This window comes from Lygodium microphyllum, chromosome 7 (assembly GCF_053477565.2).
Source record: "Lygodium microphyllum isolate KBCC chromosome 7, Lygodium_microphyllum_v1.1.10, whole genome shotgun sequence".
NCBI classification, from domain to species: domain Eukaryota; kingdom Viridiplantae; phylum Streptophyta; class Polypodiopsida; order Schizaeales; family Lygodiaceae; genus Lygodium; species Lygodium microphyllum.
In genome coordinates, this window is record NC_141141.1 from 14,793,094 (window position 1) to 14,937,272 (window position 144,179).

General features: G+C 43.9%; 1 protein-coding gene across 5 annotated transcripts; it reads right to left on the bottom strand.

Moving 5' to 3' along the window:
- Positions 1 to 18,155: 18,155 nt before the first annotated feature.
- On the bottom strand, positions 18,156 to 100,665 carry LOC148033202 (uncharacterized). Of its 5 annotated transcripts, none has more exons than XM_087681079.1 (9): positions 100,280 to 100,664; positions 100,114 to 100,177; positions 47,004 to 47,184; positions 46,736 to 46,915; positions 20,496 to 20,576; positions 20,194 to 20,357; positions 19,549 to 19,685; positions 18,978 to 19,093; positions 18,156 to 18,433 (listed from the first exon to the last, which is right to left on the bottom strand). In XM_087681079.1, exons 1-9 carry the CDS (start codon positions 100,302 to 100,304, stop codon positions 18,182 to 18,184), a joined length of 1,200 nt encoding a protein of 399 aa, XP_087537205.1. In that variant the 5' UTR covers positions 100,305 to 100,664; the 3' UTR covers positions 18,156 to 18,181. The 5 variants fall into 5 exon arrangements, with proteins under 5 accessions (XP_087537205.1, XP_087537204.1, XP_087537203.1 ...); XM_087681078.1 differs by having other exon boundaries at positions 47,004 to 47,199; XM_087681077.1 differs by having other exon boundaries at positions 100,114 to 100,169; positions 100,280 to 100,663.
- Positions 100,666 to 144,179: the final 43,514 nt, after the last annotated feature.

A 144,179-nucleotide genomic window follows, 5' to 3' on the forward strand; every position in this document is an offset into this window, starting at 1 on the left:
TATAAGATTACATATGTTGTGTACCACTTGTTAGAGTGGGTGATGTTCTTTTTACATTTACCACCACTAAGAACTTCATAATAAGTTTGGTTGATGGTACATGTTATTGAGACTATTCTTGCAGTTAAGAAGAATGACAAACTTTTTGTTTTGGATGCATGAAATTCCATAATGTAACATCACAACATTACATAGGCACATATCTTAAATTAACAAAATATGGATATGAACTATGGTGAAACAATATTGAATGTGTAAATCTAATGTCAAAGCAAATATGAAGCTCTATCCAAATATTAGTATGTTTACTTGAACTTGTGGAAGTAGCCATTGCAAGGGTCCTTGTGCATTTAAGGCCTGATTGATTATTTTCTTTGTTGTTCATTTGATTTTTTGTTGGCCTAACTTCTCAAGCCCATCCAAGCTTTTGCTCATAAAATGAATTTGTGGCCACATCATACCCTTAACCTTACACTAGTATATCTTCTTTATGAGTTAGCGCTCTACATTTCTACTCTTGTTAATATGAACTCAATTGTTTAAATTGGAGTCATGTTGTTGATTATTATCTCAACAACTGAAGCCGGGTTCATTCTTCTGCTAGGTTCTGCTATGTTGTCGATGAGCAACTTGGGTTTTCCTGCAACATCCTCCACACTTTCACCTGATGGCACGGACGTTGTGGTGGGAAGCCAAGATGGGAGATTGCACATTTTTTGGGTTAGAGGAGATTCTCTGCCTCATGAGAAAACTCTCGAGAAATATCATGGGGATGGCCATCACAACTGTAAGGTTGTCGCTTGATGGGTCAAGGTTCCTTCTAGAACAAAACTCTCCCTGTCAGTCCTCACTCTCAATCATCATACTCTCTAAGAATGACCTTTTCTTTAGCACACATCATTGCATGATCCTTTAGTTCTCATATCTATAATACATTAGGTTCTTCTCAATCCCTTGTTTGACTCTATCCTTGCCATTTGGTTCCCTTGAAGATTTGCAACCAAATCATATAGATAGAATTTTTGAGAGAAGGGGTCTTCATTGTCCTACATTTTGACCCAATTATCTAGAACTAAATTGAGTAATCAGAAAGGATATTGCAAGAGTGGATATTGAGAGGACTTGGGTGAGCCTTGTGCAACAATTAGGTACAAAGATGACACTGTATCAGACATAGTTATTGCACCTTTCTCAAGACGAATTCGTCACACACCCATCATTAATGGATGCACACTTCTCACATAGCCTTGGATGCACCATTGGTCAAATTTGCACTTCATCACACAACCTACAAATGGAAACACGATGATATAATGTGCCAGAGGATTAGATCTAAAAATTATGTTGTATAGAGGTAGAGTTAGAGGAACATTACATATGCCGTTGTACTATCCACTATGCGATCAAAGAGAGAGATCACTACATGCTTCGAGAGGGTTTGGGCCATTACATAGAGTCATGGAGTACGAGGACCAAAGGTGCCCAGGAATCACCCTACAAGGGGGATCTTGGGATGAGTAGAGACTAGATCATCTTTAGATTTCTAGTTTTTCTAGATTTAGTTCTTACTTCTAGTTTCATTTCTTTTAGTACCATGTGTTATTTTTGGATTCACTTGTTTAGACATATGTTGATTAGACTCTTTGATAAGACATCACTATAGTTGTATTATATGCTTAGATCTCATAAGCTACTGTGGCCTTTTGCAACATTAATATATCTTTCTTTCTTTCTTTCTCCTTAATGGTCGTCTTCCATCCTTTCCCCCCCCTCCCATTTTGTTCTCTTCCTTTTATATAAAGGTATGGTCACACATATACGCTTAAGCATTTCCCTTCCTAATCATCTCCCCATGTGGTGCAAGGTAACACCTAGAGGTGAGTGTTAGACCTATGCTTTTGCCCTTATAGCAAGATGTACCCAAAGACTTTGGTAGTGATCTTACCACCATTGCCTCAACTAAACTAAGTTTTCAACCCATGTGAAGAGTACTTGTGTTGTTGAGTTTGCACTTGGAACTAGAGAATGTGGTCAGAAAAACTTGCTTGCCAAAGTGCTTACACACTTGGCGGGCTGCTAAAGGGAAAACTTCAAACAGAGGTAGCTACAAAAGGAGGAGGTAGAATCAAGTATGACATACACTACGTTTTTGTGGTTCATGAAGCTACATGCAAAAAGAAGATTACATTCCATGAACTTTTAGGAGGTCTCCTTGACAGATGGCATGGAGAAATGCAAAGAGGAACTAGATGATGAAGACTCCCGAGGATGTTTGGAGACATACATACTAGAGGCCAAACTAAGGCCAATTTAAAAAAAAAACAAGGTCAAATGAAAAATGAAAACATACATGAGGGGAGAGAGGTGAAGGACAAAAGAGCACACACACAAAAGCAATGAAAACTTGAGAACACAGAGAGAGAGAGCTAAAATCTTCTTCTTCCACAAAAGAACTTAGTCTACAACATGATAAAAGACTAATATGAAAAGCACCACAACGTGCGGTTTCTAAGTGTGAACAAGCTAAGGAAAGGAGAGGTGGCACAATGAATGTGCCATAACCAAGGATGAACTACATGGGTGTAGTCCAGCTCTAGAATCATTGGTGTATCCTCATGTCGATCACCTAACATGCCAATGAATAATATCTTGCCCCATCACCAAAGTGCGTTAGTGGATGTTAGCTCATGTAGAGATCGACATCTTAATAGAAAATACCATGGAAAACTAGAAAAGCAAAGAAAGAATCAAACAACTTTGAAGTTTGGGAGTGTGCAAAATAAAGTTGAAATATTAAAGCAATCAAAATGTCTCAAGGGAACAAGAGTATGCATCATAGATAAGCTTACACGAACACAACTCCAAGAACTACCATATGAATGGCTAACATGAAGGTAGTAGAGAGGAGGGCAAAAAGATATTTTATCGAGGCAGAGGAGCTTAAAAACCTTAAGCACTAAGACCTTCATGTGCCTCTTTGTCCCATACATCCTTGCGGAATCTAATAAGTCATTAATGCACTTTCTTTATTATTTCTCCTCTAGGACTTTGTGATTTCCATCACATTGTCTATACATTTCAAAAATCTAACTTACTTTTTAGTTTGCTTTTTTAATATCTTCACTAGGAGTAACACATAATATATTTGTTCTGTTCACATTTTTCTTTTGATTTGTTTTTCCTAAATAGCATATGGCATACATCCTATATTCTTACAATTCTTTTAGTGAGAGAAGTTAGGCATGGGGAAAATTGTTAACCATTTCATAGGAGGTGGTTCACATCCCAGTCATACCAATATGATGATAACTAGTTTATCCTTTTTATTAGAGAATTATAATTCTAATAAAATAAGAGACTAAATATACTTGATAGTAGCCACTTTTGTGGCGATTCTCCTAACCCAAGAAGTAATTGCTCCAGAGTATACATTCTTAATAACATCCACTTTTATAGTAGTTCTCTTGACTGAAGAACCAACTAGTTGAGTTGCAATTGAAGGAAGTTTACAATAAAAACTATACATCCTCATAAGAAGACCATGGTTATCATTCATGTCAAATGTAATAATACTCTAGATTGCACAAATCATCAACATAATCACTCTAATTACATAGGCAAGAAACTAAGGCACAAGCAAGTATCACAGACTTATTGTAGTAAATCATATACAAGTAAGTATCAAACAACTTATTTTGTGGAATTAAAAAAAGTGATTATTGTAGAACTATTTTATAGAATCACACAAAATTAAGTGTTGCACTACTTGAATGAAATAAAGGTAGTATTTAATGGTGGTTTCTGGAATTCATACGAAGAGATAAGGCCTAATCTCAAGCTAGCAAAGTAGATAGTGATGTCTAAATCTGAACTTAATGGAGTTATCGATTGTGCAATCACTCCTACATACTATGTGAATGCTATAAACAATGTAACCTTAGTCTAGTGGTTGTTGAGATTAGTCGATAAAGGGCGAACTTTCGAATAATTACTCTTTAAAGGGTGAACTTAATGGAGTTATCAATTGTGGAATGACTCCTACATACTATGTGTATGCTACAAACAATGGTAAACCCTAGCCTAGTGATTGTTAAGATTAGTCTATAAAGGGTGAACTTTCAAGTAATTTATCATTGGGTCACGTAGTCCATCAAGATTGGATCTCAGATCAATAGATGAGATTACTCTAACACATTAGTGATGAATTTAGGTTGTATGATACATAAACTCCTCATTTATAAGAGTGGATCGTCAACAATACAAAGAGTTAGTTGGGTCCTTTCTAGTGTTTGAAAACCTTCATATCAAAATCTTTGTGGAGACAATATATCCAACCTAAAACTATTATTAACTTTTTACATGATTTTGAATGGTCCATAATTCATCTTCCAACTTTGAACATTTTAATTTCACAAATGTCTCAATAAGAAAACCATGGAGTACAAACAAGATCTCAAATCTTCAACTCTAGGTTCATAACATAATAATAAGCCTAGGTTCACACAATAAGCTACATACCTCAAATGAATATCAAATAAGCTACAAGAAAGTACTAGCAAGTGGAGATAGGGAGTAATAAAGTGTTTCTTTAAAAAAAAATCGAATGGTGGTAGAAGAAGAATTAACAAGAACTGAGCTATTACAAGAAGAATACTTAACATGAAGTAAGCAATAACAAGGTTTACAAAGCTTTGCTTTGAGAACATTCACACAATGGTAATGAGGATTTCTAGATCACCAAATAGATACACTTTGTCTTTAGACTATGCCATGGTCATAGATTGTGGTGAGTCTTCTTGTTCTATAGATGCTATGACTAGGGATGATAGTCATAAAGTATAAGAGGGCTATGTAGTCAAAGATGGATTCTTTGGAAAAGAATGCTACATGGGAGTTGGTTTTTTGCCTAGGGGCAAACATGCACTACCACATAAGTGGGTGCTTGAGAGATAGTGTGTGAGAGTGTGAGGGAGTGAGTGTGTGAGGGCGAGGGATCTTGGAGAAGAAGCTACCCATCATCTCCTCTCTTCTTCTTCTCTTCTCTTCTCTTGCGCACAGCCATGGAGGATGGAGCTTGGAGGTGGAGACTTGAGGTTGCTTGAGCTCGCATCTCAAATCATGGAGCTACTGGTTTGCCAAAGGGAGGAGGCTACTCATTCAGACATCAAGGTAAGCTCACTACACCTCTATAGGATCAAAAGGCACGTTAGCTAGGTGAGAGATAGCCGGGACCAATGGATTCAAGCTTGAGCACTTGTGCACCTCAAATCGAGCGTCGAGGTAGGGTTTCATCCCTGAACTGGTGCTTGATATAGGTAGGAGATTTGGGGTTTTTTAATCTTCAATACAAGTAAGTATTTCAGGTTTTTGATGAGTAGGCAAGTAGGATAAATCATTTTAGTATTTGGGTTTTGATTTTTGTTGCAATTAGATTAGGATAGGATCAAGAGATTGAAGCGAAATGCTTTAGGGTTACTATTGTAAAACAGGCCCAAACAGAGCACAAACAAGGGGAAAATGGAAAAAAAGAGAGCTTAAATGTGTTAATGCCACAAGGGGAGTGATCGGAGGAGTCAAGGCTGTGAAACAAGGGTTTAAGACTCCAGAGAGAAAGGGGGAAGCTCATTTTCACCTTCAGCAGTGAGAGAGAGAGCTTGAGAGAGAGAGAGATACCTTGAGCTTCGGGCAGATCGATCTCTTCTAGAGGCACTGTTTGCACATATACTAGGTATATAGAAACCTTCCTATGTGCCCCTTCTTGTATTCCGGAGCTCATTGCATGTTTGTGTGATCAAAATCATTGTGGCGATTCGATTTTTTGATGTGGTTGTTTTTGCGCCGCCGTCACATTGTCTGATTCCTAGAATTGGACACTTGGACATTCGATTCTGGGCAATCGAACGCTTGGACTACCTCAGCCTATCCGATTGGACGCTACCTGTTTGATTTCAAAAATCGGACCCAGACAATCAGACCACCATTTGCTTGTCTGATTGGACATTCACCCTATCCAATTTGGACGATTAGGCAGCCTACAAACATGCACCTCCAAAATGGGATTTGGACACTCAGCCATCGGCCACTTAGACACATCACAATTCAGATGCCAGAATTGGATAAGTCTGAATCGAATGCATGGAAATCGCACGGTTGAAAATTGGATGTTCGATTTTGGGGTTTGAACATTGGAAAATCGGACACTGTAGAATCGGATAAAAAATCTAACAGGAGAAAAACTAACAAATTTAGCACATCTCGAATGAAGCAGAATACCTTCCACAACGAGGGAAGGCTCCGAAAGCCTTAAGGCACAATTAACCTTGGAAATTGCATCCAAATGGCTAGACATGACCGCTATTGATAGTCACGTTAGCTTTTAGCCCTCTTAGAGCCATAAACTGACATGCATGCTCCAATTGACATTGATCGAGCTGAATAATGTAGCACATACCCTAGAAACCAGTGAGAGCGACCAGGACTGAGCCTAAATCCCTATCGATGGAGAACTTAGACGGAGTGCGAAAGCTGCATTTATCATCTCATGTTCACAACCACATTGTTTTTCAACACTTGAAGTGCACTTGAAAAAAGGGAAAGCATGATTTCACACAATGCACGGAAAAGAGCACCACTCACACATTGAGCGAACGTAAATTGAGGATTGTCTGTAAATAAGAAAGAACACATTCAGACTTAATAAACAGAAAAAATCCACTACTAATAGGAGACGACCCTCAGACCTAGATGGGTGATCATGAACCCCAATTAGTAGGACCAAGTGAGAGACGCACCACAAAAAGCTAGACACATAGAAGGATTGACATCATTGGGAGTGAAACACTGCTTGACTTGATCAACCTCATCGACAACTTGGTGGAGCAAGAGACCGTAGATATGGTAGAAATTGGTACAAACCATGGAAACGAAGAACTTGACCTGGGAGATTTCCTAGTCGAAATTCAACAGATGTTGAATAAATATGACGTGCAAACAAGGATGGACCACCATGGCAAACTGTCAGAAGACATCATAGCGGACCTCGAGGAGGAAAGAAAACTAGCACGGAAAGCTTTGCAAAGCATAGCGGCATACAACCAGCATCAGTAGATTATGAGATTGCGGCAAGACATAAAAAAGCGAGAAGCCCCAACGTACTTGGCTGACAAGGGCCTATAGGACGTGGTACACAAGCTTAGACGCTGCGAAATGCAACAATTTCAATAACCTCAAGATTCTTCATTAAGAGATTCTTGGAGGCCGGGTACTTAGATAATCTTATAGTGCGGTTGATGAATATCAAGCAGAAGGACAAAAAGGATGCCAAGAACTATGTTACTCATGTGCGGAGTCTCTATAAGAGGCCACACGAGTGGATGACCAGCTCAAGGAGAGAAGATCTAGGAGCTCAAATCGAGACGAAGCCAACTCTAGAACCTCAGAAAGGGCAACAAAATCTAGCAAACGATCAGGCCCAAGCAACCAAGACAAAAGGAGGGGCACTGACCCAAGCTAAGAGCTAGCAGAGATGAAAGTGGAGCTAGCTAAACTACAAGAGATGATGAGAAGACCTACGCGCCCACATGTCCAATGCGTGTATTATGACAGAAACCACCTTCCAACTATGTCAAGACCCTAGGCCCCAACCTTGCACTAAATGTGGTAGGTTTGGCCATGATGCCATGCACTTACAGAGACTATTGAGAAAGCTTGAATGCCATGGGCCAGCAAACTAATCAAGGCCGTTGGCCAAGGAGTGTAGAATTAGGAGAGAAGAAAGTGGCTAGTAATCTTCTCACAATGCTAGTGACCACCTCTATAACTCTGAGCCTAGGAGATTTGCTTAGGCAACATCCGATGCTATGGTAGGAGCTAAAGCAATGGGTGAAAGGATCACTAGAGCAAACGAGAGTTGATTTGCAAGACTACGATGCAGTAATGCAAATACCCAACCTGACGCTACACTCAATGCCCAAGTCCTTGCATGTTAATGCTTTCTGGGAAGGCACAGAGATGATGCGGTCTTGCCGGTCCTAGCTCTAAGTGATATCACGAGGAAAGGGATTGTAGATACGAGGGCAAGAGTCAGTGTGCTTAGCCATGTAGTACTCCAGGCTTGGTGTAACCCACTTGTCGAGGATGCTGGGTTCAACGTCACATTGGTTAACTAAACAAAAGTAAAGCCATCCAGAGTGTTGAAAAATTGGCCATTGAAGATCGTAGGAGTCCGATTCTCTCTGGACTTCATAGTCATGAAAGGAGTGGACTATGATATCCTGTTAAGCCAACCCTGGATGTGCAACGCATGAGTCATAGAAGACTAGGGGAACGGTCTAATCTTCTTAGGCAATTGGACGAAAGCGGTAAGAATGGAGATGGATACTTGGAAGACTACATTAGTTGCCCTAGACACGATCTCAACCATGCTGAAGGGCGATGCTCAGATTAGAAAATCTTTTGGGCCGTTGACCAAGTATATCGCTTGCCATGAGGATGAGCGAGATTGGATGCATGTGCTAGCCACAATCGATCTACCATTCTCAGATAATGAGGAATAAGAGCAAGCTACTAAGGCAGTCGGGGAGTCAAGAGACATGCCCTCAGTACTAGTTTGCATGATAGCTAGAACCTCGCATGGGCAACCCACCTCTTTCACATTCCACGTCCCGAACAACAAATGAGACCTCCACGAGATCTTAAAGCACATGATAGGAAAATATGCCAATAACCCATCTGCAAATCTTAAACCACTCAAGGATCTCTTGGATGAACCCAAGTGGCAATGGACCAAGGTGCACGATCTAAACTTGATGTACAATTGGGCCTTAGTCACCAATGACAAGGAAACACATTATGAAGGCCCAAGAGATGACCAACAGTCGGATGAGGATAGTTCAAAGGATGAGTATGAAGACTGTTGTTCCTCCAGTGATGAGAGCGAAGAAGAGATCAACATGATAGAGTATGACACTGAGGGGCATGCAATTGAACAAATACGGGCAGACTCCAAACCACAAAAGAAGAGCATCTTCAAAATCGAGAAAGAAGTCATGCGAATGTATTGTGATTGCACCTGGTTGGAGCACATAGGAGTGATTGATTATGAACAAGCGTGTCTTGCCCAACTAAGTGCCGTACTAGTACCATTAGAACGGAGTCACCAGAGCTACGACTCTAGGAGAAACCCCCTCTTCTAGTGAAGACGGAGAGTTTGATATCGAGTCAGCAGTAAGCTCAGACAGTGATCTTGAGATACCTCGACCACCTAAGACCAAATGCACTAAAGGAGACCTACCAGTCCACCTAAGGCACCAAAGGTTGAAATGGGAAAGAAGGAAACAACCTAGGGATCCGCAAGCTGAGTAGAGGAAATTGCAAGACCTGTCGAAATGATTCACGAGATTTAAGAAAGGCAATAGGGTAGTAGCCTTGCTAGGAGCCAAAAGACAAGGGCAAGCGAGTGAGCCTATAGAAGGACCCGCCAAAGCAAAGGAGGTCAATCTAGCTAAGAAAGGGGAGATGCCCCAACCTGTTTTCATGGCGATGACTTGACCGAGGAAGAGGAGGCAACTCTTATTGCTATCTTGCGAGATTACGTAGATGTATTCGATTGGTCCCTTGATGAGCTGAAAGGGGTAGATCCGAGCGTAGTGACTCATAACATCCTAATGACACCCGCCGATGCAATGTCAGTCAAGTAGTGACCATATTTGATGAATCCCAAACATGCTCACGCTGTCAAAGAGGAAATCGATGAGTTGTTAAGAGCAGGGTTCATTTATGAAATCGAACACATGGACTGGATGTCACCCATAATGATTATAATGAAGAAGAATGGAAAGATCAATGTGCGTCAATTAAAATCAACGCTGCCACGAAGAGAGACAATTTTCCGCTATCATACATTGAGCATATGCTCAAGAGGGTACATGGTAAAGGGGTCTATAGTTTCTTGGATGGCTTCTCCAGATACAATCGGGTGCAAGTGCATCCTGATGATAGGCACAAGACCACATTCAGTATCGAGTGGGCATCTTTGCCTACATAGTCATGCCCTTCGGGTTGACGGACACACCAGCCACATTCCAGAGACTCATGTGTGCCATTTTCAAAGACATGCTTAGGTAAGAGTTAGAGGTATTTGTTGACGATTTATGCATTTAATCTAATTGGAAGGAACACCTAGACAAATTTTGAGCAGTCTTTGAAAGATGTAGACTATATCATCTCTCGTTGAACCCCTTGAAGTGCCACTTCTAGGTAAAGCATGGATGCATCCTGGGGCACGTAGTGTCAAAGAATGGCATTGCCACTGACTTCTTGAAAGTTAGGGTTATCGTTGATCTTCCACCACGAACCAATTATAAGGGAGTTTAGGGCTTCCTAGGCCATACAAAACCACTCTACTTTTGTGGAAAACCAGGAGCAATGGGCCCAAGGTGGGAAAAAACTAGATAAACTGTACACACCACCCCCTCTCCTATTGGTCCATCTCAAATATCTTGTCATTATAAGAGCCTTTAACTCTTAATCTAAAGAGTTCTCTTTTAGTCCATATTCCCCAAAAACAGGTGACAATACATCACATCCTATTGCTTATGCTAGGAGTGTTCCATTGTCTATGCAAGATGAAAAAATTAAGTATTTAGTCAATGTGCTATATGTACCTAACATCACAAAGAGCTTGGTTTTTGTTTGGAAAATGGTTGAGCAAGAATTGCAAGTGACGTTTAATGAGAATGGTTTCTTTGTAGAAGATTTAGGAATGGATGTAAAACTAGTTGCAAAAGGCAAGCATGTGGGAAGGATGTTTACCTTGAATGCAAATGTGAGAGAGTTGAGGGTTGCTATGTTTGCACAAGGTATAGGAGTCGTGGCTGATATTAACCTTTGGCATAAATGTATTGGTCATGTAAATGTGTAGTGGTTGAAGAATATGTAAATGTATTGGTCATGTAAATGTGTAGTGGTTGAAGAATATGCAATCATGAAATTGTGATTAGCTTGTTTGAGTTGTGGCTGATATACAAAAAGGTATTGAAGCATACCAACTTGGAAAATAGACAAGGCATGCATTTCCTCATGATAAACATATAAGTAGTCATTTAATTGATGTACATTCAGATGTGTGGAATCCTATAAATATTGCATCAATAGCTAGATGTAAGTATTATGTAACCATTATTAATGATCATGTAAGGAACGTATGGGTGTATTTCATGAAGAAGAAATGTGTTTTCTCACTTTTAGGATTTACAAATAAGGAAGGTATCAGTGAAAATGAAATGCTTGATGTTAGATGGAGGGGGAGAGTACTTCTCTAATGAATTCAATACTTTTTTGAAATAATATAGAATTTAGAGGCTATTTACATGCAAGTACACTCCACAATAGAATGATGTTGATGAAAGGAAGAATAGCCACATTGCAGAAATTGCATGAGCCTTGGTGGTTAGCTGAAAAGAATATGCCTCATTATTATTGGGTAGAAGCTATCTCTATAGTTGTGTATATAATGAACAGGACTTCCATTGCTATAGTGCATGATGTGATGATAGAGAAAAATTTCACTAGTAGCAAGAAACCAAATTTGTCACATAAAGTAATTGAATGCACTGCATATATACATGTTCCTCATGAGCTAAGAAAGAAGTTGGATCCAAAAGTTAAAGAGTGTGTATTTCTTGTCTATTCCCTTGAGCAAAAGGGTTACATGTGCTACAATCTAGTTACATATAAGTTACTTGCGAGCAAAGATGTTGTGTTTGATGAGATGAGAAGTTGGTATGCTACTGGAAAAAAATTTATTGCTGATGACGTAAAAGAAACGTGAATGTAGAAAATGTGGATCCACAGTCATAGACATTGAGTTGCCGAGAAGAGTCCTCTTCTAGTACCTTTATTGAAAGACCATGGAGTGGCAAGTTGTGTGTGAACAGCACTTCTACAAGTATAGAAAATGTGTCACATAAGGGAAAATAAAAGGTGGTTGAATCACTTGGTGTGCCAGATGTTTTTGCAAGCTATTCACATGTAGATGGTGAGTTTGATGGCTCAGATTAGAGTGTGGATGAGGAGTTTGGTATTCCTATTGTTTATACACTTGGTGCAAGGAAACCCATGATTGGTACAAAGGCACCACAGAGTGCTCCACAAGTGCTTAGGTCAATGAGAGTAAGGTATCTCTTAAATAGGTTGACGTATGATGGTTGTGTTGCTCACCATTTTATGTAGATATCATGAATATTATAAAATCAATTGAACCCACTTATTTTGAGGAAGCTATTGGTCATATGCATTGGGAGAAATCCATGGATGAAAAAATGATTGCATTGGATGTAAATCAGACTTGGGATTTGGTGCCACTACTTGAGGGAAATAAAGTTAGAACTTGCAAAAGCGAGTTTACAAAGTAAAACATAATGTAGATGGAAGTGTGAGTAGGTACAAAGCAAGACTAATTGCCAAATGTTATGCATAGACTTATGGAATTGATTATGATGATACATTTTCTCTAGTGGCAAAGATGACGGTTGTAAGAGTTGTCATTGCAGTACCTATAGCAAAAGGTTGGGTTTTGCATCAAATGGATATAAAGAATGCATTCTTGCATGACAAGTTGCAAGAAGTGTACATGGAGTAGCCACAAGGTTATGAGAGCATGGTTCATCCTGATTATGTATGTAGACTATGCAAAGCCTTGTATGGGCTGAAATATGCACCGAGAGCATGGCATGACAAGATAGTAGAATATCTTATCTCTATTGAATTTCATATTGAAAATGTAGATCACTCTCTTTATGGGCATTAGAGTGATAGGGGAATTGTTGTGATTACCTTCTTGTATGTGGATGATTTGATTGATGGGGGTGATAATGTGCAAGAGGTGGAGCATGTGAAGAGTCTTCTCGAGCAAAAGTTTGACATGAAAGATTTGAGAGAGTTGAAGTGCTTTCTTGGCATTGAAGTAATAAGAAGAGCTAAGGGAATATGGCTCTCACAAAGGCAGTACATCTTGAATAGGTTGACAAAGTATGACATAGCTGATTGTAAGCCAATCTCAGTGCCATGGATCAAAATGTGGAGCTAAGTGCCAATGTGGGTGAGATATTGGAGGATCCCACGATGTATAAGAAGATGGTGGGAAGCTTGATCTTTATATCTATCACCAAGCCAAATTGTTACAAAGTTGGCTTGGAGAGTTAGTTTATGCAGGTGCCTCATAAGCCTCATTTGGACAGTGTGAGACATACCTTGAGGTACCTTAAGGCCACATTGGATTATGGTATCTTTTATGAGGCTAATCGAGTGGTGCAATTATTTGGTTACACTAATGCGGATTGGGTAGATAGTGTGTCTCACATGAAGTCGACCAATGGCTATGTATTTTCTTTTGGGAGTGGAACTATGACTTGGAGCAATAAGAAACAACCCACTATTGCACCATCGAGCACAAAGGCACATAGTATAGGGGTGCTGTTATGGTAGCATGTGACATAGCTTGGATGGGAAAGCTACTTGATGATTTGGAAATATAGATAGACACGGGAGTTGTCATTTATTATGACAACATGAGCAGCATACAGTCGACAAGGAACCAAGTGTTTCATGCACAGACAAAATACATTGAGGTTCATTACCATTTTATCAAAGAGTGGGTCTTGGTAGGTGACATTGATCTCATATATGTGAGCATAGAGGAACAAGTTGCATATATTTTCACCAAGGCCATAGAAGCAAAAATATTCAATAATTTTGAAGCTTACTTTGAGTGCATGTCATGGAGTTGAGCTTGAGGGAGAGTGTTGAGATGTCAACCTTAATATGAGCTAACCCCCCTGTACTTAGATGACCATTTTTGCATTCATATCACCGATGTCATTAGGTAGATCATTCCAGTTATACTTTACTATTGGACATCATATAATCCACCTACTCAAGTTACGAGATGTCTATTTAGTCATCTTTCTAGTTAGCATGTTTACACTATGGACCGCTTATATATTGTGTATGTTTTACTCTCTCTTATTCTTTGCACATTGTTATAGTAGAGAAGAAGAAGAAGAAGAAAAATGACTATGGTTTTCACCTTCTTATATTGTGTACATTTTTTGTGTATTTTGTGTCTTGCAAGAGCTCAAGCTTCGTCTTTTCCCCCCCATCTTTTCAAATATCATATGCCAAAGTAGGATAGCCTAGTGGCCAAATATCCTAGCTATGTAAAGGCCTTGAATGGAGTAAGAAGGAGATACTTCTAGCCAGGAATGAAAGTTAAGACTCTTAGATATGGGACCCAATGCTTGAGCTGCCAAAGGGTTAAGGCCGAAAGGGTGAAACTACTTGGTGAATTTCACCATCTTGATATTCCCAAACAAAATAGGAATATATGAACATGGATTTTATAGTGGGCCTACCCATGGTGCAAGGAGGCTATGATTCCATCCTAGTGATTATGGATATGCTAACTAAAGTAGCTCAAGCTATCCCTATCAAAACAACTCATAAGACTTCAAACATTACTAGGATATCCATTAAGGGCATAGTTCAAGTACATAGACTTCCAAAAAAAATCATTAGTAATTGTGACACAAGTTTCATCTCTAAATTTTGGACTAGTCTCTTTCAAGCCATCATCGCAATCCAATTATGTTTTAGCACGGTCTATCATTCCTAAACCAATTGGCAAACAAAAAGAGCTAATTAAGTCTTGGAGAATATTTTAAAAGCCCATTCTAGCACGGAGCCAAAAAAATGGATTGAATACATTCCATTGATGGAATACGTATTTAATGCTTCATACTAGTAAAAGGTCTAGTTAACACCATTCCAAGCATTATATGGGAAAAGTTACTTTTTACCTCTTCACTTTTTCGACCCCACTATGAAGGTTAATGCCTCCAAAATGATGCTAAATGAGATTTGATAATAGGTCAAGGTAAATTTTCAAGACGTAAAGGCAACCAAGGACCTATAGAAGGCCTATACAAACCCCAAGAGAATGAACTAAATCTTTAAGGAAGGATGTATGACTTCCTAAGGGTTTAGCATCAGAAGAGTTCATTTTCTGTTAGGAAAATCAAAAAGCTCAGTTCGAGATATTTTGAGCCATACAAAACCATAAAATGTATTGAGACACATGCTTATAAGTTAGCCCTATCTCCTCATCTAAAGATTCATGGTGTATTTCATGTGAACCTGCTAACATCTTATGTCCCCAACCTTGAACATGTCCTTGATGACGAACAAATTGTAATGCCTACTCAAGGAATCCTTAAGGCCTAGAAGTTAGAGAAAAGCCATTAAGAAATCGCACTTTACAAGAATATCTAATCAAATGGAAGGATTTCTTAGAAGAAGATGCGATCTGAATAGAGAAGTCTATCTTTCAAAGGGATCATCTAGAGTTTCTTTCGCGATGAGGACATATTGATTTCTATAAGAGGAAAGAATATAACATAACTAAATTTTCTTAATAAAATCGTATGATTGTGCCAAATTCCCTCATTCTCCCATGCGAAATACAAATTTTATGCATATGTATATATTCATATATAGAAATACTCATGCACATTTAAAATTTGATTTATTATACTCTATTCTCTATTTATTTAATTTAAAATATTTAACAAAATTTAATTTTTATTTTCTTATTAATTTAATTTAATTTAATTTGCCTCAATATTATTTTAAATTAATATAATTTATTTTGATTTTATCCCAATCATAATGATTTCTCTTAAATTTTTCTTGACTTAATTTAGGTTTTTATCAAATTTTCTTTAAGTTTTTGTCAAATTTTCAATTATTTATTGACTTATTATTAAAAATTTTAGGTTACTATAAATTATCATTATTATTGCTTATCCTAAATTACTATTTATTTTTAAATATATCAAAATTTATTAAAATTTCTATTTTATCTTATATTTCTTGTAAATTAATATGGTTTAATGACACTTTTAAAAATTTCTATATAAAATATATATTTTTCTAATTTAAAACTAAAGTATCCATTAATGTTATTAAAAATTTTAGTGATTTTTTTCTTAAAATTTTTATGGAATTTGGTTTTTTAAAGGGAAAGAAAAGGAAAAATAAAGATTAAGAAAAGAAAAGTGGGACAAAAAAGGGTTAATTACCTTAAGGCTAAGGGGGACCCTCCTTGAAGCAGGTGCACATAGCATAGGCCCTTCCCCTCTCCCTTCTGAATCATGTACCAAGTGTGGTGCTTACCTGTTTGGGGTCTTTGATGGCTTATGCAATAGCAACTGTTGTCTTAGCTCGATGCTAGTATGCCGTTAGAGAGTGTAGATGTGTCATTAGGAACTTGCAAGTTGATCCTCATGGGACAAGGCCAAATGCTTCACATGCAAGGTAGACCTAGGGAGCACCTAGTCATTTAAGTCCACACGCTCATGAGTTGCGCAATGAAAGTGACTAAGTTGCATTCCCAAGTGAACATGTCACAATATCTTTTGGGAGATGAAGTGTCAATGTGAAGTCATAACGACTTTGGAATTTGATTAGAGCCTTGTTGCTAGAGAGGGTCTAGAGCATAAGGGACTATTAGGATGGACTGCAAAGAATTCTAAAGGAGAAATCTTGAACTTCTTTCACAATTGTTAAAAAGATTGATTGGCACACTTGAAGAAGCTAAAGGAAAAGATAATGATGCCTTTAAGGTAGCTTATGGCCTACTTAGGCAACTTTCTTAAAGAGTCATTGAAGCCTTGCATAATTATACATGTTGTTAGAGGAGAGACTAAGTTATATGTATGCCCTACTATCTAATCCCCCTTGGTCTTTTCCTTGTTTGCAAGCTATAAACAATAATGTTTTGAATTAGTACATTATCTATTTTCTTTTGCCTTTTAAAAATTGGTTGTGTGACATGCTACCAAAATAGATGCATGACAATTATTTGAGATGTTCTTTTCGCAATCACATTGGGTGGTGCATTAAACAAATAACAAATTGTGAGATGAAAAAGTTACAATAAGAACACATTCTCTCACAAATTTATTAAAAGATTCAAATTCATGGTTCCATGTAGTTGTTTTCTCTATCTAGCTCTAATTAATGGCCAACCTTGGTGAAATTTCCACGTGGTTTTGAATAAGGCTTGATTATGTTAGTTTACATTAAGAAATTGGACTACCTACAAACAATTTTTTAACAATTATGAAATTGATAAAGACTACTTTACTAATGTGAAAGCAAACTTGGAATATTATCAATGCATACTAGCATATCTATTAGCATTTGTTTAACTTAACAAGCTTTCTAGGATAAGTACAAGCCCATCATTTTGTCTAATTTAAGGACAACATTCACAAGAAGCCCTTTTAGTACAAGATATGGAAAACAACAAACTTCCAATTTTTGAAAGAACTTCTAAATACATGTATTTTCAGATCTTATAGCAAATTTTGGAGGTTTATGAAATGTACCATTAATTCCACATTAGAACTTAGATTTTTGTGAGCATTAGTTGAGTACTAATATAATTGAATGAGTCTTGTCAAAGTACAATCGAGCAAAAAAGAGGTATGAACTTGGATCAACCATTTGAGCATGAGGGTCATGCAATATATACCTTTAAAATGTTCTATGAGGTTAAAGTACAATCGAGCAAAAATGACGTGTGAACTTGGGTCAACCATGTGAGCATGAGGGTTGTGGAATATATACCTTTAAACTGTTCAATGAGGTTAAGATTACCTAATGAACTTGAAACTATGAGGGGGTCAAGCATGTGCCACACAAGGCTTACGTTACCTTTCGAACTACGGGATCGCCTAGTCAAGCCTACATGTGATCCCTTGCTCAAGATATTATTACTTACACTCGGAAAAACATGATCAATGCAAACATCATCCCAATGGTTTTGTAACCAAGCATTGATTGCATTGCAATTTATGGAGCCATGAAGCCTAACACTTTAACATTGTGAAGGTTGATAGATCCATTAGGCATCGATGAAGGTGAACCTTACTATTGTGGAGGTTGATAGACCCATACGTACCTAAATCCAAGACTAGAAAATGAAGGCATATCCTTTCATTCACACTACCTCATTGCATAATATTAATGGAGGCTAGCACCTAGATTTATTAGACATAAGACATTGTAGAAATTGACAATCCTAGACCCATTGATTGCAAAATAACGGCCTCTCCTTTCATTACAATTTTGACCAACTTTCCGTATTTTTCATCTTTAAGGCAATAGCTGCCCTTGAGGTGTTCTGACGTCCTAATTGCTGACAAATATAATCTCCAGCACATATGACTTTGTGTATGTCTACATTTGTCTTTACCTTAAGTCCATCAAGCATGTAGAGGACATCCTCTGTGGCCACATTCCCTGTGGCTCCTTTGGCATAGGGGCATCCACCAAGACCAGCCACAGATGAGTCCACAACTTTGATCCCCATCTGCAAATCAAACAGGTCACATGGGCATCATGTTGATGGAACATTATTAAGAAAACCCACAAAAGTTGTCACAATGTAATAAAACTAGGTTTTCTACAAACAAGGGAGATTAAAAACCAACCAAAAATGTTCAATGTCACGCACTCAATATGCAATAAATCCAGGTTTCCACCCAAAAAGGTTTCCTCTGAAGATTATATATGCTTCTCAAATGACCCCAAAAAAAAAGTCAGATGACATGCATTCCCCCAAAATCCCCTAGCAACTTGCAAGGGAAGGCCTTCCCTCTCATCATCAATGAGACCAATGTGGGATTGAGGTGACTATGATTGTTGGCCACAGCTTGCCAATGTTGAGTAGGGCCTTGAGACACTCATTGATTGGAAAGAATATTATCATACTTGTTACCACTCGCTATTTTGTCAGTGGAAGGTAAATGGCAATGAACAACTAAAAAGGAGAACATTATGTTTAGACTTATCCTGACAAATGTCATGACTCTGCATCTGGCGGTTAAAAATACGATGAAGTAGCAAATACACACCTGAAGAGCCAAAAATATATTGGCCAATGCTTGGCCATATGTGTCATGAAAGTGTACAGCTATTTTCTCTACTGGAACAGTTTTCATCACAGCTTCTAGCATTGGCAACACATTCCCTGTCATACAAAATTGTACCGTGAGTCAGTTTTCAGTTTGCCAGTCATTAGTACTGCAACACAAGAAGCCCATTTAATAACTGCATTTCATTGGCCTTTATCCATCATATCACTGGAAACTCAGCCATGTTGCTGGTCATAGTATTTACACTCTGGTGCGATTTTCTCTCTCTGGGTCCAGGTTCCACGAGTGCCCACATTGTATCATTAATTTTTGGTGGCAACACTGCCCAAGGTAAGGGCTGAACTACGATAGTGATTGAGAGACAACCATGATTTGAACAGCAACACTTGATAAATACCCAGGCACAACCAAGCAATACATTTCATTTTTCTGCATTTGATCTTTTATGCAAACATGAAATATGGAAGTGAAAACTCAGAATTGTACCTACAGTTAAATTGGTTCTGAAAAAATCAAATAATGAACTTGGAATGATCAGAAATAGAAATACCTATAGTTCCAGCACCGATAGTGTCACCAAGGGAAACTTCATAACATCCCATCTCTATCATTTTTTCTGCAACAAATGCAACTTTTGATGGAAAGACCGGCCCTTCCTCTGGGCATTCCACAACACAAGATACATACCTGATTCACAAAATGGAACAGTAGATTTAGGCATAAGTGCACATGCTTGAACTTGTACAAAAGCCTTTCAGCCCAATACTCCCTTAATACATTGGGTATCAACTAAAGAGGCCCAGCATTTTTAGGCCTTTTATCATGCTACAGTTGGGGGAAGACATGCTTCACTAACATTATGAATGAAGTTGCAAAGTGTGATGATTAAATGTAGTAGTCTCATGAAATTCATAAGCAGTTTGACCTACACTGGAGATTTCTTCCTTGTGATCAGGCACTTGTTTCAATCAAGAAACAGGAGTGTTCTTTTTGTGTGCCACTTTTGCAGATGATATTAGCCAAATAAAAATTGTATCCCAAGCACAAGAGATCTTATTAAAGACGTTTCTTTTTGTAATATGACTTTTAAGATACTTTTTTTCAATACACAATATGTCAGCTATAGTCAACCATGTCAAAAGGTATGCCAATTTTGTGCTTTGACCACTATAATGTCAGTGGGAAAAACATTTACCCTCTGACAGGTAGAGAGTATTTTTTTGCAGCATCGACAACGACTTCATAATTTTTCAAGCTATCTTGAATGCTGCAATTTATGTTTGCCCTTGAGAAGGATTCAGAAGCAGAAGCAAATATAGCCACTTCCTTCGCTCCAGAGGCCACTGCTGCTTCAAATCCCTTCAAAGAATAGGAAGATGCTTTTCAACGTTAATAATAGGTCTTCCTTGATTGATCGACTGAACTTAAGGCTGCTTACTTAATGCATGTAAATTTTAGAAATGCTTTGCAAACAACTACATAAGCACAAGAAAGTACTTTAAGATTAGGAGTCAGCACAGGGAAACGGGCACCCTTGAAAGACGTGACACTAGCCATCACCTCCTTGGCATCTGAAAGCTGTAACAGAAGCACAAATAACAAAGCATGATCACTTCTTATGTTAGATAAAAAAGCAGGAAAAAAGATGCAGAAATAAGGACATGCAGTAAACTTGCACAAGGTTGATTGATATGTTGTTGTTCTGTCCAAATATGTTTCTTTCCTGACTGATGTCCTACATCATTTTTGAAGCTGTAACCTCTTTATTCGGCTTGCAAGTATCCTATCTGCGCATAGGAAAATGCTAATGTGGCTCTTGCCCACTCTCTCAGCTAATATTTGGAGGGGAAGTGCCTCCCCTTGTGGGCATTCAGATGTGTTTATTTTGGGGAAAAACAGAACCACCACAAGACTTACTTTCTCTCATGAACTCTGTTTTGCAAGGCACTCCTTTCTGCTCTAGTACAAAAAAATGCTTCCTCTTAAGGAAAATTTTCTTAAGACAATCATGAGTGTAGGCCACAAAGGACGTAATACAACTCCGTAAGTGAAGACATGTAAGGTGTACTTAATGGAGGCTGAAAGGGCAGTGCAGCGGAACTAGTGGATGGGATGGGTGGGAAAATGATTTGTACTCCATGCCAGTTTCCACGTAAGGGTGATTAGTCCTTTGTGGAAATTCTATTCCTCCTGCAAAATCATTAGATCGGTGCACCAAATCTAAAGGGGAAAACTCAAATTTACCTTCAATCTATTGTTTTGCTTGATACATGAGGATGAGATCGTATTTAGCTTGTGAAATCTCGTATGGTTTGTGAACTCCATGGTAGTTTGAAGACTCTCTAACCATGTCGAATGGAGGAGCAAGCTGTGAAGCCCACTTCGTCGCATGCTTTGATGTGATAGGCTCTAGAGCATCATAATGATGCTCACATCACATCGGGGAGTCCTTCACCCTTAGGCACACTTTTTAGGACCTCATCTTTTCCCAAGCCGAGTGGTGTCTCCATCATGGAGGTTTATCCACCCATTCCCACAGTTTTGGATTTTTCACGGCTCAGGAATGCAGTGTGGATCAGTTGGTACCATAGTTTGCTTCCATTGCATTTCCTAGTGGGCCTTCTAGTCATTTTCCTATGCCCTAGTTGATTCTTGGACAAGGCTTACGTGTCCCGATGCTTCCATCTCCACCGGCACTTTATGGAGACATTCATGTTCCAACGTCTATGCATCAATTGGCACCCATTGGACATCCATTCATGTTCCAATGCCTATGCATCAATTGGCACCCATTGGACACTATCTATTTCTACCTACCTACCTCCCCCTCCTACTTATCCCCCTCCATCACCTCCTTCGTATTCCACTTATCCAACACCTCATGGTTCTTCCTCATCTGCTAAACATACCTTTAATGATAAGACTTGTTTTAACGGGTCAAACTTCACTACTTGGTCAAACTTGATGAGACATGTCCTTGACTCCCATAACCTATGGGATCTTGTGCAAGGGTTGGAACCCCAACTTGATTCTGCACTTGTTCCATAGAAGGTTATCCGCTCGTGAAAGGCTAGAAATGCCTCCGCTATTGTTGAGTTGAAGCAAGGTCTATTATCTAAATTTCATTCATAGCTTCAACATTTTGACTTAGCATCTGAACGTTGGGCACACTTGACTAACCACTATGCAGCTGGGGATAGGACCCGTTGCATCAATTTGGATTGTGAGCTCCAAAACTTTTAAATCACTGACCAGGATGACTTGAAAGTCAAGTTGGCTGAGTATTGACACCTTGCGGAGTTATCTAACATGGGGTCTCTTAAGTCCTCGAACAATCAAGTCACATTGTTTCTAAACAAGTTGCCACAGAAATACTTCCATTTTATGCAACAAGTCATTTCACAGTCTACCATGTCCACATTCTATGAATTTGAGTGTTAACTACTGCACTGTCTTGCCCACCCTTGGCTCAGTTTGAGCCTCTCTTTTTTCCACCCCAACTACTTAGGTTTGAGAGGCTACCTCTAGGAGTTCTTCGATATCCTAGATACCTTCTTTGGCACGACCAATGGAACTTCCTTTGTCATCAGATGATTTGGTGTCCATGATCCATGAGTTTTTAGATTTCCTATCTCTTGCAAAGGGAGTTTCAAAGGGATCTATACTCTCTTTGCTCTTAGAGGGGACTTCTACTTGTTGGGCTTTAGAGGGGGCCGTCGCACCTCCACCCTCAGGGGAAGCACCTACTCATCATGATGTTCGTCACCCACCATTTACTCTTTTGGAATGGTTGTCTTCGAATAGTGATTTCTCCTATTGATACCCAGGATCACAAGTGGAAGATGCTCCAAATGCCAGGCTTGATGATGGAACACAGCACCTGAAGCCAAAGAGGAAGGGTGAAGGCACCCATGAGCCACGAACCACAATGTCCTCTTGAAGGGGGTGTAAGGGCAATGGAAGGGGCTGGTGAGAGAAGGGAAGGATGTTTAATGACAGAGGAAGAGGGGTGAAGAATGATTGAAGAGTGCTCTAGGGTGGTGAAGAATGAATGAAATGACTGTCTATTTAAAGAAAAGCTATCTAGGGTGGCGCACTAGTGTGTGGGCGTCCACTAAAAAAGTGACAAAAAATGCGGACACCAACCCTTTTTGGGACTATCAGTGTAAAAACCTAAATGAAGTGTGGTGAATTGAAGAATGGCTTCCCCAACACAACAATCTTTTTCACAACGACCACAATCAAGGTTCTTGACTCTCATATTGGTTTAGTGACTACCATGGGGTTTGTTCCTTGTAGAGAATCCAAAGAACTAAATGAAAACAAATTGGGAGTCTCTAGGGGGAAGAGTTCTCTCTACACAATATCTGCCAACAACTCTATTTTTTGTTTGAACAATTGAGATGATCTTAAAGATTCTAAGCCATGTCCAATGGATGGTCAAAAACTCATTCCTCTCTCTCTTCAAGTGGTTGTATTAATTCATCCAAATGGGCCTAGACCTATCAAAGTCCTACTTTGGATAGGATTCTGAAACCAACCCTTGTATCTTTACCTTCATGTCCATGTGTGGCCTCTTACCACATATGTCACAGGGATGTTACATATTGAGATGCTTTAATCCTGCCGATAGCATTCGATTAAGTTATTAATCAAATGTGCAAGATTGTTTAGCACATGCATTACACATGGCAATTATTTCATGATAACAAGCCAATGACCCTGAGAATGCAGTGGGTGTTAAATGCAAAAGTTGTGATAAGTTATACCAACTAGGTTTTGGTTGTCAATAGGTGTCAGCTTTGATCCTAGGATAGTTATTTGGCCGATAGATGTAAGTGGTGATACTAGGAACTAGCATTAATTAATTAATTTATGTCAATCTAAGGGTCAACAGAGGTTGGCGACCCAGGCCTAGGCAGTTTGATTATGGATGAGCACATTTCATTTTGGGCAAGGTCAAAAGGGTTGAAATTAGTTTTGAAAATTAATTTAATTTTTGGATAATATTGAAAAATGGGTTTAAAAGGCTACCACTTGGCAAAAATAACCATGCAAACTGACAAAACGTTTTTGGGGGGTTTGGGTCTCAGCCATTCAGACAGCTTTCAGTTGGTGGAAGAGAGAGAGAGAGAGAGAGAGAGAGAGAGAGAGAGAGAGAGCTCTTGCTCATTTTCCAAGCAGAGAAACAACAATCGGCTCTAGGGATAGCCATCTAGAACCTTCCAAGGTCAAGCGATGACAGGGAGACACCTTCCAGGGACTGGCGACAGCATTTTGGGGGCTGCCTAGCAATAAGTGATTGCATTAAATGTACCTGGAGCAGGCAACAAGTAGATTTGAGGGTTTTCTCTCAAAGAAAATTAGATTTCTCTCTCATCTTGGCTCTCTCTCACCTTCTCTTATCCATTCTCAGGAGATCTCAACTTATTTCAGCTATTTGGAGCAAATCTCAACCAGATTTGGTGGATAGTAGAGGAAATTCTACTGTAAACCCTAAATTTTTGCAAAAATTTACGATTTAACCACCTCAAGATCTGTGCCATTAGTAGAATGGCATCACACACTAAAATCAGCACCTGCAATTTATGGTATTGTCAAGGATTTCAGATGCCTAGCCATCCATCGTAAATTTGTGGTAGCACTTGGCCAGTTGGAATCCAATTAGAGCAAGTCCTAGGTGAAACTCAGGGGACAAATCGTCCCAATTGATTGTTGGATGAGCAAGGGGCTTTTGGATCAACCAAGGAGATTGTGGAATCTTAGCTTCTAATAAATCCATTTATCGCCGTTAGTTTTAGGGTCAACAAGGAGTCAATTGTCCAAGAATTTTGACGGTAAAGTGTATATTTCAATTTATGTTTATTTGCTGATTGCTATAATTAGGTGCTTGATCAGGAAATTAGCACCCTCTCCAAGAAAGAAGGCTGGATATATGGTTCCGTTGCTAGAATACTACTGAATTCCTTGATTTGGTGGGCCCAAGGCACTGATTGCAAGCCAAAGCTTTATGCTAGTGCTGATTTTTGTTTGCCAGCTTTCCGTCCAAGGGTGTTTACCACCTTTTCTTGAAACGAGACCTACTATGGCAAGGAATTGCTTCTGTTAACCCCAACACGAAGAAAGTAAAAGGACGTGGAAAAGATGCAGGGCAAAGGCGGAAAAAAGGTAGCCCGACTAAAGAAAGAAGAGGAGAAAAGACCAAAAGCGCAAGGGCAACCTTAAAAGTCCAAGGCAAAGGCAAAAGGGGAAAGGCGCATTTTAAAATAAAAAGGCGCACCTTGAAATCTTGTAAAAGAGCGCTGGGCTCTCACCCGTGCAATTTGTAAATGTAGACGGGCGGTGGACAAGAAGCTAGGAAGATAGAAGGACAATGGGAAAAAGGGCCTAGGCTACGGCCGGCCATGTAAAAAAGGGGAAAAGGGGATGACCGCCCAAAAGGAATTTAGGGTTTTGTATATAAAGTTGAAAAGTAAATGAGAAGCTCATTCTTGTATGTGGCCAAAAGTAGCTCTCTTCTTCTTCTTCTTCTTCTTCTTCTTGCTTGCTTGAGCTTGCGCTTGAGAGAGAGAGTGTGAGAATGTAAGGGAGTGAGTGTGTGAGGGTGAGGAACCGAGGAGGAGAAGCTCTCCATCTTCTCCTCTCTTCTCTTCTTCTCTTCTCTTCTCTTGTCTTGCTTGCGGCAATGGAGCTTGGAGCGTGGAGCTTGAGGATCGAGCTTGCTTGAAGCTTGCACTTGGATCGTGGAGGTACCGGAGTGCACGCGAGAGGAGGTAACTCGAACGGCACGAAGGTAAGCTCACTACACCCGTAGATATGGATGGCGCGTCAGCTATGTGAGAGGTAGCCATTAGTGCTTGGCTTGGAACGCTTGAAACAATAAGCGGTCCGAGGATCTTAGCGGTTAAGCGAAAGCTCCCACATTTTGGTTCCGTTGCCGGGACAAACGGATTCAAGCCTTGAGCGCTTGCGCGCTTCGAATCGAGCATTGGAGTAGGGTTTTCCCCAAACCAGTGCTTGAGATAGGTAGGAAGCGAGGGGGTTGAAGATGGTATTCGATCTCCTTGGCAAGTAGGTTTGTTGTTTTTGTTGAGATTTATGTTGTGAGATGGGGTAGTGTAGGTATTTACTTTGTGATTTGGATGCATTAGAGTAGGAGAAAACAAAGACAAACAAAGAAAATAAGCATTAGGGTTACTGTTGCAAAACAGGGCAAGAATCGTGCAAAAGCGAAAACTTACTTATGATGCCTAAGGTCGGTAAGTGAGTTATTGGGGATGCCAATACCATACCCGGAAGAGGGTATAAGGGCCAGAAGTGACAAGAAATGCCACATTGTGCATTGCAGGGTTTCAGAAGAGCAGGAGAGAAGAGGAAAGCTTGGCGAGGAAATCCGCTTCAATCTTGGCATCAGGGAGATCTTTGGCTAGCCCAGGTAATTCTACACCTCTCCCTACGGTAGTAGGACCAATCTGGAGTTGCTCGACAAGGGGGAAGACGGACCACCCGGTCCACTCGGCCAAACCCTAGTCGGCCTCGGACCGTCCGAGGAAAAACCGTCCGAGTCAACCCATTCGGTCGTCCAAGTCAAAACTTTTTGCCACGTGGCACATTTGGCCTCGGCCCGCCCGAATGACCCGTCCGAGACTCAAATTCGGCCCTCGGCTACGTCCCACATTCGGCCCTCGGCCCAAGTGCCTCGGCCCGCCTGAGTGACCTCGTCCGAATTCGTCCGAATCCAGCCCTCGGCCCATGCGCCTCGGCCCGTCTAAGTGACCCACTCGGACCCTGCAATTCGGACCTGTTAGGCCGAATTTAGATTTTCTCAAATTTTAACCTGAAGACAGTGAAATTAACCGAGAAACCGTATAGAGCCGAAACCATATCAGGGATCCATTACCGGGCTAAAACTTAGAGTAAGTGGTTCAAAATTTGGCTATACGGTCCTCCAAATTGTGCATGGATTTTACCGTAATGGCCCTGCGGGGCGAGGGGAGACTGCCCCCCCCGGCCCCCCGCAGAGGGGGCTCTGGCCCCTCTGCACCTCCCCCAAGTAGGTTGGAGAGGGAACGCGCGCCGTGACAGGTCCTCCAAATTGGACCCTAGTGTAGTAATGGCTCTACACGAGCATGGATTCTCACTTGCAAAAGAGCAACCAAAAGCCCCGGCCCGAACAGAGAGAAACAGAGACCCTAGACCATCAATGGGCCAATCTGGCCATCAAGGGCAAAAAGACCACACCACGAGAACACAAAGACATTGTGTTCGTACCATGTCTAGTCAGAGCAAAATGCAGTATCAGCAAGCTACAAATGCCAAGATGACTAGACATGACACTCTTGACGAGAGATGTACCTTGAGCAACACTGCACAGACCACCCAAGACCTCACTAGAGAATCCACATCTGACTGTGCAGTTAGGGACTCAAAGGCATCTGTTAGAAGGCTTAAATTTACAAGCCAAGACCCGGAAGATGAAGACATAGTACCACCGGCTTATCTTAGGGTCAAACTCACCGCGAAAAGAGAGCATACTATCGATGCTCTGATTGATGAAGGAACAGATTTTAACATCTTGACCTATGAATCATGGACCCTACTAGGCCAACCAGAGCTCACACCGACTAGTGCAACTCTTAGCCCTTATGGGGGACACCCACAAGCACTCATAGGAAAGTGCAAAATCCTTGCGACAATTGAAACAGAAAGCTTGCCTATCCTATTTCATGTTCCTCCAAATAGTGCTAGTTGCGGGAAAGAAACCCTCCTAGGAAGACCCTTCAGAAGAGCGACCAAGTGTGAGGCTGACTATGTAGCACAGAGGATACATCTAGTACTACTAGGTGTGAGGATAATCACAACTTTTAGCAAGGGTGACCTCATCAAACCTCGAGGGAAGGGAAAGGAGCATTCTGACATACCAAGCAAGCCTAGTAATGAGAGCAAGGAGTTGTTGAAAGAGTTCATACAAGCGCACGTTGAACGGAGAGAACCAGTGAGTGAGGCCACACTTGAGACAAAAAGGTTAGGAGACAAGGCCAAGGATAGGGTTTGGACTCACAAATATCGTAGAAGACCACGAAATAAGCCCAAGCCTTATAGGCGAAGGCATCAATGGAGAGTTAGCACAACGCCGCGATGGATATCCAAAGCGTTGCTACGTGCTCAAGGATACTACGCAGGTAACCGATGGATTTGGGTACCAAAATTCCTTGCTAAACCGCCTCCATCAGCTGAAGACCAGAGTGCATCAAAAGCAATGAAGCACAGGAGGAAATCTAAGAGAAACTCCAGGTCTCGAGACAACAAACCAGACATGATTGTTCGAAAGAAAGAGCCTCAGCCTAGCATGCTAAATAGACAGATGTCATATATAGCCATTGAGCATGCACAAAAATCATTAGTGCCCAAAGAGCCTTTGATTTCCCAAGGGAAGAACAAGCATCATAGGCACAACATTGCTCAAGGCAAGGCTGATCGCTGAACAAAGCAAATGGCACAATTGTCTAATAGCCTCGAGTAAATCATTCAACCAGTGCCAAGTCCACCTAAGAGTCCTAGATCTCCTACATCCTCTTCTTCCAAACAGACACAGGAAGCACAACAGCGGTTGTCAAGGGAAACTGCTCAAGTCCAATCTCTATCCCCATCTAAGCTTCCAAATGTCCAAGAGGTGGGACATGACGCCATCTGTAGCTCTCGACCCAAGGATATGCATGAGCAACCTAATGTGACTAGATCAACTCATGCTCGATCTACACAGATGAGTGCTCAAAGGGCAACAAAAGACACGGCCACTTCTGATCGCCCTAGGGACTGGACACCGCAATCCATCAAGGATAGCCAGCCCACTAAACTAGCTGTTACTACTTCCAATCAAAGATCACAGCAGTCACAGCCCTTGGCTGTGACAATGCCCCTTGTGGAACATGTACACTTAGTAGTTTACCTGTGGAAGAGGTGTCGCAACCAAATCCCTCGACAACTCCAGCACTTTCAAAGTGCCTAAAGCCTAGGCTGGAGGAGTTAAACACAAGGGAGTTGGCTGAAGGGCCAGACTCTCCGAAAAGGGAGGTAGTTGTGCTCTCACAACCTAGTGACGCTATTCAGCAGGCCACGGCCATGTCCCGTAAGGACACACTAGAGAAAGAGAATGCTGAGGCCCAACCAAGCACATCAACGGCTGACCTAATCCAGGGTCCTGAGTCGTTGAGAGATGCACCTTCATTGACCAAGAAAAAGAGGAGAAAACATCGAAAACAACAGCAGCTACAGGTGGTTGTGGACCCCAAGAGCATTGAGACCAAGGGCAATGGAGAGCTGGGGAAAAAAGCATCAAGTCCATCCACTAATGAACCCATTGATGTCTCTCCTAATAGCGGTGAAACCTCAGTCACATCCGTGTGCTCTGAAAAATCAAAGCAGTCGTTGCCATCAACAGTTGCTTTCAACACTCAATCCACCGACAATAGAACTCACATCGACCAATCAAGAGTATATACAATGTCGTCACAACAGGATGACAAATCTATACCAGTCACATCCGAGAAGAACCATGACAAAATAGCAGCAAAACCTCAGGAGAAACGTGAGAACCCCAAGAGCATAAGAAATCCCAGCGTTGACCAATCTTACTCATCTAGGCCTGAGCCCCCAGCTATGCTAAAGCCTAAGGAAACTCCTAGAACTCTGCATGAGATAGCAACCGAGCAAGCCCTCTTTGAACATAGAAGTGTCACGGAATGCTTAACTGAGTTGGATGCTAAGCTCAAAGTGGTTGCACGCGTTTACGTCCTTGCAGACATGGATACAATCCCAAAGGAGCAGCTTGGAGATTACTTGCCCTTCCCTTTATCTTGGGAAGAGCAGGAATATCTTAACGAGCACTATGACAGACTCCTGCATGAACGCATGCGACTCATCTCTGACGAGGAAGCCGACGAACTGCACTTAACTGTCACGTTCAATGAAGTGCTCTGCCGACCGAATCTCGTAGACATAGAGCAACTAAAGCGACTAACAAAGGGCCAAAGTCAATTTGAACAGCGTTGGTGTGAGAACCGCGTTGCAATGGCAGAACTAGGGGCTCAGATCATGACAGTCTCTCAGGAGCGATTGGCCAAATGGTGATCCCAAAGAGACCCAACCTATGTGGCACCAACTTCCCTTGGAGTGCTGACTGCCATTCGAGGCAAGGACTTGGGTAAACCAAGCCAAGAAAACCCTCTGCTTGATAAGGTTCTCACTGAGAAGGAGTTACATGTCGCCAATAGACTCGGACAAGGTTCCATGCTACTCGATGTGGCAAAATATCTATCGGTATTGAGTAAGCTGCCACGAGTGCTGGACGCATGTGCCACACTCCAGTACAACCCCGGGTTCTACAATTGGTTCTTATCCTCGTGAAGTGACATGGATTCATAAATATGTATATAAATAAACACTGAATTGTGTGTCACCGTGTATAAACAATATCAACACACACAAGCAATGATAGTCAAGCGCAGGGAGAAGAGTTGGGTCTGAAAGGCTAAGCTCCTCAAGTCCTCCTCTCATCACGCATTTAAAAGCCGTGTGACCACCCCCACCTCCAAGTGAAGGGCATGCAACCCACATTACCGCTACAGGAAGCCTTGACCAACAACTCTGATGGTGTAGATAGGGTGCAGCCCCTTTCTATACACCTTCCTCCCTTTTTGGTCTATCCTTCCGAGGATGTGCCCTATCCCACTCCATGACAACCAGTCCACTCAACTTAGCATAGGCCAATATTGGCTAATGGCTGGAGGCAAAACGGACATCCTCATGGGAGCTATCCCTTTGCGACAAATACTGCATGCCTCACCCCTCCCCTTCTTGTCATAAGCGCTTGATGAACCACACTAAAATCCCTTCCATGCGAACAGTTGTACCCTGTATCAAGGTCTAACCCCTGGATTGCATCTTGCAAGCTTCCAGACGGAGCGCATGGAGAACCATGCCCATCTGGCATGCAAAGACGCTCTTCACAGACGACGGGAGCATGTGGCACGCGCCCCTCCACTGGAGCGCTATGTGCCCACCCTCTAGAGGTATGCCAAGAAGCGAGGCCCTAAGCGACACCGTCCTGGAAGAAGGCCGAAGAATCCGCGAGTCAAGAAAGACGAGACTCGAAGAAATGCGCAGCAGGTGGCAACGCCAGTGGCACAAACCCCCAACATACGTTCGGGCACCAGATGCTCAAGGGCAGAAAAGGCGGCCTGGGACAAGGAAGAATTTAATGAATTGTTTAAAGACATTCTGGAAACGGTAGCGGCCCGGGACTACACTATTCATGTCCCGGACGACATGTTCCCTGCCCAAACCCATGGGAGCCGTGCACCAGCAGAGCCTCAGTCGCCCGACCACCCCGACTCGCCCCGCCTCGTACAAATAGAGTAGCCCCATGTTGTATAAAAGGCTTATCAAATGCTACCTGGCCATGACTTTTTGTCTTTAAATGGTGAAATGTTGACATGTTTTCCAATTGTACAAACTTTTAATATCTGCGTTTAATAGATTTCACGTCTTTAACAAAAGAAAAAGCTAATCAAGCGCAGGTGCTAAGTATCTAAGTCAACACCATGGAATTCACATAAGTGATGTCTCCTTTCGTTGCACCGGTTTATCATAGTTGTGGCATGTGCCATGCATGTACTCTCATAAAGTGACAAGAGGATGCAGAATAACACATTTCAAGGTCTAGAAGCGTTTAATATCCAAGTCACTACAAGACCACCACTCCCCACAAAGAACCATTATGGAGGAAGTGACAGGATACCAAGGAACAAAAGCCATGACGGAAACGCCACTGGATGAGAACCCAAGGACACCTTTGCAGAAAAAGCACATATTGCAACTAAGCATGGCCAAAGCATAATCATCGATTACCTCCTCCTTCTTGGCCAAACTCTGTGTTCGGGCAGGAGCCACGCTCTCAACAAGGGCGACCGTCTCTTTATCATCCAAGACTCAATTCGCAAGATGCTCTGCCCTTGTCCATGCACAGCTCAATCCAAGTGCTACCTCAATTGTTTGATGTCTCCCATGTTACAAAAAGATTTGCAAAATCCCACGTGTATCTCTTCATCTCAACAACAGTTCCTCTAACATCAAGGCTGGCGACACAATCATCTCTGTAATACCCATTCTGCATAGCCTTTGGATCCCAATGTTTCTCAAATCCAAATGAAAGTCTAACAGCCTCAAAGTATGGCATTGATTGTATTCATTTTTCTACCCAAAAAAAAAAAAAACACGATCACAGCACCGCACCTAGGGGTCCTCAAATTAGGTACGTCCAGTGGCCTTGGTCAGGTGGCTCCGTCCCTAATCCCCTAGCCCGTTGTACATCCCCCACAATTGTTCAGGGCACATCAAGGGCAGGACACACCTCGGGAGGTCGCCTCGCCTATGGGTAGACCTGTCACCCTGAACCACTTACACAATTCTTTTGCACTCACCTCAATGCCATTCCAATCAACAGTGGTAAGCAAGGCATGAACGACAATGGACAAGTACACCATACTCTTCAAGCACTACAAGTAGTCACTAACTACCAAGAGCTAGACATCAAGGAGCTCATTGCTACGCGGCCTTGACAAGACTGTAATGAGGTCTCAAGCTATCTTCAAGTGTACTCCCCGTCTTCATCGACAAACTTTTCCATCACATAAGACCTTGCTCCACTGACCCAGTGCTCTACCAGAAACCAGGCCGACAGTCTTCTAGCTACGTAATATCTAAGTATGCACGGGCCCTTACATAATATCTGCACCGAAGTATATACACAGTTTGGGTCCTCAAGTGCAAGACAGTACTCTCAGCTTGCTTAGAGTTCGACCTGTCTCCCAAACTCATTGCACTATATCTTGTGCACAATAGAGAAGACTAGCACTACCCTTAGGGAGAAACCACACGAGAGGTTTTCACTTGCAGGTGTTGAAGACTCCAACGAAAGTTTCGTTCGCTCTCATCAACACCCAACTCTGAATGCTTATCCCTTACCATCCGACAAGCCCACAAAGAATCGTCATGAGGAGAATCCCCAACAACCCCACACTTATGCTGGTCATCCATGCAATCCCCAACACAGAATAGCCCTTCCACCAACTCCAACAACCTTCCACCAACCACCTTGGGACCAACAGGCCCCCAGGACCTTCTTCCACACCACCCCCAACACTCCTCCACGGAAACCACAGACGTCCTTGTCACCCACGTCTTCGGTGCATGCTACAGCCTGCTACCTACGACGATGAGTGCCATGGGACTGGCACTCGTCTAGAAAGGGGGTAATGTTAACCCCAACACGAAGAAAGCAAAAGGACATGGAAAAGATGCAGGGCAAAGGCGGAAAAAAGGTAGCCCGACTAAAGAAAGAAGAGGAGAAAAGGCCAAAAGCGCAAGGGCAACCTTAAAAGTCCAAGGCAAAGACAAAAGGGGAAAGGCGCATTTTAAAATAAAAAGGCGCACCCTGAAATCTTGTAAAAGAGCGCCGGGCTCTCACCCGTGCAATTTGTAAATGTAGACGGGCAGTGGACAAGAAGCTAGGAAGATAGAAGGACAATGGGAAAAAGGGCCTAGGCTACGGCCGGCCATGTAAAAAAGAGGAAAAGGGGATGACCGCCCAAAAGGGATTTAGGGTTTTGTATATAAAGTTGAAAAGTGAATGAGAAGCTCATTCTTGTGTGTGGCCAAAAGTAGCTCTCTTCTTCTTTTTCTTCTTATTCTTCTTGTTCTTGCTTGCTTGAGCTTGCGCTTGAGAGAGGGAGTGTGAGAGTGTGAGGGAGTGAGTGTGTGAGGGTGAGGGACCGAGGAGGAGAAGCTTTCCATCTTCTCCTCTCTTCTCTTCTTCTCTTCTCTTCTCTTCTCTTGCTCGCGGCAATGGAGCTTGGAGCGTGGAGCTTGAGGATCGAGCTTGCTTGAAGCTTGCACTTGGATCGTGGAGGTACCGGAGTGCACGGGAGAGGAGGTAACTCGAACGGTACGAAGGTAAGCTCACTACACCCGTAAATATGGATGGCACGTCGGCTATGTGAGAGGTAGCCACTAGTGCTCGGCTTGGAACGCTTGAAACAATAAGCGGTCCGAGGGTCTTGGCGGTTGAGCGAAAGCTCCCACAGCTTCCTTTTCCCATAGCAGTTTTTTTTTTTCCCTCTTCACTCCTCCTGAGGATGTTTCCACCTTTTCTCGAAGAATAGATCGGAATGATAGAGACCGAAGTTTTTTTCTCCCATGACCGATATACTTTTATTTTCATTTTTTTTTTAATAAAATAAAGAGAATGATAGAAATACCATGTATCAGGACCATCCTCACCACCGCTTTGGGATCAGACGAGAGAACAGAGTAAGGATAGGAGGTGTTTAGGAGGGGCTAGCAGAAGGATGCTGTCTCATAAAGAAGAGCGTAATGGCTATTAATAGCACCAGGAGAAGAACAATGCGACTCCCAAAAGGGAAAGGATAGGTCGACTGTGATTGTCAAGATTCCCAAGGAAGGAAGTACTTCTTCAGGCGATAGCCATTGATCACAAAAAGATCATCAGAGGCATCAACTGTCTGGACTTGGACGGAGTCATTCGGATTGACAGCAAGTACCTTATAAGGACCCATCCAGCATTATTGAAGCTTGCCTCGAAACTTGTCAAATCGAGAATCGTAGGCCAAGACAAAATTACCTTCTTTGAACTCCTTGTGATGGTTGCGTTTCCACCATTGTGGAATGAACTTTTTGTAGAAAGTGGCTTTGGTAATGAGAATCTCCAACTCTTCAGTGGAAGAAGAAACTTCGCAGATATCCATTGAATTCTTCTCTTCTTGGCAATGCCATTTTCTTCATTTTCAACCTCTTCTAATGCTTGTTGATTGCAAGTTTCCCCGACTGCACACCAAAAAAATGGAGCTTCAAAAGAGACACCAAGGAAAAAGGGTTTCTACTACAAGAAAATCTATCTTGTAACATCAAGCTTTTGTTTCATTCTTTAGAGAACCACAATAAGGAAAAGAACAAATCTTCACATAGCATCATAGTAGATATCTCCCACGGATTTGATAGAATCAACCATAATCTTCAACATCTTCATAGAATCCATCAAACCTAACAAGAACACAAAAGAATACACCACTTTTGAATGAAAATAATCACATAGTATTCATCTTTATTGTCTTCACAGTTCTCTCATAGTCTCTCATAGAGAGATACATTGTTTTGATAGAATTGGCTACTTCTAACTCTTTCTTTCTCTCTCAATCAATAATACATCATCTCCTCACTACAATACTCAATAATGACTCTCAATAATCCTTCTTTGGTAGTGGATGTCCATTCCAAAAGACATGGGAGGTATGAAAGGACACCAGAGCTACTACAGTGTCTCTTCATAGCTCACTACTGTCACTTCACTCTAGTATTTTCTTCAGTCTTCAACAACTGCTTCTTCCACTTTCTTGAGCTTTTTTGAACTTACATTCGTCCTTTCCAAAAGTTAGAAAACTTTTCTAAAGTACACTCTCATATCACAAAACACATACAGAAGATCTACAGAACAGAACAGAACTGGAACATAGCAGGAACAGAAGCTCTACAAAAGTCTACAGAGGTTCAACAGCAACTAAACAACAAACATTCAGCTCAACTAAAACCAAATGAACCTATCATAAATCACTCAATAAGCTATCATACAACCTCAAAATTCATCACTCAATATCCCAAACTCACTTACTCAAACAAAACAGAGCAAAACATAAAAAAACAGAAGCTCAACAAGCTCAAACAGGATCATATAGAAGCTATCAGAACATCATCAGAACCTATCACATCAATATATCTTCATCAAAAAATATCATGAGCTATCAAAATCAATCCAAACATATCCAAATCATTCTAAAATCAATCAAAAATCATACCAAATCAATCATTCACTCCACCAAAAACAACAAAAATCAATCAAAAATTCAATATTTTTCCACTCTCAACAGGCAACCTTCTTGAAAGCTGCATTTTACTCTAGCAGGTTGTGTTTGTCCCTGATTTTTGTGTTTATCACACCCTAGTACTGAAAGGTGAGAAGGATCGAAGCTTGCACGCGAGCTATGGCGGGAGAGCAAGAGAAAGAAAGAGAGAGACAAGAAATGGGAACTCCAACAGTCACAATGTGTGACCGGGCCTTCCTTTATTCAAACTGTCACTAAAAGAATAAAGAATAAAGTGACGTGACGGGCGCCCGCCACCTGCAGTGTGCAGTGGCGGGTACTGTCAGTGTAGTAATACACGGGGCGGCACGGCGGAGGCGCCTTTACCCCCAACAACCTCCCACTTAAAGGCGAATCTGCCCTAGTGAGAGAGAAAAGAAAAAGAAAAGACAGTACAAATGTACATAGGTACAAGGGATGAGGAAAGGTGACATCTCAGCCAACGCCCATCAACCTCCTGAGGAAGGCAAAGCGCTCAGTAGTGAGGCTCTTCATGAGCAGATCTGCAGGATTCTCGTTAGTGGAGATCTTGACAAGGTCAACAGACTTGTCCTCCATGACACCACGTATGAAGTGATACCTCACCTCAATGTGTTTTGTCTTCGCATGGAAGACCGGATTCTTAGCCAACTGAATGGCACTCATAGAATCCGAATGCAGTGTAGGTGTAGCATCAATCCCAAGGTCAGCAACTAGACGGCCTAACCATATGGCCTCCTTGCAAGCCTCAGTGGCTGCAACATACTCGGTCTCAGTGGTAGACAAAGCCGTACACTTCTGAACCCTGGACATCCAAGAGATAGCCCCTCCAGCATAGGTGAATACATAGCCAGAAGTGGACTTCCTACTATCTGCATGTCCTGCATAATCGGAGTCGGTGTACCCCACGACCCCTGTATCCTGGCTGCCATAGCAAATACACATATCTGTTGTTCCCTTCAGGTACCTCATGATACCCTTCACGGCATCCCAATGTCTGCTGCCAGGTGTAGCCATATAGCGTGCCACAACACCAACTGCATGCGCAATATCTGGACGAGTGGCTATCATGGCATACATCAAACTGCCCACGGCTGAAGCATAAGGGATCTTGGCCATCTGGGCCCTCTGCTCATCTGTCTGCGGACAATCGGCCTGTGATACCTTCACATAAGAAGGTAATGGACAGCCAATAGGCTTTACGTCCTGCATACGGAAGCGCTCAAGGACTTTATGAATGTACTCCCGCTGTGAGAGATACAAAAGCCCCTGATGCCTATCGCGCTTAATGCGCATCCCAAGTATATGTGAGGCCTGTCCCAAATCCTTCATCTCAAAGCTCTTCTCCAGCTGAGATTTAAGAGCATCTAGCTCATCATGAGCTTTCCCTGCTATCAACATATCATCAACATAGAGTACCAAGATAAGTAAACTGCCATCACGGGCTTTCTTCGTGTAAAGACACGGATCCATAGCACTCCTGCTGTAGCCCTGTGACTGCATAAAGGCATCAAACTTATGATACCATTCCCTAGGTGCCTGCTTCAAGCCATACAAGCTCTTCTTCAACTTGCACACTAGGTGCTCCCTACCAGGTTCTGCAAAGCCCTTAGGCTGATCCATATAGATCTCATCATGCAAGTCCCCATGTAGAAAAGCCGTCTTGACATCCATCTAATATAGATCTAAGTCAAGCTGTGCAACCAAAGCCAAGACTAAGCGCAGGGTGGTCATCTTAACCACAGGAGAGAAGACCTCATCAAAGTCCACACCATGTTCCTGCTTAAAACCCTTTGCTACCAATCTAGCCTTGTATGCCGGCTTGGGGTGTCCAGGGATACTTTTCAGCTTGTACACCCACTTGCATGGCAAAGCCTTCTTGCCCTTAGGCAAGGCAACCAAATCCCAAGTCTCATTCTTATGCAGGGAGTCTATCTCAGACTGCATAGCCCTCTCCCAGGAGTGACTGTCACCCCTGTGCATAGCCTCATCATAAGTGAAAGGCTCTCCTGCATCTGTAACCAAAACATAATGCATAGAGGGCTGAAATCTGTCAGGTGGACGTCTGTCTCTAGCAGACCGTCTCACCGCAGGCTCTGCTGCCTCTCTAACAGCCTGTCCAACATCCTGGCCCTGTGGAGGAACTGCTGCAGGCTGTACTACTGGCTGTGTTGGAGCTTTAGGCTCCTCCTAAAAGATCACTCTGCGGATCTCAACCACCTTCTCAGGCTGCCTGTGCATCTTGTCTTCATGGAAGACGACATTATGGCTGCGTACTATTTTCCGCGCCTGTGGAACCCATAGGCGATAGCCCATCTCTCCTGACTCACCATAGCCAAGGAATATGCATTTAATGCTCTTTGGATCCAATTTACTCCTCTTGTCCTTGGGCACATGGCAGAATGCCTCACATCCAAAGACACGGAGATGCGCATAAGAGGGTGGCTTACCAGCCCAAACTTCCTCTGCAACCCGGAAATCCAATCCACTAGAAGGCGATCGGTTTATGACATGCACTGCCGTACTAACTGCCTCAGCCCAAAAACTCTGGGGTAGGCCTGCATGGCTAAGCATAGAGCGCACACGCTCCTGAATAGTCCTGTTCATGCGCTCAGCCAAACCATTCTGGGGTGGGGTGTAAGAGGCGGTCAACTGACGCTTAATACCCCTGTCATCACAAAACTGCTCAAAAGCATGCGAGACATATTCTCCCCCATTATCTGTCCTAAGGCATTTCAGCCTATACCCAGTCTGGTTCTCAACAAGAGCAAGCCATCTCTGAAAAACTGCCAAGACATCGGACTTCTGCTTTATGGGATAAGCCCACACTTTCCTAGAAAAATCATCAATGAAGGTAACGAAGTACTTCGCGCCACCCATAGACATGCAAGGCATAGGCCCACAAACATCGGAATGCACCAATGCCAAGGGCTCACTCATGCGTGGCCTACCCGATTTCTTATGCGTAGACCTATTCTGCTTACCATAAAGACAATGATCACACGAGTCAAAACGTGCATAGTCCAAAGGCGGAAGATACTACAAACCAGATAACATTTTCATTCCCTTCAAAGACATATGCCCCAAACGGGCATGCCAAAGTGATACATGTGGGATAGAGCCCACTGCCAAAACATGGTCTACAGAAGACCCAGATACAACAAGAGGATAGAGGCTGCTAGCCTTGGCGCCTCTAGCAAGCACAAGTCTGCCTTTGGTAATTTTCCAGGCAGAATCCCCAAAACAGACATGAAACCCTGCATCATCCAACTGTCCTGCAGACATAAGACTGCGCGTAAGCGCAGGTACATGATGTACATCCCTAAGCAAAAATGAACTGCCAGTGGAAAACTGCAACTGAATATCACCCATGCCCACAATGTCAAGAGACCTGTCGTCTCCAAGTCTGACTGAACCAGATATAGTGCGGTAAGAGTGGAACCACTCACGGTAAGGCGTCACATGGAAGGATGCTCCTGAATCCAATAACCAGCACTGTGCATACATACTAGGTGTCTCAGTCAAGTGTGAAGCATCAGAAGAACTAGCTGCAAGTATAAACTCATCACCACCATCGGACTCCTCAGTCTGCGTGACATTAATTTCCTCAATCTTGACGCTGGACTTCGCAGGTACTATGCTACGATCAAAGGACTTCTCCTGCACTTTATCTTTCCCCTTATCCTTGCGCTTCTCATTGCGCAACTCATGACACTGTGGTCTAATATGGCCCTTTTTCCCACAATGATAACAAGTGACATTTGCATTGCGCCCACGCGACTTACTACGCGACTTGCCACCACGAGATTTAGACCGACCCTTCTGCGAGTCACGGCCTCGGCCATTACCACGGTCATACCTGTCATTCCTGCCTCTAACTGTCAAAGCATGACTACCACGAGAGGCATCCAAGTTTTTGCGATTCACCTCTTCCTGAAGAAGAGCACTCTCAACATCTGCCAATTTTAGAGTAGCACTAGAGGCACAAAGAGCAGTACGGAAAACATCCCATGACTCATTCAGAGTCCCAAGCAAGAAAAGAGGAGTTACTTCCTCTCCAAAGGTGATATCCTGCGAAGTCAGGTTCTTCAATATAGAATGGAACTGGCTCAAGTGAGCAGACATAGTCGCATTATCCTTCATGCGCAGATCCATAAGCTGCTTCAACCAGTACATCTGACTCACCGGACTTTTCTTATCATAAAGATTCTTGATCTTATTCCATAGATCCCATGCACTCTGTGCTTCCTCAAATACATTATAATGTACCTGTTCAGTGAGAGACAATACAATCGTGGACTTGCATAGCTCATCAAGTTCAAGCCAGTCGTCATTGTCCATGGTTTCAGGCTGCTCCCCACTCAACCGAAGTGGCTTAATCTGAGATTTCTGCACCAAAACCTGCCATATTTGACTCTTCCAGTAAGAGTAGTTGGTACCATCCAACTTTGTAATGTTAAACATGGCACTATCATGCGAAGATGACGCCATTATGCAGGCTGGAAATGCCCAAACAGCCCAAAACTGCTTGCTGTTTTACTGCAGAAACTGCCCAAAAATGACCAAAACGGGGTCCAAAGGGCGAGCAAAGTGTGCCAAAAGTTGCTGCCCACTTAGTACTAGGTGCGATACACCAAATCAGGATATTTCAGCATGAAAAGTACACCTCAGTCCACCAATAACTGCTTGCTGTAATAAATTGCATGTATGCAGTCTAGAGAGCAAACTGTCCCAAAATAGGATCCAATGTCAAGCAAACAACGCTAGGTCCAAAGCCGGCATGAAACGGACGTAAGCAAGGCCAATGACAGTGAAAAGAACATGAGCTCAACACCAAAGCATGTCAAAATAACATCTGCCAGTGAAAGGCACACCCCAAACACTCTAGGCAAAGTGTTCCTGTAACTGCCAAAACCTGACACAAATAGGTGTCTGCTCAAAGAGAAAGATCCAAATATGAGACTTAGCTCATAAGCATCCTGTGAACCAAGAGTACATCAATGCATATCCATAAAGATCGGAGTATGATCCCAAAGTCTCAATGCGTATGTAGCTGCTCAAGACATAAACTGCTCCAAATACATGTAAGTGCTCCAATAGCATGCAACTGTCAAAGGTCAAGCAAGAATGTAAAATGCTCCCACTGGCACAAAAGGTGTACAAAGCGAGCTCAGAAGCTCAAACAACCCAAGAGAAAGCACCAGTGATAAGTGACCCTGTCAATGCATCAAGCGCATCCAAGAGAGCATGACATACATGAAGCACCGGTCGTATTAACCATGAAGCAATACATAAGCCCAAATAAGCTCTCGGTCAACTCAATGACATCCAAATAGCAACCAAGATCAGTGATCAAGTAAGCCGAGAATGCTCAAATACATCCAAATCCAAGCTTCAAATGTCGGTATGGCATACACGAACCAAATAGCATATGTCACGAACCAAAGCATGTAATGCAAAAGCCTAACTGTCAAGCAGAGACATGAGGCATAGGCGGTCCACGAGCATGCCAAGTCGGTCCAAATGCCAGTGAAGACGGAGCTAATGCGAAGCTCAAAAGCATCCCATAATCTCATACATATGCTCCAAGTCGTCCCCAAATGTCAGAGACATCATGCCAAAGCTCAAAGCATACATCCGGTATCGGTAGGTAAGTGCCAAAGCATGTAAAGTACCTTCAGCCCACTGTTATTCCAGCATGTATTTACTGTTCTAAACAGTAGATTTCAGCCCCAAATTCAAGCCAAAATCATGGTCAAACCAAATGCATACATCCCCAATACATCCGGGTAGGAAGTAGACCGCATACGGGCATCAAATAGCATAACCGGAATGGAGTATAAGCAACAAATGCTAATGCCAATAGTGCTGCCCTGTTTTCAGCCTGTTATAACACTTTATAACAGTCCCAAATCTGAAGAAATCAGCCCCGAATGATCAAGACCAATGCCCAAAGCTTGAATGACATCAAACATGAAGTCTATAGCCCTCTTGATCAAGGTAGAGAGCAAGAAGCAATGGCCAAGTGTGGAGCTGAAGTAGATGAGTGCTCACAGCCTGGAAAAAAATGATGCAATCTACCCTGTTGGTGCTGAACTTGCTGCTACTCCACATGGGCTGAAAAGGGGGTAATGGGGGGCTCAAGAAGGGCCTATCAAAGGCCTATGACAACCCTCTTTGAGCCTTGATAGGTGTAAGGCACAATATGAGGAGAATAAGCTTCAAGGGTTTGAAGCCATGGTTGCCCTTGCTGTTTGCAACCTGTAGACTGAAATAAAACCCTGAAAGAATGATCAAATACCTCAGTATCAATGCCTTGAAGGTGCCTCAATAGGCTGGGAAGGTGCTCGGGAAGCCGGGGAGTGACGGGAGCTCGGGGAGATCGGATATGGCTGCCGGGATGGAGATCCAATGCGTGAAGCGAGTCGATGCGAAGGTCGGGAAGCACCGAGTCGAGCTCGAGCAAGAGAATGCCAAGCTCTGATACCAGTTGAAGGGTGAGAAGGATCGAAGCTTGCACGCGAGCTATGGCGGGAGAGCAAGAGCAAGAAAGAGAGAGACAAGAAATGGGAACTCCAACAGTCACAATGTGTGACTGGGCCTTCCTTTATTCAAACTGTCACTAAAAGAATAAAGAATAAAGTGACGTGACGGGCGCCCGCCACCTGCAGTGTGCAGTGGCGGGTACTGTCAGTGTAGTAATACACGGGGCGGCACGGCGGAGGCGCCTTTACCCCCAACAAGTACTCTCCTAACTATCGCCCTGCTCTAGAGACTTATGTTTACCGATTTTCTCTCTCTCCATTGCTTGTCTGCATCAAATCCAACTTCCACAATTGCATTTGCTGGTATTGGACTCTCAAAGGTTGCCTTTGTTGCGTTTCAGGATCCATCAAGAGTATGACACAGTCTCTTACTCAACATCTTTGTCTCGATCCTCAAGACATGAGAGTTCAAGGTACAATTTTCATTCCTGCACGGTTTGTTTGATGCATGAGCATTGTATACTCGGTATTCAATCGTTCATTCAGATTCCATTGTGTTCATTGTCTTTGAGTTACCCTAACCCTAACTGTATTCTTTTGAGTTTATACTTTGTCGTACACTTTCATTTATGTTTCTACGTTAGGGTATTTCTTCACAACCATCACTCCTTGTGAGGCATGGACTAGCTCCAAGCCTTCTCTCTCCTATATGAGGATTTTCGGACCACTGGCATATGCTCATGTGCCTTCACAGAAAAGACACAAGCTCGATTGATAAGACTGGTCATTGCATATTTATTGAATATAGTACTAAAAGAAAAGGATACCACCTTTATCAATCCTTTACAAGCAAGATTATTGTCAGCCGATATGTTATCTTTGCCAAAAATACTTCTCACCCCTTGCCGGGCTGTCAAAAACAGCTTATTAACAATGCTTCTGACATCTTTGACAAACTACTTCCACTTTTCCATAATGGTTCCATAGCTGATCCTTCTTCTCAGCCTTCATTTCCACTACCTACAAATACATTACAGCAGCTTATTCAGCTTGATTCATAGCCACAACAACATCATGATACCTTGTCTGATGAGTAGCCCCCTATTCATGATAACTTGGAGCACACATGGGCTGAAATTCAGCAGCCTAAAAGAGTCCCTTGCTGTCTACTAGACACTCTTTGGGACAGCAAGTAGCCTCTTCCTTTGGCTATCCGCACATGAGTATCCACTCGTAAGGAATAAGGTAATCTTCTTACATGTGCATTGGTGGCTACAACATGCAATGAAGAACCTTTGTCATAGAGACACTTTTGAAGATGATCGTTGGGTGGAAGCAATGAAGGCAGAGATTGAATCCATTCATTAGAATGACACTTGGGAGCTATGCAACTTGCCTTATGGCAAGGGTGCAATAGGTACCAAATGGGTGTATAACATCAAAAGAAAGTCAAATGGTTCTATTGACAGGTACAAAGCCCACCTCTTGCCAAGGGCTATGCCCAACAGCAAAAAATCAACTTTGAGGAGACCTTTGCCCCTACCTCTTGCATTACTACCATTGGGAGTATAATTGGCATTGCTGCCCACTTTCATTGGGAGGTGCATCGGTTGGACATCCAGATAACATATCCCCATGGACATCTCGTTGAAAAGGTATATATTTCTCAGCCTCCAGGATTTGCAGTTAAAGGCTCTAAGCACAAAGTTTGTTATCTCAAGAAGGCTTTGTATCATTTGAAGCAAGCTCCATAGGCTTGGTACACCCACATATATTCTCATCTATTGCATCTTGGATTTCAAAAATAGCCCTACCAAGGCTACTCTTTAAATTCGATATCCTAATTTTATTATTTTTGTGCTTTATATTGATGACATGCTTGTCACTAGGACCAATGCTGGTCAAATTGCAGCATTTAAGGCTAATTTACAGCAAACATTTGCTATGACACATCTTGGCCTACTTCACTATTATTTGGACATTCAATTTACTACCATTGAGAGGGGCATCATCATGATATAGTCCTTGGACAATTCCTTCAACGCTTTCAATTTGAGGATTGCAAGTCCATGTCTACTCTCTTGGAACCTAGTTTCGGATTCACTTCTAATGATAATAGTGGATTCTTTGGTACTACTTTATATCAATAGGCTGTTGTATACTTGATTTATCTATGTCACACAAGGCCCAATCTTCAGTTTGCTACCTCCCAATTGAGCATATTTATACACAGCCCTTCAATACTTCATTGGCAAGCAATGCAGTGTGCCTTTTAGTATCTTAAAGACACCTAGGATCTTGGCCTTTTCTAAAAGGCTAATTCTTCACTCTCATTGCATGGATATCTTGACAGTGATTGCGATGGATGTTCAGATTCTTGTCTTTCTCATAGTAGCAACTACTTCTTCTTGGATACATCACTTGTTTCTTGGTGCAGCAAGAAACAAAATACAGTTTCTACTTCCAGTTGTAAAGCTAAGTACAAAGTAGTGTTCACAGCCACAATGGAGTATGTTTGGCTCCGCAACTACTTACAGATCATGTACACTAGACAGCTCCAACATTAACAGTCAAGCATGGAGCCCAATATTCCATGCTTGTACAAAGCATATAGAAGTTCATTAGCATTATATTCATGAGCAGATGTAGCTAGAGAAATAGAGTTGTCCTACATACCCACTAAAGAAAACTTAGCAAATCTTTTCACGAAGGCTCTTCCTCGACCAAAGTTTTAGGCTTTCTCAGCAAGCCTTGAACTTGATTCCATTTGTTCCATAATCCATTTTCTAGGATTTCATTGTTCCTAGATCAATCGATCCATTTCAAGGGGGGGGTTTGTAGGGCATCTCATGGGCTATGCGTTGATGCCCTTTGATCCATCATCCAAGCTTCCTAGGTATTTACACTATCATTAAATGTAGTTGTTGCCTCCTAGTGTCCCAGGCACTAAGTGACACTAGGGTTAGGGCTTCACTTAGGGTTTTCTATGATAGTTAAGCCATTAGGATTTTATTTTATTGTAAAAAGCAACTTTGTGCCTCATGAGCAAATAAGTGTAGCATTATTCATTTTTTATCGCCTTGGGCATTGTATTCTCTCTCACTCATTAATAGATTGCCTCTCATTTTGTGATTGAGTTATTGTGCATCGATAAATTCCTTTATTATCTTTCATTTTCTATCAATTAATCGTGCAATTACTTCATGCCTGGACCAACATTCAGGTGCCAAACTTTGCTGTCCACACCCCACACGAAGGATATCTCAGTTCAAGTCGCTATCCACTGTCGAATACTGTTGGCACGTGCTGTCCAGCCCTCCCCAAGTATTGCCAACTATTGTCCGCTATTGTCCAACCTATGTTTACTCCTGTATGACCATCTAATGTTGTTGCAGGGACATCCCAGCCTATCGACAAGCTGCTACATGGCAGTTTTTACTTTATTTGCTGCTGCAGACTGCCGCCAGGAGTGCCCTGTCAGCAGCCAACCCTGCATTTTTCTCGCACACCCTATCACCCCGCTGCCACATCATCATGCTGCATTTTGCTGTTCTACACTACTACCTACCCGTCTATCATCACTAATCCAACCATCATAGAGCTGTGATTGCTGCAGCCACACATTCACATAGGTTGTTTGTTGTGTTTCAGGATCCATCAGAGTACACCATTCTCCTACTCATACTCTTTGCCTCGGTCTTTGAGACACAAGAGCTCGAGGGTCAATTGTATAGTGTGTTTGCTACATTGAGCATTATATATATATTCATTCATTATTCTCTTCAATGTTCATTGTCTCCAAGTTACCCTAACCCTAACTATGTTCTTTATCAATCTATGCTTTGTTGTACGATTGTGTTTGTTATCTGTAGACAAGTATTTCTTTATACTTCACTAGATGGAGTTAGTTTTGCATGGCATTATTGTACTTCACATACACATAGTTTCCCGTCTCCAAATACATTGATGGCTTGCCTAGATGATGATGCACACACTCATTACACATTAGTTAGGATCTTTCACTTTTCACTCTCTTGCTACCATGAGAATATTCTCTTCTATATGGATATGTCTCATAGGCTGAATCGGTCTTTAGTAGACATCTATCTCCCTCTCCCTCTCCCTCTCTCTCGTGCATATATGGGTGTGCGTGCATGCGTGCATGTGGGTTTTTGTGTGTGTGTGTGTGTGTGTGTGTGTGTGTGTGTTTTCCATTCATGTTATAGTCTCACCTTATCTTAAGAAAATGCATAGATAAGAAAGAGATTATGCTTAACACCTGAGGAACCCACTTGGATGAAACAAAGCTTGTAGCTTCTACAACACTTAATCCTGCATCTGCTAATTGTCTTATAAGCTCCACCTTCACATGAGTAGGAACTATAATCTTCTCATTTTGCAAGCCATCCCTTGGTCCAACCTCAACAATATTTACAAATTTTGGCATATTTTTTAACACCTGCAAAGGCACAAAGTTATAACAATGGCTCTAAAGAGTTGTAGGGATCATACAATCAAGCACAATTTAGACCAAAAATGAGAAAAACCTTTTGGGCAAGGTCGTCACTCCTTTCATGGCTAACTGAGATCCTTGAAAATGTTCTTGTAATGTTCCATTGACATTTTCGGAGTGCTTCCCAAGGGCTTTCGTCAACTTGGCATGTTCTCCTATGTTTTGAAGGATGGATCAAAGTATTTATCCATGAATTGTCCATCAAGTTGTTGGCCCTAGGAAGTAAACCACTATCATATGTCCAAGAAATGAAAACAAATACAAATCAACTAAATATCATTAAATTAACCTTTCAAAAATAACAAAGGTAATGTAACTTCAGAAATTGATTCAAAAGTCACAATGAAGAATGGATGGATACATGCATGCATGGACATAAGTATGTGTATGTGCATGTGTGTGTGTATGTATATGTGTAGATATGCATGTATAAATGTGCGTATTGTTGAGATAAAAAAGATGCATTACACATTAAATCTTCATTAGCTCTTTGAAACAACCCCAAAACTCACTAACTACCAAAGTTTCGATGTCCCATAAGCTAAAACTCTAATTTTGGGAGGATCCACATCTATAAATAGGAGGCTGCCCAACCATTCTGTTCATTCCTTCTTTTGTAGATTCAACCCATCAGCTCACTTCAGCCTCGCCATCATGTGTCCAAGACACCTAGATTAAATTGTTGCCTTAGTCAAGCAATCTCTCCTTCATATCTTTGCACACACGTAGCAAGCATGCATGGATGATGTATGTCTGTATGTCTATACAACACACATGCATAGTCTCTTCGTGTGCATGCATACATCCATGCACGTGTGTGCATTTTTTTTCCGCAAAGAGAGAGAGAAAGAGCAAGAGTATATTGTTAGCAACTTAGTTGCAATAAGGTGTTTGTAATGCCTCATACCTTCTCACATGCACATGTGTTAAAAACAAACATTTCTCACATTCTATTTTGCTCTTTTCCAAACAGTAGTCAATGTTTCAAAAGCGATTGTAAAGGTTTTGAGATGTTTAGAGCTGCAAGGTCCAAATCATGCATATCAAAATTCTTGCAATAAATTTGCTATTATGCAGATCGGCCAGCATTTTGGCATACTCCTGGATCAAGTCGACCAGTTTTTGGCATATTTGGCTATATATAGCCTACCTCCAGTGGCTGGTGATTATTCTGCTTTTCAGGTTTCAGCACACTCCAACATTCGGGGACTCTCGTCCATCTTCCAATGTTGCCTTTCATCATCAGTCTAATCTGGTGCCCTTGCTAATGCCTTGGGCTGTGTGCAAGGACTGATCAGTCTGCTCTTGTATTCAGCTGTCATTCAGAGTTTGGTGCTGATTTCTTTCCTTTCATTCCCTTCTTTTCTTGCAGTCTTTCCCTTCCCTTTTCTTGAATAGAAAGCTGACGGCGATGTGTGGAATAGACCTTTCCCAACTATCAAATACAAAAATTCGATCGCCCTTCTCCTCATAGTAACACAAAGATGTGTTAGGTGGTGGAATGCACACATGAGGGACACCGAGGCCTCTCATGGATATCATCAAATCACCCGCCAGTGAAAATCACCCATGTATATGCTAACAAATATAGTCATGTAGAAAGGACAAGCATCCCCGTCAGCTTTCCATTCAAGAGAGTGCAATCTAATCCCTCATTCCCTAGCTTACAAAAGAGAGAACAATTCAATATTGCATGTTCGTAGCAATATACCCCTCTTGAGGGAAAAGTAATTGTCCATTGTTACTAATATTCGAGATGTGTAGGCAAAAGTGTAGAATAATAGCCAAGAGCATGACTTAGCATTCAACATCTAGACCTTGGTGTTAAAAATAAAGTCCATGGAGAACAAACACTCTTACAGCAAGAACATGAGATGACCATACATGACACACGAGTGCTAACAAACTGATCTATGAAGAGCATGTGCAAGAACAACATGTTGATTAGATTCTAGTAATTGATAAAACACAAGTTTCAGAGAAAAATTCAGTTCTTTGTAGTTGATTTGAATGCATGTTGTAATCTTAAAGAGATACCACAACAGGCACCAAGCTTTGGGGCCAATCTATTTTTTGGGTCTTTGAGTAGGAGCATTCTAGCTCCCTTGTGTTAAGTGTGTGAATTGTTTAATTGCTGATTTCGTGATTAAAGTTAGGTGCTTTGTAGACTAAGTTTATGTATTACAACCCTTTGGGTTTTTTAAAGGCCGCTTTCATGGTTCCATTGTTGGGACATCCCTAACTTTCTCAAGGGGTGAGTCCATGGTTGCTCAGGTGCAATCACTTCAACCTGATTTCAACAATATGTGATTTAGATGGATCAAGGATTTTCATTTGTTCATGATTTACGATTACCATTGGATGTGGGTCTTACACGATGGCTATACATGGAGTGGGTAAGCTGTTATGAGGAATAGATAAGAGAAATTAGCCAATAATTATGCGATTAACTTAGGCTACGATCTTTGGTCACTTATCAAACTCCCCATAGGTTAGGCTCTCCAAAGAGGGGATAGACAGAATCCTAAGACAACATCCGATAAAGGTATATGCTCGGGAGACTTAGTCAAGGACCCTACCCACCAAGATTCAACACTACATAGATTACTTCTAAAATTCACAAATGAAAAATTAATCAAATGACCAAGCTACATAGATGTGCATATAATCCATTGCAAGGGTTGCTATCGAACAGATCAAGGTATCATTGCACACCCTTGAGATTGAGATAGGCCAAAGCAGCATGGGTAGCCAAGGAGGAAGGGTATGCAAACACAAAGTCAATGAAGTATTACATCTATAGTTACCTAGTATACTATGAGATCAAGGAGATATATGACTACTTGTTTAGAGAAGGCTTTGCCTAGCTTAGTCAAGTGATAGACTACCCTAATCAGAGATACCTTGGTCTTTATCCCATGGAGCTACAAAGGCATCAATAGGGGCTTATACACACGCAAAGCCCAAGATCCTAACCACAAATCACCAGCCTTATCAGGTCTAACCCTCTTCTTCCATATTAACTAAAATGTAACCCAAGGATCCAACCTACATATATGACACATATCACATGACACAAGCCATATCCACAAATAAAAGGGGCTGGACATTAGAGTCATCTCCCAACCATAGAGCCAAACAAGCTCACCCCTAAGCCTGGGAGCTTAGCAATACTTCAAGTCATGACCACATCCCAAATGTTGGCATCCCATACCACTAGTCCACACCATCCCGATGTACAAATGCATTGGCCAATGGACCAAGAGTCCAAGGGTGGTGATCACACAATGAATGTGCACAATAGGGCCTTGAGTCCTATAAATAGGAATCGGCAATCCTAAACCCAGTGTGTCCTTAGTGCATTTGCACAAAGCCACTATCACAAGGACTTAAAATGTTATTGCTTTGCTTAGCATTTAATTTAAAAGTTAATCAAACGTGCAAATGTGACTTGCACATGCAAGGTGCACATTAATTATCTCATAGGATGGGACCCAAGACCTCAAGATATCAATTGGTACCAAAGGCAAAAGTTGTAATAAGTTATGCTTGACAGGTACTAGGTGGTACCTAGTCTTAGATTTAGGCCTAGACCAATTTACTAGCCACTCATATCAGTGCAACATTAGAGACTATGCATTAATAAGTTAATTAATGCCAGTCTTAGGGTTAATAATTGCTCAAGGACACTTAGGAGACGAATTGGCCTAGCCAATTTAATTATTGGCTTGTGAAATTACTTTTTTGAGCATTAGAATAATTACTAAATTAATAATTTAATAAGCTAGATATGAAAGTCTATTCCGGCCATTGTTAGAGATAAGGAGGTTGTTGAAGAGGGAGGAAAGACTGTTGAATTGTTCTACACCATTGGAGACCTACCCAAAAGCTGGAAATAACTCTTTGAAGGCCTCTAGCAATAGGTGGCAACCCCTAAAGAGCCAAAACAAGCAAGTAACAGCAGTTGGAGGCTGGTGACAGCCATTTTGGGCTCCCAGACTAAAGATGACTGCAGGTTGGACTCTCCTAATCAGGGCAGCACGAGGTAGTTTTTGAAAAGAAAATCAGAAAATTTCCTCTCTACGGCATTCTCTCTTATTCTCCAACCATTTCTCAACTTGCCTCAACATGCTTCAACAGTTTGAGTTATCAAAGAAAGAGATTTCAACCAATTTCTATTGTAAACCCTAATTTCTAGCAAAAATTAGGGTTTTGATGGCTATCTCAAGATGCATGCTCAAAATTAAAGGCTTGAATTGAATTCTAGTAGCTTAAATTGAAGAATTTTAGGGAGATTCAAGAGGCAAGCCAGCCAATGTCAACTTGGGGCTAAATTTGTCTCAGAAGGAGTAGGGTGAAGGTCAATTTCCCAAGCAAACCAAGGGACAAAATAGTTTGAAGGCTTGTTGGTCATTAATGACAGCAAATAGCACTTGAATTAGTGGAGATCGGTGAATCTTAGTTGTACTCCATCCATTTGCAATATAAGATAAAGAAATGCTAAAAGAGACACTAGTTTTGGGGCTAACATGCTATCCATTGTCCAAGAGTTAAGAGATTTTTGGGCCTACCATACGCTCCATTTCCAAGTGGCAAGGATTAATAGGTAAAGTGTGCTTTTCAATTTATGTGAATTGATTACTTGCTGTAATTACTGTTAAATTAAGTTATTTCTATCCTATCTGAGGAGAAAGGATGGTTTTATGGTTCCATTGTTGAGATATCATCAAATTCCTTGACTTGCTAGGCTCGAGATGGCTGATTGAAGGTCAAAAGTTTTGCTTTAGTGCTAAAATTGTGTTCAACTAAGCATTTACAACAAGTATGTTGTCTTACAATGAGATGGGATCGAGCAATGATGATGTATCTCATTCTGAAAATGCACGTAATGAAGGGGAAGATGCAATGCCTAATCTTGGAATAGGCTTACAACATGGACAGCAAGGAGAAAATCTGGTTATTGACAAAGAAGCAAGTCCTTCAAGGCCAAAAGAAGCTAATCACTAAGAAGATGAAGAACACGATAACCAATTCAAGGCTCCCTTAAAGGCAGCAACTAACATCTTTGTTCAATTGGCCAAAGATCCATAGTTTGAGAGATTTTTAACTCTCCCAAACATGACAGCAAGGGCAAGAAAAAAATGACATCTTCAAAGGCCTTTGGACAACAAGAAGCTTCCAAAGGACAACCATCGCAACCTAAAAATGCACCCAAGGTTGGGGATGAGCAAAAGCAAATGGTACCATTGAGATTGGATGCCTAAATGCAAGGCCATCTTGGTAGTGCCAATCCAATGGGTTTTAGGCAGCTAGGCATGCATGTAATGATGGGGCAGGTAGGATACTTTGGTGGTGGTATTATTTTTCATGCTATGGTGGATTAGGGACCGCATATGAGAATGTATGGCACAACTCCTTATGGTATGCAGCAACCAACGCACGGGGTGCAAAGCCTAATGTATCCAAATATGGCTAGTAATACGCATAACCCCATGTATGGCAGCATTGGAATGATACATGGGGCACAAAGTCACATGTTTGGTAATGCATCTGTACCCTTAGATGTGGGGCTCAAGGAAGGAGTGTTGGTCATGCAGATGCCTTTTGGTGTTGATCATAATGCAAATACAATAAATGCACCCTTTTTGCAGCACCCAATGTATGATAACTTGACTCCGAAATGAGCAAGCAAAGACTATGATGAGGGTGGAAAAGAAGTAAAATTTGAGTCCTTCACTGGTACACAAGATCGATTGAAAGCTTTGACATTTAGTCAATAGTTTGATGTCACCTATTTGGGAGGAAACTTCACCGAATCCTTAAAGATTCATAAGGTAGCCACTTTCCTAAAGGGGAATGCATTGCAATGATGGTTTACACTCTTAATGCAAGGTAGAGCACCGTCAACATGGGTATAATTCAAGTAAATGTTTGCATCGAATTAGTTGCCTAGTACATTTGAGGTGGACATCGTGATAGCTTGGAACAAGCTTAATGCAACACAATGCAAGAACTTGGAGCGATAAATAAGAAGTTGGCTAGTACATTTGAGGTGGACATCATGATAGCTTGGAGCAAGCTTAATGCAACACAATGCAAGTACATTTGAGATGGACATCATGATAGCTTGGAACAAGCTTAATGCAACACAATGCAAGAACTTGGAACAATAAATAAGAAGTTTTTGGATTTTTTGTTGTCAGTAACTTCTTATCATTTAGTTCCTCTTTATGAGCAAGTGGAAAAGTCTGTATGTGGGCTGCCTAAGGGAATCACGGATTTTTGCATTAAATCCACCGTGTCTAACATGTTTGAGCTCATAGAGTTTGCTGCTACAACTGATGCATTGCTGCATGGGAAAGATTTGGGCTTCCAAGAAAGTGGGGAGAAGCCGAATAAGTTGTCAAAGATTGAGAAAAGGGGCAGATCTGAAAATCAACCTGAAAAGAGGTCTCAAGGGAAGTAAAAGACGACAAATGATCGCCATAGATGTGCATTTCAATTTGCAAAGAGCGATTATGTGTTGCTACATTTTTTAAGATGTGAGCTTGAAAAAGATAAAAGGTAGACAGAGGTTGTATCCAAAATTAAGTATGAGATACTATGGGCCCTTCCAAGTGTTGGAGAGGATCAATGATGTTTCTTATAGGCTGAAATTCCCTCCACAATGGAGGATACACAATGCCTTTCATGTAAGCTTGTTGAGGCCTTTTCATGATGATGTTGCATATAGACTGAAATTCCCTTCACACTAGCAGATACAGAATGTCTTTCACGTAAGCTTGTTGATGCCTTTTGATGATAATGATGTGCCTAAGGATGTATCTACTTGAATTCAAAGAGGTTGAGGAGCTAGATGAGATTTGGGTACCCAAGTAGATTTTTGCACATAAAGAAAGAAATATCAAAGGTAAAAGTTTCCAAAAGGTATTTGGTAAAGTTTCAAATTTTTTTATCAATGGATGCTAAGTAGATGGAAGAGGATGACTTCACAAACCATCCTCAGTCGTTGCACCTTTACCTCGAGGCTTTTCAATTAGAGTCGACATTGGATCGGGCTCAGACAGATTCAACAGAGCACAAGTCCAAAGCATTGCCTGATGCTCAAGGGGGATATAGCACTTCCACTTCTCCCATTATGGACATCTCTAATGTATAGTGGATCTCAGATGTATTCAACATCCATCTAGGCTACAATACTAACAGTATATCTACATGAGATCACATTATTCAATGCACTTGTCATTATAATATGTATACAAATCTATATGGTTTTCATTGTAGCTCTAAAACTATACATTTGCATCAACATGCATTAGTTTGCATCAATTTATAGTCATCAGATATTGATTGCTAGTTGCTAGTTTTCAATGGATAATCGTCTCAATTTCGATGGTATTCAACCGGTTTTGTGGACAAGTGCAGAGTAGCATGTTTTATGAATGCCATTGATAATTCAGCCATGGTTTATGCTCACTTTATGCTTTGCTATGGTTGTTGACCACAATAGTTGAGATATGCGAAAGGGAAACGCATTCTATACATTTCTAGTAGCAGTACTACGTTAGAATTTATCAATTCTGGGCAATGCCCATGTAATTTGTGTGGTGTCGATACTTTAATAAGTGTCACGTGTGTGTGTGTGTGTGTGTGTGTGTGTGTACCTAGTGTCTTAACATTAAAGTAGTGACCCTAGGGACTATAGTTAGCCTAACTCTAGTTAGTTGGTGGAGGGCTAGCTGGTTAGGTCAACTTAGGTTGTATCTTCACTCTATCTTTTCAGTTCAGCAAGTACACTCTACTCTCTTGCTTCAGCTCACTCACTATCACTGTCTCATTTCTCTCTCCTCCATTGCTGGTGCATTTTTCTCACATCTAGTATCAAAGTAGCTCCCGCACAGGTTCCATTCAGCCACCGCTGCCAACCGGTGTTGCTCCGGTCAAGGTCCTATCGCCATGATGCCATCAACCGTTGTCCGTGCAAGGAGAAAGAGAGCTATGAACAGCTCAGCTCAGCTTAGATTTTGTGCTATTGCCGCCTTCGAAGCGCCTTCATTAGCTGAATTCCTACAGCCCCTACTACCTCGCAACACCACCGCCACAACTCAATCAGCCCACCTATACCCATCACCAGTCAACCACCTGCACCAACTCCACCCACTAGGAACACCAATCCTACCCACCAAGTTGGCCTAATGCACCCTCTATACTAGGGTAGCCGCCAATTGTGTTGCCTGCCTTCAACTCCGTGCACAACGTGTTGGCCTAGTCCTACACCTGCTACCAACGCCTCCCAACTAGAGGAGCCACTTGCAACATTACCACCAGCCCTATAGCTCCTACACCACTAGAGACGCCTTCCTCGCGAGCACACACCACCCTGCTAGGTCACTCCACCTCTGCCTGCAACACTTTTGCTAGCTCCGCCCCTCGCGTTGCCCTACAACACCACTACCTGCGCTTTGTGCACTAACTGCTCCGCCATACCAACCTGAAATACCTCTACTCGCTTGCTCCTGTTACCGCCCAGTACTGCGCCTAACACCAACACCACCTACAACTCATGAATAGCGCTGCCTATATCCAACACTGCACCAATCTCCTAGCCACCGCCTACTCAACCACCTATCCCGCCACTGCAGCGCTTGCATTTGTGTGGCGTCTCCTCCTACTCCGCCACATTAGCGCCTCCTATGTTTGCTGTGATGCCCGAATCCAGGCGTCACCACCACCACAAAGCCAATTGAAGGTCTCGATCTGTGCGTGCATCCTGAGGCGCCCAAATTTCGGAACTTTTCATCGATTTGGCTTCCAACACATGAATCAACACCAAACAACTCGCCAATGCACAATTTCTTCTTTGGGGTTTTTTGGTCTAGAGCTTCTGGTATGCATCAAAGGCGGATTGCAGCTATTGTTCACTATTGGCACACATCCCGAGACAGCATTTCTACAAAAATTTGAATTATAAGGTATAAATTTCTTTGAAATTTTGTAAAGAAATTTTGGGTTTTTGCCCGACACCACGCATTCCAAAGCAAGAAACAAGCAATACAACGTTATTAAATTACTGTAAGAGTCAAATTGGACAACAAATTTTAGGAAAATTAAATAAATTTTCGTGAGACTCAATATTAAATTGCTGTAAACTGTACTTTTGTGGGCATGCATTTCGAGGCACATGCACATTGTATTTGTTGTCATTTATAGGCTAAGTGCAAATTGTGTGACATTGGGTACATTTGGCATATTTGTGACAGTTTGGTACTTGCATTCTAATCCCGTGGGGATTTTTGGTACTCGAAGGAGTACACCCTATACTTCAGCCCTAAAATATTTGGCTGTTGATTTTGTGCATCATTGAAAGTATGGCATGTCAAGGGCATAATGATCAGAGCAACATCCTTGGTGTCCTCACTCAAGAGGACAAACTTGATGGCACAAACTACCCATTGCAGAGTTTTATGGTCACAACCTTCTTATGGCAAAGGACTTGTGGGACTATGTCACTTGTGATCTACAACAACTAGGAGGTCTTGCACCGCAGACACCTCAGCTTAACGCTTGAGGACAAGTTGTTGGTGCTACTCAAAGGATGCACAAGCACTATCTTTAATTGCCTTATTAGTGAAAAGGCCAATCATTCCACACATTCGGTCTTGTAGGATCTCAAAGTCTGCTTACTTAAGCACATGTTTACAACATGCAATGAGGACAAGATTTCCTATCTCCAAAGAGAGCTGGCCAATGTAAACATGGATGAGAGTGATAGCATGACAAATCACCTTACACACATATAGGATTTGCATGAGCAACTACTTAATGTTGATGAGGTCACTCAAGTTGCTAAATTGGTAAACATTACATTTGTGGAGTTGGAAGGCCTCTTGCTGTAAGAGAAACAAAGTCAATAAGAATGTTGCATTGCATTTGGGTGATATGGCTATGCTTTCGAAGTACAAAAGCAAAGGAAAAGTCACGTGAAATGTGAAAAATCAGCGAAAGGATAATGCTAGACAGGCATCAAATAGGGCTACCCAAGACAAAAAAAAATGTTTTAAAAAAAGGGATAATGCCATTATTACGAGAAGCCAAGTCACTATATTGATGAATGCAGAAAGAGATTGGCCAAAGAGAATAAGGGCTTCAATTTGGCTTGCTGTCGAGGAGACAACAACTAGAAAATCTACTAATGGTGATGCATCAACCAACTTTGTGGAGCAGGACTATGTATTTCTCAAATGCAGTTTTGATTCTTCAATGGCTGATTCAGCATTTAATGCTGCTGAAATGCAACACATGTGGTATTTTGACAATGGGGCATCAAAGCATATAACTTCTAGAAAGTGTCTCTTCACCTCTTTGCATTCAGCCCTTGCTAGGAAGCATGTTACATATGCGAACAGCAACAGTTATGATGTATGTGGCATTGGTTTAGTTATGATTATTGTTGCAAATGGTCCTGATTTCATGCTTCTAGATGTCCTATTTGTACTTGGCATTACAAAGAACTTGTGTCTATCTCTGCTTTTAATAAGCATGGCTTTCAAGTCATCTTTAAAGATGACAAATGCATTGTCAAATATAGAGAGATGGATTATGCACTCAGGCTGTCTGGCACCTTGTATAAGGGTCTCTTTTTGTTGGATAGATATGATAGATAGTCTCATGATGCTCTAGCAGTTACCACTCTTTCACCTATAATGTTGAATGCGGAGCTCTGTTCAAAAAAGCTTTCTTCAAAAGCTACACTATGCTTTTCGTTCACACTTCTTTGCGTGTTTTTCCAAAAACAAAGTTCTCTAAAAATCAATAATAATAATAATATCATTTTTTAATATTTTGAATCAAATCCACAAGCCTTTGGTACATTCTCGTGCCCTACAGTCTGTGACATCAGAGTATATCTTTGTTAGGATCACCTAGTTAGAATTTGCATGATGTTCAACATCCATTGCCTAGTAAGTAGTGTCTACTATATTTTGAAATTAATTTCATGGCTATTTAAGTTCTTGGACCATACCAAAGCAAATTAGCACCATTTACAAGGGGCAATTTTTTCTTGTTCATTTGGGTAAATAGAGATTACCAAAAATCACATGACAATATACACTCCTAAGTGCAAAAGAAGAGCCATCAGCCAATAAAAAGTGCACATCTCCCATTCCAACAATGCTACAAGCAAAGTTATTTCCCAAGTAGACACATCTTTTTCATCCAACATCATATATAGTAAACCATTCCCTATGGGCAAGCAACATGAAATGATGCTCCAAAATCAACAATCCCATCCTGGCACGTGTCATCATCAATAGCAACCAAGAATGCATCCCCAAGTGAAGAGACATAAAGCACATCACCATCATCAATGCTTATGGTGTTGACCTCTTCTTGATCTTTGCATTTTGTTTCTCCTCCTTGTTATCATTATCACTCTTTTGCTTTTCTTTATTCTTGCTTTTCCACTTGAAACAGTCCATTTTGATATGACCTTTATTGTTGTGGTAATAGCATTCAACGTCTTTCCTAGTGTAAGACTTCTTCCTTCAGTTTCCCCTATCACAAGATTTTCCCCTTGCATTTGATCTTTCTCTAACTGTAACTACACTAGAGTTTCTAGAGTCTACATCTTTTCTCTATTCACCTCTTCAATAAGAAAGCTACTTTTCACATTAGCATTAGTCAATGTACCGATGGGTATGGAGCTAGTAATTGCAATTTTGAAAGTATCCCAACTTCCAAGCAAATTGGCAAGCAAATCCTTGTGTGTAGGTTTCTCACTCTCACGTGCAGATTTCAGCTAATCAGCCTTCACTCAATGGCTATCCAGCCCTTACGGACTACTACCATGTCATCTCTAGCACCTAGTGCCCTATTTATATTTGTCGCCCTGCCGCCTAGTTCTTCCACACAGTTGTGTTTGCCTCTCAGGAACAGTTGCCACCTGTTTTCCACTCCTCGATACCTTCCCAATCTGCATTTTCACCTCTTGCAACAGTTGGTGGACAGGCTACCTCTTCTTGGCAACAGTCTAGAACTGTTGTGTTTTGTAGTTTGCTGGTCCTCTCCATCATCTAACACCTCCTCTGCTGCCACCTGACAGTTTCCAACTTTGGGTGAGCAGTTTTCAGCCTTCCTCTGTACTCCTACATCTTTGACCGAGGGTATCAGCACTCACGATCCATCTCCAATGGAAGTCATCAATCACTGCTTTGCCCTTGAGCATTCTATACACTCTTACATTCATTTACTACATTGATTCGTTCACTTCAAGTTCTCTTCTATTAGCAATTGCATGTCTTGTGTGGTCATCTCCTACCTATGAGCCTCAATCTATAAGATGAGGACGTTTCATTCACTTCAAAGTTCTCTTCTATTAGCAATTGCATGTCTTGTGTGGTCATCTCCTACCTATGAGCCTCAATCTATAAGATGAGGACGTTTCATTCACTTCAAAGTTCTCTTCTATTAGCAATTGCATGTCTTGTGTGGTCATCTCCTACCTATGAGCCTCAGTCTGAGATAGATGAGGACATTTGGAGCTCTAACATTGTATTTGTCTGTCATTTTAAGTGCTTTAGGCACTTTTGATGGAGAGCACATTAGCGCGTTTCTTTTTGGGCACTTTTGGCTGTCCCACATTTTGGGCCTAGCCACTCTATTACCAGTGGTGGCCCCAATTTGCCTATATAAAGGCAGTTTGCCCTCCCACTATCATTATTACATCATTGATCCTGTTAGCAGTCATGCCTTGTCATCTCCTGCCTGTGAGCCTCAGTCTGAGTCAGACGAGGACATTAGGAGCTCTGACATGTCTGTCATGTGTTATGATGGGGGAGGCTAGTCACTCTCGACTGGCTGTCTTAGGATGTGCATTTCTTTTTCGCCTCTTTTAGTGGGCAGCCACTGGCTGTCCAGCCACTTTTTTGGTCACTGATGTGGGGCGCCCATTTTAGGGCATTTTTAGGGTTTGCGCCCATTTTAGAGTTAGGGTTAGGGTTTGTCCTTTTGCCTATTTATAGGCAGCCCCCCTCCCCACTTGATCACTTGTCTTCTTGCAGCTTTCGACACTCCTTCTCCCCCGTGGTGGTGCTGCCATCATCATCAGCCTGATCTGGTGCCCTCACTGACATTGTGGGCTGCATGCAGGGACTGATCAGTCCATTTCAGAGTATTCAGCATTCATTTCAGTCAATGCAGATTTCTCTTCCTTATTTTCTGCTCTCTCTCTCTCTCCCCCTCCGTGTTCGTATTCCCTCTTCCGCAGCACATTCTCACATGGTATCAGAGCCGAAGGAGAGTACACAGAGCTGAGATTTACGCGGGAGATCACCCAAATCTTTGCGTTTGCTGCTGGCCTCATCCCCAACAGCCAAGGCGGCCCTTCCAGGAGGTCACCATCCTTGCGTTTGCTGCAGGCGCCCCCTCCAGAGGCTGCCACGTCATCAACCACCACTTCCTGCTTGCGTTTTGAGTCAGGGCGGCCACTCCTACAGCTGGGCGACATTCCTCCAGTCTGCGTTTTGCTGATCTCGCTATCGTTCCATCTCCAGGCGGCTCTTCTCCTGCTGGCGACCTACTCCCAGGCTGCGTTTTGGTGCTACCGGCTTCTATCTTGGTGCTATTCATCAAACAACCCTGCGTTTTGCAATTCCAGATGTTTGTAGGCCTCCCCAGCCTGCGTTTTGGTGATTGGTGACCATACTGCTGGTCATTCTTCGGCATCGGCAAAGTTTTCTTTGGTGTTTGGTGTTTTGCAAATTGAAAGATGTCTCATCAGTTTACGGGCTTTGATGACTCAGATGACGAGCTTTTGTCTCGACACTCATCTGAACGGAGGCGTAATTTCTATCACGAGGACTGTCGTCCAGATTCTATTCCTCTTTCCCGTCCCCCTTCTATTCATGTATCTCGGCGAGCCCCTTCCAATGGGCCGAAGATGCAGCCTTTGGTAACCCCTGTATAGGTACAAGTACTTCCTCAGCTGCCCAAAGAGGACCGGTTGGATGGCTCCAACTTTTCTCTATGGTCCTGCAAGGTGGAATGTATCTTGGACTCCTTCGATCTTTGGGAGCTTGTTTCTGTTCCTATTCCCCGGCCTACGGTGGATCCCGCAAATGGGACATCTATGGATCGTGCAGCCTTATGGGATCGGCTCAATTCTAGAGCCAAATCTTTCCTCTTTCTGAGTTTGCAGGATTCTGTCCTTGTTCATGTTCACAGGTTGAAGACTGCAGCAGACATGTGGAGAAAGCTCACGTCTCTCTATCAACAAAAGACGTTTGCCCACCAGATATCTCTCGAAAAGAAGTTGCGGATGCTCGCTATTGATGACAATCCTTCCATGAAGGACCACATCAACAGATTACAGGATATGAGGGATGAGCTTGCATCCCTCGGTCGGACGATATCTTCTGAAGACATGGCTATGATTCTCTTGACTCACCTACCATCGCCTCGGTTTGATGTCTTCTACACTAGCCTTCTTACTTCGAGGACCCGTGCCCAGCTTCTATGGGAGGAGCTATCCCCGCTTGTCTTGGAACATGAAGAGCAACTCAGAGAGGTCAGTGCTAGTGGATCCGACTCCACTAGAGCCTTTGTTGCAGGTTTGGGAGGACAGAAGAAGAAGAAGAAGTCAAAGGCTAAGAAGAAGGACAGTTCTTCCAACTCTGACTCAGATTCAGAGAGACCTAAGTGCCCACACTGTGGGAAAGGGACACATCCCAAGGAGAAATGCTGGAAGAAGTACCCTCACCTTCGTCCGGGAGCGAAGGGTGGATCTACATCGGAGCCTTCTTCTACCTCTACACCAGTTGTTACCCATGAGTTAGTGTTCCTTCATATCCATGCTTTGGAGGAGGATCCTTCTTCCGTGGCTACAGTGTCTTCTGCGCAGCCTTGGTTAGTGGACAGTGGTGCTTCGAGTCATATGACTCCCCGAGGTGATTTGTTACAGGATCTCCGTCCATCGGAGGGTTCAGTCACTGTTGGTGACATTTTATCGGTGCCTATTAGTGGAGTTGGCATATTGCCTTTGTTTACCGACCGACCTTCGAGCTCCTTTTCACAAGCCCTACATGTTCCGGATTTGGGCCTTCCCCTCCTCTCAGTTTATGCCCTTACGAGGCTTGGCACACGAGTGATCTTCACCGAGCATGCCGTTGTTATTGAGGATTCTTTTACAAGAGCTGTCTTATCTACAGGTTGGCAGGAGAGCGGGCTTTATAGGCTCCATTCCCCTTCTTTGATGCAGGGTCCTCTGCGGCAGTCTATTGCTTCACTCGTTCCCGCTTGTGCACCTTCTATTCCACAGGTTCCTTCCCATCCCCCACCTTCTCCTCCGGTGGTTCCCTCGTACCCCCCATCCCTTTTAGCAAGGGACGATCTCGGTGATGCGGCTGTGGATTCCCTGGCCCCTAGTGTTTTACAGGGGGATTCCCAAGATCGTGAGGAGCTCCTTTAGCGGGCAGTCTGTCAAAGTGCAGCAATGCGGAAGCGTGGGACAAAGACTGAGAGAGAGAGTGAACACAAAGAGGAGAGAGAGAGAGAGAGAGAGAGAGAGAGAGAGAGAGAGAGACAGTGGAAGATGAAGATCTGCTGTATAAAGTGTGTTGTATACAAAGATATACAGATATATACATGGGCGCAGTGCGCGGGACTGCGTGTCTCCACCTCGACGATGCAACCTGCTGTCCACCTCGAAGTACGCTGCAGTCTGCACGAATCTCCAGCCTGAAATCTGCAAACAGAAGTGTGGAACAATGTGCAGAATGTCAGCTATAAATAGCCAAAAATAATGCAATCAAATATGGCAGCTCAGCTGCATTAAATGCAGCCGACTGGTACAGTCGACCAGACTGCCACGTGGCTGCCTGCTCCTCCAGGGACTGATCACTAACACCCCTTCTCAGAGCCTGGACGGGGCAAAAGCCTGAGGGATCGGGCATGTCTCCGAAGTAGAGCCTGGGGAAGCGCCTTCATAAACAAATCTGCAAGATTGTCCTCCGTCTTGCAGTACTCCACAGATATGGTCTCATCCAGAAGCTTCTCCCTGATGAAGTGGTACTGGATCTCTATGTGCTTCATCCGAGCATGGAAAACACGATTCCGTGCCAAGGCAATGCAACTCTCATTGTCACATCGCAAAAAAGTAGGACAAGTCTAGGGGCATCCAAGCTCCTCCAACAACCTCGGAAGCCACACAGCCTCACATGTGGTGGAAGGCACGGCCCAATACTCCACCTCAGTAAACGAAAAGGCTACCGTGGGCTGCTTCTTGCTACTCCATGAGATAACACAGGCACCCAAGGTAAAACAGTAGCCTGTAGTAGACCACCTGTGGTCCACATCGCCAGCCCACCAATCCGAGTCGCTCCAACCTGCAAGTACAAGATCTGAACCACCTGTGCCTGCTGGATAATGAATCCCTAAGTCAGAGGTCCCCCTCAAATACCGAAGTATCCGCTGAGCAGCCTGCCAATGCACCGTCTGAGGTTCACTCATAAACCCCTCCAAGAGACCAACAGCAAAACAAAGATCAACAAGAGTGTTGAGGAGCCAAATCAATGATCCAATCAACTAACGATAGTAGAAAGCCCAATCCGAGTCGCTCCAGCCATATCTCCCAAGCCACCGTCAAGTGCTCGATGTGGGCTATCACGGCTGTAGTACAAGACAGAAAAAGAAAAGAACGAATCCGGGCATTCAATTTGTCCCAGTGAGACTGGGCCTTGGCCAACTCCGCACGAGCATCGGAAGAGAGTTTCGACTCATCTCTCACCAGGGGCCGGTAGATCTCCTCCTGTACAAGCTCTGCCAAATCATAAGACTCAAGGATGGCCAACATCATCACGCGCCACATGCAGTAATTGTTGCCATCGAGCTTTTGATCTGAGGGAAGAGCTGGTAAGACAAGCACCTTCCGATCCATGATCATTTGGAACTCCAAGTCAATCTCTGTAGACATCTTCACCTATAATGCCTGCACAAACGCAAAAGCAGCCCCCTCTGACTGTGAAAACGCAACCTGCTAGGGCTCTTTCTTCCGCGTCCCGAACCTGCTTCACCTGCCGGAGGCGATGAAAAAGTAAAACCTGCACTTGAAAGCTGAAAACACAGCCTTCCTCCTCTTCAAACAGCAGCGAACAGCAGCAAATTTACCAACTGGACTCCTTTCCCGCGCGCCCACGCTCGCTTCAGCCTTGTTCCGATGCGCAGCCCTCCCGCTCGCCCTCAAACGCTAGAAACGCAGCCTTGTGTCGTGACGGAATCTCCTCTTCAGGCAGGTTCTTCACTCAGTCAGCCCTTCTTCACTGCTCTGATACCATGTCAGAGTGCAACTATGCGGAAGCGTGGAACCAAGACTGAGAGAGAGAGTGAACACAAAGAGAAGAGAGAGAGAGAAAGAGACAGTGGAAGATGAAGATCTGTTGTATAAGATGTGTTGTATACAAAGATATACAGATATATACACGGGCGCAGTGCGCGGGACTGCGTGTCTCCACCTCAACGATGCAACCTGCTGTCCACCTCGAAATACGCTACAGTCTACACGAATCTCCAGCCTGAAATCTGCAGACAGAAGTGTGGAACAATGTGCAGAATGTCGGCTATAAATAGCCAAAAATAATGCGATCAAAAATGGTAGGTCTGGTACAGTCCGACCAGACTGCCACGTGGCTGGCTGCTCCGCCAGGGACTGATCGCTAACACAGTCTACATCGACAGACTTCATCGACATTGGCATTCCTCTTGCCACCCCAAGATCTATTTCTTCTTCGGTCTTCAGCCACATCCAGGATCTGAGAGGAGGTGTTAGCAATCATGTTTGTCATGCCTTGTCATCTCCTACCTGTGAGCCTCAGTTTGAGTCAGACGAGGACATCAGGAGCTCTAACATGTCTGTCATGTGTTATGATGGGAGAGGCTAGTCACTCTCGACTGGCTGTCTTAGGATGTGCATTTCTTTTTGGCCTCTTTTAGTGGGCAGCCACTGGCTGTCCGGTCACTTTTTTGGACACTGATGTGGGGCGCCCATTTTAGGGCATTTTTAGGGTTTGCGCCCATTTTAGGGTTAGGGTTAGGGTTTGTCCTTTTGCCTATTTATAGGCAGCCCCTCTCCCCACTTGATCACTTGTCTTCTTGCAGATTCCGACACTCCTCCCCCGTGGTGGTGCTGCCATCATCATCAGCCTGATCTGGTGCCCTCACTGACGCTGTGGGCTATGTGCAGGGACTGATCAGTCCATTTCAGAGTATTCAGCATTCATTTCAGTCAGTGCAGATTTCTCTTCCTTATTTTCTGCTTTCCCTCTCTCTCTCTCCCTCCATGTTCGTATTCCCTTTTCCGCAGCACACTCTCACAGATCCTTCATGATCAACCAGCCCTCTGCATTATCCCATCCCCCTGGTACCATATAACGCCCACACTAGCACGTAGAGCTATGTGTTGGGGCTGACTGTTGCAGATTTGTACCTTCAGCCATTGCAATCACATTGTTCCTTCTCTCACCTACATTCTCCTTCTGTCTCCTCCTCTCCATGTTCACTTTCATTTCCATTGTGCACTCTCACATGGTATCAAAGCGACATGTGGGAGCCAGAGCTTACGAAGAGGACCAATAGCCATTTCAGCCAATTAAGCACCATCCTAAGAGTGCTGCAGATCTGCGCAGACCTTGCATTTTAGATCAGGGCGCATCATATCAGTGCTGGGTGGCCTATTTATCGCCCTTTCCAAGCTGCATTTTGCAGTGATAGCCTCCTGTCAGGCTTCGTTTTGTGCAATCCTAGCCTCTACTTGTTGCGTTTCAGATCTGCTTGTGTTCTACTCAAGGTGGTCCTTCTTGTGCAAGGACGGCTGTTGTCCTATCTGCATTTTGTATAGGGCCCACTCAGTTGTTGAGATAACATACGCATTATATGTTGAATTAGCCTCTTAAACAGCCCCAAATATGCTTAATTAATGAAAACCCTAAAATGGTGTGCGGTTCAAGAGAGTTTTAAAACGGTGCGCAGTGCAAGGTCCTGAAACTTTCTATAAATAGGTAGGTTTCCCTCCATTCAGTCCAATCTCATTTTTGCAAGTTTCATGCCCTCTAGCTTTGCTTCCCACACCCCATTCATGGAGGACATCTCGGCCAAAGCTGCCCTTTGTTGTCTACATCCATCAGGCGCCTATTTCCGACCTCCATTGTTGCGCAGTCTATATCGATTTCTACTATGTTTGCTGACCAGCCACATTGTCTATAGCTAGTGACCTGCTAAACTACTACATTTGTGATCTGTGGAAGCTATTCAAACTGCCACATCATCATACTTGCGTTTTTGCTATCGTTAACCCACCACATCATCATCAGCTTGCTACGTTTGCAGTTTTCTCTCTCCTCTACCTGTCCATCGGCACTGCACACTACTCCGTTTGCTGCTATCCGGCATCTAGAGGCTGCTTTGCTACATTTCAGGATCCATCGCGAGTACAACACACTCTCCCACTCAACGCCTCTACCTCGGTCCTCAAGACACCAGAGTTCAAGGTACAATTTTCATTCCTACAAGGTTTATTTGCTACATGAGCATTGTATATTCAATATTCAATCATCATTCAGATTCTACTATGTTCATTGTCTCTAAATTACCCTAACCCTAACTCCGTTCTTTTGAGTTTACGCTTTGTCATAAGCTTTAATTATGTTTCTACTTTAGGGTATTTCTTCACATGGTATCAAAGCAAGGTTCTCTTTCATAAAACCTTGGTCTTTGATCCAAAAGCCCTTTGCAAGAAGCAAGAACGACAGGAGGGCAAGATGACTTCGAACACACCTTCACTACATCATCATGATGCTTCGGAGCCTAGCACATCAATACATACAACGGAGTGGGCTTCACAGCTTGCTCCTCCTTTTGACATGGCCAAAGAGTCTTTGGGCTACCATGGAGTCCACAAACCATATGAGATCTCATGAGCCAAATATGATCTCATCCTTATGTATCGATCTTAACAATAGATTGAAGGTAAATTTGAGTTTTCTCCTTTAGATTCGATGCACTGATCTAATGATTTTGCAAGGAGGACAAAAGCTCTAAAACGGATTGGCCATCCTAATGTGGAAACAGCCATGGAATACAAACCATTTCCCTCTGTACCACCATCATCTCCACTCAATCTTTTGAGTTTACTTCCTCTTTTCAGTAAGATATTGGCGATGCTTATAATGAAGGAACTCTTTAAACTAAGTGTTGGTTCATTAACCCCAAAGAGAATAGGTTTTTCCAATTGCACTCAAGAAAAGGTAAACAAAAATTGCAAGAATCTATGGTAAGTACATCTTTTACTTCAATTTTTACATCTCATGGTCAATTTGATATTGGTGATTCATCTTTTTCATCATTTGCATTTAATGAACAAAAGGAACCTAGCACATTTCCCACATCTACACAAATGACAAATCCATTTAATCTCCCACCCATCCCACCCACTAGTTCTAGTGCACCGTCCCTTCAACCTCCATTAAGTGCACTTTACTGTCTTCACACATCACTCCGGGGGGGTTTTCCTTCACCCTTAGGCACACCTTTTAGGAGCTCGCTTATTCCTCAACTGTGGCAAGTGGTGTCTCCATGATGGAGGTTCATCCTCCCATCCCCACACTTTTGGGTTTTTCACAGCTTGGAAATGCCACCCAGTCCTCACTGAGTGTGGATTAGTCGGTATCACAATTTGCTTCCATAGCATTACCTAGTGGGCCTTCTGGTCATTTTGTTGTGCCCCAATTGACTTTATCAACCTATTTTTATCTACCTATCCCCCCCTCCTACTTACCCACCTCCACCACCTCCTCCTTATTCCATTCATCTAACACCTCATGGTTCTTCCTCCTCATTTGCCAAACATGCCTTTAATGATAAGACTTGTTTTAATGGGTCGAACTTCACTACTGTCTTTTGCTTGCAGAAAGCTCTTTATGGGCTGAAGCAAGCACTAGGATGGATGAGTTCCTTAGAATTCATGTGTATCATTCTATCCCTTATGACCCAAACTTATATGTCCATACTACTTTAGAGGGAGTCAACTATATCCTGTTGAGCATAGATGATTTACTTATCACTGGCTTAGATTTTGCTATTATAGAAGAAATTAAGGCCCAACTTTGCTCTACTTTTGAGATGATAGGCCTTGGTTTGATATCTTATTTTTTGGGAATGGAGGTCGTTCAATCTGAGGATAGTATTTTTGTGTCACAATAGAAGCATGCTATTCAATTAGTGGACCATTATTGCACCGATTAGACACGGCATGTGCCCGCACCTATTGATTCCATTGTCCATCTTTCAAAGGATACCCTAGATCAAGCCCTTCGACGAGCACACCTATAGATTTGTGGTAGAGAAGCATCTTTGGTTGATTCATACTAGGCCAAATTAGCTTACTCAATTAGTTTGCTTAGTCAATATTTCACTGCACCTAGAAAGCCACATTGGATTGCATGTCTTCAAGTTTTGAGATATTTGCGATGTACCTCTTCTTATGGCCAAAATTATGGATCTGTTTTATGTTTGCAGGGGAACACTAACTCTAATTGGGCAAGAGATCCTAACACCTGGCATTCCCATGGCAGCTATCTCTTTACCATGTGCATGGCACCCATCTCTTGGGCTAGCTGTAAGCAAGAGACGATGGCGGCTTCCACGGTCGAGGCTGAGTATCGAACACAGAAGCTATCTATTTGAGAAGCTTACTAGCGGTACTTCAGTTTCCATGCAACTCTCCCACCATTGTCTACTACGCCAACTAGATTGCCATTGCCCTTGCAGGCAATCTGATCATTACACCATGGATGTGGAACGTCGAGGTCCGCTTTCACTTCACCAAAGAGAAGGTTAAGCTAGGCACCATACACCTAGAGTTTGTGTGCCTTCCTCTGATAACTTTGCAGACATATTGACCAAGGCGGCTAGTATCACAGTATATTCTACCTAGAGATCGGCTTGGATACACCCTCCTATGTTGAGAAACCCTTCACCCACAGTTTTGCGTTCTGCGTTTTGCGTTTAGGGTTTCACGTTTTGAGTTTAGGGTTTCACAGTGGGCAGCCCCAAAAAGGGGCTGGGCACCCACAGGGCGGTGCCACCCTAGACAGTCAGTGCCCTCCCTCCAGACACCACCCTAGATAGTCTCTTGCCTATTTATAGGCTGCCTCTGGCACTCATTCTTTACGGGGCTAATTCATTCAGTTCGTCACCTCTTCTCTTCAGCCTCTCCACTGCCCTCACACCACTTCAAGAGGACATTGGAGTTCGTGGTTTGTGGCTGTCTTCATCATCTGCCTTGTGCTATGGCACCCTTGTTCCCTTGTATCACATTCACTCCATGATTCAAATCTTCATCATTCCATTCATTAAAGTTTCTTCTCTCTTCTCTTCTCTTCTCAGTATTTACCGAGTTCATTCTATGTTCCTCCCTGCAAACCCTACCGTCTTGCTAGTACGTCGTCTTTTGACATGGTATTAGAGTTGGGTTTGCTCAAACAACAGCAAAGATCCTCCACTCCAGTGAAGACAAAGACCAGTGGCGGGTTCGGCATCCACTTCTCTTCTTCTTCCTTTGCATCAACATCCTAACTGGCGGCTGCTCCCTCCTGTGTTTGCTGTTTTCCAGACTGTGTTTAGGGCTGCTACTGCCGCCTCAACCTCCCAGTCAGCTGGTGGCCCCTCCCTGCTACTGGCGGCTCAGCCAGACTGCTGCCAGCTCCTCCCTGACTGCTGCTACTGGCGGCTCAGCCAAACTGCTGGCAGTTATTCTTTACTACTTCTAGCAGCTCAGCTAGACTACTGGAGGTGATATTCTACAGCTGACGGCTCCTCCCTCACCACTGCAAGCTGCGTTTGCAGCTGGCGGCTCCTCCTTGGTAGCTGGCAGCTCCTCCCTGCAGCTGGCAGCTCACTTCCAACCCTTCCACTGCCCTTCCAGCCCTTGAGGCGTACATTGAAGTTCATGTTTCGTGGCTGACTTCTTCCTTCTTCAGCAAGGCTCACTAGTATCCATGGCTTCTTTACCAACAGAAGACCGATCTACTGGGTGCTCCTATTGTGGCATCATCGGACACACCACCGATGCTTGCCGACTTTGACCTTTGCTCGTCACCCGCCCGGAGTATATGCGTCTCCCACCCGGCACTACCTTTGCCACCTCTCTTTTCTAGGCCACAGAGATCGTTCTGCATCGGCTACTATCAGAGTACTATGCTCAAGGCAATAAGCCACATTCGATGCGCACTAAGTCCTTTCGAGCACATGGAGGATCAATTAGCACTACGACCTCCTGGAGATCATTGCAATGCCAGCGGCAGTTTTCTCCCACCTATTTTTTGGGTACAGTGGCTACCACAGCCCGTGGTTCTGCAATCCGCTCCATCGAGAGACAGTGATTGTTTGATTCTGTCTCCTCGTCAGTCCGCTCCTTTGAGAGATAGTGGCTGCTTGACTCCTTCCTCTTATTTGGATTCCCGGTCCGCTCCATAGAGAAGTAGTAACTATTGCCCACTCATTGCTTAGTCTGAACCCTACCCTTCTCCACCCTCACCTACTTAGGTTCGAGAGGCCACCTCTGGGAGTTCTTCATCACCCCAAATACCTTCTTAGGCATGACTGGCAGCCTTCGTCCTTAGATATTTCGGAGTCTCTGATCCATGAGTTTTTGGATTCCCTATCTACCTCAGAGAGGGATTTAGAGGGGGATGATCTTTCTTTGCCCTCCAAGGGGGCATCAACATCCACTATGACTTCAGAGGGAGCTCCTATTCCTCTAGTTTCACAGGGGGTCCCCACCCACCGCTTAGTCCTTCGCACACCTTGGCGGAGGCCTTTTACCTTCTTCTTCTACCCTTGGATGGGGTGGCTTCCTTCCAACGGTCATCTCACCTATTGATACCCAGGATCTCGAGGATCTACCTAGAACAAGGCCTTGGAGGTTCAGCTACGACTTGGTGACGAGGCCTTCGTATTCCTTCTTGCATGGATGCACGGTACCAGTGGCTTCTCTCCCGAGGTTGAGTTTCAGGTTCTCCAGTTCACTCTGTCTACTGTTTTTTACTGCAGGTTACCTTTCAGGTGGAAATCTTGGATCTTAGGGATCCTCTACACAGCTGATTCATTCAGTCCGTCACCTCTTCTCTTCAGCCTCTCCACTGCCCTCATACCCCTCAGGAGGACATTGCGGTTCATGGTTCGTGGTTGTCTTCATCATCTTCCTTGTGCTACGGCACCCTTGTTCCCTTGTATCACATTCACTCCATGATTCAGATCTTCATCATTTCATTCATTAGAGTTTCTTCTCTCTTCTCTTCTCAGTGTTTACCGAGTTCACTCCATGTTCCTCCCCGCACACCTTACTATCTCGCTGGTACGTCATCTTTTGACATCCTGTACTTCTTGAAATTGATGGGGAGAGGGTGATTCTTCTAGCTTTCCCTTCTAGTTTGAGAGGGAATGGATTTCTTTTTTTGGTGGTGACAGGATGTTGTTTACAGTTTCTTTTTCAGACATTTTTGTATATTGTACTTTGTATCTTCATCCACATCATCAAGATGATATGATTGTAAAAGGGTGTTTGGACAAGTGAACAATTCCCCTATGAGGGCACTATCTAAGTGGCACCATTGCATAGCATTTTTCCCAAGCATAATCATACTTGCATTGCCTCTTACATAACTCCAGTGCATTTATCCCTTTTCGGTCTTTCTGAGTGGTTACCTCTAGATTCACCATATTCGCAGCATTGCACATTGTAGTCTCCAAGACAGTCTCCCTTGCTTACTTACCTTCACTAGCTTGCTTTCCACACATCTTTTTTGCCTCTCCATTTACCCACCATATCTACTTCATACACCCTTAGCCTTTTTCTTTATCATCGATACCCAGTAGTGGTAGGGATAGCTTGTTTATTTTGTGAAAGCCTTTGGATCTAGCTACTAGTCTCCTACCCATAATCAACTGCCACCTCTACTTTTTGCACCAAAACTTATCACCCAAAAAAAAGAAAGTTCATTGTGGTTCCATCCGCCTTTGCACGACTTGGTAGGCCACTAGGTAACTGACATGTATCCTTTGTCCAATGCCCCAACCTCTTTGGGGTGATCACCTGGACTCCCTTGGTAAGATAACCATCACCTCTGTATTCTTGATAGACCACTAGGCAGCCACCATGCACCCTTTGTCCGATGCCTTGGCTGCTTTGGTATGGGATGCCTTGAGGTAACAACACATAAAAGCAAAAACACTCAAAACTTTGAATTGGCATTCCTTTCTAGCTCAGTTTTTGGGCCTGAGAAAGGTGTTGAGCTAACGTAAGCATTACATGCTAAATTAGCCTCTTAAACAATCCCAAAAATGCTTAATTAATGAAAGCCCTAAAATGATGCGCAGTTCGAAAGAGTTTTAAAATGGTCCATGGTACAAGGTCCCGAAACTTTCTATAAATAAATGGGCTACCCTCCATTCAGTCCAATCTCATTTTTGCAGGTTTCATGCCCTCTAGCTTCGTTGCCCACACCCCATTCGCAAAGGACATCTCAACCAAAGCTGCCCATTGCTGTCTACATCCATCAGGAGCCTGTTTCCAGCCTCCAACATGCAATCTACATCGATTTCTGCTACGTTTGATGATCAACCACATTGTCTATAGCTGGCAACCTTCTAAATTGTTGCGTTTGTGGTCTGCGGCTGCCATCAGCCTGCCAAATCATCATCAACTTGCTGCATTTGCAGTTTTCTCTCTCCTCGACCTATCCGACATTGATCCGACAACACACGCTGCTGTGTTTGCTGTTGTCTGACATCTAGAGGCTGCCTTGCTGTGTTTCGGTACCTTTGTCGCACAACACCTTTGCCTCAATCCTTGAGACACGAGAATTCGGGGTATAGTTTTCATTCCTATACGTTTGGTTTGTTGCATGAGCATTGTAAGTTCAATATTCAGTCATTCATTCAGATTCTATTGTGTTCATTGTCTCTGAGTTACCCTAACCCTAACTGTGTTCTTTTGAGTGCACGCTTTGTCATACACTTTCATTTATGTTTCTGCATTAGGGTATTTTTCACATCAGCTAAATGGGCAGCCATCCTCCAGATTAGGACAGCCATCCTCCAAACTTGGGCAGCCATTATTCAAACTAGACAGCCATCTTACAGACTAGGGCGGTGTCTATTCAGACTAGGGCAGCATCTATTCAGCCCAGGTCTGTCTATCTACAGCCATTTTAGGCTATTTTTAATGCAGGTGGCATCATCATCAATGTGGACAGATCTATTTGCTGCTCTATTTCACTTGGAGTGGGTCTTTCTGACCTAGACAACCATTTTCATGTGCTGGGCAGCATGAGATGATTGTTCTTTCCATCTCTACTAGACTGGATATCTGCACTAACAGCAGCCAACCTTCTCTGCCTGGCATTTTTTGTTTTCTTTCGGTATTGGATAGTAGGTACTCCCTGTCTACATTGGCTATATCAATCTCCTTCTATACACTAACCTGAAAGACCCAATCACTCCACGAACACCTCTCCTTGGTTGCCTTTCATCTCAATGGCAACATCTTCCTTGTTTTCTTGCAAGTATTCTTGAAGGACATCTATGGCTGACGTGTATGCTTTGGGGATCATGTGGTTCGAGACAATTTACATCGACCACCACCTTCTCTCTCTTTCCCACTCTATTCTTCCACACCTTCCAATCCCCAATTGGCATTTATGGCACCTCTTAAGCAGGTGCCAGTCCTGCCCTCCCTACCCACATCCAATAGGATGAACTACCCTCTATGGTCATGCCACATGGAGTGCCTCCTAGACACCTATGACCTTTGGGATTTTGTTACTATCACTATACCCCGACCTACCGTGGATCCCTGTGATGGTGTAACTTCAAACTCATCAACTTTATGGGATTGGTTGAATGCCAAAGCCCTCTCTTTCCTCTTTATGAGTTGTGTAGATTCAGTCCTCATGGATGAAAATTGTATCTGCACCACCAAAAAGGTTTCGAAGAGATTGGCATCTCTCTATCAAATACAAATATTTGGGCATCGATTATCTCTTGAGTTAAAGCCACAATAGCTTTCTGTCGCAAATTGCCCTATGATGAGGGATCACATCCACATAGGATGGAGGAGATTCAGTCTGAGCTTGCACCCCTTGGTTCGGACATTTCTTTGGAGGACCTAGCAGCGACACTTCTCTCACATCTTACATCGCCAACATTTGATGTGTTTTACACTAGTCTTCTCACTTCTTGTAGTCGCAAGACTCTCACTTGGGAGAAGCTAGTCCCATTAGTGCTTGAGCAGGATGCGTGTCACGATGCGTGTCACATTGACACACATTTTGGCGAAGCCCGTGCACATAGCTATGCTTTTGCAACTTTATCTACAGTTCCACGACAAGCCTAACAAAAGAAAGGAAAGAGGAAGAAATTGGAGTCATCTTTAGACTCTAGCAGATTTCGATGGCTGCACTCATTCCCGGTTATGCACCATTTATCCCATAGGTTCCATCCCACCCCCCACCATCTCCTCTAGTGGTTCCCTCATACCTCCCATCCCTTTCAGAGGGGACAATATCGATGATGCAGTTGTGGATTCCCTAGCCCTTTGTGTTTCAAAGGGGGATTCCCAAGATCATGAGGAGTTTCTTTGGGATTTTTAGTCTGCTTTGGACCTTTCCTTTATGTGGAGATCTCTTTTCTTTGTCATCGAGCCACCATGCCCCGCCACTTGGCCCTTGGTCCTTGTTGTTTCTATGTAGCTTATGAAACCTTTGACAATTCTATACTATCATCTCATAGTTGGATCAAAGGCTTGATTCACCCATCCCTGACTAGATTTTTCAAGAGTGATCCATTCAAGGCCTCTCCATTTCCATTAGCCTTTGGTGGCCTTCCATTGGATCAGCTTTGTATCTGGAGCGGTGTCTTGCTCCTTGCTTGGCATTATGAATCGACAAACTTCATTGGCATTTGGCACTCTTCCTACCACACTTGGATCCACATCTCCTTACGCCTTCTACCACATCTAGGATCTAAGAGGGGATGTTAGCAACCATGTGTGTCCCATGTGGTTATCTCCTGCTTGTGAGCCTTAGTCTGAATCAAACACCAGCATTTGGAACTCTAGCATTGTATTTGTATGTCATTTTACGTGCTTGAGGCACTTTAGCTAGAGGCCACATTTGTTGGGGTGTAAAGGCCCTTTTATTCACCTCCGTCATGTATTTTTTTAATTGTACATGTGAATGCACCCTTACATGCCCTAGGTATAAATACATTTTATTCTTTGTGTACCAACACATTGTTGGTACACCCAAAATTGCATCGTACTCTCTCTCTCTCTCTCTTTGTCGCTCTCACTCACCGCTCACTCCACCTGTTGCACACTTTCAACAACTGGTATTAGAGCTTAAGGCTCTGCACACTTTTCAAGATCAAGGTGCAGCCAACTAACACATGACAGGGCTGACGTCCAGCTAAGCAGGCACACGCAACGGTCAACCAAGCAACGACTGCAAGTCGATGTGGAGACCAAGCAACATGGGCTATTGAAGACCAACACGACGGGCAGCTGACCAGGCGCCGGCAAAACTAGGCGACCAGACGACTACAAGGAGTCCGGGCGTCCAGCAAGGAACAACATGGACAAGGCGGTACCTGCTGCGCACGGGCTGGAGTTCATGGCGACCAGCGGGTGTGAGGCGGGTTGCTGACCAAGCATACACGGCAGACGGGCTGTCAATCGTGACGGTGGGTGGGTTCACGCGTGGAAGCACAGGTACAGATTTGTGCAAATCTGGCCCGGAAATTTGGGGCTTTTCCCAAATTTGAAGCTGTTCATGCTTGATAGTGACATTTGTGTCAGGAATTGCAAACCTTTGCATGTTGACCTCAATTAAATTGGAGATTTTGCCCATTTTTGACAGAATTTAGCTCATTCGAGAAAATTTCTTGACATTGGACCTGCAAAAATTGGGGCTTTTCATGTATTTATGAAATTTTACTCAGCTGGGTCAGATTGGCTGACATTTATGCACTGTTGGACCTGAAATTTTGGGATTTTGGGCACATTTTGGTAAATTTCCACATTATTTGCCCGTGTGGCGGCTAATTTATGTAAAAACAGCATAGATTTATTTCTGGTTGGGCAAGAATAGCAATGTATTTGCTGGTTCAGCTTGTGCTCTTGTAGTTCAATGCATTTACTCTTGTGTTCGTGATAAAAATGGCTGCAACTTCTTCCAATTCTAACATTAAGAGTTTGATGGAAATCAATTAGTTTGATGGTCACAGGGCTTTGACCTTTGGAAAAACCGTATGCAGGGCATATTGTCCTTAAAGGATTGTGAGGATGCTTTGTAGGAAGATAAGCCCGCACAAATGTCTCATGCAGATTGGGCCAGAGTCAACAAAAAGGTTGTGGCTTATATAAAGATGGGTGTCACTGATGACATTTTGACAGACATTAAGGGCTTAGATACTAGTTATGCAATATGGGAGAAGTTGAAAACTACCTATGAGATCACCACACTTGTTAATCATGTGCATTTAATTCGCAAGTTGGTGAATATACGATTGGATGAGTCCAAGCCTGCAGCTGAGCACTTGAGTGCATTTACTAGCATTTTAAATAAGCTCAAGGATGCCAATTTGGATTTTGATGATAAGTTGAGGGCGATCGTTCTGATCATGACACTGCCTAATTCTTGGAGACCTTGGTGGTTTCTCTTAGTAATGACCCCAATCTCTCATATGATGGTGTGAGGGGTTCAATCTTGAATGAAGAAGACATAAGTCTAGTGGAAAAGGCAGTAACTCAACTTACAATGTTAGAAGCAGGGCTGAAAAGAAAAATGCAAATGTTGGACAGAAAAGCAGAAGCAAGAGCAAAGGAAAGAAAAAGAGTGATATTACTTGCTATTAGTGTGGTCGGAAGGGCCACAAGAAGCCAGATTGCAGGTACTACAAGAAGGAACAAGAGAGAGAAGAATGCAGGAGATAAAAAGAAGAAAGAGGATAAGACAAATGCATCTGAGGCAGCCAAAGGCAAGGAAAAGGCCAATATGGCCTCCAGTGTAGTCATAGAGGAGCTCTCAGATACAAAGGTTGATGTATTATGTGCAGTTGATTATGATGCCCTTGTATCTAAGGCTGCATGCCTGCATCATGAAGAACAGGTCCTGGCCACCCCAAGTGCGCATGAAGTGAAAACGAAGCTCCTCGCAAGCTCGAGACTCGCCCTGCACCTGGTCCCATCGACCGCAGAGGGAGTGGATGATGGATGTCCAAAGCTCTACCAAAGTCACCTGTACTGAAAGTCTCTCCCCGCCAAAGACCTCCTGGCAACGTGCCTTCCAGATGTGCCATCCAGTAAGACTCCCTACGATCTCCCATACCTCCGAGTGGTCTGCTATGGGCTCCAATACGTGGCGGATGGGTAGAGCCTCCAAGCTGACCATTGTGCACGACCCAACCTCAATGATGAAGATCGTGTCCTGCATCCAGACCTCATACAAAAGGTGACGGCCTTGGCTAACTGCCTGCCAGCAAAAAGACCCCCATGAGATACATCCAAGGCTGGGTACTAGACGGTGGAGAACGTGGCATGCTCCTCTCCACACGAGCTACCCTGCCTCACATGACCAAAGGCAGTGCTTTGGAGTTTCCAGAAACTGCTGTGTGCACATTTACACCCTCCATCCTTCTGCATCTGGGCTAGCCAACTCCCCACCGCCAAGCCTCCATGTGCCAAAAGCCATAAGAAATACAATACCCTACTCTGCCTCCAGCTATCCCATAGGCGGCTCCAAAAAGTCCGACAGAAGGCATCCATGATGTTGTGCTCCGCCCAGTATCTGCTCCGCGAAGGCACTCGGTCCATGTCCTCCTACATTAGTACGTGTCTACCAATCCTAGTTGTGTACTCCAGGAACCTCTGTGGCTTCTTGGCGACCGCAGTGGCCGGCCATAGCTACTCTCCAGGGTCCCACTTCAACTCGTCAAGTGGCCTGCTCTCCCATATCCAAAGGCGCCACTCCTGGAACTCCTCCCAGAACACATAAGAGTCCAGATGCCATGTCTTCCCCTGAAGGCCAACCACACGAATCCTCCTCCTCGAAGGACAACGATCCCCTTATCCTGCTGCCCTCTGTAGGACCAGACGCCCCCCCTCCTACACGGTGAAGAAAGTCCAGTGTGGGGGGCCACCCACTCTACTTGCCACATGTAGGGGGATACTTGGTGGTGAAAATCTAGCGGCCCATACCTCACCGCTCTATCGGCTCTCGTATTGGGAGGTCAAGCCACTCCTAAGGTATCGTTGCGTCAATCTCTCTTCTCCTCAATTCAACTCCTCTCTGACAATCTAATGCCTGCTGCAACACCTCCTCGTCCACCATCCTGTACACCTCCTACCATGTCCTGATGGTACGAGCAGGGCTAGTCTCCTAACCAGCCCACTGGATGTGGGGGCACTCGCCAATCTATATCCCATCCTGATCTCTGACCTGGGGGTTCCAAATCACCGACTGGTGGTCTATCTCCTCCTAGCAACCTGGGGGGCTTATAATTAGGGCCTTACGAAGGCCCTGCCACGCACAAAGTAGGCTGTGGAGGAAGGAGGATCTGGGGGGCGTGATCTGGGCCATCATGAAGATCCAAGCCTCCAATCACCGCCAAGCCTCAGTCTACACTCCTGGAGACCATCCTCCAATAGGACCTTCCAGGTCTGCCCTCCTAGTGTGAGACCGCGTACTACTGGCTTGTCCAAAAGGGCCAGGCTTTGGTACTCTGGGTCTATGATCCCAAACCCTCCCTCTGACCAATGCCGGATGATAGTCACCTACGCCACCTTGGCCCGAGAGTCCCTGGAATTATCCGACCCGGCCCAAAGAAAATTCCGCACTAGGCGATGAAGCTGAACTACACAGGACGAGGAAAAGCACCAACATGAGACGATGTACCAAGTCGTCGCTAGGAGGACCTCGTTGACCACCAAGGCTCGGCCTGCTAGGGAAAGACGGGCAGTACTCTAGTAGGTCAGCTTCTGCTGAATAGAGTCAAGGACTGGAAGAAACTGTTGGGCAAGAGTGATGTCGAGTCCCACCTGAAACCCTAGGTAACGGATGGTCTACCCTCTGCACACCCATCTAAATCCCAAGTGGATGTCCCACTCCGTACTAGAGTCCGGGTCCATAAGGAAACCAACCGACTTTTACCAATTGATTTTTGCTCCTCTTGCAGTGCAAAATACCGTGAGAGCTAGTCTCACTCTCTGCAACATTTGCTCATCGTCCTCTATATAGAGTGTTGTATCATCTGTATACTTTGAGTCTAACAGCTTCATCTCCTCTCTCATCGGAAGTCGAAGGCCACGTAACCCGCTCACACGTGACCCGAGAAAGTGAGACATCGCCTCTACAAAGAGTAGGAACAGATACGGGGCCAAAGGGCAGCCCTGCCGGACAGATCTCTCCAACCGAAACTCCATCCCCCTCTTGCCACCTATGAGAACCCTGCTAGTATAGCTGATCTACACAGTGCGGAGACCCCATGGATCCATGCCTAGGGGAAGCCCAATCTCACCATGGTGCCCTCTAAGAAGTCCCAGTCAACCCTGTCATAGACTTTCTCGAAGTCCAGAAGTAGTACAACCAATCCCTGACCACTGTGTTGGGCCCACTCTGTCGCCTGAAAGAAGGTGAAGACACTGTCTAGGATGCTCCTATCCTAGACAAAACCTGTCTGTGTGTCATGAATGATGTCTGGGAGCAACAAGCGAAGTCGCCTACCAATCATCTTGGCCAATACCTTATAGGCCACTGACAACAGGGTGATCGGTCTCCACTGGGATAGCTTCAACCGGTCTCCCTCTTTGAGGAGGAGACTGGTAAGATCTGCCGATAGACTCCTTGGCATCTGTCCTAAGCTGAAAATCTCCTAAAAGGCCAACAGTAGGCGGTCCACCACCCCCCAATAGGTAGTGAAGAAGGCCTTAGAAAGACCGTCGTTCTCTCCCGGGCATTTCTACCTGTCCTGTGCATGGAAAGCCTCCTCTAGTTCCTTCTCTGTGAAGGGGTCTAGGAGGGAGCGCCTCCTGCTCCTCCCCAGCCATACCCTAGTAGTTTCTGCCTCCACCCTGATGGTTCTCTAAGGCCTCTATGTTGTTGAAGTCTCCTCCAACAATCTAGGAGTCCACCTCTAGGAGTCTTGCTGCGATCTCCACTCAGAACCTACTGCGTGCTCTAACCTCAGTAGGAGCATAGACATTGAGGACTCCAAGGCAGGAGTCCCCAATATGGAATCCAATCCATAGAACCCTCCCCGCCACAATCGTCCCGTGGTCACGCACACAAGCAGTGAGACTCGAGCCAATAGAGGTGCATACGCCTCCACTCCTGCCGTGGGCACCGATAGCATGCTCCCAATAAGTGTGTGAACTACCTAGGAGTACCTTCCCTACCCGATGGGCCTAGGCGGGAGTGAGCTTGTGCTCCTACAGAAAATGTCAATCCGTCCGGCGAGGGCAGGCTGCAACTCTTGCCGAACAATCAACTTCCTGGAACCACGTGCGCACTGTAGTGGAGGTTGTTCACATTCCAGGATGCAAGGTGTAAACTCATAGGGAAACTTGTGATTGACCAAACGAGCATCTATTCGGTGTGGAAGCTGTTGACGAAGAAGAAGAGCTATGGAGCATGCGAATACGCTTTGCTGCAGGCCTGGATGGTGAACTCCATTCCCCCATGGTGGCCCTCGGGCCGGCGGCGGACCATGGGAGCGATAGATGCTCCTGGTGGTACCACCAGGGCATCTATCAACCAAGCTGAGAGGCATGATTCTGTACACTGGCAGAAACGGGCCGCTTGTGCCAAGAGCCACTCGATCACATCCATCGGTGCTCTCCATTGCGGAGGGGCTCGAAAGATAATGCTCAGATGTGGGACCTCAGCACTAGCCCACCAATTGATGTCCATCATGCAACCTGGCCACTACTGGAAAGAGAGTGCTAGTCCTCCTTCTCCCATCCACTGGGAGATGTGGTCTGCCATTTGACTCTTCACCTCCTCCTCTATCTATGTCATCGTCTCCTCTATGAGAGGTCTAAAGGAAGAACGCGTAGTTTGGACCATCCGGTGGTGCTAGTAGATGGACCTTCACCTCCTCCTCTATCTATGTCATCGTCTCCTCTATGAGAGGTCTGAAGGAAAAAAGCGTAGTTTGGTCCATCCGATGGTGCTAGTAGATGGACCTTGCCACTCCTTGACTTGCGTACCACGAAGATCCCCACCTCCAAAGGTAGTGGGAACTCTCAACGCTCTGCAACTCTCAGGTAGGACCACAGATCATTACGAAAGAACTCTTGTAGTAGCAGCTGTGTCTGTCTCGAGAAAGTGTGATGGGCGGCAAGGACAGATGAGATGGTGATTGTGTGGGGAGGGGGAGGCTAGGCTGCTGGTGAGTGGAGGATGGTGGGGTGGTTGGAGGCACGAGGCGGGTGTGGGGGGGGCCGGTGGCTCTGGAGGGATGGGGCTATGGGCTAGGGTCGGGGGGGTGGTTGGTTGTGGGTGGAATCGGGGGTGGATGGGGGGCTGTGGGCCCTTGGGTAGGTAGCATGTGATGCCTCCATGGAAGGTGGATGTGGAGGCCTGTGGTCCTGCCGTGTAAGGGGTGGGGGGGGGAGGGGGGGTTTGTTGTGGGGGGGTTTGGCAGGGTGCTCTGTAGGGGGTGACGCTCCCCTCCTGCTCCCTGTTGCTGTGGTTATGTCTGAGGGCTAGACTGCGACCCCCCTGCCGTCTCCCTCTCTGTCGTCTCTATGTTGGGGGTAAAGGCGCCTCTGCCTAGCCACTCGTGTATTACTACACTGACAGTCACCACCACTGCACACTACAGGTGGCGGGCGCCCGTCAGCGTCACTTTATTCTTTATTCTTTTAGCGACAGTTTGAATAAAGGAAGGCCCAGTCACACATTGTGACTACTGGAGTTCCCATTTCTTGTCTCTCTCTTTCTTACTCTTGCTCTCCCACCATAGCTCTTGCGTACAAGCTTCGATCCTTCTCATCTTTCAACTGATATCAAAGCTCGGCTTCCCGACTCTTGAGCTTGGCTCGTGGCATTCTCAGCTTCTCATCAACTCCCCACTCGCATTGGGTCTCCTTCCCGGTAGCCATAGCTTATTCTCTTGAGTTCCCATCACTCCCCGGCTTCCCAAGCTTCTTTCCGGCCTATTGAGGCACCATCAAGGTATTGACATTGAGGTATTGCTTCATTATTTCAAAGATTTATTTCAGTCCATAGGTCTAGGTAAACAGGGCAGCCACCATTGAAGCCTCCAACCTTCATATCTCTTTGCCACTGGTTGTGGGCTGCTAGAGGCTTGTTCCAAGGCCTCTTTGGCTCATGTTTGAGCCCTCCAATCTCTCCAGACCTGCCATGTGGACCAGCAGGAGCAGCAGCATCATCACGGAAATTTGCACCTGATTCTGGACAGCCACCATTCAGCCACTTCAGCTCCAGCTCCAGCTTGGCATTAAGCATTTGTTCGGGCTCCATTTCAGGCTTTTTTTTGCACAAGTATTGATACTTGGCATTGATCCTTTGAGATTAGGCATTGATTTGGTGGCTAAAAACAGTGTTTCAGGACTTATAAACAATCCACAGACATTTGATACTGGTGCTACATTCACAGTTTGTGTCTTTGCTTGTTTGGGCATGACTACATAACCGATTTGATACCTATTGCATCCCGATTGATTGGGGGATTGAAGCTACATGTCATGCTGTGATTTTGGCCTGATTTTGGGGCTGGAAATACACAGTTTATAACAGTAAATGAATGCTGAAAACTCTTGGGCTGAAGCTATCTTTCATGCTTTGACATATGCCTATTGGTTCCGGGTGAATGTCTTGGGTTATGCTATGATGTATTGATCATCAAGGGACGACTTAGAGCTTGTTATTGGATCCGGATGCTTGGAAGCTTGAGCTTATTTCAGCCCGCACTTATTGACATCGGTCTATCCTTGACAGTGGTCAGTGCTTTGACAATTATATGCTCTTTGGGTACATGCTTACCCGACACCTACGGCTTGATGCATTTGTCTTGGCACAGTGTACCATGTACTTGTTGAGCTTTAGTGCTCTTTGAAGACTTGGCTTGGATTCTCATTTGCTATTCCGGAATTTTGTATTGGATGTCATTTTGGTTGTCAGAGATCTTTATTGGGATGTATGTCTTGCTCATGGATGCTACCTACATACTCTTGGGATGCTATTGAGGCATTGTCTTGGTTACCTGTCTTTGGTACTTTGACTTGGTTTGATTGAGCTGTTGAGCTCATTTATCCGCCTTTTGTGCCAGTGGGAGCATCTTGTATGCTTGACCGACATTGAGTAGGAGGTTATGCTATTTGAGCATTTTGCAGATACTTGAGACTTTGGGATCTCTTACACTTAAATGTTGCATGGTTCATGCACTGATATCTTGGAGTTGCTTTTGACCTGAGCTTGGGCTTTGCACTCTTGTGAGCATACACCTACTGGTGTCAGGTCTTGCCAGTGTTATGTATACTTTGCCCTACTGTCCAGGGGATATGTTTGGTGACATGTTTGGGTGTTTGCTCAGGGTCTTGATGAAAATTTGGTGCTGATTTATGCCCGTTTATGGCTGGTCATGTCTTGGCTGTCTTTTTTTTTGACTTGGTGTAGTGATTTGGTCAGCAATTGACTCTCACAATACCCTGCTGTCATTTATTACAGCAAGCATATAACTCCGGACTGACATGGATTTTTCATGCTGAAATATTCTGAAATGATGTACTTTCACTAGTACTTGGTGGGCAACAGCTCTGATTACATTTTTCTCGCCATTTTCTCTCGATTTTGGTGATTTTTTTGTCATTTTCTGCAGTAAACAGCAAGCAGTTTTGAACTGTCTGCAGTCTTCCAGCCTGCATTATGACAAGTTCGTCCACTGATCATGCTATTTTCAACATCACTAAGCTTGATGGTACGAATTACTCTTATTGGAAGAGCCAGATTTGGCAGGTGTTGGTGCAGAAATCGCAGATCAAACCATTGAGGTTGAGCCGGCATCCGCCTGCAACTATGCCAGATGAGGAATGGCTTGAGCTTGATGAGTTATACAAGTCCACTATTGTACGATCTCTCACAGAACAGGTTCATTACAATGTATTTAAGGAAGAACAGAGTGCGTGACAGTTATGGGATAAAATCAAGAATCTCTATGACAAGAAAAGTCCAACAAGTCAGATGTATTGGCTGAAGCAGCTTATGGATCTGCGCATGAAGGAGAATGTGACTATGTCTGCTCACTTGAGCCAGTTCCATGCTATACTCAAGAACTTGACTTCGCAGGACATCACTTTTGCACAGGATATCACTCCTCTTTTCTTGCTTGGTACTCTTAATGAGTCATGGGATATATTCCGCACTGCGTTATGTGCCTCTACTGCTACCTTGAAATTATCTGATGTTGAAAGTGCTCTTCTGCAGGAAGAGGTTAACCGTAAGAATTTGGATGCCTCTCGTGTGTCACATGCTATGACAGTTAGAGGCAGGAATGATGGATATGGAAAGCATAGCAGTGGCAGTGGCCGTGGACGAGATTCTCAGAAATCTCGGTCCAAGTCTCGTGGGAAGTCACGTAGCAAATCCCGTGGCAGGAATGCAGATGTTACTTGTCACCATTGTGGGAAAAAGGGCCATATTAGGCCACAATGCCATGAACTGCACAATGAAAGGCGCAAAGATAAGGGGAAAGACAAAGTGCAGGATAAGTCTTCTGATTGCAGTATAGTGCCTGCAAAGTCCAGTGTTAAAATTGAAGAGATCAATGTTACGCAGCCTGAGAATGTTGATGATGATTATATCCTTGCAGCTTCTTCTAGTGCTTTGCAAATAACAGAGATACACTCTATGTATGCACAGTGTTGGCTCTTGGACTCGAGTGCGTCCTTTCATGTGACACCTTGCCGAGAGTGGTTTCCTTCATACCATACTATTTCGGGTTCTGTGCGCTTGGGTGATGACAAGTCTCTTGATATTGTGGGCGTTGGTGATGTTAGGCTGCAGTTTCCTTCTGGCAGCAGTTTTGTTATGCAGGATGTACGTCATGTACCTGCTTTGGCACGCAGTTGTTAGCGATTGTCATCCCCTGGCGGAGCAAGCAGCCACGTCACCAGGCCATGTCGGTTGCCACGTGGCAGTCTGGTGCAGGTCGGACAGACCTGTACCAATCGGCTGCATTTAATGCAACCGACCTACCATATTTTTTCGCATTGTTTCAGGCTATTTATAGCCGGCAGTCTGCACATTCTTCCCACTTGTGATTGTAGATTTCAAGCTGGAGATTCGTGTAGACTGCAACATACTTCGAGGTGGACAGCAGGTTGCATCATTGAGGTGGAGACACGCAGTCACCCGCACTGCGCCCATGTATATATCTGCATATCTTTGTATACAGCACACCTTATACAGCAGATCTTCATCTTCCACTCTCTCTCCTCTCTGTGTTCACTCTCTCTCTCAGTCTTGGTCCCACGCTTCCGCATCGCTGCACTCTGACATGGTATCAGAGTAGTGAAAAAGGGCTGACTGAGTGAAGAACCTGCCTGAAGAGGAGATTCCATCGCGACACAAGGCTGTGTTTCTAGCGTTCGAGGGCGAGCGGGAGGACTGCCCATTGGAACAAGGCTGAAGCGAGCATGGGCGCGCGGGAAAGGAGTCCAGTTGATAAATTTGCTACTGTTTACTGCTGTTTGAAGAGGAGGAAGGCTGTGTTTTCAGCTTTCAATTGTACTACAGCCGTGATAGCCCACATCGAGCACTTAAAGATCTGGCTGGAGCTTGACTAGATGTATAACCGGATGACCCTTATGAAGAGGGTTTCTTTGGAGGTGCAAATGCGGACCTTGTCCGTGAACGAGTCTTCTTCATTGCGGGAGCACATCAACAAGCTTAGACAGCTTCAGATGCAGGTTCAAAATGCGGGGAAGCCGATTTCCTCCGAAGACATGGCGATCACACTCTTGTCCTAGTTGCCACCACGATTCAGTGCTTTTTACTCCGCCCTTATTGCTTCGGGGCGTGAGTCTACTCTTCGGTGGGAAGAGTTGGTTCCTATGGTCTTGGACCAAGAGCAACAACTGAAGGGACAGCATGCTTCCAAGTCGGAAGCATTGACAGGTCAAGCCTCTCAGAAGAAGGGGAAGGACCAAAAGAAGAAGAAGGAGGACAACAAGTCAAAGAAGCACAAGGAAAAAGAATCCACATGCCATATTTGTGGTAAGACCGGCCATTGGAAGAAGGATTGCCCCGACAAAGACAAGAAGGACACCAACAAGAAGGACTCAAAGGATTCTGGAGCGGTGGCTGCACCCTCATCAGCTGTTTCTTCATCTAGCAGTCATTGAGGACTCTACACCGAAGGCTTCTGATGCTGCGATGATAGCCCCACAGGCTCGAGAGTGGATCGTAGACAGTGGTGCCTCCCGGCACATGACTCCTTCATCAATTGGTGTTGCCCAGTTGCGACCTTCGCGTGGGCAGATTCTCATCGGAGATAGCTCTTCGATGTCTATTGCAGGACGGGGTGAGATGCAGCTTATTTCAGATGGACGTGGTGGTACCCATACCTCAGAGGTGTTGCATGTGTCAGGTTTAGGGTATCATCTGCTTTCGGTTCATAAGATTTATTCACTTGGCCTCTTGGTGGAGTTTGACAGTGATTCGGTACGCGTCCTTGATCATGGATCACGGAAGTTCTCTCATCAGGATATGAGGAGAACGGAATCTACAAATAGACGTCTTCTACCGCTCTCCCTACTCTTCTTCTTACCTCTCAGACACAGTCAGATCTATGGCATGCTCGGTTTGGTCACCTCAACTATGATTATCTTCGGAGGGTGTCACATGGACAGCTTGTTCGAGGGTTGCCGGACATAGTGGTGAGCCAGCAGCCATGAGTCTCCTGCATTCGTGGGAAGCAACATAGGGATGCGATTCCCACCAAAGCTTCGCGGCAGTCTACTTCACCGATGGAGCTTGTATCTACGGATCTTTGTGGCCCTATGAGGAACGAGTCCTTGAAAGGAAGCTCGTACTTCATGTTGATCGTAGATGACTACAGCAGGATGACTTGGGCCTACTTCTTGGCGTTGAAGTCGGAGGCTTTCTCCCACTTCACGGATTGGCTTCTCTTTGAGGAGAACCGATCGGGCCAGTGATTGAAGACCTTGCGCTCCGACAAGGGTGGTGAATTTGTTTCTCATGAGTTTGCTCGTTTTTGTGCAGATAGAGGCATTCACCAGGAGTTTGCTAACACCAACACTCCTCAAGAAAATGGCATTCTTGAACGGAAGAACCGAAGTGTGATTGAGATAGCACGCACCATGATGGAGCACCGACAGACACTTCAGTTTCTGTGGGCCGAGGCTGTGGCTACTGCTGTCCACATCCTCAACCGATCCCCCACTTCGGCCGTTGATGGGATGACACCTTTTGAGGCTTACTTTGGGACTAAGCCCGATGTTTCTTATTTTAGGGTTTTTGGATGTGATGTCTATATTCACATTCCCAAGCCTCATCGTGATAAATTTGAAGCGGCTTCCCGAAGACAGGTGTTCGTTGGCTATAGCTCTCAGTCCCAAGGCTATCGCTTGTATGATCCCGTAAAGCGGGATGTGTACACCAGTCCAGATGTGCGGTTTGTGGAGATTCCGGCCATAGCAGCAGGTGAGGAGCATCCCGTTCTTGGAGATCCAGGGGAGAGTTGGGCTCCCGAGACAATTCCTTTGGAGCCAGCGCCTTTTGATTCCGATTCTGTTTCCGATACAAAGTCTACTCTTTCACCGGTCACCCCCGAGGAGTTACCACTGGTGGATATCCCAGAGTCTTCAGCTGATGGAGAGCGATGAGGAGAGGTCCGCCCTCCTCGTTGGGCCCGTGACACACTCCGAGATTCAGGGATCGAGGGGGTCCCTGAGGAGTAGGGACCGCAAGATGGTCCGCGGTGGTCACGGAGGCACCAGGCACATTCTACGGACCTTGTTTGCTCTAACTATTGTTTGATGACCCGTGTTATGCAGGATCGAGAGCCCACCTCCGTGAAGGAGGCTTTACAGTCCGCATCATGGAAGAAAGCTATGGAAGTCGAGTTGGAGGCTATTGAGAGGAATGGCACTTGGTATCTCATGCCTCACCCCTCGCATAAGAAGGTGATTGGCATCAAATGGGTCTTCAAGACCACGTACCTTAGCGATGGTTCTTTGGACAAGCACAAGGCTCGCCTTGTTGCTAAAGGTTTTGCACAGCGCCCAGGGATTGACTATGATGATACTTTTGTCCCCACTGCTCATATGGCGACTATTCGAGCTGTTCTTGCCTTGGCTGGCCATAGGAGATGGCCTGTCTACCAGTTGGATGTGAAGTCGGCCTTTCTCAATGGTGATTTGAAGGAGGAGATCTATGTAGAGCAGCCTCCCGGCTTTGGATCTTCAGATGGGCAAGTCTACAGGTTAAAGAAGGCCTTGTATGGCCTCAAGCAAGCTCTACGTGCATGGAACGAGAAGATTGACTCGTTCCTTCAGTCACAATTGGGATATCAGCATTCCAAGGCCGATCCGCAGCTTTATGTACACACTTCCGAGACTGGTTGTGTGCTTTTTGTGTTGTATGTTGACGATTTGATTGTCACAGGTGATCATGCACAGAAGGTCAAAGAGACCAAGGCATCTTTACATCAGATGTTCGAGATGACGGACTTGGGTCTACTCCACTTCTTCTTAGGCCATGAGATTTATCAGTCTCAGAGGGGGATTTTCATCTCTCAGCATAGATATGTACAGGAGCTCTTGGTTTCTTTTGCGATGGAGGATTGTCGAACCATTTCTACTCCTATGGATGTAGAATCCGAATTGGAAGGCCACTTCACATTTCGATTCTCCCTTGGCGGATGCTTCCCACTACCGTCAGTTGATTGGATCATTGATTTGGCTCCTCAACACTCGTGTTGATCTTTGTTTTGCTGTAGGTCTCTTGGCGGGGTTCATGAGTGAACCTCAGACGGTGCATTGGCAAGCTGCCCAGAGGATACTTCGGTATTTGAGGGGGACCTCTGACTTAGGGATTCATTATCCAGCAGGCACAGGTGGTTCAGATCTTGTACTTGCAAGTTGGAGCGACTCGGATTGGGCTAGTGATGTGGACCACAGCCGGTCTATTACAGGCTACTGTTTTACCTTGGGTGTAGGTGTTATCTCATGGAGTAGCAAGAAGCAGCCCACGGTAGCCCTTTCGTCTACTAAGGCGGAGTATCGGGCCGCGTCTTCCACCACATGTGAGGCTGTGTGGCTTCGGAGATTGTTGGAGGAGCTTGGATGCCCCTAGACTCGTCCTACTTTTCTGCGATGCGACAATGAGAGTTGCATTGCCTTGGCACGGAATCCTGTTTTCCATGCCCGAACGAAGCACATAGAGATCCAGTACCACTTCATCAGGGAGAAGCTTCTAAATGAGACCATAGTTGTGGAGTACTGCAAGACGGAGGACAATCTTGCAGATTTGTTTACGAAGGCGCTTCCCCAGGCTCTATTTCGGAGACATGCCAGATCCCTCAGGCTTTTGCCCCGTCCAGGCTCTGAGAGGGGGTGTTAGCGATTGTCATCCCCTAGCGGAGCAGGCAGCCACGTCACCAGGCCACGTCAGCTGCCACGTGGCAGTCTGGTGCAGGTCGGACAGCAGACCTGTACCAGTCGGATGCATTTAATGCAGTCGACCTGCCATATGTTTTCGCATTATTTCAGGCTATTTATAGCCGGCAGTCTGCACATTCTTCCCACTTGTGATTGCAGATTTCAGGCTGGAGATTCGTGCAGACTGCAGCGTACTTCGAGGTGGACAGCAGGTTGCATCATCGAGGTGGAGACACGCAGTCACGCGCACTGCGCCCGTGTATATATCTGCATATCTTTGTATACAACACACCTTATACAGCAGATCTTCATCTTCCACTGTCTCTTTCTCTCTCTTCTCTCTGTGTTCACTCTCTCTCTGTCTTGGTCCCACGCTTCCGCATCACTGCACTCTGACAGCAATCTCATGTCAACTTGACAGCTTGATGACGCAGATTATCATGTATCTTTTGAAGACTCTGCATGCAAGATCACTCGTGGCAGACTTGTGATTGCGAGAGGTGCCAAGGCTAACAACCTCTATCCCTTGATTGTATCCACTTCTTCCCTTGATCATGTTTTGTCCGTGGGTTCTATCCCACATGTATCTCTTTGGCATGCCCGTTTGGGCCATACGTCTTTGAAGGGAATGAAAATACTTTCTGGTTTGTAGTACTTACCGCCCCTTGATTATGCATGTTTTGATTCATATGAGCATTGTCTTTATAGTAGGCAGACTAGATCTACGCATAAGAAGTTTGGTAGGCCACGCATAAGTGAGCCCTTGGCATTGGTACATTTGGATGTTTGTGGGCCCATGCCTTCACGTGCTTTTGAGCAGTTATGTGATGAGAGGGGTATTAAGCGTCAGTTGACTGCCCCCTACACACCCCCCCCCCCCCAGAATGGTTTGGCTGAGCGGATAAATAGAGCTATCCAGGAGCGTGTACGCAGTATGCTTAGCCATGCAGGCCTACCACAGAGCTTTTGGGCTGAGGCAGTTAGTACAGCTGTTCATATCATAAACAAATCACCTTCTAGTGGTTTGGATTTCCAGGTTGCAGAGGAGGTATGGACTAGAAAACCTCCCTCTTATGCGCATCTCCGTGTCTTTGGATGTGAGGCATTTTGCCATGTGCCCAGAGACAAGAGAAGTAAGCTGGATCCTAAGAGTGTCAAATGCATTTTTCTTGGTTATAGGGATGCAGGCGAGATGGGTTACCGTCTCTGGGATCCGTAGGCGCGGAAAGTCGTCTGCAGTCATGATGTAGTCTTCCATGAAGACAAGATGCATAGGCAGCCTGAGAGAGTTGTTGAGATCCACAGGGTCATATTTCAGGAGGAGCCGAGAGCTCCCGCACAGCCAGTTGGACAACCTACAGCTGCAGCAGATGCTCATGGTCAGGGTGTTAGACGGCAACTGGGCAGACAGCAGAGCCTGCCATGAGATGGTCTGCTAGAGACAGACGTCCACCTGATAGATTTCAGCCCTCGATGCATTATGTCTTGGTTACAGATGCAGGAGAGCCTTTCACTTATGATGAGGCTATGCGCAGGGGTAACAGTCACTCCTGGGAGAGAGTGGGTGGACAAGCTGAAAAGTACCCCTGGACACCCCAAGCCGGCATACAAGGCTAGATTGGTAGCAAAGGGTTTTAAGCAGGAGCATGGTGTGGACTTTGATGAGGTTTTTTCTGCTGTGGTTAAGATGACCACCCTGCGCTTAGTCTTGGCTTTGGTTGCTCAGCTTGACTTGGATTTATACCAGATGAATATCAAGACGGCTTTCTTACATGGGGACTTGCATGATGAGATTTATATGGAGCAGTCTAAGGGCTTTGCAGAACCTAGCAGGAAACACCTAGTGTGCAAATTGAAGAAAAGTCTTTATGGCTTGAAGCAGGCACCTAGGGAGTGGTATCATAAGTTTGATGCCTTTATGCAGTCACAGGGCTACAGCAGGAGTGCTATGGATCCATGTCTTTACACGAAGAAAGCCCGTGATGGTTCTTTATTGATTTTGGTACTCTATGTGGATGATATGCTGATAGTAGGGAAAGCTCATGATGAGCTAGATGCTCTTAAGGCTTAGCTCAAGAAGAGCTTTGAGATAAAAGATCTGGGACAGGCCTCTCACATACTTGGTATGCGCATTAGACGCGCCAGGCATCAGGGACTCCTCTACTTGTCACAAAGGGAGTACATTCATAAAGTCCTTGAGCGTTTCCGCATGCAAGATGTAAAGCCTATTGGCTGTCCATTGCCTTCTTATGTGAAAGTATCACAGGCTGATTGTCCGCAGACAAATGAGCAGAGGGCCGAGATGGCCAAGATTCCCTATGCATACGCAGTGGGTAGTCTTATGTATGCCATGATAGCCATTCGTCCAGATATTGCCTTTGCAGTTGGTGTTGTGGCACGCTATATGGCTACACCTGGCAAGAAGCATTGGGATGCCATGAAGGGTATCATGAGGTACCTCAAGGGCACTGCAGATATGTGCATATGCTATGGCAGCCAGGATACAGGAGTCGTGGGGTACACTGACTCTGATTATGTAGGACATGCAGATAGTAGGAAGTCCACTTCCGACTATGTATTCACCTATGCTGGAGGTGGTGTTTCCTGGATGTCTAGGGTGCAGAAATGCACGGCCCTTTCTACTACAGAGGCCGAGTATATTGCAGCCACTGAGGCTTGCAAGGAGGCCATTTAGTTCGGTCGTTTGGTTGCTGACCTTGGTATTGATACTATCCCTACACTGCATTCGGATTCTATGAGTGCTATTCAGTTAGCCAAGAATCCAGTCTTCCATGCGAAGACGAAACACGTTGAGGTGAGGTATCACTTCATACGTGGGATCGTTGAGGACAAGTCTATTGACCTTGTCAAGATCTCGACTGACCAGAATCCTGCATATCTGCTCACGAAAAGCCTCTCTACAGAGCACTTTGCCTTCCTCCGGAGGTTGATGGGCATGGGATGAGATGACAACTTTCCTCATCTTGTTGTACATGTGTACATGTTGTACTGTCTTTTTTCCTTTTTGTTTTCACTCCTCACTAGGGTAAATTCGTCTTTAAGTGGGAGGTTGTTGGGGATAAAGGCGCCTCTGCCTAGCCGCCCATGTATTACTACACTGACAGTCACCGCCACTGCACACTACAGGTGGCAGACGCCCGTCACCGTCACTTTATTCTTTATTCTTTTAGTGACAGTTTGAATAAAGGAAGGCCCAATCACACATTGTGACTATTGGAGTTCCCATTTCTTGTCTCTCTCTTTCTTGCTCTTGCTCTCACGTGCAAGCTTCGATCCTTCTCACCTTTCACTCTAGACCCATGTAAAACCATCAACGTCCACCTGTGGGCCTGTAGACGGAGCCGCCTTGGCTCCGAGGCACGTGCAATCTGCTTCATGATGCCCAAAGTCATGGCAACGCAGGCACTGCCTAGCTGCCTGGTCACAATAACCTATTGCCTGAAAGAGTGTCCGTCTACCTCAATCTCTAAAAACTGTGGTATATTCTTTGTGTATTTCACTACTATCCATACCTTTGGAACCCCTACAGCTGTCACTGCGTCCATGTAGGAGGCGAGAAGGACAGTGTTGAAGAGCCGTCCAAAGTCCTCCACTAACTGGCGATACTCTAACGCCAGTCCGGGGAAGAGTAGAGTGACTGAATGTCTAAGAAACCTGTTATGGAGCGCAAATGCCTCCACCGTGGAGCCGCTGTACCAGGGAACCATATAGATAACCCCCTTCGTGGAAGCATAGAGTGAGCTATCCACTAGCTCACGGCCTGCGTCTACCAAGGTGATCGTACCATGAAGATCCCTTAGCCCATGAGAACCAACTCCGCGATTTGCATTGTGCCAAGCGTGGAGTGAAGCCAATCCCAAAGCTGGGCCCTAGATGGGGAGTGTCCTACAACCTAACCAAAGATTGTTGTTTCTTTCAGCTCCAGCTTTGTGGCACGAACGGCTAAGAGCTGTTCCTCAAAGAGAACGATACGCAAGGTATTTGACTAGGAGGCACTCGCAGAATGCACCGGTGTCTAACTAGAGATTTCCATTGCGCATCCCTACTGAGAACCTACCAATCACGTTGCTGTGCTACCGGAGGGGGAGGGAAGTTGCTTCAGAGAAGGGAGCAACTAGTTTGGGGGGGGGGGGGGGGGGGGGGGGGGGCACCGAGGGGAACCATTGGGGAGGAGGGGGGAACTCTTGTTTACTGCACGGGTGGTGGATCTACCGGATGGGGATGGAGCCACAAGGTGGAGGAGACGGGGGCAACGTGAGGGGGGATCAGGGCGGGAGGGGGGGAGGAAGAGCAACACGGCGAGGTTAGGTAAGGCGAGGGTGGCGCGGGGGGTGGCAGCATGAGGGGGTCTAGGCAGGAGCAGGCAGGGCGCGAGCAGGCGGGGATAGGCGACAGGAGCAGGTAGGGCGGGCAGGCAGGAGCAAGGCAAGGCGGGCGGGTGGAAGCAGGTAGGGAGGGGGGGGCGGAATGGGCAAAAGAACGGAACGGAGCGAGAGCGGACGGGCAAGAGCCGGAGCAGGCGGAGCAGGAGCAGGAGCAGGCGAAGTGGGCGGGCGGGGCGGGCAAGAGAAAGTGGGGTAGTCAGGGGGGCAGGCGGGCTACGGTCTATGGGTAGGAGCAAGCAGGGGCAAGAGTGAGCAAGGGCAAGGGCAAGGGCAGGCGGGCTACAAGCAGGAACGGGTAGAGGCTGACGCGAGAGAAACGGTGAGGGTAAAGGCAACAGATGCGATGCAACGGGCAGGGAGCAACTTCTATCTTTGGAAATAACCATGCTTGTAGCATTGAAGAGATTTGCACTATACACTTGTCTTTAGATAATGGGCAAAAGCTTGTGTTGAAAGATGTCAAATATGTGCCTGGCATCAAGAAGAGTTTACTATCTTTTGGTCAGCTTGACTTGCATGGTTACACTACATTGTTTGGTGGTGGTTTATGGAAATTGAAAAAGGCTTCCATGCTGATTGCAAAAGGAACCAAGAAGGGCACTTCGTATTGTTTACACTGTAAAGCTTTGAATGGCATGTTTCTTGCAGTTGCTGAAATTGGTTGTCATTTGGAGTTATGGCATAAGAGATTAGGCCATATGAGCCAGAAAGGGCTTAATGTCCTTACCCCTTTGAAGAGGATTAATGTAAAAGGCTCTAAACTTGACTTTTGTAATGACTATCAGTTTGGAAAGCAAATGAAAAATTCATTTTACTCTAATGTCTCTCGTAAGTCCAATGTCTTGGACTTAGTGCATTCTGATGTATGTAGTATGCCCGTGAAATCGTTGGGTAGTGCTGCATATTTTGTTTCTTTTGTTGATGATTGTTCCAAGAAGATTTGGGTTTATCTATTGAAAAAGAAAAGTGAAGTGTTTGCTGTTTTTAAAACTTTTCATGCATTTGTGACTAGTCAAACAGGTAGAAAGCTGAAATGCTTGGGAACTGATAATGGGGTTGAGTCCACATCTATTGAGTTTAAGTCTTTTTGTAACTTGCATGGAATCAAGAGGGAGCTTATAGCTCCTTACAGCCCTTCTTCAAATGGGGTAGCTAAAAGATACAATAGGACTTTATGTGAAAGAGTGTAGTGCATGCTGTCCACTAATCTCTCTCATGAATTTTGGGGAGAGGCACTTAAAACTGCGGTTCACATTTGCAACCGCTCTCCAAACAAGTCCTTAAATAATGGCATCCCTAAGGAGGTTTGGTCTGGCAAATCAGCCTCATATGACCATTTATGAACATTAGGTTGTGATGCTTTTGTGCATGTTAGAGATCAGCTGAGGAGCAAACTTAACCCAAAATCCACCAAAGGCATTTTTATGGGCTACGGTGATGAGGGTGAATTTGGCTATAGAGTGTGGTTACCTCAGTCCAAGAAAATTGTTCACAGCCGTAATGTTGTGTTTAATGAGGCAAAGTTGCTAAAAAGTACTTTAGCCTCTGATGAAGACATGAAAAATATCAAATTTCAGAATTTGCAGCCACCTATTACTTCAAATGATGAGCCTCATAGTGCTGTACCACAAGCTGAAACTGATGGTCAGCCGTTTATTTTTTAGCCAGATGATGATAGACAGCAAATAGAAGCACAAGGAGGTCATGGACAGCAAGATAGACTTGTTGATTATGAAAATGCAAGTGCTGGTAATGAAAATGAAGGTGCTGTACAGCATGCACAACATGCTGAAAATGGCTTACAGCAGCCAATAAATGCTGAAAATACCATACCTCCTGATGTAGACCCAATTCTTGAGAATATAGATCATTGGGTATGCACGTCTACACGCTTAAGAAGGCAGCCACATGGATATGACCCCTCTTTGCACTATGTGATGCTTATAGATGAAGGTGAGCCTCTTAGTTATAAAGAGGCCAAGTCATGCAAATTTAGCAATAAGTGGGAGCTAGCTATGCACGAAGAGATTAAATCTCTGTATGCTAATGATACTTGAGATCTTATGTTGTTGCCCAAAGGAAGAAAACCTCTTCTAAACAAATGGGTTTACAAAGTAAAGACAGTTGATGGAAAACCCCAAGTACAAGGCAAGACTGGTTGCCAAAGGGTATGCACAGAAGGAAGGGATTGACTTCCAAGAGGTCTTCTCACCTATTGTGAATATGACCACTCTACGTGTGCTTTTTGCTCTCATTGCTGTATTGGACTTAGAGCTGTACCAAATGGATGTGAAAACAGCTTTTCTGCATGGTGACATTGATGAGGAAATCTACATGAAACAGCCCGAGGGCTTTGTAGTTCCTGGAAAAGAACAGTTAGTGTGTAAACGCAGCCTGTATGGGCTGAAGCAAGCACCTTGGCAATGGTACAAGAAGTTTGACACTTTTATGCTCTCTCATGGGTTTACACAAAGCCATGCAAATCATTGTTTGTACATGAGAAAGGATACAAATGGCAGCCCCATCATGCTTGTTTTGTATATGGATGATATGTTGCTAGCTGGGAAAAGAAAGACTAGCTTGGATGCTCTCAAAGATCAGTTGAAATCAGCTTTCTCCATGAAAGATTTGGGGAATGCAAAGCATATATTGGGCATGAGATTCGTAGGGATAGAAAGCAGAAATTGTTGTTCTTATCTCAAGAAAAGTACACTGAAAAGGTACTGGACAGATTTAACATGGCTGAAGCTAAGTCTTTTGGGGTACCCTTACCTCCATATCTTAAGCTTAGTGAAGCCAATAGCCCAAAAGATGACATGGAAGCCAATACTATGAAGGGAGTCCCTTATGCATCAGCTTGTGGCTCTCTCATGTATGTTATGGTTGCTACTCATCGAGGCATTGCTCATGCAATGGGAGTTGTCAGCATGTTTATGTCAAATCCTGGCAAAACACATTGGGAGGCTGTCAAGTGTATTCTTTGATACCTAAAGGGTACACAAAGAAAGTGTATTTGCTATGGGCAGGGAGCACTTAGTGATGCAGATATGGCAGGTGACTTGGACACTCACATCCACTAGCGGCTATGTCTTTACAGTTGCTGGTAGGGCCATTTCTTGGTGCTCCAGGTTGCAGAACATCGTAGCACTGAGCACTACTAAAGCTTCTAAAGAAGCTATATGATTGAGTAGACTTGCAGAGGATCTCGACATGTCTATGAGTACCTGAGTGTTGGGATGTGATAGCCATAGTGCTATGTATCTAGCTAAGAATGCCATGTATCATTCATGCACAAAGCATATAGATATGCGATATGACTTTATCAGACAGATTCTGGAAGATGGTCTAATTCTGCTACATACAAGGACGACACCTAACCCATTTCACAATGTCTCGAACTCCTTTTTGGGATCCCACACTGTCTTTTCAAGTTTCTCCATCACTAGAGACCCTAAGGAGACGTTATGGACTTGACAAGGAAGATGATGCTTCACCTTCACCTCCACCTTTACATTCTTCTCATTTCTTAACATCATGATAGATGAGGAGCTTGAAGAATTCATGTGTAACAAGTATGGTCCAACTTACCTCCCTTCTACCAACTTTTCTACTACATCCAAACCAATTGGTGAGGCTGGCTGCCTCTCTGAGCAAGAAGGACATACGGCATTTGGAACGACTAGCGAACCATCTTCTTCATCTCAGCCAAGCTCAATGATCATGTTTGCATGACCCTTTTGAGTCATATGAATCAAAACCCTCCCTTGTTTCTCCTTTTGGTGTGTAGGATCTAGATAATTTTCAATATTGCAATTTTAATCGAGAAGGCTCGAGATACAAATATACATCTATAGATATACCTAGAACTGTATCTTTTGTTTTTTCTGAGCATGGAGTTGGTACTACTCTTTCACACTCCCCTCTAGTCCCAACCATATCTCCCGAATCTCTTTCTTTTTCATTTACTGATTTAGGATTACGCTCCACTTTTGCATCCAGCACACTGGGAGTTGGATCTTCCATCTTTGCACCTACTTCCTTCTCTTTCATATGTTTCAGATCTTTCAGTACCCTTGAACGATTAGCTGAATGGTCTGCTGATTCCCCACCCATTACTATTTACATCCATTCTCGGGTCTCCTCCTGTACCCATCTTTGCACCTACTTCCTTCTCTTTCATATGTTTCAGATCTTTCAGTACCCTTGAACGATTAGCTGAATGGTCTGCTGATTCCCCACCCATTACTATTTACATCCATTCTCAGGTCTCCTCCTGTACCCACCCTAGGCACACTTACCCACCTTGTCATATGTTTCATTGGCAAAGACTTGCTGATGGAAGAATGCAATGGTGGCCACATCCTTAGGTTTCCCTTCTTTAGTTTTCCACTACATTCACTCATACACACACACTCATTGCACATTTTTCATTTTGTGTCTTGTTTTGCTTTGGAGCACCTCACTACTAACCTATGTTTTGCAGATTCTGATCTCTTTTGCAAGGTTTCGTATTTCAGTATAGGGCTAACATGCAGGTTTGCATCGGTCCTTCCTAGACTAGAGACATGGGATGCACACTATTCCTTTCATGATTTCATCTTCCTAGGAGATTTGCTCCTCTACTAGTATGGAGGCTTCCCCTCCCGAGGCGGATCGTGCACCTGGCATCTAGTCTACAGCCCTCCAGACTTTGCATTTGCTGCAAGCGGCAGCTCTCCAGCTTGACCACACTATTCCAGTTATCGTCTACTATCAGAGAGGCTTCAGATCCTTGTGTTTGCAGCTGTCAGCACATCTGCTGCCTATGTTTGCAGCATACAGCTATCGCCATCATTTCTAAGGGTAGCATACTGCTGCATTTTCCGTCTCCAATTGATGTCTCTATCTTCCTGGCACTTCTCAGAATGGTGTCCACACTGATTCAAGCTGATCCAGTCTTGTTTGGCACTGATCTAGACTCTCCATATCTGTGTTTGCTGTTGTCGTACACGTTCAAAGGCTGCCTGCTGCATTTCAGGATCCGTATAGAGGATAACACTCTCTCCAACTCATTTATACTTCTTCTAGCTTAGCACTCACAATCGCTTAGCTTCTTAGCCTTCAAGAATTTTGGCCTTTACTCAACCTTTTTTGCTTTGTTCTAGCTCTGGAAACCCTCCATTATATTATGAGCCCATGAAGCCAACAACAATGCTCCTGCTCCACAAGCTCATGATTGTTGCATAAATATCTCTGAAGGGTGGGCCGTCCTCCCATGACCAACAATCACACTCTAGCGCAAAACTTGGCATGCACCATTCAATGTACAAGTTGCAACTCCAAAGTTGTTGGCCATTATCAATGTCTAATGACATCAATGACAAGAGGAGTGATGGCCTCTCTTTAACATCCCCATTCAACCATAGGGACCCATAAGAGTGGCACAATGGTTACAAGATCTTTTGTAGTGGTCAAGGAATCAAACAAAAAGGTCAATCTATTGCCTCACAGTCTAACTGTAGGTATACACAACCTATCTGCTTTGAGCTAACTTGTACACATCAATGAGATAAGGATGTTGATCCTGATTTGAGCACTCAATAGCAATAACTAGCCATGAACATCTGAGTACTCAATGACAACAACTAGCCATAAACTGTTCAACATTTCAACCATCGCCAGCCATTTCAGCAAGTCAAACTACCAAAGAGCTAATCGCAACATTCTCTCCTTTTTCCCACTGTACTGATTTCTTCATTTCCTCTCCTTTTTCATACACTAAAGTGCATTTCTCCTTACAATAATTGAGAATACAGGTATTAAGTCGTAGAAATCATGATCATGGCAACAGTTTACATTCGCTTGCATATGTTTTTAGCGATTGAGAACATAATAAAAAATATAGGGATTTTGAAAGAAGGAGAAATTTCACATGCAATCAACAAAGTTGTAATTAAACAGAAGCTAATCTACCCCTCCAATCGATTGAATGTAAAACCCTCTCTCACCTGCGACGTGGAATTTCTTTCCACGCCATTGGCACACCTCTCCTATGCATATCCACCTGCACAGCTACACAAAGATTTCAAAACACATCCTTCAAAAAAGCACTTAAGCCTTCCTTCGAGAAAACACTTAAGCCTGACAAAAGCATTGATCTTGGCAAAATTATACCGAATTGTTGCAATGCGTCCAACATCGTTCCAAAGCAGGTAATCCGAAGTTGCGAGGCTTCATCTTGTGCAGAATCCAAGCAAGCCCAACAACAGCGATAAACGCAATACCACAATCTAACAGCCAACAACCATCACCCAGCCGATTTAAGTAGCCCAGCCGATTGCAATGGACCGACTTGAGTTTTGCAGCATCTGTACATAATCAGCTCATAGCTTCAGGATTATACTGGTGAAATTGACAATCAAAGCGAGCAAAAAAAGGATGCGCCATCCCGCAATCCTTGAAGGGATCACAATTCTTGGATGCATCAGTCTCTGCAATGGATTGTGGTGATGGAGCACATGAAAGATTTAATGGATCACAAATAATGATTGCATGCTCCTACGCATTAAGTTTATTTATTTGTGTGTCTTTATAATATTCCCAAACATACATGCATACATTTATGCATAAATATAAGGTAGATGTAATTTCACTTACCATAATCTTAAGTGGTACATATGGATGGGGACATCCATGCATGGATGGCATGGGATCTATCAAAAGAGGGATTGCTCTCTCTCTAGCTCAGAGCAACATCAAATACTTTATAGCCCATCTAAGTTAGACATGTGGATCTATAAGGAGTTACCACGGAAAAAGCCATGGACTGATGCAGACTACACTACCATCCACATCCTTGCTTGAGATACCATTGAAGGATATTGATGACACTGATACGTTGTCAAGCAATTGAGCCTCCATGCTTTAGCATTTCTATGCTAGATAGACCCATCAAAGATATCATGTTAGCATTAGTATATTTACACATGTATCAATTTCTTAGTTTTCATTTCCTCAAGTTAATGGTTGTTTCCTAGCTAGATATTTCTTTTCAATTAAGTTTTATTTACTATACTTGGGAAACATGATAGTTCTCTGGAGGACTTGATGACCAAACTAAGCTAGCATTTAGCGAGATTTTGCTCTTGGTGGAACCCATATATTCATTTTGGAATTATACTTTCTCAAATTTTAGAGCTTTATTGGTCATTCATTCAAATAAGGCAGGGCCATTTTATTTGAAGAACAAGAAAACATTTTAAAAACCATTTATCAATGTTGGGGGTAAAGGCGCCTCCGCCATGCCGCCCCGTGTATTACTACACTGACAGTACCCGCCATTGCACACTGCAGGTGGCGGGCGCCCGTCACGTCACTTTATTCTTTATTCTTTTAGTGACAATTTGAATAAAGGAAGGCCCGGTCACACATTGTGACTGTTGGAGTTCCCATTTCTTGTCTCTCTCTTTCTTGCTCTTGCTCTCCCGCCATAGCTCGCGTGCAAGCTTCGATCCTTCTCACCTTTCAATCAATTCACACAATTTGATTTTTTTGCAAACTAAGGTTTATTTTTAGTCTTAGCCTTAAACAAGATCGCAAGCCACCCTTTGTGGGATTTGAGAAATTATCTACCATGCATATAGAGGGCTTATGTTTGCACATGAAGAAATACGATCATCCCAATACATTCTACAAGAATCTCAACATAGGGAAAGAGTGTACCCCATTGATATCATACTTTCTTTTCCCTTTATTTTGTTGAGAGAGAGAGAGAGAGAGAGAGAGAGGTTTCATGCTTCCATTATTCACTACTAGCATTCCTTATGCACACAAGGAATGCTAGACCGCTTCTTAAAAGTTGTTGCAAAGCAACATTGTAAGGGAAATGAAATTCACTTCCACACTTCTTCCCTCACATATTAGCGTTATAGAATATTAGGATTCTCCCTCTCTCTCCTATTTTTCCTATTCCTGCTCTCTCTCTCTCTCTCTCTCTCTCTCTCTCTCTCTCTCTCTCTCTCTCTCTCTCTCTCTCTCTCTCTCTCTCTCTCTCTCTCTCTCTCTCTCTCTCTCTCTAGAGATAGCTCACACACTTCTTCAAAAGGAGCACCCAAATAGTCTAAGACTAGATTTAGTATACGTTCAAGAGAAGTCCCAAGTTCCTTGTACACCTTCATCTTACATCTACCTAAGGGAAATTTATAAGTCCCAAGTTCCTTGTACACCTTCATCTTACATCTACCTAAGGGAAATTTATAAATTAAGGGTTGCAACATGGTCAATCCAAGTATCCTAACTCCCAACATATATGTCTAGAAAGAGAATACAATAGATCATTACTCGAGCTTCCATCAAGCTCAACCAAGCTAGCCAAATTGTTCTCAACATGGCATAAGATTGAGGCAATGCGGTAACAAACAATGAGTGATTTCTTAAGATGATATGCACCTTTATATCCCTCTTGGGTCCATGTGTAGAACTCGTGTAGAAACAAAAAATGATGCAAAGTCACAAGTCAAAGTCAAGTGAAAGTATGCATGTCATGGGTTAGATTTTCTTTTTTTTTTAAGTATTATTTTTTCAATATATTATCTTAGGTGTTATTCATATGTAATATGCAATTGCAAATCATTCCATCAATTTATTATAGATATGTGAATATTATCATTTTTGTAACATTATGTAAGAGTCAAGCTCACTCCCTACAAAATGTAACATCTCTCAAAGTTAGACTAGAAGAAATATGATGAAAGTGAGGGTTGCAGACATGAAACTTCTATTCACTTTGATTTAGATTAGGTTCAATTAAACTAAGATGTATACATAAATTAAAAAGGATTGATCAAAAGCCCTAAAGTGGGTAGGGTGTCCAACTCTTAGTGGAAACCCTAACCCTGACCCTAATGTATAAAAACCAAAAAGTAAATCATTCTTGTATGTGCAACTTTGAGAGCAACCCTTATCCTTACTTCTAGCTTATCCTCTAGCCACCTTGTTGAAAGTAAGAGAGAGTGAAAGTGAGAATGAGAGTGTAAGTAAGGGACTTGAAGAGTAAAGCTCTTCTCTCTTATTGCTTTATTTATCTTCTTTCCCTTTTTCCATAGCTTGAAGAGTGAGAGGTGGAGCAGGATTGAGTGAGAGTGTGTATGAGGGAGAGTGAACTATTAGAGAAGCTTTTCTCCATATCTTTTTTCTTCTTCATATTCTATACATATCCTCTTTTCAGTGGAGCATTCTGAAGGGAGAAGCCCAAGTGGAAGCACAAGCAAGCGGAAGCAAGAGAGGTGTGAGCTATGGCAAATGGAGCAAGAGAGAGAGACTCAAGATGTGGGAACTCCAACAGTCATAACATGTGATCGACCTTTCCTTTATTCAAATGCCACTGAAAGAATAAAGAATGAAGTGACAATGATGGGTGCCTACCACCTGCAATGTGTAGATGTGGGTACTGTCATTGTGTAATGCGCATCCCAAGAATATGTGAGGCCTGTCCCATGACTTTCATCTCAAAGCTCTTCTTGAGTTGACTTTTTAGAGCATCCAACTCATTAGGAACTCTCCCAACAATAAACATGTCAAACCATATAAAGTGCCAAAATCAAAAGGCTACTATCACGAGCCTGCTTTGTGTATAAATACGAATACATATCACTACGTGTATAGCCCTATGAATGCATAAAAGCATCAAACTTGTGGTACCATTCCCTAGGTGCCTACTTAAGGTCATAAAGGCTCTTTCTCAAATTGCACACTAGGTGTTTCCTACCTTTTTCCTCAAAGCCCTTAGGCTGTTGAATATAAATCTCCTCATACAAGTCCCCATGTAAGAAAGCCATCTTAACATCCATCTAATAAAGGTCTAGTAACCAATGCTAATACCAAGTGTAGGATAGTAATCTTGACTACAGGAGAAAAGACTTCCTTGAAGTCAACACCATGCTCATGTTTAAAATTCTTATCAACCAATGTGTCCTTATAGGCAGGCTTGGGGTGTTGGAAGAGAGGGAGAGAGTTAGAGTGGAGAGGAAGATGAGCCTCAGGTCATTGTTGTTCTTCTTCCATTATTCTTCCTTTATACTAATTGAAAGAGACTTACACACATAGGTATGACTAACCAAGACTAGCTATGGTTAAGTCACTGACTACACCAACTTATTGAATGTCACACATGTGTACATCTGTATCCAGCTAATGTTGGTCACACACATAAAGATAGACTAATTGAAGAGTAACGGGAGCTTGATATTCTAACACTTCCCCTCAAGCTCAAATCATCTGATAAACTCCAAGTAGCTATTTGAAGTATATAAACTTTTCTTTACCAAGAGACTTCGTAAATATGTTTGCTACCTGGTCTTCAGTCTTCACATGAATCAAGTCAATCTGCCCTGTAAGAACCATTTCTTTGATGAAATGGTAGCGAACCTCAATATGTTTGGACCTAGCATGGTAGACAGGATTGCTAGCCAACATAACACTACTAAGGTTATCACAATGCAATCTCACTCTGCTTTCCAGCTGTATTTCCAAGTCTTTCAACAGTTTCATCAACCAAACTGCTTTGCAAGCCGCTAAGGCAGTTCCTCTGTGGTCAGCTTCTGTACTAGACAATGCAATAGTAGGCTATTTCTTACTCTGCCAACTGATCATAGTGCTGCCCAATCCAAATGCATAACCACCAGTTGACCTCCTGTCATAGGCAAAACCAGCCCAATCAGCATCAGTAAACCCTATTAAGTCAAGGGATTTCCCATATGCATAAAACAGTCCATAATCTATAGTACCCTTTATATATCTCATGATCCTCCTAACTGCATCTAAATGTGGTTTGCGAAGCTTCTACATGAACTGACTAATCAGCCCCACTTCATAACATAAGTCAGGACAAGTATATCAAGCTACCCACCATCTATCGATACATGGTCACATTCTCTATGTCATTCCCAACATCAATCTGCAACTTGACATTCTAATCAAGAGGTGTCTCCATAGGCTTGCATTCATCATGAGCATACTGCTTCTATAGTAGCCATATACCTTGAGGCGTAGATACTACCTCAATTCCAAGAAAATACTTCAGCTCACCAAGGTCTTTGACTTTGAATTCAGCCCATAAACATGATTTAATTTCAGCAATTCCCTCTTCATCATCTCCAGTGATGATAAGATCATCTACATAAACCACTAGAAACACATATCCATGATCTGCCTTCTTCGTGAACAGACTGTGATCTACATCACCCAATCTAAATCCATGTTGTTGTAAATAATTGTTGATCCGAGCATTCCATGCTCTAGGTGCATGTTTTAGTCCATATAAAGTCTTTTTCAGCTTACATACACGTGTAGGAAAGTCCGGGTGAACATAGCCTTCAGGGTGCTCCATATATACTTCCTTAACCAAATCACCGTTCAAGAAAGCATTCTTGACATCCATTTGCCATATTTTCCAGCCTTTGCATGCTGCCAAAGCGATGACAGTTCTGACTATAGCCATTCTAGCCACCGAATTGAAAGTCTCCTCATAGTTAAGGCCATATTGCTGTGCATACTCTTTTGCAACCAGCCTGGCCTTATAGCATTCTAACGAACTATCTGACTTGCACTTAACCTTGTACACCCATTTGCAGCCAATGGGGACTTTGCCTTGAGGCAACTCAACCAATTCCCATGTCTCATTTTTAGCCAGGGCTGCATACTCATCCATGGCAGCACACCAGTTATCATCTGTAACTTCATCATCAAACTTGTAGGTTCTTTGTAACCTGTCACACTAGCCCTATATGCATAATGGCGGGTTGAATAATTAGTGTCTATAAACCTGTCAACTGGTTTTTTGACTCGCTCAGATCTCCATAAATGTGGTTCACTCTGAGCTTGCCTCTCATGAGGCAGTACATAACGACTATCTTGCTCCAAGCGTCATAATAGATGGAATGCCCAATTCACTATCCAAACTGTCGATGTTAGATGACTCATAACCTACTATAAGTGGACCTATCACATGCTCAAGCATCTTTTCTTTTCCCTTATCCAATCTCCCCCTCATTGACATATCTGTGTCAGTGGATGTAGGAGTACGACTCCGCAAGCATCCTGACTAAGGACTTACTGTAGGTGACCCATCACCTATAGGACCACTCATAGATGTACTCACTGTAGGTGTATTTTTAGCATTACTAGTGCTGGCTGATCCATCAGTAGCCATTGCAACAAGATTATCATACCACGATGCTAGCTCATCAAAAACATCTCTGCTAATCAATGTCTTATGTGTAGATGGTACATAACACTTGTAAGCTTTCCGGTCTTGTGCATAACCAAGGGACACACTCTCGACAACTTTAGGATCCAATCTCTTTTCATCAGGAACATGCACATATGCAATGCTGCCAAATACCTTCAAGTGTGAAATGTCAAGCTCATGACCATACAACCTCTCATATGGAGTTACATCATGAATCACTGCTGTAGGAGTTCTATTCAACACATAGACAGTAGTCACTATTGCTTTAGCCCAATAACCATTCCGCAAACTCTTCTCATTCAGCATAGACATTAGTCACTATTGATTCAGCCCAATAACCATTTGGCAAACTCTTCTCATTCAACATAGCTCGTGCCGACTCCATCAGTACCCTATTTTTCCTTTCTGCTACACCATTTTGCTGCGGTGTATAGCTGCAAGTTAACTGTCATCTGATCCCATGTTTAGCAAGGTACCTATCAAAGTAATTAGAGACATATTCTCCACCTCCATCTGATCTAAGACATGAAATTTTACAGCTCAACTCATTTTCAGCATGCTTCTTGAAGTCCTTGAATGCATCAAACACATCATCCTTATGCTTCTTGAAGTCCTTGAATGCATCAAACACATCATCCTTATGTTTTAGTATGTAAAGGTAAGTATACCTGCTAAAATCATCAATGAAGGATATATAGTAACGAGAACCACCAAACGAAGCATTATGAGACGAACTCCATACATCTAAATGTACCAAGTGCAAGGGTCGTGAGCTATTCCGTACATGTCTCATAAATGAAAACCGTGTCTTCTTTCCCAACTGACATGCATCACATACATGTCCAAAGTCATGATACTTGAACTTAGGCAGTCCAAGCACAATCTCCTTCTGCTGCATAGATTTTAGCTTTTGTACATTCACATGGCCAATCCGCTTATGCCATATCTCAACATCCTGTATAGCACCATCATCATGCGCAAACATGGCTGCTTTCAATTCTGGAATTGACGCATCAAGAGTAAACATTCTACCATCTCTTCGGCCTCTAGCAATTAATTTGCAGCCATTACCATATTCTTCAATGAAGCATCCATCTCTATTAAATCTCACATGCAGATTCTATTCTGCCATCTATCCAACTGGCAAAAGATTCTTGGTTATTGTAGGTATATGTAGTACATCATGCAGGCTCTTTTTCTTGCCATTAGGCATCAACAATGGAACAATTCTTGTGTGCTGAATGTCATGTTGGGTGTCATCCCCAATACCCATATAACCATGTGAACCTGCAACAATCTCATCAAACCATTCTCCATGGGGTGTCATATGATTTGAAGCCCGTGAATCAATGTACCATCTCTCATCTCTATTCTGCCTAGACGCATTCCTAGACACATGCTGCATGGCAAACAATCTCTCAACCTGCTCATCATGAGGACTGCTAGAAGATGCATAGTGCCCATGCTCTTTGCCCTTTGCCTTCATATCTCCCTTCTTCTTGTAACAATCCTTTGCAATGTGTCCATATGTGCATGACAGTCCTTATCTCTTTTTGATTGATCATTTAACTGCCATGAACCAAATCCACCACCTCTACCATGGGGTGATCTCCCCCTGCCTCTAAAGCCGCCAGATCCACGATGGCCCTATGTATTTGTGCCATGCCAAGCATTCTGCTGATGATGTCCATAAGTGTTTTGAGTGTCTTCTCGACCTCGAAAAGAGCCACGGCCTCTGCTGCCTTTGTCACGCTGGCTAGAGTAAAGAACAATGTCTCTGCTTTGAGACGTACTAGAACCTCTATTCAGCCCAAGCTTAACTTCCTCATGCAACAGCAAAGCAATTAGCTCATCCCAATCAGGGGATTCAGCTCTCACAGAAATAGACGTATCAAATGCTTTATACTCTTTGCCAAGTCCATTCAATGTCACTACAATCATATCATCCTCAAACACTGAAGATCCAATGGTGGCAAGTTGATCCGCTATGTTCTTGATCTCTATAATGTAGGCCTGAATGCTTACGCCATTCCTAGACATGTTATTGAACTATTGCTTCAGCTGAATCTTTCTTGCATGTGTTACATTTCCATAATTCTTCATGAGTATGTCCCATACATCCTTTGGAGAACTGCATCCAATAATCTGTATAACCATAGCATCTGATATACATAAGGAAAACCAATGTAACACCTTGCATGCTCTCTCAGTCCATAGCTTATGAGCCCTTTTCTGATCATTTATCGGATTCCTTTCATGCACTTCAAGTTCAGTCTCATCACCTGTACATAAGTCCTAATAATCTCTACCAACCAAAAAATTCTTCATACGGAACTTCCATAAAGCAAAATTTTTATTGTCCAGCTTTTCTCCCACAATTTGAGTGATATTGTCAGTGCCTTGAACATTTTCCATAGTTGCAACGTAGGTATTCAGTGATGTATACAACCTGTAAGTATCTGATCCTTTTCCTATAGTTCAGGAATAGTTTCCTGCTATTCAGGGTAGTTTTCTATAATTTATGACAGTTTTCCTAACAACCTACTTGCTGTAAACTATATTCCAACAATGAAAAAACACAATCAACTGAGCATAAACCAAGCTCAAATTAGCTCACAACATTCTATGGTAGTGGCAAAACATCCCAGCAACAAACTATATCTATACAAGTATCAATGTTTGTAATGTATGCAAGTAGTAGTACCAAATACAACTAGCCCATTGCTATAACCAGCAGTATTTTCTCTATTAAAACAAGAGTATTCAGACCTCAAAAAATCCCCAAACATCTCAATCAGTTGCCACTCTATGCAGAAGTTGATACGTGTCCAACTGGTCAGAATATATTGCATGTATGTCAAGTAAAGATGATAGGTATCCTTCTTGCAGACAATAATCAATCAATACCCTGGTATAACCAGCAACAAATTAGTCCAAACTTTGGACTTTTAGCACTCACAATATCCCAAAAAGCATCTACCACTCAAATGGTATGATCCAAGCATTTGTCACTAGCAAATAAGCATCACAGATACTTCAACCCTGTAGGTATATTGTTTCCAAATTTAGGACAGCAAACCAGTTCACTGTTTCTAGCCTGCAAATAAGCTCCAAAACTAAGCATTTAACACTCCAATATCATGCTCAAATGCATGATAATAATGGCATATACATTGTTAGGATAAAAGCCACTAGTGCTGGAAATACATGTTGTTTACTGCAGTAAACAGTCAGTCTGCACAGGTTTGTGCTGAATATCTCAAAATCTGTGAGGAATTTGTAAAAACTTTCTTCTGCAAAGTTGTAGAGCACGTTAAAACAATCAGGAAATTCAGGGGCATTTCTCCAAAAACCACTTCTGTAGCAAGATATAGCTTATGCAAAAAAATGGGCTGTAGGCACAGTCTCCTTTGATGATGTTTTCTTCAGATCTGATGTCTTGATGTCAAATAGCCACTGCCAAGCCTTCAGGCTTCAGGGGTTCAATCTCTAATACCATGTTGGAAGAGAGGGAGAGAGATAGAGTGGAGCAGAAGATGAGCCTCAACTCATTGTTATTCTTCTTCCATTATTCTTCCTTCATACTAACTGAAAGAGACTTACACACATAGGTCTGACTAACCAAGATGAACTGTGGTTAAGTCACTGACTACACCAACTTATTGAATGTCACAGACATGTACAACTGTATCCAGCTAATGTCGGTCACACATATAAAGATAGACTGACTAAAGAGTAATGGGAGCTTGATATTCTAACATGGGCCATCCAAGGGGTGCTCTTCAACTTGTACACCACTTGCATGGCAATGCACGCTTTCCACTAGGAAAAGGAACCAACTCTTGCGAATGATTTTTTGTAAAGAGTCAAACTCTGACTGCATGGCCCTCTCTTAAGAATGACTATCACCATAGCGCATGGCCTAATCATAAGTGAGAGGCTCAAACAGCTCAAGAGGACATCTAGCTCTAGCATAGCATCTCAAGGCAAGCTAGGGAGCTTGCACATTTTGTCTAATATCATGGTCATGGGCCACTAGAGTATCAGTTGTTGCTGCAGGTTGTCTAGCTGACTGTAAGGGAATAGGAGGCTCCTCCTGAAATATGACCCTACGTATCTTGACTATCCACTTAGGCTGCTTATGCATATCTTTCTCATGGAAAACTATATCATGGCTACGGATGACTTTCTAAGCCTGTGGATCCCATAGGCAATAGCCCATCTAACCTACATCCCATAACCAAGAAATATGCATTTCACAAACTTAGGATCCATCTTTGTGCACTTGTCCTTGGGTACATGGTAGAAAGCCTCACAACCAAAGACACACAAATGAGCATACGAGGGAGGTTTCCCATGCCACACGTCCTTTGCAACTTGAAGTTAATAGTATTGCAAGGAGATCAATTGATCAAGTGTATAGCAGTAGTCACTGCCTTAGCCCAAAATTATTGTGGTAAGTCTGCTATGCTAAGCATACTATGGACCCTTTCCTATATTGTCATGTTCATTCACTCAACCATACCATTCTCGGGTGGGTATAAAGGGTAGTCAACTGATGCTTAATACCCCCTCTCATCATAAAACTACTCAAAGGCTTTAGAGACATGTTCATTCACTCAGCCATACCATTCTCGGGTGGGTATACAGGGTAGTCAACTGACGCTTAATACCCCCTCTCATCACAAAACTACTCAAAGGCTTTAGAGACATACTCACTTACATTATCTAAGCATAGGCATTTTAGCCTATACCCAGACTAGTTCTCAACCAATGAAATCCAATGCTGAAAGGTAGGCAAAACATTAGCTTTAATCTTTATGGGATATGCCCAGACCTTATGTGAGTAATCATCAATGAATGTGACAAAGTACTTCGTGCCTCCTAATGATTGACAGGGCATAGGTCCATAGACATCAGAATAAACAAGAGCCAAAGGCTCACCCATGTGTAGGCCTTCTACAAAGTATAGTTTGTACCATCTAACTTGCCTTCGCTAAAGGTTAGTGGATGAATCCTCGATGCTTGAATAGCTAGTATAGTAGCACCACCTCCAGAACTGCTTCTTGATGCACTAGAACTGCTTGCAAAAGTCAACACCACTCCTTCTTGCTATTGAATCCTTTGCCTCTCACGTACTCTCTTCGATCCCTAGAGCCCCTTAGGCTCTGATACCATGTAAAAATTATGTAGCACAATGAATATAATTGGAGCAAGAGATAGAGGAAGAGAGTACACAGCAAATAAGAGGATAACAAAAATTTTCTTTAACTCCAAATAAGCTTATACAAAGATGGCTTTGTAAACCTATGTGGGTCCATTGTGAAGCTTAGATGGCGATCTAGATAGAAGATAGGTGAAGAGCTTAAGGCTAGCTGGAATAACTCTGATTGGGTGAAAGGATGAATCATGAAAGTTATGAAGGGGTCTACCTTTTATAGCCTGTGAAGGGGGTGACTAGATCTTTTTCTATTAATTTCTGTATCCCGTATCGAGATTGATTTTTGGGTTTTTTCCATGCAAATGGGGTTTCTTTTGCTCGGCACTATGTTCTGATGTGATAGGCTTGTTGAGCACAATTTTTTCATATTTTTTCTTTATCCCTCACTTCGTTCCGGCTAATGGATTTTTCGATATTAATTCCCATATGCATTTTTTGGGTCATGTTTCACCTTTTTCGCATGCAAACCCCTCCTAATTCCCTCAGAACTATGTGTTGATGTGCTAGCCCTGTGCATCCCCTTCCCGCACACATTTTTTCTTTTTACTGCCCTTCGTTCCGGTGACCACATCTTTTTCTTTTAATTTCAGTATCCCGTATCAGGGTTGATTTTTGGGTTTTTTCCATGTGAATGAGTCTTATCTCCATCGGAATTGTGCTCTGACATGATAGGCTTGTTCGGTATAACTTTTCCCACCATTTTCCTTTTTTCTGTGTTTCATTTCGGTGAATGGATTCTTTGATGTTAATTGGCGTGTGGATTTTCGAGCCTATTTTTTGCCTTTTTCCCATGGAAATGCCTTGATTTGATCCTGGACACCCCGTTGTACTTTTTCTCAGTATCCTCCTCGACTTCCGGCCCAGTTTTTCTTTTTATGGCATTGCGTTCTGATGAATGGTTTGTGAGTTATTAATTTTTCTTTGTTTTGTCGTGTTCTCGCGTGCCTTGCCTGGGGCGAAGATCTTCTCAAAGATAGATCTCAGATCTGGGTATTATCAGATAAGGATCAAAGAAGAATATATTCCAAAGATGGCATTCAGTACAAGGTATGGACACTTCGAATTCCTAGTGATGTCATTCGGGCTGACGAATGCTCCTGTTACCTTCAATAGGTTAATGCAGCATACCTATTTTCAACAGTAGAGCCCAATGCTGTCCCAAAAGTGCCCATTTTTCTTTCAGCATGGAAGGCGCGGTAAGTGCCGTCGCCTCGTCACCCGCAGCCCCATTTGCTGCCGCCGCCCCTCATCGCCTTCCCCCGCCCGTCGCCTCGCCCACCTTGCCTCCTGCCCGCTCCTCGCCTTTGTGGCCCGCCCTCCTTTTGAACCTCCGCCCGCCCGTCTTCTGAAACAAAACCCCCCTCCCCCCACTTTGGCCCCCCTCCCCCAAAGTTTGGCCCTTCCCCAACTTGGCCCCCTCCCCCAAATTTGGCCCTTTCCCAAATTGGCCCCCCTCCCCCAAATTTGGCCCTTCCCCAAATTGCTCCCCCCTCCCCCGCCCCCCAAAATTGGCCCCCCCTTCCCCAACTTGTGTTTGTGATATATTTATTTATATGTAATGAGTTTGTGCTGGTTGAATAATTTGTTCGAGAGCTCTCTTTTCGACTATTAACACTGATGGTGATGGTGGATGGCAAGTCTACATTGCAAAGCTGAGGAACCTCTTATATCCTTCACGAATTTGTCATGACTTTCTATTGTTTATAAGATGTGTTAATGCATAACGTTGTTTCCTTTAGTAGTATTCTTTCTTAGATACAGGTGATAAGTTGGGATCATGTTTGGGTGATTATTGAAGATACTAAAGAAGATCAAATTGAGCTCTTTATTAAACTTACATTCTTCTTTTCCTTAGGTTGTGAGGACGCTTCCTTTCTAAGTGTGGGGATATGTTGAGAGTGGGAAAAGACTAAATTTTTGACTGATTTTTGTTGTTTTTTAGGTCTGAATGGTTGATTTTTTATGGATTTTGAGTGATGATTGGTTGTTTTGGGAAGTATTTGAGAGTTTTTTGGATGATATTGATTATGTTTTGGAAGCTCATGATGATCCTTAGTAGAAATATGAAGCTCTATGATGTTCTAATAGGTTCTGATTGGTTATGATACCTCCTATTTAGCTTCTATTTTGTTTTGATTTTCTTCTGTATGAAGCATGGATTGATGATTGATGAAGGTTGAGGTCTTTTTAAAGCTTATTGAATAGTTTTTTATAGTTTGGAATGGTTTTGGTATGAACTATGAGGATTTGTTGTTCTCTGATGACCTTCTGTAACCCTCTATAGACCCTTTGTCTCTACTCTATTCTTGTTCTATTCTGTTTTGTAGATCTTCTGTAAGTGTTTTGTAGAATGTATGTGTGACTTTGGAAAAGTTTTCTAACTTTTGGAAAGGATGAATCTAAGTTCAAAAGAGCTAAAACAAATGGAAGAAGCAGCTGCTGAAGAGACTGAAGAGAAGACTGAAGTGACAGTGGCAGTAGTGAGCTATGAAGAGACATTGTAGTGGCTCTGGTGCCCTTTCATACCTCCCATACCTCTTGGGAGGTGCATCCATGACATAAGAAGGATTATTAAGTGCCATTCTTGAGTGTTGTAGTGAGGAGATGATGTACTATTGATAGAGAGAGAGAGAGAGAGAGAGAGTCAGAGATAGTCAATTCTATTAAAAAAAAAATGTGTCTGTCTATGAAAGATTGAGAGAGAGAACTATGAAGACATTGAAGATGAATACTATGTGATTATTTCCATTCAAAAATGGTGTATTCTTTTATGTTTTTATTTGTTATGATCCATTCTATGAAGATGTTGAAGATTATGGTTGATTCTATCAAATCCGTGGGAGATAGCTACTATGATGCTATGTGAAGATTTGCTGTTTTCTTTGTTTTGGTCATCAAAAGAATGAAACAAAAGCTCGTTGATGTTACAAGATATATTTTCTTGCAGTAGAATCCTCTTTTCCTTGGTGTCTCTCTTGGGACTCCAACTAATTGACTAAATCATCCCATTTCATCTCAAGAAAGGTTCAATTTACAACAAAGCAAGTGGCTGATCAGTTTATGAAAAGTGTCTTCAAACTTCATGGGATGCTAAGGAAGATTGTGTTTGATCATGACACTAAATTTATGGACAACTTTTGGAAGAGTCTTTTCTCTTCTATGGAGACTATTTTGACTCCTAGCACCACTCATCATCCACAAATGGACAGCTAAACCAAAAGGGCCAATAAATGACTACAGGTCTATTTGTAACACTTTTGCCATGATATACAAAATGCATGGATTCATTGGCTTCACCTTGTGGAATCTTGCTATATTACTACTCATCACGTGAGTATTGACATGTCTCCTTTCAAAGCATTGTATGGTTACAAAGTTCAAGTGCCTTCTACGTTGTTTCATGATTATGTGAATCCTCATGCTTGTGAAGAGTTAGAGAAGATGGAGGCTCTTATGAAGCAATGTAAGAACAATATTAGAAAAGCTCAAGAGACAATGAAATCCTATGCAGATGAGAAACGAAGGCATGTGGAATTTGACAAAGGTGAATGGGTTTCCTTGAAGGTCCCAAAATCCCATTATTCTTCTCTTAAAGGAGGGTATAATAAACCTGCCCATCGATTTTATGGTCCATACAAAATAATCATGCAAGTTTGGGATCTTACCCATTAACTTGATTTGCCTTCAACTACTCGTATCCACAATGTCTTTCATGCATCTCAACTTAAGAGGCATGTTGGCCCTAAAATTCAAGTTCTTGAAGAACTACTCCCCCTGTTGAAGATGATTTGATAATTTACAAACCCAAAAACATTGTGGAACTTAAGAGGTATGCAAGTAGGAGAAGGTTCTAAGGAACTGAAATCTTATGAAGTATCTCATTAAGTGGAGAGGTTTGGAGTCTTCTTGGTAGCATGCTTTGTATTTGGAACAATTTTCATGGCTTCTTCAAGCGGATACTTCCCTCATTGAGTAGTAAATAGCTAGTTGTATTAAATATCTGTGTAGTAATTAGTTTCTTTATCATCATCAAAATTATATTTTGGTGGCATGGTTGGATACTACATATTTTCCTCTACATTTCTATAGTTTGCATATGGAAATTGGACACTTCTACTTTAAGTTATGGTCAAATTTGTACTACAACCTGTTTTGGAGAGCCTACAACAATTTCTTTAGTACATAAACTTCTCCTTCATTGACTTATATGATCTTCTTCAACTTGAAGTTTCATTTCATTATGGACCCATATGTTTTAATCTATCCTTGTAATCTTCATTTTATCTTATTCCAATTTTAGCTTTGAGAACAAAGATCTTTTACATCAAGATGGCTTGTAATAAAGTAAATTATTACCTTAGCCAATATTTAGGCTTAGGTCTAGGGTTAGATATAAAAGGGCTAATTTGTAACTTGCCAAGTATCTTTTGCCGATTCTAAAAATTTCTTATTTGAGGTTTCCACCTCTCACCATCTATTGAGGGTGCATACTCTTTGGCTACTATGGTATTGGGATGGATTCCATACCCCTCCCCATAGCATGAAGAAGATATCATGCTATAGCCTCTCATGAATGATTCTCAGCCATTGTATCAAGTGGCAACATGATTCATGCCATCCTAGCTACCTTGGCTATGGCTTTCTTGGCATTTTATTGTATTGCTTTTATTTTTTTAGTATTTAATCTTGTTGTGAGAATTAGCTTCTTTACATATGTGATGTAGAAGCCGAGTGCAAGAGGGTTGAGCGAGAAGAACACAAGAGAGTTATGTGGGTACAAAAATGAATGGTATCATTATTCTTTGTTATCTTCACTTATATATGACTATATAATATATACTTATACAAGAGATTCCCTCCAACCTATAGGCCATTGGCCATTATCCCAACATCAACCAAGCTTTATAAGGCATGTTCACTATGTAGTGATTAGGTTTGCTCTTAGTATATTCCTAGGAAAATATATATGTCTTTAACATTAACAATTTATACTTGTAGGACATATACCATGATCAAAATTACAAGAAAGATATTTCAATGATCATAAGGTTGAGGATTGACATTGTCCTATATGAATTACTCTTGTGTGCTAGTATGGAAAGTGGGTAAGGGGGCCTCCTAGTCTAGAAGCAAAGTGTTAGGCTTTTCATTCAATGGTCAAAATTGAAGGAACACTTATCGATTAAAAAAGTTCAATTGTATTAATTATACTATCTCTCACCTAGCTACAAACACTTTTTCTCTATCCAACCAAGTAATCGTCGATCTTTGCGAAGAAAGGAAAATACATGACTTAGATTCAAGTTGTAGAGAACTTGCCTATCTAGTTATAGTCTTTGTTTAGGCTTGCAAGTGGCTTCATGATACAAGTGTTGCTCCTTGATCTATTACTTTATGGCTTCAACTCAATCCACATGGGCTTCAAGTGATTGTGAATGAAGAAGAAGTAGAAAATGGCACAAGAGTTAGAGAAGAGCTTCTCCAATGGTCCTTTACATTCTCTCTCTCTCTCTCTCTCTCTCTCTCTCTCTCTCTCTCTCTCTCTCTCTCTCTCTCTCTCTCTCTCTCTCTCTCTCTCTCTCTCTCTCTCTCTCTCTCTCTCTCTCTCTCCCTGCATCTGTTACATATACACATCGCACCACTTTATCACAGCCGACAGTTGTTCCCCTATCACAGCCGACATTTGTTCCCCTTTTGTAGCCATTATCTGAAGTACCAGAGCTACATACGCACATACACATACACGACACTTATCACACTCACAGCATCGTATTTTCAGTTTCCAGTTTTTAGCTTTTCATTCAGCACTTTTATTTTGGATAGCTGGACCTCATCAGTTGTATCATAGTTTGTCTCATAGGCCAGTTTTGGTCTTTAGAAGACGTTAATATAACTTTCTTTCTTTCTAACTCTCTCTCTCTCTCTCTCTCTCTCTCTCTCTCTCTCTCTCTCTCTCTCTCTCTCTCTCTCTCTCTCTCTCTCTCTCTCTCTCTCTCTCTCTCTCTCTCTCTCTCTCGTTACTCCAAATGGATAAGATAGAAATAAGAATAATAGCTCTCAAATTTGGCACACATAATAATAATCTCTTCTATTCAATTTTCAACCCGTTATACATGGACTCAAATTTTAGGGTTTTTTCCCAAAAATTGGGCACCCTATCTCTTTCTTGGGCTCTTGCCTAATCGTTATATTGCATGCACACATTTAGGGGGCATAATCTTGGTCTGTCTCCTAATAGGAAGTGATCCAATTTGCATGGGACTAAGCCAAGCTCTCAAATAGTACAATAGAATCATAATATCTTTTCAAAAATTACAAATATTCCAAATTCAATTTGATGAAGATTCCACCTCACATATCTATAACATTGATCCTTCAATACCTTACACTCCTTTAACCTTACTCTTCAAAAAATGGGTTAATTTTACCCCCTGTGGATGAATGCAAATCCCTTGGTATTCAATATCATGGAGCTTCATGTAAGGGATGATCATGAAGTGATGGTCCTATTGGAGGAGTGATAGTAGTTCTTGATTATGTAACTAAACCTCAAATACAATTGGGCCATGGTCCCCGATCAAATACATGAGACATACCAAGACCTAGGAGACGATGAGCAGTCAAACGAAGATGCTTCCAATGATGAATACAAGGACTGCCACTGCTGCAATGACGAGAGTGAGGATGAGATAGACACCATAGAATACAACACTGAAGGACGAGTGATAGAACATATACGGGAGGATTCTAGGCCGAAGAGAAAGAACACCTTCAGGATAGAGCAAAGGGTCATGCGCGTGGATTGTGACCGCGCTTGGTTGGAATGTGTAAGAGCCATAGATCTAGAGCAAGCAAGCCTAACCCAACTAGGTAACATGCCAGTGCTTAGAACAGAGTCACCCTCTGAGCTGCAACCACTGGGGTAGACTACCTCATCCAACGAAGACGGGGAGTTTGATTCCAAGTCAAAAATGAGTTCAAAAGGCGACCCAAGAATACCGAGACATCCCAAGACTAGACATGCCAAGGGGGACCTGCCCGTCCACTTGAGGTGCAAACGCTTGAAAAAAGAGAGGGCATAACAATCTAAGGATGCAAGAGCAGACAAATAACGAAAACCACATGACCTCCCCAAGAGATTTACAAAGTTTAAAAAGGGCGGTAGGGTAGTGATCGTGCTGGGTGCCAAAAGTCAAGGGCAAATAAGTGAACCCAAAGAGGGACCCGCCAAGGTCAAGGAGGTGAACCTAGCCCAAGAAGGGGAGGCACCCTGACTTGCCTTTATTGCCGATGACCAGACAGAGGAAGAGGAGACACGTCTCGTTGTCCTCTTACGAGAGTATATAGATGTGTTCGTCTAGTCCTTAGTAGAACTTAAGGGGGTAGATCCAAGTGTAGTGACTCATAACATACCCATGACACCTGACGCCATGCCGGCCAAGAAGCGATCGTACCCCATGAATCCAAAACATGCTCATGAGGTCAAGGAAGAGATCGACAAGCTTATGAGAGCGAGATTCATTTACGAAATTGAGCACACAGACTAGGTATCACCCATAGTCATTGTAATGGAGAAGAACGGAAAGATTAGAGTGTGCGTCAATTGCAAGAAGGTGATTGCTGCAAGTAAGAGGTACAACTACCCATTGCCGTACACCAAGCACATGCTCGAGAGAGTGGCGGGCAAAGAGGCTTACAGTTTTTTGGATGTCTTCTCTGCATACAATTAGGTGCTAGTGCATCCTCACGATAGGCATAAGACTGCATTCGCCACTGAGCAACCACTGAGTGGGGTGTATTTGCCTACATAGTCATGCTCTTCGGGTTGATGAACACTCCAGTCACCTTTCAATGCCTTATGCGCACTATATTTAAAGACATGCTCAGAAAAGAGTTAGAGGTCTTTGTAGACAACTTGTGTGTTTACTTGACCTAGGGAGAACATTTAGATAGACTTCGAGCAGTCTTTGAATGGTGTCGCCTATGTCGCCTCTCTCTGAATCCCTTAAAGTGCCAGTTCTGGGTAAAGCATGGATGTATCCTAGACCACGTGGTGTCGAAAAATGGCATTGCCACGGACTTTTTGAAAGTCAGGGTCATCGTTGATCTTCCACCCCCAACCAACTATAAGGGAGTGCAATGCTTCTTAGGCCATACGGGGTATTATCAATGGTTTATGTTGAATTATGCATTAATTGCTAGACCTTTGTACAAGTTATTGATTATATTCGAATGGATTGAGGAATGCCAACATGCATATGAGGAACTAAAAAAAGCTCTAACCACAACACCGATTCTACAAGCCCCAGATTGGACCATTACCTTCCACGTGCATATTGATGCTTTGAAATTCGTTGTAGGGGCAGTGTTGTGCCAACCTAGTCGACTACTATATTTAGTAAACAAACCTTGTGCTACAAGCCACATAGCTCAATGGCTCCTTTTACTTTTGGAATTCGATTTCTCTGTGGTTGTACGAAAAGGGAAACAACACTACATGGCCAACCACATGGTCACGCATCCCCACGGGAGAGGCCGTTGTACGAGGCATCGTGGATGATTTGCCAGACGCGCACTTGTTTATCCAGTCTAGTGAGAGAGATTTATTTCGAGCTGACTTGATGCCATATTGGACAGATGACATAGTCCAAGTGCTTGAGTATGGATTACCTAAACGACCAATAGAGAAAGCCTGACTTAGATAGCTCATCCTCAAGATCCAACCCTATCAGTTGATAGCAAGTCAGCTGTATAGGCTAGGGCAAGATGGATTCTTGTGCAGATGCATATGTGAGTACGAGATGCACGGGGTGCTCTCCAAAGAACACAAGACTCGCTGGAGGACACTTTAGCGGAGAAACAACATCCCGCAAGGTGCTACAGTCTCAACTATGGTGGCCCACGCTCTTTCGTGATGCGGCACAATTCGTTAAGCACTATGATGAGTGCCAATGGACAAAGGTCCCCATTTGCAAGGATCAAATGGAGCTTACCTCGATAATTGCATGAAAACCCTTCAAGAAGTGGGGAATTGACTTTGTAGGACCTATTAGTCCTACAACACAATACTCTCAAGCCAAGTATATCATTATAGCCACTGACTATCTGACGAAATGGGCAGAGGCAAGGGCTACGAGAAAAAATGATGCGAGAATGACTGCCAAGTTCTTATGGGAGCACGTAATCTCATGATTCAGTTGCCCTATCAAACTAGTTAGCGACCAAGGCACACACTTCATTAATGAAGTGATCACACATATTCTATCCATCTTTCTAATAATCCATCGAAAATCCTCGCCATACTACCCTCATGCAAATGGCTAGGTAGAATCCACCAATAAAATTCTAGTAAATGTCCTGACCAAGTTAGTCTCTGCTTCGTGTAGTGACTGGGATAACAAACTAATGGTAGTCTTGTGGGCTTACTGCACAGCTTACAAGACGGCTATAGGCCAAACACCTTTTAGGTTGACGTATAGAAATGAAGCAATTCTACCTGTAGAGTTCTTCATTCCTAGCTGTAGGGGAGCTTCAAGCTCTACCCCGAGACCTACAGACCACTTATTGCTCAAGTGTTTCGAACCAAGCGGCCATGGCTACCTCTCACATAGCCGATGCGCAATGCCTACCGTACGGGTGTAGTGAGCTTACCTTGATGCTCGATCGAGTACCCTCCTCTTTCTTGCACACCGGTAGCTCCATGATCCTTGAGGCAAGCTCAAGCAACCTCAATCCCTCTTCCATGAGCTTCATCCTCCATAGCCACGCGTGAGACAAGAGAAGAGAAGAGAAGAGAGGAGGAGAAGATGAAGAGAGAAGATGGTGAGCTTCTTCTCCAAGATCCCTCACTCTCACTCCCTCACTCCCTCACACTCTCTCAATCCCTCTCTCAAGCACAAGCAAGAAGGCAAGAACAAGAGAAGAAGGAGAAGAAGCTTTTGCCACACACAAGAATGAGCTTCCCATTCACTTTTCAACTTTATATACATGCCCTAATTTCCATGGGCGGTCATCCCCCTTTTTTACATGGCCGGCCATTAGCCTAGGCCCATTTCCTCCTTTCGCACTGTTCTAGTCTATCCTATCCCCAACTAATGCATACAATTTGCACAGGAGTGAGCCTGGCGCTCTTTTACAAGGTTTCAGGGTGCGCCTTTTTATTTTAAAATGCGCCTTTCTCCTTTTGCATTTGCCTTGGACTTTTAAGGTTGCCCTTGCACTTTTGGCCTTTTCTCCTCTTCTTTCTTCAGTCGGGCTACCTTTTTTCCGCCTTTGCCCTGCGTCTTTTCCACTTCCTTTTGCTTTCTTCATGTTGGGATTAATATTACCCCCCTCCTAGACGAGTGCCAGTCCCATGGCACTGTGGTGGGAAGTAGTGGGATAGATGATGCTATTGCTAGGTGTAACTGGTGGGTAGATGACACTGAGGCTTGTGAATGAGAGGTGATGGAGTTTGATGACGATGACCAGGAGAGATTCCGGCATGCTTTAGGCTTCCTGACGATTCTCGGCATCTTGCACACTGTTTTGGCGCCCCTATGGAGCTGGTCGTCTTTTGAGTAGCCGAAATGCTTGAAACAACAAGCAATCCCATAGGAGGATGGTATTGGAGGGATTTATTCTGGAGAAACCCCCCGAACGTTGTTTGCCTTGAAAAGCCGTGGCCTAGGCTGAAAACCCTTGTTTGGGAGTAGAGGATCTTCAGTTTTGAGTTGAAAGTCTTCAGGCTTGTGGTGTTAATAAGCGATCCGTAGATCTTGAGGCGGTGACATGGATCATCGGACGGTGAGGTTCCAAGATATATGCCAATGGCAGCCCATCACGGGGTTTTCCTTCTGCTTGATTTGATTCAGTCATGGCAACCATCAGTAGGCGGATGATTGGCAACATGAAATCTATTGGGCCATTGAAGCCTTCGCAGTAAAGCTCCTGAAGTGTCAGTAATGGGGTCATGTCCGACTCCTAGGAAAATTCCTTGTCATTGGAGGATGTAGTAGATGATCTCCTTCAACCAAGCAGCCCGTTCTTAAAACATGAACATAACCTGCAAGAAAAGTGGTGCACTTCCTAGGGGGTGTGTCTGTCTCATTGTGTAGTGCATGGTGCCCATGCCAGTGGAACTGGGAGATGGGTCTAACCTTGGGCAAGCCCTTGGTAATGTCCCACACTTGAGGACCCAGTTCGTGCGGCGTTGGAGGTGCGGTGCAAAACTCAGGGTGATAGGTCTGAAAGTCCTGCCCTTCATGTGCCCTAAGTGTGAAGTGGGGGAGGGGCTAGAGAGGACTCTAGATGCAGTGAGTATGGTGCATCATAATAGTGAAGGAAGACTGCAAGCACTTTCTTTCTTTCTTTCTTTTTTTTGAATGAGAGAGAGAGTACATTGGGCAAGGTATGGGGCACCTATTTAGTCACGGGGCGGTCGCAGGCATTGTGATAAAAATGCGCGACTTTGTAGGTATTCCTTAATACCGGCTCTAGCTCTTAGAGGAGTGGTGGACAAAAAGGGGTGATTACACCTTGCAAAATGGGTGTCACTCATATTTTCTAATAGCTCTAAGCAGAAGGTAGGGAGGAGAGTAGCGCGCATCATCAACCTAGTCATGGCTCTACTATCTATTCCTAGGTTAATATCAAAAAAGAGTGGGGGGAGATGGGCTTCCTCTACTGCAGGTTTCTGGAGTAGCAGGAATTTGAGAAGTTGGAGGTAATTACAAGTGGTTAAGAATGCTGAATCGGGGCAAGAAGAGAAATCTACAAGAAAACGATTTATGGAGGAAAGTATATCTTCTACCCTAAATACTAAGCACTCCTCCGGGCTTCTAGTATTTACATTATAGATTTTTGGGAAGTCAAAATCCCCATGTAAATCTCTGTCGTAATCCACTCCATGCCTACTAGGGTAGGGCATGTAGATGGGATCGTTACGCTCTTCAGGGAGGGAGCTACAAAATGCGGTCCAAGCATCAAAATTGGTGTCCCAAATCCTCCTCCGCCATTTCGGCTGTGCCTCGTAGCCTTGGATGGATTTGGGAACCAGATTGACCTTGTCTTCCCAGTACTCTCGTGGCTCTTGTCTCCACCTAGTCATTATCATGCTTCTTTCTTCCATCCATCTGTTTGCGAGTTCGTTAGCCAGATCTTTGATCTTGGCTACAACTCCTAAGGGCAGGGCCCGGTCCAGGGAGTGTGGAAAAGCGAATGAAAGCTCGAATGTCCTCTTATGTAGCTCTCTCTGGCGCTAGATGACCAACTCTTGGGGCCAATCTACAGGATGTGTATCATTTCTCAGTGGTATGGGCTCCTCAGGGAGTTGTCGTGGAAGTATGCGTGCTCGGCGTTGGGCCTCCTCTGCTAACTCTTGCCTCCTTCTCCTTGCTGCAATTATGTGTTCAGGTAGCTCGGCATTGGCAGGTTTCTCCTGTGGGATCTCGAGTTGAGGCGGACTCGGCATCCTTTGTGGCTCTTCGTCATCATCTTGCTCGAAGTCCGGGCCCTCTTCGACATTTCGCTCTACCACAGGAGGAATGACTAGTGGTGGTGGCGGTGGATGCTCCTGTTCGTGAAAACCCAACTCCTTGAGCTCCGCAGTGGAAAGGCCCGTACAGCACAGGTAGTAGAATTATTGCTCTTTAGTTATTCCTGTACTTGTTGGAAGCTCCCACTCTTGAAGACCGTATCTTAGAGCCCGGGTGATTAGCTCCAACTTTCTTTTTACCTGTTCCACTGTATCATCGCCCTTAGCTTGAGTCACGTGGAGCACTATGTTGAGGAAAGCTTGTCGCTGGGTCTTAGTGGTTATCTCTGCAGCCTCAACCCTAGCTTCGGCAAGCATTCTTTCGCACTCAGCCACTACCAGGCATTCAGTTAAGTCCCTTACCCTGTCAAAGTTTTTCCTTTCCCACTCCATGGCTCTCTCCTCAATCCTTTGCCTTTGTTCCTCTAGCTTGTTGACATATCGAGCTCCACTCGTGATACGCCAGGGTGACCGTTGTGCATTTATGTCACCGACGTGTTAGTTGCAGACGCGGTTGGTACACCGCCCCTGAATAATAGCTACATGATAGCTATCCTTATCTACTCTAGTTTGTGGCTCAGTTAGTATGCCACCTTAGTTAGTTGAGTTTGGTTTTGAGACCCATATATACAGGGTTCTTCTATTTCTTTGTAAGAGAGTTCATTTGGCTTACACAACTAAGAAGAGGAAAACTGTTTTCAGTCTCCACCCTTGTGTGTATTCCCCATTGTGCAAGCAAGAAAGCTACAAGTGAGACTCCTTCCTTCTCTCCCACAATCTTGACATGGTATCAGAGCCTTGTTCGTGGTAAGGAGCTCAAGAAAGCAAGCCAAGCTCGCGGTGTTCTGGTAAGAGGAGCAGTGTTGCTTTCATTTTCTGTTTTGGGAGCAGATCTCTGTAGGTAGCACAGCCGGAAATTGCAGGAGTGCATTGTCTCAGGTTGAGACGCCCTTCGCGGTGAAGCAAGAGGGCAATATATGCTGCGGGTAAGAGCTTTGGCTCTTGGCGACCCTGTTTTTTTGATTTGAGGCCATTTCGGGGCCTGTTTTGGAGGCAGAAGTTTTCTGCACGCACTCAGGAAAAGGCCCAGTTTTATGCTGTGCAGCCACTGTTCTACAGGTCGGTGAATAGTTACTGTAAAAATTGCATTGTATGCTTGTGCGCAGAGACATTGGGAGTTACAGAATCATCCCTGTTGCCTGTTGATGCAAAATCGTCACTAGAAAGTGACTGTGTGGTCAAATACCACTTTCGCCAGTTTTGCAGATTTTCCCTTGTGAGGGTGAAGCTGTGGTTTTTGCAGTGGCAGAATTTTTTGCAGTCTTCTGTAATGGCATCTGATTCTCTTTCATAGATTGTCACTAAAAAGCTTGACAAGAACAACTTCCAAGCATGGAAGTTTAAAAATGACGAATTTTCTTATGGGAAAAGGATATTGGGAATTTGTTGCAGGAAATGAAGAAGAACCAGTTCTTCCTGATGTTCCCAATCAACAGCAAATGCAGGCATTTAAAGCATGGCATGAGAGAGCCAGGAAAGTTATGTATTGGCTGTCTATCAGCATTTCAGACTCTATGATTGTGCATATTCAGGATGCAAGTACGCCAAAGGAGGCATGGGATACTCTGTCAAAAATGTATAGCACAAATACGCAAGCGAGGAAAATGCAGCTCAAGCAAGAGTTGCATAATGTGCAAAGAGAAAATATGAGCATCAATGACTACCACATGAAGGTGAAGAAGTTTGCAGATGCACTTGCTTCCATTGGGTCGCCAGTGGAAGATGATGATTTAGTTTCTGTGACCTTGAATGGTCTAGGAAAGGATTATGCACAGTTTCGGACATCCATTTCCGTCCGTGAAAGATTTCCTGATTTTGAAGAGTTGATTGCTCTTCTAATTTCTGAGGAGCAGAGAAATGGTGGTGCATCTTCTTCAGGAGGAACTTCAAAAGAAGCTGTCTTCTACTCAAATGCTGGAAGAGGTAGAGGCAGAGGTAGAGGAGGCCGATTTGGAGGCCGTGGTAGAAATCAAAATATGCAGCAAACTCAAGAAAACCAGTCCTATGGAGGAGGACGTGGTAACTATAGAGGCAGGGGGAGCCAAAGAGGTCGTGGTGGATGGCAAAGAGGTCAAAATGCAAACAGTAATGTTGAATGCTACTACTGTGGTAAAATGGGTCATATGGCTAAAGACTGCTATAAAAAGCAGAATGACATCATGAATGGAAAACTGCAACAAGGGAATTACGCATCTTATAGCAGACAGGGTGATGACAGAAATGAGCATTTGTTCATGGTGCAGCACATGAACAATTCTGTGACAAGTGGAGAAGAAAGCAACGATGTATGGTATGTTGACTCAGGTGCATCAAACCATATGACAGGTCATGCAGAATGGATGGAGGATGCAAGGAAAATGGAAAAACCAGGATTTGTGGAGACTGGTGATGATACTGCACATCCTATTGTGCAGATTGGAAAAATTCCCTTTTCTATGCAGGATGGGAAAAAGAAATACCTGTCCGATGTATTTCATGTCCCGAATATCACCAAGAATCTAGTTTCTGTCGGTCAAATGGTTGAGCAGGGCTTGCAGGTCAGATTTAATCCTCATGGATGCTTTGTTGAGGATATGAAAAATAAAGGTCGCTTGATAGCAAAAGGAAAGAAGAAGGGCAGAATGTTTACATTGGATGCAGACATGCCTGAATTGAGTGCAGCAATGTTTGCACATGGGACCGGTGTAGTTGCAGATATTGATATCTGGCATAAACGCATTGGTCATGTTAATGTACAGCGACTTAAATCAATGCAGGCCCAAAATATTGTTGCAGGTTTGCCAAAATTCAAGGTTACAGAAATGCATAAGGTATGTGAAGCCTGTCAGTTTCGAAAACAGGCAAGGAAACCATTTCCTAGACATGTTCAAGAGAGTGAGAAGCCATTGGAATTAATCCACTCTCATGTGTGGACTACTAAAGCTGCATCTCTTGGAGGCTGTCATTATTTTGTCAGTTTTATTGATGACTATAGCAGAAAAGTTTGGGTGTACTTTATGAAAAAGAAAAGTGAAGTTTTTGGGCATTTCAAAACTCTTAAAGCTATGGTTGAAAAAGAAACAGGTCTGCAGATAAAATGCCTAAGGTGAGATGGAGGGGGAGAGTACCTCTCAAATGAGTTTGCAAGGTTCCAGCAGGAGCATGGCATAAAGCAGCAATATTCATGCAGTCATACCCCACAACAAAATGGAATTGCAGAAAGGAAAAACAGGCATATTGGAGAGGTATCTCGTGCCATGCTCAATGAAAAAGACTTGCCAGATTTTTATTGGGCTGAAGGAGTTGCTACAGCAGTCTACATAATGAACAGGACTCCCACTGCAGCAATACATGGAATGACTCCAGAGGAGAGGTATACTGGTAGGAAACCAGATATTTCTCATTTGAAAATTTTTGGTTGCATTGCCTATGTACATGTGCCAGATGAGTTGAGATCCAAGTTGGATCCAAAAGCTGAGAAGTGCATCTTTATTGGTTACTCTCTGCAGCAAAAAGGGTATAGATGCTATAACCCTTCTACTCGTAAGTTTACAGTGAGCAGAGATGTTGTTTTTGATGAGATGAGTAGCTGGTATAAACCAGTAAATGTGATTGATGATGTAGATGCACAAAATGGTAATGCTGCACAGAATTCACAGCAGCAGTCACAAAATATTAGTGGACCTGGAGCGTCCTCTAGCAGTGGTTCACATTCTTCCCCATGGACAGGCAGATTGAGATCAGGAGAATCTTCTCAAAGTAATGCAGATAGTGGTATACAGGTATCACGAAAAGGAAAAGAGAAGGTTGATCAGCCCATGTTTGATGTGAATGCAGGTCACTCTTATGTGGATGGAGAATCCAGTGGCTCAGAACAGAGCATTGATGATGAGTTGGGTATTCCTTCTATTGTTACACCTGGAGTAAGGAAGACCAGGGATGTTTTGAGAGCACCTGGGAGTGAACCCACTTTGCGCAGGTCTACCAGAGTTAGGTATCCTGTGGATAGGCTGAAATATGATGGATTTACAGCCATTCACTATGCATATATGGTCAAGGTGATACAGGAACCAGAACCCACTTCTTTTGAGCAAGCCATGGGAAAAGAAAAATGGGAGAAAGCCATGGATGAAGAAATGGATGCCTTGGAAGCAAACGCTACATGGGAATTGGTACCTTTGCCTAAAGGTAAGAATGCAATTGGCTGTAAGTGGGTTTATAAGGTGAAGCACAATGCTGATGGTTCTGTGAACAGATACAAGGCAAGATTAGTAGTCAAGGGGTATGCACAAACATATGGCATTGACTATGAAGAAACATTCAGTCCGGTTGTAAGGATGGCAACCGTAAGAGCAGTCATTGCTATGGCTGCATCAAAGGGATGGTCTTTACATCAGATGGATGTAAAGAATGCCTTCTTGCATGGTGATTTGCAAGAAGAGGTCTATATGGAGCAGCCACCAGGTTATGTGCATGCTGTTCATCCTGAGTTTGTTTGCAGGTTGAAGAAAGCCTTGTATGGCTTGAAGCAAGCACCTAGAGCATGGTCTGACAAGATAGGACAGTATCTTGTCACTATTGGCTTTCAGATTTCCAAGGCAGATTTCTCACTTTATGTGAGAAAAATAGAGAAAGGTATTATGCTACTTGTCATTTATGTTGATGATTTGATTATGACAGGTGACAGTGATGAAGATATCCTTCATGTGAAAATGCTATTGAAGCAGAAGTTTGAGATGAAGGATTTGGGAGAGCTGCGTTATTTCTTGGGCATTGAGGTGATTAGATCACCAAGTGGGATACAGCTCTTGCAGAGGCAGTATGGATTGGACATGTTGTCCAAATATGGGATGACAGGCTGTAAGCCTATTTCAGTTCCCTTGGAGCAGAATGTGAAGCTGAGCGCAGATGCAGGTGAGCTTCTGGAAGACCCTACTATGTACAGACGCATAGTAGGAAGCTTGATTTATATGACTATTACCAGGCCAGATTTGAGCTATGCTGTTGGATTGGTAAGTCAGTTTATGCAGGCTCCAAGGAAACCACATTTGGATGCGGCTAGACGCATACTCAGGTATGTGAAGTCCACATTGCAGTATGGACTATTTTATGAGACTAGGGTTCAGATACAGTTGCATGGATACACTGATGCTGATTGGGCTGGTAGTATTTCTGATAGACGATCTACCAGTGGATATGTGTTCTCTTTTGGGAGTGCTGCAGTCACTTGGAGCAGCAAGAAACAGCCTACAGTTTCCTTGTCGAGCACAGAGGCTGAGTACAGGGGTGCAGCAATGGCTGCATGTGAGGTAGCTTGGTTGCATAAGCTACTTTATGATATGCATCAGTCTACAGATGGGCCCGTTGTCATTTATTGTGACAACATGAGTAGTATACACTTGGCAAATAACCCAGTCTATCATGCTAGAACAAAGCACATTGAGGTGCATTATCACTATGTGCGAGAGAGGGTTTTACTAGGTCTTATTGATCTAGTTTATGTCAGCACAGAGGATCAGGTAGCTGACATATTCACGAAGGCATTGGGCGCAGAGAAGCTGCGCAAGTTCAGAGACCTGTTTGGTGTGCAGGAATTGGGATTGAGCTCGAGGGGGAGTGTTGACATATCGAGCTCCACTCGTGATACGCCAGGGTGACCGTTGTGCATTTATGTCACCGACGTGTTAGTTGCAGACGCGGTTGGTACACCGCCCCTGAATAATAGCTACACGATAGCTATCCTTATCTACTCTAGTTTGTGGCTCAGTTAGTATGCCACCTTAGTTAGTTGAGTTTGGTTTTGAGACCCATATATACAGGGTTCTTCTATTTCTTTGTAAGAGAGTTCATTTGGCTTACACAACTAAGAAGAGGAAAACTGTTTTCAGCCTCCACCCTTGTGTGTATTCCCCATTGTGCAAGCAAGAAAGCTACAAGTGAGACTCCTTCCTTCTCTCCCACAATCTTGACATAGCTAGCCCGCCAGGGTGGTTACTACCCGTTGCTGCTCATTTGATAAAAACCATAACTGGTTTCTTTCTCTTAGTTTCTGAGCGAGTTGTTCTTCAGCAATCCCTCTTGCTTGATTAACAATGCTGAGCCTGTGGTGCGCTTCGGCCAGGATTTTCGATTTCTCTTGTACCAACTGTTCTTGGCTCTGGATTTCAGCGAGGAACAGCCTCTTCTGATTAAAGGTCATGGCCATGAGGGCTTCCACGTCCTCCTGGGAGGTCTCCAGCGCATCTTGCAATCTCTGTACTTCATCCTGTAGTCGTTTTGCTTCAGCTGTGCTGAGACCCTCGGCCCTTCATTTTTCAGGAATTCGATTTCCCTTATTAACATGTTTTGTTCTTCTTGCTCCTGCCATGACTTGAGCTTTGCGACATGTTCTTGTGGAATAGTGGCTTCGCCTTCCTGAACCTCCCAGTAGAGCTTTTCCACTTGGGAAACCCTTTGCTGTAGATCACTGTATTACTGCATCAATAGTTTTAGGTTCCTTTGTTCCGCCACCAGGCTCTGCTCCTCATCCTCTAGCCTTTGCCTAAGGCGGCTTTCATTGGTTTGGGCTTCCTTCGTTTTCTCTGCTAGCTGGTCGTGCAGGGCCTTTATCTCTCTCTGTCTGTCGGCTTCCTGCCTTGAGACCTCTAGCTTGAGGGCCGCTGATATCTCCTTTTCTTTCTCTAGTTCCAGCAGGGCCACCTTCTTTTCTTCTTTTGCCTTGTCCAGTTGTGTCAGTAACTCGGCCACATATGCGTCATAGTCTGCGGCAGGTATGGGAGTATTGGGCGTGGTGGTCGATGCCTCCAGCCTTTGTCGTTTGGGGTCTTGCCATGACTCTGCATCTGCGGCAGTGGGCCTTTTCAATCTAGTTTCAGGGACAATTTCGGCCACCTTGCTCATGAGCATCTACAGCATGGTCATGAGCTGTGCCGTGTCGAGGGGAGGCGTGGGTTGTGCAGTAGTTGCAATCGTAGTTTTAGCTGTTGTCGGCACAAAGGAGGGAGGGAGTGGATGTAGGAGGAACTTGCCCTTGCCTACGACCACCGGTGCTGCTTCCACACTTGCGCTGGCTTCGGCTTTATGGCCAGGGCTTGCAGGTTCGAGTTCTCCGCCCCCATGGGTCTCTTCCACCGATCTTCGTGTAGCTTCCGCTAGTTCAGCCAGTTTCTTTAGTCGCTGCTCCTCGGCTTCTTCCTCCGCCCTTCTTTTCCTGTCCTCTTCTGCCTTCTTCGACTCCTCTCTTATCCCGGCAAGCTCCTCCTCCTCTTTCCTCCTCCTTTCTGCCTCAGCCCTTCAAGACTCTTTTTGAGCCCTTTTGATGTCAGCTCGTTCTTCCTTACTTAATTTCTCTTTCTTCTCCTTCTGTCTCCTATCACTTTTGCTTTATTCTTCGGGTTTGCTAGCTCGTGGAAGCGGCACCTCCTGCTCTCCCTTGTCGCTTACTGTTCTTTCGCTTGATTCCCCTCCTTCGTGGTGAGGTGGGCTTTGATGCGCCGCTTCCTCCTCCATGACGCCCTCATTCTTTATTGCTTTGTCTATGATGGCTGTCAGGATGCCCCCGTATCTGATTGTAGCTGCCTTAGACGCAGGTTTCTTCCTTGCGAAGCGCGCGGTTGAGGCAGGGGATTCTCCTCTTGTTGGTGCTTCCGCCAGAGTGAGGAGGGCAGCTGAACTTTGAATGGTCTTCTGTATGAATCCATTCCAGTCTATTTCTTCAGGGACTCCTGCTGCTATGCTTTCCAATAGTGGGACCCCGATCCTGTTCATCAACGCATTGTAACGTTGGCCCGAGAAGAGGGTATGGATCATCTTTGCTTGTAATTTCACCGCTGGGTCCAGGATGTCAGCCAAGCTGATTCCATCCACAGTATGCACTGCTTCTTTCTTGACCCCCAGCATGGTGTAAACATCTCGTCTTGGCCTTCTCTCTTTCTTTGGCACAAGCCCCAGGGCCTTTTCCATGATTGTTGCATTGAGGGGCACTTCGATTCTTCTTTCTTGCTCCCATGTCCTTAGTGTGACGGTGCCACAGTTCCTGTTTTTGTCGAAGTTCCTCAGGAAATCCGCGGACATGCTGTAATCCACAGCCTGCCCCACCTTCTCCATGTACTTGTGGAGGTGGCATCTGTCCACCAAGTCTTTGATCGCGGGTTCCTCCAGGATGGTCTTGTCGAGATTCGGTGTGTGCTTGAAAGAGAACTGACTGAATCTGCGCATCTCGATGCTGATGCCAAATTTGGTCATTTCCTCTTCAGAGAATGGGAGTTTGCCTCCTTTGTCCTGTCCTACCATGGTGGTGACCTGTCAACACACCATGCCAACATTAATGCCTAACAATCGGCTTATTTCAAATCAGAACTCAGTTTGAGAGAACATATATGTGCCCAAAATGGGTACACTTGCTTAGAGGCTTGACCATTGCTATTGTTTTACTCTGCAGTATTCTTCCATAGAAACTTTCTTAATTATAACAATCCGCTAGCTAGATAGCATAACTTTTCATTTTTGCTCTGCTCTTGCTCACATTGCTCCCCCCTCCATCGGGGATCTTTCAAAGAATCCTTCCTAGGATTAGCACAGGAAGGACGAGGTAAGCGCTGTTTCGCGTGGGTTGATTTACCGAACCATTAGCCAATCATAGAAGCTTGGATTGTATTCGAGTTGGGCATGACAATCCAGAGTAGATGGTTGGATGGAGACTTGGGAAATGTAGGTCAAAACGTCATGGAAGAGATCTCCAGTATTGAGGCAACTGGCAACATGTAATTCCTCTTCGGTGAGGAATTGGTCAATGTAGGGATGGGCGAGCACATGGTCGTCCAAATGCTGATTACGGGTGATGGCCAAGACCCTAAACGAGATAGGTGCCACATAAGTGAGGTCATATTTGATAGTTTTAACTGCCCTACATCGCTCATCATTGGTCATTATGCGACAACCTTTTTTCTCCCGTTGGATCCTTAGCGTAAGTCACTGCTGCAAGAATGTGGAAGGTGAGCTTGCCATCTGCTTGAGCTCTTGCAACTCCTGTTCAGGAGCAGAACGAGGAGGCTTACGACAAGAAGTGATAAGTCTTTTGAGTGCAGCTTGATCCTTCGAGATTTCATCGTTTGCTATCAGTTCGGCAGCAATTTTGGGAACTTCAGTGGTCATAAGTTCGTATTCCTCCCAAGTGCATGGTAATGCATGAACATCCGAAGCAAGCATTTTGTCAAGAAGGCCTAGGTCTAGCCTCTCGTAGCTTCTAGCAAATATAGTGAAAGTTTTGTCTAACATTTTAATGCAGGTTATTAAGTCATCCCCAGAAGTTGCGGCAAGGTCCTTAGCCAAAGAGAGGAAAGGTCGTATTGCGTATGAAGGTTTAAGACCCGCTGGCAGGGGTGGTGCAACTGGACTGGATAGTTGTGACTTCCTCATTGGTGTCATGGGTTGGGCCTTGCATTCTGAAGCACTTTGAGATGCTACAGGAAGCTGTAGAGCCATGGGGGTTGTACTAGGTTCTGAGTAAGCAGTCATAGTGGTTTGTAAGTTCTCAAGATTAGGTAGGTTTAAGACCTATGGCATTTGCTTTGGTCGATAGATGAGCTGAGGCTTGCTAGCCACCGCTAGCCCTGGCCTGCTAACTGTGTTCTGGGTGCCACTTGTGCAAGCTTCTCTCATTAGGGTGAGATTGCTTGTAGATGAGATTCTTAGCTGGCCATTTTTAGGCACCCAAATCCAGGGATTGCCCTCATAGTATCCTTGTGCCCGCAAGAGATCTTTGGGAATCCAGTGTGGCGTGGTTGTGCGTCTACGGCGATAGCGCCTAGACTGCCTCCTGGGTCGGGACGGTTGATAATTTTGACGTTTAGGATCATACTTGGGTGGTCTACCCTGATGTGGTTTTTACCGTTTTGGCACCCATAGAAACTTGGACTCTTTGGCCTTGTAAGCACTCTTGGTGGGCTTAGCCCTGGGGTTGAGAGCCCGGCACGAGGCCGTAGTTTCCGTCTGTTCAGACTCGAGCTGAAGCGTGGTCATAGGGGTTTCTACCGGTGGCTTCATAAAAGTGGGGGAATTAAGACAGCCCTTGTTGAAAGTCGTCACTATGCACACATTGCCGATAGCAAGATGTATGCGATTTAGGTTGTAATCCACATTACAGTTGGTTTGCTTCTTGAAAGTGCGACCCAATAGTGACACATTACCAGCTTTCTTAGTGTTAGGTAACACATGGAAGAAGGCTGGTAAACTTTCAAACTCGATGGAAACGACCACCTTGCACTTCCCTAGGAGTGGGTAAGCGGTACCCCCAAATGGGGTGAGTTTAGCATTAGTGGGCTATAGTTGCGGTTGACAAATGCGTGTCCAATGGTCATGCGTTAAGATGTTGTAGTCAGCACCTTCATCAATCAAGGCTTCGAAAGAATACACCACTCTTGCTGCAACTGTGATCCGCAGGTATGCCGGTGCCACTGCTTCTTCGTCCTGATCTGTAAGGTTAGTTACAGTAGCCATGTGGACGTTCAGTGCGGGTTCTAGCATGGGTGGCTCATGTAATGGATGTGAAGGAGGATAGTACTTCTTAATGCGGCTGTCGTTAAAAAAGCCTATTCCTTTACCGTCAAGTGTCTCCAACTCGACATTCCCGATCCTACCGATCACGCGTACTCTAAAAGGCCCTAGCCCCCGAAACTTCATCTTCTGTTTATGTCCATTTACCGAGTACAGCAAAACAAGGTCCCCTTGTTTGAAGTCTCGCTGCTTGACATGCTTGTAAAACCACATCTTTCGTCGAGCCTTTTCACAAATCAGAGAGTGAGTGGCGAGGATTCGGGTCTCCGTTAAGCGCTCAAGTTCCACTAAGCGGTTGGTCCAAGCCTCTCTTCCCTCCCAACGCTCCTGGACTGCTAGCCTCAAACTAGGGATGAAGAATTCTAAGGGAAAAATGGCTTCAGTTCCGTAAGTCAGCCTAAAGGGCGTCTGTCCTATAGCCATTTTATAAGCTGTGCAATAGGCCCACAAGGCCGCCATTAGCTTGTTGTCCCAGTCACTTCTCGAAGTAGACACGATTTTTGTAAGCACATTGACTAGGATTTTATTTGTGGATTCGGCTTGGCCATTAGCGTGAGGGTAATAGGGAGAGGACTTCCGATGAATTATTAGGAAAGTAGAGAGCAAATGGGCAATCACTTCATTAATGAAGTGTGTGCCTTGGTCGCTTACAAGTTCGATTGGATAGCCAAACCGTGAAATGACCTGCTCCCACAAGAACTTTGCGGTGGTCCTAACATCGTTCTTCCTCGTGGCTCGTGCCTCTGCCCATTTCGTTAGATAGTCGGTCACCACTATGATGTATCGAGCTTGGGAATATTGTGCTGCATGACTGACAGGTCCAATAAAATCGATGCCCCATTTTTCAAAGGGTTGTCGGGCTATGACAGGGGTCAACTCCATCTTGTCCTTTCGCACAGGAACTTTGGTCCTTTGGCACTCATCGCAGTGCTTTACAAATTTAGCTGCATCGCGGAATAGGGTGGGCCACCATAGCTGGGATTGTAGCACCTTTCGGGCTGTTGTGTCCCCACTAAAGTTTCCTCCAGCGATTCTGCCATGTGCTTCATTTAATGCGTCGTGCATCTCGTGCTCACACATGCATCTCTGCAATAAACCGTCTTGTCCCAACCTGTAGAGTGGGCCAGCTAATAGTTGGTATGGCTGAATTTTCAAGATAAGTCTCTTCAGCCTGGCCTTCTCAATGGGTCGCTCTGGTAGTCCATTTTCTAGCACTTGCAGTATGTGATCGGCCCAATATGGCGTCAGATCCGCTCTAAATAATTCTCGTTCACTAGACAAGTTAAAAAGATGGGCGTCCGGCAAATCGTCAAGCATGCCTTGTCTAGTGGCTTCTCCTATGGGTATGCGGGACATGTGGTCAGCCATGTAGTGCTGCTTTCCTTTGCATACAACCACAGAGAAGTCAAACTCCAGTAAAAGGAGTAACCATCTAGCTATGCGCCCCGTAGCGCAAGGCTTGTTCACAAGATACAGTAGGGCCTGATGGTCAACAAAGAAGACAAAGGGAGTGGCCAACAGGTAATGCCTAAATTTCTTTACCGCAAATACCATGGCCAACCCCTCCCTTTCCATCGTGGAGTAGTTCATCTCGGTCTCTGTGAGCTGCCTGCTGGCAAAACTCACCGGGTAATCCAAGTTATGCTCACCAGGCTGGCATAGCACGGTCCAATAGCGAACTTAGAAGTGTCTATGTGCACATGGAACGTTACGTTCCAGTCTGGGGCTCGCAAGATTGGTGCATTCGTAAGAGCCTTTTTCAATTCTTCATATGCGCGCTGGCATTCCTCCATCCACTCAAACACTATCAATAGCTTGTACAAAGGTCTAGCTACTAATGCATAATTTAGCACAAATCGTCGATAATATCCAGTGTGTCCCAAGAAGCACTAAACTCCCTTGTAGTTGTCAGGTGGCGGTAGGTCAACAATGACTTTGACTTTGGAAAAGTCAGTAGCAATGTCGTTCCTTGACACTACGTGCCCTAAGATGCATCTATGTTTTACCCAGAACTGGCACTTCAAGGGGTTTAGCGAGAGGTGGTATAGCCTACACCTTTCAAAGACAGCTCTCAATTTCTCCAAGTGTTCGGCCCAACTGGAGTGTAAACATAGGTCATCTACGAACACTTCCAGTTCGCGCCTAAGCATGTCCTTAAAGATAGTGCACATTAGGCGTTGGAAAGTTGCAGGTGCATTCATTAGCCCAAAAGGCATGACAATGTAGGCGAATACGCCCCATTCTGTGGCAAAGGTAGTCTTGTGCCTGTCATCGGGGTGCACTTGCACTTGATTGTAACCCGACAAACCATCCAGAAAACTGTAGGCTTCCTTCCTTGCTACCCTCTCCAGCATGTGCTCGGTGTAAGGTAAAGGATAGTTATCCCTTTTCGTAGTGGCATTCACCTTTTTGTAGTTTACGCACACTCAGATTTTTCCATTTTTCTTCATGACAATCACGATAGGTGACACCTAGTCCGTGTGCTCGATCTCATATATGAAACTTGCCCTCATGAGATTATCAATCTCCTCCTTCACTGCATGGGCGTGCTTGGGATTCATGGGGTAAGGTCATTGTTTTGTTGGCACTGCATCTGGAACCATTGGGATGTTATGAGTCACGACCCTAGGGTCGACTCCCTTAAGTTAGTCCAATGTCCAGGCAAACACGTCAATTTACTCTTGCAGCAGCGCAACAAGTTTGGTCTCTTCCTCCTCCCCCAGGTTATCTGCAACAAACATCGGTCTTGGTTTTTTGCCTTTCCCAGCCAAGTTAACCTCTTTGACTTTAGCGGGTCCCTCGATCGGTTCACTAGTCTGACCTTGTCTTTTTGCACCTAACAGGACCACCACTCTGTCACCCTTTTTAAATTTTGTAAACCGTTTGGGTAGATCCTGTGGTTTCCTCTGCCTTTCCGATTCTGAGTCCCTAGCTTGCTTCCTGGCCTCCTCTTTTAGCCTCCTACGCCTCAGGTGGACTGGCAAGTCTCCCTTGGTGCGTTTGACCTTAGAGGGTTGCGGTATCTCGGGATCACTTTCAGTGCTAACTTTCGACTCTGAGTTGAACTCGCATCCCTCACTTGAGGAAGGTGTTTCCCCAGGGGGTTGTGGTTCTGAAGGTGAATCTGTCTTGAGCACTAGGATTACCCATGGTTGTGCTACTCCGGCTTGCTTGTAATCTACGGCTCCTATTCATTCTAGCCAGGATCTGTCACACTCCATTAGCATGACTCCTTTTTCGTTCCAACTGATCCCTTCTCTCCTAGGCCTCAAGTCTGCCCTAATTTGTTCTATCGCTTTCCCCTCTGTGTCGTACTCTATTATGTCTACCTCTTCTTCACTCTCTTCTCTCGTAGAGTGACAGTCCTCATACTCCTCATCATCCGGATCCTATCCTTCTGACAGCTCATCGTCCCCCAAGCTTCCCTCTTCAATCTCCTTATCATCAGTAACTAAAGCCCAGTTATATGACAAGTTCAGGTCATGGACCTTGGTCCATTCCCATTCTGGTTTAGTTAAAAGGTCACATAGAGGTTTTAAGTTAGCAGCCAAATTGCTATTCAATTTATTGGTAAGATACTCTACGATTTCCTGAAGCTCTAATTTGTTGTTGGGGATGCGAGACGAGGCCGGTTTGCCTGGGTTGAGTGAGCTTCCTGCCATCATGCAGAGCAGCACAACTGGCTCCTCAGTTGGCACAGTAGTGGTTTTAGTAGCCTACTGATGTGGTCCTTCCTCATCCGAGAATGATAGGTCAATGGTTGCCAACACGTGCATCCAATCCCTCTCATCCTCAAGGCAAGGAATATATCTAGTGAGCGATCCATAGGGCTTGGTCGTTTGAGTATCGCCTTTTAGCATGGCTGAGATGGCAGCCAGGTCAACAGGCGTCGTCATCCAAGCGTCCATCTCTACCCTCACTACACTAGTTCTGTTCCCTAGGAAAATCAATCCATTGCCCCAATCCTCTATGACTCATGCATTCCTCATCCAAGGTCGGCCTAATAATATGTCGTAATCCACTCCCTTCATGACAATGAAGTTTACCGAGAATTGCACACCGGCAATCTTTACCGGCCAATTCTTTAAGACCCCAAATCGTCTTACCTTCATTCCGTTTGCTAGCGTGACATTGAATCTAGCAGTCTCTACAGGAGGGTTTCCCCGTGCCTCTAGGACCGCATGGTTTAGCACACTAACATCGGTGCCTGTGTCTACAATTCCTTTCCGAGTCATGTCTCCTAAGGCTAGGACGAGCAGAACTGCGTGCATTTCAGTGCCTTCCCAAAAAGCATTGATGTGCAAAGACTTAGGATCTGAGTGTAGAGTTAGACTTGGGATCCGTGTAACTGCATCATGATCTTGCGGATCAGTACCCGCAAGTTCTGCGTGTCCCTCGATCGAGTCTTTTAACTCCTGCCACAAGGAGTGATTTTGCCTAAGCAGATCCTCCAGGCTTAGAGTTACTAGGGTGGACAACAAAGTTGTGAGGAGGCTATTGGACCCTTGTCTTGCAAGTTCTGCGTGTCCCTCGATCGAGTCTTTTAATTCCTGCCACAAGGAGTGATTTTGCCTAAGCAGATCCTCCAAGCTTAGAGTTACTAGGGTGGATAGCAAAGTTGTGAGGAGGCTATTGGACCCTTGTCTTCCTCCGAGGCTAGCAGTTCTAGGCCATGCATTATGTCTGCCCTGGTAAGCTTCCCCCCGACCTTGCTGCTGAGTCGCTCCTAGTGGTGCAGGTATGCTCCCAGCCTGTGGTTTTGAGGGTGAGACTGGTGTGCTAACACTGGAGAAGTCATCCATGGGGTCTTCCAATATGGGTTCAGCATCCTCGAGGTGCTTTTAGGTGTCCTTGACCCACTCCTTGACCTTGGCTATAGCTTCGAGTTGCCGTTTGGGGTGGGGATATTCCCCTACCTTGGCACTCCCTAGCTCTGCTGTCTTAGGAGCCGAGGTCTCAGCCTCTGCGTCTGTGACCTTCTTTCCCATTACCAGCGTAGTCGTTTCCTCGATTTTAATGGTTATCTTTGCATCGGTTCTCTTTTTCCGTCTCCTCCGGCTTTTCTTCCCTATTGAGGTTGCATCAAGGTTACTTGGCCATGGCAAGGAGATGCCTGCTTGTTTCGTTTGAGCTCGTGTCATAGCATGTAGTGGGATGGGCATATCCTCACTACCGAAAGTTTCAACTCCAAAGAGCCCCAAAGGCACCGATGGCATGTTGGCAGCGCTCGTTGATGGCTTCCGCCTAGCACAGTCAGGAAACAGATGTGTGATTCCACACTCTGTGCATCGAAGATCCGCTTTGTCTTTGTTAGCTTGTTCTCGCTCTGGGCAGCGTGATGAAATGTGGCCTGGGTGGCCACAAGTCTAGCATGTGACTGGATCATGCCTAGGCCCTCCAAAGCCTCTGCCTCGTCCTCTTCCTAAAGCCATCACCAGCACTGGCCGATAGTCCATCAGGACTGGGTTGCCCTCCTCGTCGTAGGATACATAAGGATTGACATATGCCTCTTCCTCATTAGATTCCTCCACAAAGTGAACAGGAGCATCGCTAGGTGGGTGAGTCACAAAAGGCCCTTGTGGCCTGGGTATACCAGTTGGGTTCATTTCCAGCCTAGGCACGACAGGTCTTGAGCCAGTTGGTGCTGGAAGAGCTAACTGGGTTCCCCTGCCAAAGAAATTAGGTGGCCTATTTCCTAAGTATGGAGGGTTGTACTGCTATGTGTATGGGAATCTCCTCGGCATTCTGTAATGCACTGCATCATGTCCGAATCTACCCCAATTTGAGCATGGCCGAGATCTAGGATCTTGGCACTCCACTGGGAGGTGATTGCCGCCGCAGTACACACATTGTACATGCGATCTCACAGGCTTTCTAACGAGCTCTTGCAACCGCACAATCTCCATTCTCATCTCTGCCATCCCTTGGTTGTGGTCTACACTCTTTCCCTTGTCCTACGCGTTAGCAGTTGCTTTTTCCTCTAAGGTGGTTGATCTCTCAAGGTCCCTCTGGCTTGCACTATCTCGGTTGGTAGTCCTCATGCTACGTTCCCTAAGTTGATCATCTACACGTATTGCCTCCTCGCAGACTCAAGCTAGCACGTCTCGTTGTAAGGTGGAGTTACTGGCCAAAGCCTTGTAGAGCTCCTCACTCTGAATCCCGTTCATGAACACTGTAGACACTGCCCTCTCAGTAGGTCGCTCATTGGCAGGGATTCTCTTGTAGAGACCGCGCACCTGAGTGACGTAATCCCTAACGTCCTCCTTCTCCCTTTGACTGATATTCATCAATCTAACAATGAGGTTATCCGAATACCCTGCCTCCGAAAACCTCTTGATGAAGAGGCCCTTGAGGCGAGCAAAGTTTGTACGTTATGTGTCATCCAGACTAGAGTACCACGTCCTCCCCTTGTCGCCTAAGCATAGGCCGAAGGCTTGAGCTCGCTGTGCAGGGTCAGTAAGACCGTTGACCTCACATACTTGCTCGAACTGCTCCATGAAGTTGTACGGGTCACTGCTAGGTTCGTATCGAGCTAGTTGTTTCGCTACTATGGGGATTCTAGCCTGCCCTTTAGCCCCTTGCGTGACTCCCAATCCTGACAGTAGCACGGTGGCTAGGGAAGTAGCACTTTGTTCCACAGATGTATTGTCCATGAGTCGCTTTGCCACCAGTGTACTCAACGTCATGCCAGCCTCTACTGCCCGTTCCCTCTCTACGTTCGGTCCGGACTTGGCTGCCCTAGCTAGGTCTAGTACTTGTCTAGCTTCGTACATATCCATGTCTTGCTGCAGCCTTCTAGCCCTTTGCTCATATTTGTAGGCAATTATGCCTTCCAGCGCTCTCTTGATAGCTCTTCTCTCTTCTTCCAGGTTAGCCACCACTTCCTCTACATGTCTACCTTGGATCTCAGTCCTGGTGAGTAGATCGTAGTCGTGGACCAGTTCTTGGACCGAAGTTGGAAATTCTCCTAAGTCTAATTGGTCTTCCCCTTGGTCGCCTCTTGATCCCGACATTGTTTCTGCTTCCAGCTCCACGAGATTGTCGATGAATCCAATCAGCTCCGGCAGCTTCCACTCCTCTATCTTGTTGCTTCCCGTGTCTTTGTGTTTTCTCCAGGTACTACTAGTAGGGCGCTCAGGCACCTGTCTAAGTCTTGGGATCTTTTCCTACTAGTGGGTTCCTTAATGTTATTAGGTATCCAGATGTGTTTCTTGTTATTTGAAAGCAGCGGCGATCCTTACTCACACGTTGTGCTTAGTGGCTTTTGTTGAGATATTGAGCTCCACTCGTGATACGCCAGGGTGACCGTTGTGTATTTATGTCACCGACTTGTCAGTTGCAGATGCGGTTGGTACACCGCCCCTGAATAATAGCTACATGATAGCTATCCTTATCTACTCTAGTTTGTGGCTCAGTTAGTATGCCACCTTAGTTAGTTGAGTTTGGTTTGAGACCCATATCTAGGGTTCTTCTATTTCTTTGTACTTGAGTTCTTTTGGCTTACACAACTAAGAAGAGGAAAACTGTTTTTAGCCTCCACCCTTGTGTGTATTCTCCCATTGTGCAAGCAAGAAAGATACAAGTGAGACTCCTTCCTTCTCTCCCACAATCTTGACATGGTATCAGAGCCTTGTTCGTGGTAAGGAGCTCAAGAAAGCAAGCCAAGCTCGCGGTGTTCTGGTAAGAGGAGCAGTGTTGCTTTCATTTTCTGTTTTGGGAGCAGATCTCTGCAGGTAGCACAGCCGGAAAGTGCAGGAGTGCATTGTCTCAGGTTGAGACGCCCTTCGCGGTGAAGCAAGAGGGCAGTATTTGCTGCGGGACCGGGCTTTAGCCCTTGGCGACCTTATTTTTTTCATTTGAGGCCATTTCGGGGCTTGTTTTGGAGGCGGAAGTTTTCTGCACGCACTCAGTAAAAGGCCCAGTTTTATGCTGTGCAGCCACTGTTCTACAGGTCGGTGAATAGTTACTGTAAAAATTGCATTGTATGCTTGTGCGCAGAGACATTGGGAGTTACAGAATCATCCTTGTTGCCTGTTGATGCAAAATCGTCACTAGGAAGTGACTGTGTGGTCAAATACCACTTTCGCCAGTTTTGCAGTTTTCCCTTGTGAGGGTGAAGCTGTGGTTTTTGCAGTGACAGAATTTTTTGCAATCTTCTATAATGGCATCTGATTCTCTTTCACAGATTGTCACTAAAAAGCTTGACAAGAACAACTTCCAAGCATGGAAGTTTAGAATGACGAATTTCCTTATGGGAAAAGGATATTGGGAATTTGTTGCAGGAAATGAAGAAGAACCAGTTCTTCCTGATGTTCCCAATCAACAGCAAATGCAGGCATTTAAAGCATGGCATGAGAGAGCCAGGAAAGTTATGTATTGGCTGTCTATCAGCATTTCAGACTCTATGATTGTGCATATTCAGGATGCAAGTACGCCAAAGGAGGCATGGGATACTTTGTCAAAAATGTATAGCACAAATACGCAAGCCAGGAAAATGCAGCTCAAGCAAGAGTTGCACAATGTGCAAAGAGAAAATATGAGCATCAACGATTACCATATGAAGGTGAAGAAGATTGCAGATGCACTTGCTTCCATTGGGTCACCAGTGGAAGATGATGATTTAGTTTCTGTGACCTTGAATGGTCTAGGAAAGGATTATGCACAGTTTCGGACATCCATTTCAGCTCGTGAAAGATTTCCTGATTTTGAGGAGTTGATTGCTCTTCTAATTTCTGAGGAACAGAGAAATGGTGGTGCATCTTCTTCAGGAGGAACTTCAAAAGAAGCTGTCTTCTACTCAAATGCTGGAAGAGGTAGAGGCAGAGGTAGAGGAGGCCGATTTGGAGGCCGTGGTAGAAATCAAAATATGCAGCAAACTCAAGAAAACCAGTCCTATGAAGGAGGACGTGGTAACTCTAGAGGCAGGGGGAGCCAAAGAGGTCGTGGTGGATGGCAAAGAGGTCAAAATGCAAATAGTAATGTTGAATGCTACTACTGTGGTAAAATGGGTCATATGGCTAAAGATTGCTATAAAAAGCAGAATGACATCATGAATGGAAAACTGCAACAAGGGAATTATGCATCTTCTAGCAGACAGGGTGATGATAGAAATGAGCATTTGTTCATGGTGCAACACATGAACAATTCTGTGACAAGTGTAGAAGAAAGCAATGATGTATGGTATGTTGACTCAGGTGCATCAAACCACATGACAGGTCATGCAGAATGGATGGAGGATGTAAGGAAAATGGAAAAACCAGGATTTGTGGAGACTAGTGATGATACTGTACATCCTATTGTGCAGATTGGAAAAATTCCCTTGTCTATGCAGGATGGGAAAAAGAAATACCTGTCCGATGTATTTCATGTCCCGAATATCACCAAGAATTTGGTTTCTGTCGGTCAAATGGTTGAGCAGGGCTTGCAGGTCAGATTTAATCCTCATGGATGCTTTGTTGAGGATATGAAAAATAAAAGTCACTTGATAGCAAAAGGAAAG

Coding starts and splice junctions, on each gene's coding strand:
- LOC148033202 (XM_087681076.1), bottom strand. CDS start 100,342: ATGAAGCCTCGCAACTTCGGATTACCTGCTTTGGAACGATGTTGGACG. Junction 100,170..100,279: donor GGACGCATTGCAACAATTCG/GTATAATTTTGC, acceptor GTAGCTGTGCAG/GTGGATATGCATAGGAGAGG. Junction 18,434..18,977: donor ATATATTTTTGGCTCTTCAG/GTGTGTATTTGC, acceptor TTTGATTTGCAG/ATGGGGATCAAAGTTGTGGA.